The following is a 134,678-nucleotide window of genomic DNA, read 5'->3' on the forward strand; positions in this document are numbered from 1 at the left end:
CCTTTTCCTTGCTTCCTCCCATTCTGAGCTCCTTGCTCTTCCTCTCTGGGTGCCTTCCTGCGCCCCATACATTCACGAGTTTCCTTACCTCTTCCCTCTAGAACCTGCAGGCCCACAACTTCTCAACTCTCTCCTAAAGCTTCTGCGGGCCCTTTAGAGCTTTTTTTTTTCTTTTCCTTTATAGCTTTTTTGATTCTCTCCTAACTCACCCCCTCCCACCTTTCCCCCATCCCCCCCCCCCCCAGGCAGCTTCTATTCTTAGCTCCCTCTTGGAGCTTTTACAAGAATCTCCTCCACATTCTCTCTTCCCCTTCTGACTCAGGTTTTATTACTACATCTTGGCCTCAGTAAAGATTAGTGGCCCAAAACTGGCAGACTTGATTTCTGAGTTCTCACAAATCATAACTCGGCACAAATGATCTCCAAATGTATTATACCTAAACTCACTCTGCTCCACACTCCCAAAGTCTCTTGTTGCTAAGATTCTGCTTCCTGCTGTTTGTTTGTTTCTCTGTGAAGCCCTGACTGTCCTGGAACTCACTCTGTAGACCAGGCTGGCCTCAAACTCAGAGATACACCTGCCTCTGCCTCCTGAATGCTGGAATTAAAGGTGTGTGCCACCACCACCCAACATAAAAAAATCTCTTAAGACTATGTGTAAACTCTATCTCAACATTTTCAAATTCTTTTGGGATGGTTTAAAATCTACAAAATCTATAACAAAATTTGGATTTAAACTCATAACAAAAGGTTTATAATTAAAAATCTAAAACCGGGCGATAGTGGTGCACGCCTTTAATCCCAGCACTCAGGAGGCAGAGGCAGGCAGATCTTTGTGAGTTTGAGGCCAGCTTGGTCTACAAGAGCTAGTTCCAGGACAGGCTCCAAAGCTACAGAGAAACCCTCTCTTGAAAAACCAAAATAAATAAATAATAAAAATCTATACTTTTGTATATATGTGATTCAACTCTTGCCTGGAATATACTGTGTATATAACTTAGATTCTACTCCTGTTTAGGAAATCAGATGTTTTTAAATAGCAACCATGTGGCTTGCTGGCATCTTGGCTGACGACCTCATCAGTATGGAAGCAACCATGTGCCTGTCAGCCACCTTTACTAAAGGTTAAAGAGTGAGGGGATTCCGCAGGTGTCGGGCAGGGAAGTGAACTGCTCAAAGAGATGAGGATGAAAACCTTTTGCAGGTTGTCTTTATCAGTCTTGATCAGATTTGGGGGAGCCTAATACCAAGCAGTTTATTGTAGGCATATTTAAATTCAATATAATTTGGAAAAGGGTCTCCATGCAACAAATTTCCCATAATCCCAATTCCAGGTGTACAATAAGGCTTCAGGTACGACTACACAGAAACTCTTTAACAAAGTACATGTGACCATGAGGGTGGGCTCCACAGCTAAAAAACCTAGACTCTACTGTGGTCTCTGACGACAGCACAGAGGTCACAGAGGTCAGCAGGCCATAGAGGGTGGTGACAACTCCTTTAAGGATGGATAAAGGTCTAGGGAGGGAAGAGTCTGGGATAATCAACTGGGGAATTAGGGTGAGGTCTGTCCCTTCAGATAGCAAAAAAGTCACCAGGTACTTAACAATCTCCACTCTAGCTTTCTGGACAGTATACAGCAGGTATTTGATTTTATCTCCTCTATTGACATTTAAATTCCCGGTTCACTCCACGCTTCTCTGTGAGCACAAGGCCCTCATGCACTCTACAAAAAATGTGCCGCGTGACATCACCGTCTTTCTTTCTTTTCTTTTTCTTTTTTTTTTCTTTCGGTTTTTCGAGACAGGGTTTCTCTGCAGCTTTGGAACCTGTCCTGGAACTAGCTCTTGTAGACCAGGCTGGCCTTGAACTCACAGAGATCCACCTGCCTCTGCCTCCCTAGTGCTGGGATTAAAGGCAGGTGCCACTACCACCAGGATAGGAATTAAATCTTAAAATGTAAGTTTGCTTATCACATAAACTTCAGGGAGTCAAATTGGGTCCAACTCTCACAGGTCAAATGGACTCCAGATAAGAATTCTTGTTAGCCAAGATCCTGCATTTCCTTACATACAGCCTATTCCTGAGGGTAGGATGGCTCTTCCTTTCCCTGGTCTTGGGACTCCCCTTCCCCAACTACCAGGCCCATGGGCTGAAATATTTCAAATGTACATGCAAGACAAAAAGTTTCGGCTAACCTCCTTAACCACATCTGTCCGTGGTCATCAGTCCCAGCAGCTTTCAGATCAACCACAGACTGTACAGGCCACATGCCAGTTCTCCATGTTCCCACGGAATCTGCATCTCAGATGGCTCCAAAGTGTCTAGCCCCAGGAAGTCCAGCCTCACAAACTGCTCCAACACCGCCTGCACTTCCCTAGCCCAGTTAGTCTGCAGAGCCTGGACAGCAAGCAAAGCAGCCTCCACTCCTCCCTCTCTCTTTCCAGCCTTGGCCAGCATTCTGGCTTTCTTGTACTCCCAACAACAACACCCTGGTGTCGGCAGGAAGCAGTTATAAAAGATGTCATCGCCCCATACCCTTTATCATCAACAAGAAGGCTGGGATGTTAGGTCTCAAACTGCGGACAAATGGCTGAGATGGTCATTAACATATCAAAGCAGACACTGGCCACCAAGTTCTCCCAGCATCCCTCAGTCCCTACCTGTGACAGGTATGGCTGGCCCCTACCCTAAACTTCTCCAGCCCAGAGACTGGGCTGTCCTTCCCCATGCTGCCCTTACCTATATAATCCAGTCATTTTGGTTACCTGGCCCTTTCGGTCTACACTCTACTCTCTTGGCCCAGGCCACCCCTCTTGGTCAGGGGTTCCTCTCCCCTCCCCCTTTTCTAGCAATGGCCCAGCTCAGTCTGGCCGTGTCCACTCCGGACTCTCCCAGATGTCCCTGCCTCTGATTAAGCTCTCCTTTTCATCCACAGTAAACCTTCTCCACCTCATCTAGGAGCAATCATGTCCTTCCTTTTCTGATTTCTTTTTCTTAAATTGGGAGCATAGTCCCCAGCCCCTGGCCTGGGAGTTGCTTTGCTCTGGACTTCAAATCCCAGCATGCCCCGCCCCCAGGGAAGGGTCAGGACTACTCCCACAGGGTATTTAAGTGAGCTCCCAGAGGAGAAACACCTGGTTTTAGGTCTGCATGTGCTCTTTGGTGTCCTGTCTCCCCACCATGTGCTCGGCCACTTGAGAGCGTCTTAATAAAACGATGGGCATTTTGATTTTGTTTTATTCGACCTATTTGGGTTTCTTGTGCTGGCAGAACTGCCCTTTTCTTATCACTTTTTTCATTCAAACACCCACGTAAATACTAGAAAGTTCCAGGAACAGTAGTGATAATGGGGGCAGAAAGTTTGGGTCTTTTGCTGCATGGGCTGTGTGATGTTTGAATGATAGTGTTCCCTAATGTTTCTGCTTCGGGGGTATTTTGCATAGTTTGGGGATCACTCTCAAGTGGTTAACCCCAGTTCTTTGTGTGCAAACACATGGCACATGTGTGCACACGGAGGGCAGAGTCCAGCCTCAGGTGACATGTCTTGGACACCTTCCACTTTTTGCATGAGTCAGAGTCTCACGTTGGCTTGGAGCTTTGCCAAGTGAGCTAAACTGCCTGCCTGTTGAGCTTTTGGTGCTCTACCTATCTCTACCTCCCAGCTTACTGGCACTGGAGGCAGAAGTGCATGCTACAGGTGTCCAGCTTTCTTTAAAAAAAAGAAAAAAAAGAAGGTTTACTTAATGTGATTGTATGTGTCTGAAAGCTTGACCAACATGTATGTATGTGTACCACTGCCCAGCTTTTCACTTGGGTTCTGGGTATCCTGGCTCAGGTCCTGACACTTGGGTGGGAATCGTCGGGTCAGCTGTGCCATCCGTTTCCCCTGCTGCACATTATAGTTCTAGACTCGGTGAGCATCAGAGCTATTCACAGACATCTCAGGGGAAGATCAAGAATTTGTCTTTCAACGCTGGGTGGTGCTGGCACACGCCTTTAATCCCAGCACTCGGGAGGCAGAGGCAGGCGGATCTCTGTGAGTTTGAGGCCAGCCTGGTCTACAAGAGCTAGTTCCAGGATAGGCACCAAAGCTACAGCGAAACCTTGTCTTGAAAAACAAAAAACAAAACAAAACAAAACAAAACAAAAAAGAATATGTCTTTGAGCAAGCATTTACTCCTAACTCTTCTCTTTATAACATCATCTTCATAGGGTGGACAAAACAGTTTCTTCCCAGTATCTAATTCTGTGAGTCTCAGTGCTCCCTTGCTCAGGCCTTCTCTAAAGTTTAGAAGTCCGTCTTCACAGGCAAGTCCCCGTACCTGCCCTCTTTAAAGATTACTCCATCTCAGGCTGACTCTCTTCTGGGAGTCGAGCTCAGCAGATCACTAGCTAGTGTCATGAAGACTTTGAGTCCCAGGCTCACCATCCAAACACATATTCAACACTTGGACTTTAGTGACATTAAACTCAGCACACCCAAAGCAACTCAAATTGTCCTTCCGACTTCCTAGTGAACAAAAGTTCTCTGAAGAAGCTATCTCCAAAGTAACATTCCTGTAGAGGGCTTGGCCTTGGTTGCTAGAACGTCACAATTCCTGTGATTCCAAAGAGAAGCAACATTGTAAGACAAAAGTCAAACTTATCTTGAGATGTCTTAGCCTTTTAATAGCCAATTATCTTTTTTTTTATTTTACTTTATGTGAATTGGTGTGAAGGTATCAGATCTCCTAGAACTGGAGTTACAGACAGTTGTAAGCTCCCATGTGGTTGCTGGGAACTGAACCCAGTTCTAGCCAGGGCTCTTAACTGCTGAGTCATCTCTCCAGCCCCAATAGCCACTGATCTTAATTCTGTATCTCATCTAAGATTCTAAGTATGAAACTTTTCATGGGCCAGCCATTGTAGTTCTCATCTGTGATCACAATATCTGGGAGGTTGAAGCAGGAGGATTGCCACAAGTTTAAGACAAGCCTAGTATATGTATGATACATATAGAAACCCTACCCCAAAACGACAAAACAAGGGGCTAAGGAGATGGCTCAGTAGGTCAATCGTGCTAAGCATGTGAAAGCAAAAGGACCCATGTTCAAATCCTCAGCACCCACATAGAAACCAGCCAGCCATTGCAGCGTGTCCCTCTTGGGGTCCCAGGCTCTGAATCAACACAAGGTTCCCGAAAAGCAAGGTTTAATGCAGGGCAGCACAAAAGGGGGAGTGGGGAGGAGGGACTGATCAATCAGGGTCACAGAACAGACTTGGGAGTTGATCTGTGATCCCAAATGCCAGTTGAAGCAAGTATTTAAGCATAAAAAAATCATAAATGGGGCTGTAGAGATGGCTCAGAGGTTAAGAGAACTGATTGCTATTCCGGAGGTCCTGAGTTCAATTCCTAGCAACCACATGGTGGCTCACACCCATCTATAATGAGATCTGGTGCCAAGAACATTATATACATAACAAATAAATTTAAAAGAATTGTAAACGTGTGTTGCCAAGTTTCAGTTACAATTTTTCACCCATCAGAATTCAAAGATTAGGGGTTTTCCTAAAGTGTTCCCTCCCTGTCAATCGACATACAATGCAAGTTTTTCAGTCCAACCAATCAGATTCATTTGTTCTTTCTGTTAGGAACAGCTGTAATGTTTCCAGAGAACCAAAGGTACACAATGACTATTTCTATGGTCTAAGAAGAAGGTGGGTCAGCTACTGGAAAGATCCCGACTCCCCTAGGGCTTGAGAACCTTAACTTTCACCCTCCAGGTAAAATGGAGTCTGAAGTCAAAATGGCAGCAATTTGGACAAGGTGCTTTGGGTCTGTTCCCAACTTCCCAACATCCCAACATTCAGGAAGCATTTAGGACAGACAGATTTCAACCAGATCTCAACACCCCCCATGATTAGCTAGGTGTTTAGTTTACTTTCTGTTGCTATGGGGTGGGGGAACACAAATCAGCTAGGGAGGAACGGGCTTAATAGGCTGACAGATCTCAATCACAATCCGCCATGGAGGAAATCCAGGGACTCAAACACGGTTGGGACCTGGGGACTGGGCCTGAAGCAGAGGCCATGGAAGAACCCTGCTTTCTCACTTGCTTCCCATCAATCAGGAAAATCCCTCACAGCTTTGTCAAGAGGCAAACCTGATGGAGACATCTTGAGGTTCCCTCTCCTCGGATGACCATAGTTTGTGTCAGGGTGACCTAACACCCAACAACTAACAAGCATACCACGGTAGCCAGAACAGCAAGCTTCGGGTTGGTTCAGAGACCCCATCTCAGAAAACAGGCTGTCAAGAGGTGTGTATGCACATGTGCCCACCCACACACTCAATCCATAAGAAAAATTAAATCATGGCATTTGTAGAAGGTGAATGCAACTCGAAATCAAGTGTTAACACAAAGTAAAATAGAACAAATCCTGTGTGCTTTAGCTCAAATGAGATCTGTATGGCACAGACGTGTGTGTACAAACATCTCAGACTCTACCACGGGGCTTAGCCGATCTCTACCCCCTGGACAGCTAACTCCACAGCTGGGAATGCTCTGAGATGACATCTGAGAGGGGTTTGCCTGCTGTGCTGGAGCCCAGAGCTCTGATGGTCCACATTTATTGGTAAATGCATTGCTTTGTGCGTTTCAGCTCCTTACTGACTACAGAAATGTGTGTAACCCCTTCTAGGGTTGAACGTGTCATTTAAGGAAATGGATCTGTGCTCCCTAGGCCATGGTAACTCATAGAAATGGCCCTGTAGGCCCATAGGGAGTGGCACTATTAGGAGGTGTGGCCCTCTTGGAGCAAGTGTCATTGGGGGCGGGCTTTGGGGTCTCAGATGCTCAAACCATGCCCAATGTGATCTGGATGTAGAAAGCTCCTGCACGCCTGCGTCCCGCCACGGCAATAATGGATTTAACCTCTGAAATGTAAGCAGCCTCACTTAAATGTTTTCCTTTATTAGAATTGTGGTGGTCATGGTGTCTCTTCACAGCAATTAAACCCTGACTTAAGACAGTAGTTAAAAAAAGACATCTGGAAATGCCAGAGAATCGCTGACTTTACCAAGGACAGAACGACAACCATTTACATTGAGGGTTTTAATTGGCTTCTGAGTGTAAAATTGGGTCATGTGTCAGACCACCAAACCGAGTGGCACTCCAGCGGGGTCGGGGCTTAGGAAAGGGGAAACAAGAAGCCCTCCCCCTATAAGGCAGACGGGGAAAGGACAGAAGAGTCGGCATTAGGTCGCCTTTGTCTGTGCCTAAGGGGTGAGGCCGAGGCAGCTTCATACAGCTGTTTCTGGGAAAGTGGAACCAACAGCTTCAGTTTGTGGTGAGTGACTCCATTTTGGGGTTTAGCACAGAACCGTAAACCAAAATAATGACTTCCTGTTTATGTCTACTCAGCGCCCATATTCTTCACAGTGATGCTTCCACTCCTGAAGGTATTTTAAATTTTTTCTGAACATTTAAAAATTTCATTTTAAATTATTGTATATGTGTGTGCAGGAGTTGGGTATGCGCTTGTGAGTGCAGATGCCTGTGGAAGCCAGAAGAGGGTTTTGGGTCCAGAGGAACTGCAGTTGCAGGTGTGTGTCGCGGGAGGGGCGGCTGTGGAGGTGGGTGCCCGGAACTGATCTTGCGTCCACTACAAGAGCAGTGCCCACTTTTAACAGCGAATCCATTTTCTGGCCTTAAATCCCGCCACCTGCCAGTACTCTAAAATCCTCAGGAGGCGTTCTAGAGCTGGCACAGCGGCACATACCTGTCATTCTGGAAGAGGAAGGGTTTGAGGCCAGGTTGGAGAATGGTGTTCTCCGCCTTTAATCCCAGTGTGGAGAGGCAGAGGCAGGGGGATCACTCTGAGGCCAGTCTGGGCTGCACGAGACTTTGTCGACTTGGTTTTGTTTCCTTTTTTTTTTTTTTTGGTTCGTTGAGACAGGGTTTCTCCGTGTAGCTTTAGAGCCTGTCCTGGAACTCTGTACACCAGGCTGGCCTCGAATGTGAGTTCGATTGAGGTCCGGCTGCCTCTGCTTCCCGAGTGCAACCATTTAAGACAAGGTCTCACTCTGTAACCCTGGCTTTCCTGGAACCTGCTAAATAGAGAAGACTGGACTTGAACTCGCTGAGGCTTCTGGGATAATGGCTGGCTGGTGCCACCATACCCAAGCTTGAGTGAGGGAGGGTAGGAGAGGGAGGGAGAGAGGGCGGGAGAGAGAGAGAGAGAGAGAGAGAGAGAGAGAGAGAGAGAGAGACTCTGCAGATGGCCAAGAATCATTCAGAAGCTCCCTTAGGGGTCAAAGTTAAGTTCAAGGTCTGAGTTAACACAGAAGAAAAACAAGGATAAATCGGCCAGTGTTCACCTAGAAAGCCGGTAAAGCACCGCTTTCCCAGGCCTGTGAAAGCTTCGGTTCGAGGCCATATAGTAGGCTCAGGATCAAACTGAGCAGCTTTCCCCTGTAGTATCCTGGGCTCAACACACCTTTGTGGGGTGGGGTGGGGTGGGGTGGTGGAGTCCCACCAGCTGAGTCGCAATATAATAGGTACCTAACAAACCCTCATTGAAACAGCTTCCGGTTTCCCATGGCAAATTCTGGCTCAAGTCTACCTCGACTACCAAACTCGGGCGTGGGCAAACCGAAAGGCTCGGTTTGGCAGCGCCTGTGCACTTGGCTCTGACCCCGCCAGGCGCTAGGAGGGCGTGACGCTGCCCTCACGTCTCCTCCCCATCCTTTGGCCTCCGAGAATCGCGCAACGACTCCCACGTTTTCGGTTGGATTTCGGTCGAATCCTGATCGGCAAGGAACGCGAACCGGACCCCAAGGAGGCCCCGGGGCGGACGAAGCGGTGAGCCGAGGATGCACGGGTTGGGATGCAGCCCGGAGGATGCGCGGGGAAGCCTGAGCTAACGCTGCCAGAGGGATCCGAAGCGGGTGGACGGGCGGGCGAGCCGGCGGCGGGAGGGTGGCCGCCGGGGCGCGGTCGCCGATCCGGGTAGCCGCCGGGCGGCCACATCAGCGCGCGAGAGGCCGCGGGCGTCGGGCGGCTGTCATAGGTGGCGAGGAGGCGCGGCGGGTCCACGGGGCTGGGCCTGGAGGACTGACTCCCGGGGGCGTCGCCGCGCTGAGGCTCGGTGCGGGCGGCCGAGGAGGGAGCCGTGGCTAGGTGTCCGAAGGGCGGCTGTGCTGCCTGCAGGGCGCTGGAGCCCAGGGCGGCGGGACCCGAGGCCGCCCCGTTTCTGCCCAATCCTGCTCGCCGCTGCCCTCGGGCTCCGCGCCCGGCTCCGCAGGCCGCGGTGACCGGCGGCGCGCGCCCAGGGATGGAAGAAGGTGAGCTCGGATGCAGATGCTGGGAGGCGGCTATGCTCACCCCTGGAGCCTGCGGCGGGGCTCCGCAGCGTCCCACCCTGTTCTTGGCTATACGAGAGTACAATACGTCTCAATTTGAGAAGCCTCGGGGTCCATTTATGGCGAGAGCCTGCATGTTTGTATGTGTTACTTGCATTAGGTATATTACACCTATGTCTTCTTTTTTGTAAATGGGCATGAAGGTTGACCTATACATCAAGTGGCTTTTTCTAGATTTGCAAGTGCCACCACTATCCAGATTTTTTATTTTTATTTTTGTAATCTCCAAAAGAAACCCCGTACCTGTACCTGTTAGTTGCAATCCATACTCTCGCTATACCATTGGCAACCACTAGCCTTTCTGTTCCTATGCATTCACCCTTTGGGGACGCTAATGAAATCATACGGTATTTGTGGTTCCCCACCTCCTCTGTTTAAAGACAAGATTTTGGCTCTTCCCTTAAGGGGAGCAGTCTTGCTGTATAGTTCAGGCTAATCTGAATTTGCGGTCGTCTTGCCTCAACTTCCCAAGTGGTGAGATCACAGGCTTTTGCCACACCCAGCTAATGTGTATGTGTGTTTTGTCTGACTTCCTTCACTTAGCCTCATGTTTTCAAAGCTCGTTCATGTAGCTCGTGTGTGTGTGTGTGTCTGTTCTGTGCTTTCTTGTAGTTGAATGAATATTTGTATGTGGTCACTACCAGTCCATTCACTAGTTAATGAAATTGCATGTTAAAACTTTTTTAGCCATTAGATATAATGCGGCTACAACATTTGTGGATGTGTGTTTTCAGTACCCCAAGGATGCATACCTAGGCATGGAGTTGCTCAGCGCTTAACTTTTTTTTTTAATTTATTTATTTATTAAGGATTTCTGCCTCGTCCCCACAACCGCTTCCCATTTCCCTCCCCCTCCCCCGATCAAGTCCCCCTCCCTCATCTGCTCGAAGAGCAATCAGGGTTCCCTGACCTGTGGGAAGCCCAAGGACTGCCCACCTCTATCCAGGTCTCGTAAGGTGAGCATCCAAACTGCCTAGGCTCCCACAAAGCCAGTACGTGCAGTAGGATCAAAAACCCACTGCAATTGTTCTTGAATTCTCAGTATTCCTCATTGTCCGCTATGTTCAGCTAGTCCGGATTTATCCCATGCTTTTTCAGACCTAGGCCAGCTGGCCTTGGTGAGATCCCAATAGATCATCCCCATTGTCTTAGTGTGTGGGTGCACCCCTCGTGGTCCTGAGTTCCTTGCTCGCGCTCCGTCTCCTTCTGCTCCTGATTTGGACCTTGAGATTTCTGTCCGGTGCTCCCATGTGGGTCTCTGTCTCTGTCTCCTTTCATCGCCTGATGAAGGTTAATATTCATGAGGATGCCTATGTGTTTGTCTTTGGATTCACCTTCTTATTTAGCTTCTCTAGGAACATGAATTATAGGCTCAATGTCCTTTATTTATGGCTAGAAACCAAATATGAGTGAGTACATCCCATGTTCCTCTTTTTGGGTCTGGCTTACCTCACTCAGGATAGTGTTTTCTATTTCCATCCATTTGTATGCAAAATTCAAGAAGTCCTTGTTTTTTACTGCTGAGTAATACTCTAATATGTATATATTCCAAACTTTCTTCATCCATTCTTCCGTTGAAGGGCATCTAGGTTGTTTCCAGGTTCTGGCTATTACAAACAATGCTGCCATGAACATAGTTGAGCATATACTTTTGTTGTATGATAGGGCCTCTCTTGGGTATATTCCCAAGAGTGGTATTGCTGGATCCAGGGGTAGGTTGATCCCGAATTTCCTGAGAAACCGAAACACTGCTTTCCAGAGTGGTTGCACAAGTTTGCATTCCCACCAGCAATGGGTGAGTGTACCCCTTTCTCCACAACCTCTCCAGCAAAGGCTATCATTGGTGTTTTTTATTGTAGCCATTCTGACAGGTGTAAGGTGGTATCTTAAAGTTGTCTTGATTTGCATTTCCCTGATCGCTAAGGAAGTTGAGCATGACCTTAAGTGTCTTTTGGCCATTTGAAGTTCTTCTGTTGAGAATTCTCTGTTCAGATCAGTGCCCCATTTTATAATTGGGTTGATTAGCCTTTTGCGGTCGAGTTTCTTGAGTTCTTTATATATTTTGGAGATCAAACCTTTGTCAGTTGCAGGGTTCTCCCAGTCAGTGGGTTGCCTTTTTGTCTTAGTGACAGTGTCCTTTGCTTTACAGAAGCTTCTCAGCCTCAGGAAGTCCCATTTATTCAATGATGCCCTTAGTGTCTGTGCTGCTGGGGTTATACGTAGGAAGTGGTCTCCTGTGCCCATGTGCTGTAGAGTACTTCCCACTTTCTCTTCTATCAGGTTCAGTGTGTTCGGACTGATATTGAGGTCTTTAATCCATTTGGACTTGAGTTTTGTGCATGGTGATAGATATGGATCTATTTTCATTCTTCTACAGATTGACATCCAGTTTTGCCAGCACAATTTGTTGAAGATGCTCTCTTTTTTACATTGTATACTTTTAGCTCCTTTATCGAAAGTCAGGTGTTCATAGGTTTGTGGGTTAATGTCAGGGTCTTCTATTCGATTCCATTGGTCGACTTCTCTGTTTTTATGCCAATACCAAGCTGTTTTCAATACTGTAGCTCTGTAATAGAGTTTGAAGTCAGGGATGGTAATGCCTCCAGACAATCCTTTATTGTATAAGACTGTTTTGGCTATCCTGGGTTTTTTGTTTTTCCATATAAAGTTGATTATTGTCTTCTCCAGATCTGTGAAGAATTTTGATGGGATTTTGATGGGGATTGCATTGAATCTATAGATTGCTTTTGGTAGAATTGCCATTTTTACTATGTTGATCCTCCCAATCCAAGAGCAAGGGAGGTCTTTCCATTTTCTGGTGTCTTCTTCAATTTCTTTCGTCAAAGACTTATAGTTCTTGTCAAGTAGATCTTTCACTTCTTTGGTCAGGGTTACCCCAAGATATTTTATGCTATTTGTGGCTATCGTGAAAGGTGATGCTTCTCTGATTTCCCTCTCTGCTTCCTTATCCTTAGTGTATAGGAAGGCAACTGATTTTTTGGAGTTGATCTTGTATCCTGCCACATTACTAAAGGTGTTTATCAGCTGTAGGAGTTCTTTGGTAGAATTTTTGGGGTTGCTTATGTACACTATCATATCATCTGCAAATAACGAAAGCTTAACTTCTTCCTTTCCAATACGAATCCCCTTGATCTCCTTATGTTGTCTTATTGCTATTGCTAGAATTTCAAGCACTATATTGAAGAGGTATGGAGAGAGTGGACATCCTTGTCGTGTTCCTGATTTTAGTGGGATGGCTTTGAGTTTTTCTCCATTTAATTTAATGTTAGCTGTTGGCTTGCTGTAAATAGCTTTTATTATATTTAGGTAGGACCCTTGTATCCCTATTCTCTCCAAGACCTTTATCATAAAGGGGTGTTGAATTTTGTCAAATGCTTTTTCAGCATCTAATGAAATGATCATATGGTTTTTTTTCTTTCAGTTGATTTATATGGTGGATTACATTGATAGATTTGCATATGTTGAACCAGCCCTGCATCTCTGGGATGAAGCCTACTTGATCATAATGGATAATTTTTCTTATGTGTTCTTGGATTCGGTTTGCCAGTATTTTATTGAGAATTTTTGCGTCGATGTTCATGAGTGAGATCGGTCTGTAATTCTCTTTCTTGGTTGGGTCTTTTTGTGGTTTTGGTATCAGGGTAACTGTAGCCTCATAAAAGGAATTTGGCAATGACTCTTCTGTTTCTATATTGTGAAATACATTAAGGAGTATAGGTATTAGTTCTTCTTGGAAGTTCTGGTAGAATTCTGCATTGAAACCATCTGGTCCTGGGCTTTTTTTTCGAAGGGAGATTTTTGATAACCATTTCTAATTCTTCACGAGTAACCGGTCTATTTATATCATTCACCTGGTCTTGGTTTAGCTTTGGTATATGGTACTTATTTAAAAAAAATGTCCATTTCTTTTGTATTTTCCAGTTTTGTGGCATACAGGCTTTTGTAGTAAGATCTAATGATTCTCTGAATTTCCTCTGTGTCTGTGGTTATGTCCCCCTTTTCATTTCTGATCTTATTTATTTGCGTGTTCTCTCTCTGTCGTTTAATTAGTTTGGATAGGGGTTTGTCGATCTTGTTGATTTTCTCCAAGAAGCAGCTTTTTGTTTCATTGATTCTTTGGACTGTTTTCTGTGTTTCTATTTTGTTGATTTCAGCCCTCAGTTTTATTATTTCCAGTCTTCTACTTCTCTTGGGCGCGTCTGCTTCTTTTTTTTCTAGAGCTTTCAGGTGTGTTGTTAAGTCCCCAATGTATGCATTCTCCGTTTTCTTTAAGTGGGCACTTAGTGCTATGAACTTTCCTCTTAGGACTGCTTTCATTGTGTCCCATAGGTTTGAGTATGTTGTCCCTTTATTTTCATTAAATTCAAGGAAGACTTTAATTTCTTTCTTGATTTCTTCCTTGACCCAGGTGTGGTTCAGTAGTTGACTGTTCAGTTTCCATGAGTTTGTCGGTTTTTTGGGGGCAGCGTGGTTGTTGCCTTCTAACTTTAATCCGTGATGATCTGATATGACACAGGTGGACACTGATATTTTTTTGTATCTGTGGAGGTTTCCTTTGTTTCCGAGTATGTGGTCAATTTTTGAGAAGGTTCCATGTGCTGCAGAGAAGAAGGTATATTCTTTCCTATTTGGGTGGAATGTTCTATAGATGTCTGTTAAGTCCATTTGCTTCATTACCTCCAATAATTCTCTTAATTCTCTATTAGGTTTCTGTCTGATTGACCTGTCCCTTGGAGCGAGAGGTGTGTTGAAGTCTCCTACTACTAGTGTGTGTGGTTTGATGTCTGCCTTGAGTTCTAGTAATATTTCTTTTACATAGGTAGGTGCTTTTATATTGGGGGCGTATATATTCAGGATTGAGACATCCTCCTGATGAATTGTTCCTGTTATGAGTATAAAGTGACCGTCTCGGTCTCTTCTGATTGATTTTAGTTTGAAGTCAGTTTTGTTAGAAATTAGTATGGCCACACCTGCTTTTTTCTTAGGACCATTTGCTTGAAACACCTTTTCCCAACCCTTTACTCTGAGTAGGTGCCTGTCTTTGTGGTTGAGATGTGTTTCTTGCAAACAGCAGAATGTTGAATCCTGTTTTCGTATCCAATCTTTTAGCCTGTGCCTTTTTATAGGTGAATTGAGCCCATTAATATTAAGTGATATTAATGACCAGTGGTTGTTTACTCCGGTTATTCTTATTGCTTTTGGTAGTAGAGATTGTGTGTCTCCCTTCTTTGAGATGTGCTCGTGAAGGGTCATTAGATGCCTGGGTTATTGTAGGCAGTGTTGGCAGTGTTGGATTCCTTGGGTTGCGATTTTCCTTCTATTACTTTCTGTAGGGCTGGATTTGTGGCTACGTATTGTTTAAATTTGTTCTTATCCTGGAATGTCTTGTTTTCTCCATTGATAATGAACGATAGCTTGGCTGGGTATAGTAGTTTGGGTTTGCATCCATGGTCTCTTAGCTTCTGCAGAACCTCTATCCAGGACCTTCTGGCTTTCATAGTTTCCATCGAGAAGTCAGGTGTAAGTCTGATCGGTTTACCTTTATATGTTACTTGCCCTTTTTCTTTTGCAGCTCTTAATATTCTTTCTTTAACCTGTATATTTTGTGTTTTGATTATTATATGGCGAGGAGATGTTTTTCTTTGATCCAGTCTGTTTGGTGTTCTGTATGCTTCTTGAATATTTAAATGAATATCTTTCTTTAAGTTGGGAAAGTTTTCTTCCATAATTTTGTTGAAAATATTTTCTGGGCCTTTGAGCTGTGACTCTTCTCCTTCTTCTATTCCTATTATTCTTAGGTTTGGTTTTTTTATTGTGTCCCATATTTCCTGAATGTTTTGTGTTGAGAATTTGTTGGCTTTGCTGTTTTCTTTGATCTGTTCATTTATTTTCTCTATGGTGTCCTCAGCATCTGAGATTCTTTCTTCTAGCTCTTGTATTCTATTGATTATGCTTGTTTCTGTAGACTCTGCTCGTTGGCCTAGATTTTCCATATCCAGCTGGTCCTCAGTTTGTAGTTTCTTCTTTGCCTTCATTTCAGTTTTCAATTCTTGAACTGTTTCCATTACCTGTTTGATCGTTTTTTCTTGGTTTCCCAGGGTATCATGTACGTATTTACTCATTTCTTCAAACTTTTTGTTATACTTCTCATCCATTTCTATAAGGGCATTTTTTACATGTTGTTTAAGGGACTCTATTGTCTTCATAAAGTCGATTTTTCCCACTTCTTCTGTGTTAGGTTGTTCAAATACTTCTGTTGTAAGATCATTGGGTTCTGGTGTTTTCATGATGTTTTTCAGATTATTGGGTGAATTCTTGCCTTGGCGCCTGCCCATCTCCTCCTATTGATCCTATCAATGGGTCCTTTAAAAACCGGATCAGGTTTCCCTGCTGGCCAAGGGCTCCGCTTACAAAATGCCCTCACTCTCTTTCGTGGTTCCTGCTGCAGGCCAAGAACCGTCTCACCCCTCCGAAGGATCTTCAGGACAGGACCAGGCTCCCCTTGTGCCAGTGACCTGGCCAACCAAAGGCCTACCTCTTTGATTCAATTGTAGTAGGGCGATCTGCTCTCCTTATTGCACGCCTGTCCCCGCCGCTTGGGTCTGCCGCTGCACCGGTCCCTGAAAGTCTCTTCCTGTATGCGGTGTTGCTCCGCTGCATCTGGCCGCCGCCGCTCCGCCGCGTCTCAGCGCTTAACTTTGTAATGAAACTTTTAGGCTTTTATCAAAGCTGTTGCCGGGCGGTGGTGGTGCACGCCTTTAATCCCAGCACTTGGGAGGCAGAGGCAGGTGGATCTCTGTGAGTTCGAGACCATCCTGGTCTACAAGAGCTAGTTCCAGGACTGGCTCCAAAACCACAGAGAAACCCTGTCTCGAAAAACCAAAAAAAAAAAAAATTAACACTTGTCATTTTTGTTTATTTTTTTTTTAGCCTCTGTAGTTGGTGTAAGATCAGATTGTGGTTTTTTGTTTTTTGGGTTTTTTTTTCAAGTTAGGCTTTCTCCGTAGCTTTGGAGCCTGTCCTGGAACTACCTCTTAGAGACCAGGCTGGCCTTGAACTCTGCTTTTAAAGGCATGCCACCACTGCCTGGATGTACCTCATTGTGGTTTTAATTTGCTTTTCTTACCAGGAATTAAAACTGTTTTTACTCCAGGCAGTGGTGGCACCCGCCTTTAATCCCAGCACTTGGGAGGCAGAGGCAGGCAGATCTCTGTGAATTTGAGGCCAGCCTGGTCTATGGAGAGAGTTCCAGGACAGCCAGAGCTGTTACACAGAGAAACCCTGTCTCGAAAAAAAGAAAAAAAGTCTTTCCTATGCTTATTGGCCAAGTGTGTATCTGTTTTGAAGAAATGTTTGATGAGATCCTTTGCCCCTAGTTTTGCTTTTTGTTCTTTTCTTTTTGTTGCTATGGTTGTGGCCAAGCCAGCCACAATTAAATGTTTATTCATATATAGGAAAAAGTCTAGATTTTAGATTGGTACTGGTCAAACTTGTGTAAAAATCTACTAAGTGGTATGTGAATCTTTCAGAAAACCCTTTACCTGGTAATTCTTGGGCATTTTATTGTCCTTTTTTTGTTTTTAGTTTTTGGCTTTCTTGAGAAAAGCCACAGGAGGTGTGGTACTGGGGTTCTGATGAGATTTTAGTTGTTGTTTTCCTATATCCTGTGTTAACTTGAGAAAGTTTCACTTACTAACTACAAGTAATTTATGCTGAATAATGATCAAGTTATTCAAACAAAGCTTCATGTGTGTCTCAGTACAGTGAAATGTCTTTTTTCCACATTCATTCTGTATAGTTTCTTTTGCAATTATAATACTTGTGAATGCTAGATAATTTGTTTGCTTTTTTGAGGAAAAGTCTCTCTCATTGTGTAGCCCTGGCTGGCCTGGAACTCAGTGTGTAGACCAAGCTGGCCTTGAACATACAGCAATCCTCCTGCCTCTGCTTTCCAAGTGCTGGGATTCCAGGCGTGCACTGTCTCGCACCAGGTGAAACACACCGTGCCGGCCCGGAGGTTAAGAGCCACCTGGAACTGAAAGACCGTGCCTGTGCTTTCTGCATGGTCGATCCCTGAGTGTACAGATTCAGCCTCAGGTCTTCCTTTCAAAAATTCCTAAAAGAGGTGACATTTCTCCAAACTCAAGTTCTTTTGTTTTCCAATTGCCGCTAAAGAAAAAAAATTAATGAAACTTTCTGTAGGTGAAGAAGAAGTATATTCAAACCATTGTAGCCATGACAATGGGTTTGGCACTGAGGATTGGGATTAATCCTGAATGGGGTGTGGCTAAGCAGGAATTTGTAGGGAAAGAGCAGGGGCAGGGGCAGGGATAGATTAGTAAGAGGAAGAGGGCTCAGCTAGGGGGGCTCTGGGTAAGTCATCTTAAAGACAAGACTGGGCTCTGGGACGCTGTGGTGAAGGACACTGTGGAGATGGACCCACCTCCATCTCGTACCAGGGGAGGGCTTTCTAATTAAACTGACTTGGCAAGGTTCTTTGCTAACGACGAAATTTGTGAGCTGTCTGGGAGACTCAGGAAACTGAATAGTTTGGTTATGCAGGGATTCTGTTACTGCTGAAACAGACACTACCCCATTTCAGGAACTTTCTAGAAAAGAAGGTTATAGATTTCTAAGGCGGAATAATGGAGAGCCACAGATGAGAAGGGCGTGAGGGACAGCCCGATCCTGTTCTTCAGCCTATAACTTAGAGAGCAAATAATCTTTAACTGTTTCATGCTTCACTGCCTTTGGGAGGAACCAGTTGACAATGTCAATATGTAACCTCCGTGTTTTTGCTTTGATTGACCTAATGAGCTTAACACTGGACGAATAAGCATCGATCTGTTATTGACTGTTCCCCACACGCCCAATAGATGCTCCCCCCTTTGCTCCTTGCAGTTCCAGTACCACTTGTTGAGAGAGGTTCTCCGTAGGCTGGGCATGGTGGTACATGCCTGTGACTTCAGCCTTGGGTCTCTGGTGAGTTTAAGGTCAGCCAGAGTTACCTAGTGAAACCTGTTACAAAGAAAACCCCCAAACCAAATTGTCTGGAAGTAGGTGGCAATGAAAACTGACGGGTTTGGGGAAAATCAATCCCTGGTTGGTTTTGTTTTTTTTGTTTTTGAGACAGGGTCTCTCTTATGTTACTCTGGCTATCCTGGAACTGGGTGTTTAGACCAGGGCTCCTAGAACTCACTTTGTAGACCAGGCTGGCCTTGAACCCCCAAAGATTCACCTGCCTTCTTCCTAATGCTGGGATTAAAGGTACACACCACCACTACTTATACCTCAGCCCCCGGGAAATGATGGTCTGAGTTCACTTTTTGTGTAGTGGACTTCTAGGGACCCTCTCATCTCTGTGAAATTACTGTAGTTAAGTATATTTACCTTAAATATACATAAAAACGAACATAGATAATCTCTTTATACATATATAATGTATGGTGTGTGTATAGATGTGCATATAGGAATGGGTAAGATGGTCTATTTTGATTTTTAAATGTTTATATTTAAGAGTGTTTTGCTTGCAGGTGTGCATGCATCACAAGCATGCCTGGTGCCTGCAGGGATGGATACCCTCGTGGTTGTGAGCAGCCACAAGGGTCCTCGGAAAGCTACTAACCACCAAGCCGTCTCTCTGGCTCCGTCTATTTTAATTTTAATGTGGGTGGATTTAGTCACATTCCTTTCTTCATGACCAGGTACTAAGGAAATAGGAACTTTGAGTTAAGGAGGGACAGAAGACTGTCATAGCCAGTCATGGAAAGCAGAGGCAGGAGGATCGCTCTGAATTTGAGGTCAGCCTGGTCTGTGTAATGAGTTCAAGGATAGCCGGGCTATGTAGAGAGATCCTGTCTCAAACAAGAAACAAGAAACAAAGAAAAGAAAATTAAAATTACAGAAATAATGTTCTAGAGACTTGGATAAAACCTGCTGTATTTCAGGAATCATAGTTTGGAAGATGAAGAGAAAAGCAGGAATGAGTGGAAGATAAGATTGTAGTGACTCCAAAAAATTGTCCAAGTAGAGAAGTGGGAGGCCCTTCTTTCCTAATTCAGTTCTCGTTCTTTCTCCCAAGGGCTAGTCACTATTTTACTCTTTTTAATATATATTCTTTTTTTTTTCTATTTTGGTTTTTCAAGACAGGGTTTCTCTGTGGTTTTGGAGCCTGTCCTGGAACTAGCTCTTGTAGACCAGGCTGATCTCGAACTCACAGAGATCCGCCTGCCTCTGCCTCCCAAGTGCTGGGATTACAGGCGTGCACCACCACTGCCCAGCTTTTAATATATATTCTTAAAGACTTATTTTTGACTAGGCTTAGAAATAGAAGATCCCAGTGAGACAGCCTATGTCTCCTGGTAATCTGTTCCTGGTGTTCGTTCTTATTCTCTCTCTCTCTCTCTCTCTCTCTCTCTCTCTCTTAATATAGGTTTTCTCTATGTAGCCCTGGCTATCTTAGAACTCACTCTGTAGACCAGGCTGACCTCAAACTCACTCTGCCCCCTGAGTGTGCTGGGATTAAAGCCGTATGCCGCCACTGCCTGCCTTTCCTTCATTCTCTTGGCCATAGTTTAGTGTATTCTTCAGCCTCCTCCTTGTTTTTCTCAGTGTGTTGTTTCTCCAGAGCAATATGTCAGTGTTTGTGTTGCAGGATACTGGAAGAAACAGAACCCTGAATCTTGGGTGCTGTGATCTAGGCTTCTTACCTTCTTTATTTAAGGGCTTCCTGACAACATATTGGCAGACATCTTCAGAGAGACAAAAAGACTTTTAGATCTTGCTGGCTCTTCTGAGACCCAACATAGAGGCGAAGTCCAGGAATATTCTTCTCTTCTTGCAATAACCAAGTTGAGAGTACTTACTTAGCTTGTCATCCACAATGCATCCTGGAATCCACTGTGCTTCCTCTCTCCAGTTCTTTTTGGTCTATAACAAGAACGCCCCCACTGAACAGCAGGCGCCCTCTACCATAGGTCGAGACACTTTGCTCAATGGGAAAACCTCGTCTGTCGTTCCTGCCGCCGATACGGACCATATACCCCTAACACTCTTCCTAGCTATCCACCGTAACTTCTGTGGGTGCACGCTTCTCTCATAAAATGTACAAAGTTTGTGTTTCCTCACCCAACTCAGTGGGTTTCTAATGATTTTGTGGTTGGGAAGGAGGTAGGCATCTCAGTCAAGACGTGGCTGACTGCCTAGGAGGTGCCACGAGAAAGAGACTTCTTTGTGAGACAGCCTCTGTCTTCCTAGTGCCAGGACTAAGCATGTGTGTGGCTACGCAGAGTTCAGGCCTTCTTTCTCTCACCTCACTTCTTCACAGCGAGCTCTCCTAAGACACGCGGTAAGTCTTGGGTTGCTGTACTTCACGGTGGGGTTTTTCAGTATGCAACTTAGCCCACTCTCTCGAGAACCTAGTGAAGTGGAGGTCAGGCCTAAGAGTGTGATGCAGTGGTAATGTGTTTGCCCAGCTTGGAGGCGCAGGTCCCAGCACCTGGGATTGACCCCAGCTCTCCAGCAGCAGCACAAGCTGAGATCGAGCAGGGTATGGTGGAGATGCCTGCAGGTCCAGCTGCTCTGGAGGCTGAGGCTTAAGGTTCCTGAGTTCATCAGCCCAACAACTGAGATTGGGCTCAAGGAGTCAGATGAGACTTAAAATATGATAAAATATTTTAAGATTCATTTCTGGTAAAGCCAGACTAGAGAACTAAGCTTAAATCCACCCTTGGTTTCTTCTTCCTTTTTTTTTTTTTTGGTGTATGTGTGTGTGTGGTTTGAGCATGTGCCGGTGTGGTTGTACAACAGGTGTCTTGCTCTGTTACTCGTTACCTTATATCCCTTGAGAGAGGGTCTCTCATTGAACCCCGGCATCAGCCAACTGAAGTGTAAGTCTAAATAATCTTAATCAATAAAGAATCAGGAGTCAAATATTGGGGGATAAACCTGGAAGGTCAGAGAACCAGAGGGGCAGCCACCAGTTGCTCCCTTCCTCTCTTGTTCCTCGATTCAAAAAAATGGCTGAGATCTTGTTTCCACCTTCTCACCTATCTCCACTTACCAAGTGCTGGGTTTAAGGTGTGCGCCACCACCGCCTGGCTTCTAGTAGCTAACTAGTGGCTAGCTCTGCCATCTGATCTGCAGGCAAGCTTTATTTGTCAGAACATAAAAAATATCACACAATAGCCAGCAGGTAGCAAGCCTCGGCCATCATCCTCTCCTGTCCTCCACAGGGCTGGGGTTACAGGGACAGATGAGGCCACATCCGGCTTTTTGACGTGGGTGCCTGGTATTCAAACTCAGGGCCTCACGCTTGTGTAAGAAAGGAGTCCTCTTGCTCAGGGAGCTATTTCTCCAGTGCTGTGTCCCATCAACTTACTCAGATGAAATTGCAGTGCCTGAAAAACTCGAGGAATGAAAGCCCTGGGCTCTCCTGAGCTTAACGGATGGGTGGGAAGGAGGGGGAGGCAGGCAGACATCCCTCTCTGAGTTCCAGGCCAGTCAGGGCTACACTGATATTCTGTCTCCGTAAGTATGTAAAGCAGAAAACAAGACTATGGTGTACACAGACACTGCCAGACCCTAAGGGTTAAAGGGTGTTATGGGGGTTCAGTTAGCCTTCTGGAGAAATTCGGGTTTATCTTTGAGGAAATAGGATGGCACTGAATCTAATCAGGACCTGGCTGATGAGATTCCGGTCCAAAGATCTCTTTAGGTCCTTTGTCTTCCTCAACTCACTCGTCCACCTCCGATTCCAGAATCCAGTTCCCATTGTTTTTGCCTCTGGAGCCCGTTTCATAAAGTTCCTGGTTTGCCTTCCCCTCTCTGATGCAAGATGGAGGAGGTCTGAACACAGACTCACTTCCGCTTTCTCAGATGGCATCTGGTAACTAGTATAATGCCTGGCGCACAGTAGGGGCTGAACACGCATTTGTAAGTAGTCAGTGCCTGGCTCACAGTAGGGGCTGAACACAGGTTTGTAAGCAGTCAGTGCCTGGCGCACAGTAGGGACTGAACACATGTTTGTAAGCAGTCAGTGCCTGGCGCACAGTAGGGACTGAGCACACGTTCAGTGCCTGGCACACATGCTCACTGGGTTTCGTGTTAGACATTTATTACCCTCTTATGTGAAATATGCACAGTGAGCCTACTATGCTGGCTCATCTCTGTAAGTCCAGCACTTGGAGAGACTGAGGCAGGAGGCTTGTCATGAGTTTGAGGGCAGCCTGGGCTACAGAGCAAGACCTTTTCTCAAAAACAGAAACAAAACAAAGGGGGCCAGGAGATATCTCAACAACAGGTAAAGTCCTTTACCATGACCTGACAACCTGAGTTAGATCCCCAGAACCCAACAATGGCTAGAGAGAACCAACCCCTTGAAAGTAGCTCCCTGACCTCCACACACGTGATGTGATACACACGCATTCAGAGACATACATGCACATACACACAAATAAATATCAAAAAATAAAAATAAAAAAACCATGGTACCAAAATATGGCATCACAGACTTATAATGCTGGCACAGAAGGCAGAGGAAGTAGAATTGCTCCAAACTCCAGGTTGGCCTTGTGTTCTCAGGAAGTTCCAAGCTAGCCTGGGCTACATGCTAAGATGCTGTCTCAAACAAACAAACAAATGTAAAGCAACAACAACAAAAGACATTTCCTAGTAGCAGGAACGGCTTTACTGTTTCTGGTTAGACTGTCTTGGACAAAATGGTTTTATTAGACTTTTCTCTCTCAGATGAAATGCTAGGGTTAGAGCTGAATTCACTTCTTTAAAAGAACCAAAGTTTTCTCTTACAGTAAAACACAAGTAGAGAGAATGGGGGAAGGTGCTGGGTGTGGCGAGCTCTCAGGCAGGCCCAGCCTTTGGAAGCAGGCAGAGCAGGAGTTCAGGCCAGCCTGGTAGACCCCAGAGCCTGTCTCAACACAACGGCAGCAATAGCAGACAATAATAATGCAGTAAGTCTGGATTTTTGCTTAGAGTGGGAAGACTGGAACAGGTTGCTGGCAGGAGCAGGCATTCTGAGTACTAACAAAAGCAGCTTTGTACAGAAGCTGGGGACAGAGAGTGAGGTGGGTTAAAGTGTATCAATCACCACAGTCAACCGAAGGGGTTTCCCTCTCACGGGTAGTGAAATGAGGGCGTTCATATGCCCCGCAGAACGTGTTGGGAAGAATCGGATGACATCAGTTTCTTCCCAGAGAATGTTCCTGCGGTCACAGGACTGTGACATCACAGAACTGGAGCGAGAAACCGTGCGGGAAGGAAGATTCCTTTGCTCTCTGGTCTGGGAACTGGGAAGAAATTCTGAAGGCTTCATGAGAAGTAGAGAGATTTCAGTTCACACTTGGTATTGGTAGATTTTCAAGGCGTTGAAAGTTGGCCAGTTTTGTAAGTAAGTTTGATGGAGATATATTTCAGACTGTGCAGTCAGAATCAAACTTTCAGAATATGCAAATGGCTTTAAAATAGTCATTGAACTAAATTGAAATGGTTAACATGTATGGATTTTGTTTTTGTTTTCTGAGACTGGGTTTCTCTGTAGCTTTGGAGCCTGTCCTGGAACTAACTCTTGTAGACCAGGCTGGCCTCGAACTCACAGAGATCCACCTTACTCTGCCTCCTGAGTGCTGGGATTAAAGGCGTGTGCCACCACCGACTGGCACATGTATAGATTTTTAATTGTGCTTATCTACGTGCGTGTGCGCGTGTGTGTGGTGTGTGTAGTGTGTGTCTCCCCTGGGCACAAGTGGAGGAGCTGAGGACAACGTGCAGGAGTTGGTCCTCGCTTTACACCTTGTGGGCCTTGGCAGCCAGACTCAGTTCTTCGGGCATGGTGGCAAACGCCCTTACCCGCCGAGCCATCGCACTGGCCCGTGTAATTATCCTACAGCAATTCCAGACGTTGGAAAGTACTGTGCACAAACTTGCTCATTTTCTCTGCAGTGTAATTTAGTCAGGAGAGTCGGCTCCAGGGAAATGATTCATTCCAACGGGCCGGCCTTTGAAGGGGTTTGGTCTGCTCCCCCTCCCCCATGGATAAATGTTTTGAGCACTTAGATGTCGCCATGTTTTCCTCCTGGCTGGGAATTCCAGGTCTTCTCTTGGTGGTGATGACCACTTGATGTTTGGTCCAGGAACCTGCGACTTAGACCTCTCCATTCGCTGTGAGTGTCTGTCTGTCTGTTTGCACTGTATCCTCCCTTCTCCTAGTCCTCCTCCTCACACCCCCTGTTTCTTTGTGTCTTACCTGTTCTTTGAAGCTTTTAGTCTGTTTGGTGGGCACATGTGGTCAAGTCCCGGGGAATACATGGAATCTTGTATCAAAAGCTCATAGACTGGGAAAGAGCTGAGCTAACGGGTGTGGGGAGCAGGTACTGTAGTCCGCCTGCTGTGGCATGCACATCTGGGTTGTCAGGAAACATTACTTCTCTTATTGCTTAGTAGGAGATAATACCAAGGGAGTTCACCTGGGAACCCTTGGCCTATCTATCTGCTGGCTACAGGAGCACCCGGAACACCTGTACCGGCTTCCATGCCACCAGCTGACTGGTCAGAAAGCCCCAAATAGTCCACTGTCCTTACCTTACTAACCTGTTAACTATGGGAATATTACTTCGACCCCTGTGACTCAATTTCCCAAGTGTAAATTATGAATATATAGCAAGAGAATTTTGAGGCCAGCCTGGGAAATTTCCAAGACAGCCTGAGCTACACAGCAGGACCCTGTCTTTTTTTTTTTTTTTTTTTTTTTTTTGGACTTTTCGAGACAGGGTTTCCCTGTAGCTTTTGGTTCCTGTCCTGGAACTAGCTCTTGTAGACCAGGCTGGCCTCGAACTCACAGAGATCCGCCTGCCTCTGCCTCCCGAGTGCTGGGATTAAAGGCGTGCGCCACCACCGCCCGGCTCAGGACCCTGTCTTAAAAGCATTTTTATAGTAATTTTAAAAATCATTCAAAAACTAAGTTAGAGATCTCTGTTGTGTAGCTTTCCCCCATTAGTGATATTTCCTTTCTAGAGCCCTGAGCCGGGCGGTGGTGGCACACACCTTTAATCCCAGCACTCGGGAGGCGGAGGCAGAGGCAGGCGGATCTCTGTGAGTTCGAGACCAGCCTGGTCTACAAGAGCTAGTTCCAGGACAGGCTCCAAAACCACAGAGAAACCCTGTCTCGAAAAACCACAAATAAAATAAAATAAAATAAAATAAAGCCCTGTGCAGTGTAACTTCCAACCAGGGTAACTGAGGGGGAGAGCATGTGCTTTGTGTGTTCCTGTGTACACATCTCCAAACACTCAGCCAGTCTAAAAGACCGCTCAGGGTTCCTCAATGGCTCACATTGTTCAGTAGCTCCCCCACCTCCAGGTTTTTTTGTTTGTTTTTTTTAAGGCAGGGTTTGAATCCAGGACATGCTAGGCAAGTACTACATCCCCATTTTGTTTTTAGACACGTCTGGTCATGTTTCACAAGGTGACCGGAACTCGTACCCAGCCTGGGCTACCCACAAATTCGTGACCCTCCTGACTCGAACTACTGGGTACTGGGTGGTTCCAGGCTTGGGACTCAGTCCCAGTCAGAGCTGTACCTCCTGTCTCGCTTACAAACGTATTCTGGTAAAGGCTGGTCTGCATTCCCCGGATCTGCTCTCGTTTCTGCAATCTCTGGACCTGAGAGCAGGGTGCCAAGGGTAACGGTTGTCTCTGCAGAGTCCACTCCCCCAGGAACAGTTTTCTTTTTCTGTAACTCTTTGTTTGCATCACAGATAATCCGCGTGACAAAACAGGAAGACAGTGAAGAGTGCTAGGCTGTAGACTCGGGAGTAGATGTTTTTAATATGTTCTTTGGCAGTTTCATACATGTATATACTGCTTCACGGTTGCTCTCACTCTCTCTCGGCCCCCTCCTTTCCCTGTCCACCTGGCCTCTTCCTTCCTAATCCCTTTCCTGCATTCATGTCTTTGTGTTTTGTCTGTGTCTCTCAGGGTTTGTCCAGGTGGGTCTGTGTTGCCATGGGACTGGAAATATCCCTTGGAGCTGAGGTGGGGGAGTTTTGACAGTGAATGGGTATACAACCTAAGACGGTGGCTCCTCCTCCCAGAGCCTGTCCGTCAGTAATAGCCCCTCCCCCGCCCTGATGAGCCTGTCCTGTGCAGGCCCCGTTGTAAGGGAATGGTCTTACCTTCCATGTAGAGTTATACTGGGAACCCTTCCACCAAGGGTGCCGTATTTTTGTTTTCTTTGGCTTGTTTTGTTTTTATCGTTTTTCAACTGATAGGTAACTAAGAAATACTCAGCCTTGACCAAAGGTAGAGAAGAGATTTGATTGCCAGAGTAAAGATAAGAAACGCCAGGTCATTATTTCAATTTAATGCCAAGATAATTGAGTAACCAGACACCGGCTCCCTGTAATTGGCCTAATCAGCATGTAGATGTTCTAGTGAGTTTGAGCACTTGAGCTGGTGGCGGAGGGAAGGAAGGCATAGCTGCTGGGGTGGTGTGAGGTCTGGTCTCATTTCCCCCCCTCGGGGTGCCACTATGAAAGTGTCCCCGCGATCTTTCGGCGCCAGGAGACCCAGCATTGGGGTGAGTTTCTGGCCCACGGCGCCAGCCTGGGACAGGGAGCTCGGGGGTTTCTTGGCCCCCTGTCCTGCTTGGGCTCTCTGCAGGGCCTCTACTCCCCGGGTGCTGCCTCTTTCTTCCTGGCCCACCCAGCTTCCGTCCAGAGCCCTCCCCACTTCGCCCCCACTGCCCTCTTTAGGCACGTGGCATCGCCCAGCCCAGCCCATCTGGGCGCTGGGTCCGAGTATCCGGGGCTCCCGGGCGGGCAGCAGTTCCTTTGTTTCTGTGGCCTGCCTGCACCAAGCGGGGTAGGCGCTTTGTCTGCAAGCTGCCCAACCAGCACGGAGGCCTGATCTTTCGGCGCCAGGAGACCCAGCATTGGGAGAGCCAACATTGGGGAGAGACAGCATTTGGTAGGCAAGGAGACCTAATCCGGTAAAAGAAGATCCATAGGGAGCATTTGGAAGAAGAGATGGGCCGACGTCAAGGCAAGAATTCGCCCAACAAGCTGAAAAGCAACATGAAGCTACCAGAAACAAGCGACCTCACAACGGGAGGACAAGAACCCCTTAATCAAGAGGAAGGAGAAAAGATTGACTTCATGAAAGTGATTGACACCCTTAAACAGCATGTAAAAAACGCCCTTATAGAAATGGATGAGAAATATAACAGAAAGTTTGAAGAATTGAATAAATCAGTGAATGATACCCTAGAAAACCAAGGAAAAACAATCAAACAGATAATGGAAACAGTTCAAGACCTGAAAACTGAAATGGAGGCAAAGAAGAAAACACAAACAGAGGGCCGTCTGGACATGGAAAATCTAGGTAAACGAATAGAGACTACAGAAACAAGCATAACCAGCAGAATACAAGAGATAGAAGAAAGACTCTCGGATTCTGAAGATACCATAGAGAAAATAAACACACTGATCAAAGAAAACAGCAAGTCCAACAAACTCTCATCACAAAACATTCAGGAAATATGGGACACAATAAAAAGACCAAACCTAAGAATAATAGGAGTAGAAGAAGGAGAAGAAGGGCAGCTCAATGGTCCAGAAAATCTATTTAATAAAATTATAGAAGAAAACTTTCCCAACCTAAGGAAAGATTTTCCTATGAAGGTGCAAGAAGCATACAGAACACCGAATAGGCTGGATCAAAAAAAAACATCCCCTCGCCATATAATTATCAAAACACAAAGCATACAGAATAAGGAAAGAATATTAAGAGCTGCAAAGGAAAAAGGCCAAATTACTTATAAAGGTAAACCTATCAGACTTACACCTGACTTCTCCATGGAAACCATGAAAGCCAGAAGGTCCTGGATAGATGTACTGCAGAAACTGAGAGACCATGGGTGCAAGCCCAGATTACTATACCCAGCCAAGCTTTCATTCACTATAAATGGAGAAAATAAAATTTTCCAGGATAAAAACAAATTTAAACAATACGCAGCCACAAATCCAGCCTTACAGAAAGTAATTGAAGGAAAATCACTAACCAAGGAGTCCAACAATGACCACAATAACTCAGACATCTAGAGACCCTTCAACAACACAAAACAAAGAAGGGAAACACACAAACTCTACGACTAAAAAAAAATGACCAGAGTTAACAACCACTGGTCATTAATATCACTTAATGTCAATGGACTCAACTCACCTATAAAAAGGCACAGGCTAAGTGATTGGATAAGAAAACAGGATCCAACATTCTGCTGTTTACAAGAAACACACCTCAACCACAAAGACAGGCACCTACTCAGAGTAAAGGGCTGGGAAAAGGCCTATCAAGCAAATGGACCTAAGAAACAGGCAGGTGTGGCCATACTAATCTCTAACAAAGTTGACTTTAAACTTAAATCAATCAGAAGAGATGGAGAGGGGCATTTTATACTCATAACAGGAACAGTTCATCAGGATGAAGTCTCAATCCTGAACATCTATGCCCCTAATATAAAAGCACCCACGTACATAAAAGAAACATTGCTAAAATTCAAGGCAGCCATCAAACCGCACACACTAATAGTAGGAGACTTCAACACTCCTCTCTCACCAATGGACAGGTCAATCAGACAGGAACCTAACAGAGAAATAAGAGAATTAGTGGAGGTAATGAATCAAATGGACTTAACAGACATCTATAGAACATTCCATCCAAATAGGAAAGAATATACCTTCTTCTCTGCAGCTCATGGAACCTTCTCGGAAATCGACCACATAGTCGGTAACAAAGCAAACATCCACAGTTACAAAAAAATATTAGTAACCACCTGTGTCTTATCAGATCACCATGGATTAAAGTTAGAATTCAACAATAATGCTACCCCCAGAAAGCATACAAAGTCATGGAAACTGAACAGTCAACTATTGAACCATAGCTGGATTAAGGAAGAAATAAAGAAAGAAATTAAAGTCTTCCTGGAATTCAATGAAAATAAAGAAACAACATACTCAAACTTATGGGACACTATGAAAGCAGTCCTAAGAGGAAAGTTCATAGCACTAAGTGCCCACTTAAAGAAAACAGAGAATGCTCACATTGGAGACTTAACAGCCCACCTGAAAGCTCTAGAAAAAAAAGAAGCAGACTCACCTAGGAGGAGTAGAAGACTGGAAATAATCAAAATGAGGGCTGAAATCAACAAAATAGAAACACAGAAAACAATACAAAAAAATCAATGAAACAAAAAGCTGGTTCCTGGAGAAAATCAACAAGATTGACAAACCACTATCCAAGCTAATCAAACGGCAGAGAGAGAATTTGCAAATTAATAAGATCAGAAATGAAAAGGGGGACATAACCACAGACACAGAGGAAATTCAGAGAATCATTAGATCTTACTACAAAAGCCTATATGCCACAAAATTGGAAAATGTAAAGGAAATGGATACTTTTTTAGATAAATATTATATACCAAAGTTAAATCAGGACCTGGTGAACAATCTAAATAGACCTGTTAGTCGCGAAGAATTAGAAGAGGTTATCAAAAACCTCTCTACCAAAAAAAGCCCAGGACCAGATGGTTTCAATGCGGAATTCTACCAGATCTTCCAAGAAGATCTAATACCTATACTCCTTAATGTATTCCACAAGATAGAAACAGAAGGGTCATTACCAAACTCCTTTTATGAAGCCACAATTACTCTGATACCAAAACCACTCAAAGACTCAACCAGGAAAGAGAACTACAGGCCAATCTCACTCATGAATATCGACGCAAAAATCCTCAACAAAATACTGGCAAATCGAATCCAAGAACACATCCGAAAAATTATCCATTATGATCAAGTAGGCTTCATTCCTGAGATGCAGGGCTGGTTCAACATACGAAAATCTATCAATGTAATCCAGCATATAAATAAACTGAAAGAAAAAAACCATATGATCATTTCATTAGATGCTGAAAAAGCATTTGACAAAATTCAACATCCATTTATGTTAAAAGTCTTGGAGAGATTAGGGATACAAGGGTCATACCTAAATATAATAAAAGCTATATACAGCAAGCCGACAGCTAACATCAAATTAAACGGAGAGAAACTCAAAGCCATCCCACTTAACTCAGGAACACGACAAGGCTGTCCACTCTCCCCATACCTCTTCAATATAGTGCTTGAAGTTCTAGCAATAGCAATAAGACAACATAATGGAATCAAGGGGATTCGAATTGGAAAGGAAGAAGTTAAACTTTCGTTATTTGCAGATGATATGATAGTGTACATAAGCGACCCCAAAAACTCCACCAAAGAACTCCTACAGCTGATAAACAGCTTTAGTAATGTGGCAGGATACAAGATCAACTCCAAAAAATCAGTCGCCCTCTTATACACAAAGGATATGGAAGCAGAGAGGGAAATCAGAGAAGCTTCACCATTCACAATATCAAAAACAGCATAAAATATCTTGGGGTACATCTAACCAAGGAAGTGAAAGATCTATTTGACAAGAACTTTAAGGCATTGAAGAAAGAAATTGAAGAGGATACCAAAAAATGGATGGACCTCCCTTGCTCTTGGATTGGGAGGATCAACATAGTAAAAATGGCAATTCTACCAAAGGCTATTTATAGATTCAATGCAATCCCCATCAAGATCCCATCAAAATTCTTCACAGATCTGGAGAGGACAATAATCAACTTTATATGGAAAAACAAAAAACCCAGGATAGCCAAAACAATCCTATACAATAAAGGATCTTCTGGAGGCATTACCATCCCTGACTTCAAACTCTATTACAGAGCTACAGTAATGAAAACAGTGTGGTACTGGCATAAAAACAGAGAAGTCGACCAATGGAATCGTATAGAAGACCCGGATTTTATCCCACAAACCTATGAACACCTGATTTTCGATAAAGGAGCTAAAAGTATAAAATGGAAGAAAGAAAGCATCTTCAACAAATGGTGCTGGCACAACTGGATGTCATCTTGTAGAAGAATGAAAATAGACCCTTATCTATCACCGTGCACAAAACTCAAGTCCAAATGGATTAAAGACCTCAATATCAGCCCGAACACACTGAACCTGATAGAAGAGAAAGTGGGAAGTACCCTACAGGAGCTGGGCACAGGAGATCGCTTCCTGTGTATAACCCCAGAAGCACAGACATTAAGGGCAACATTGAATAAATGGGACCTACTTAAACTGAGAAGCTTCTGTAAAGCAAAGGACATAGTCAATAAGACACAAAGGCAACCTACTGATTGGGAGAAGATCTTCACCAACCGCACAACAGACAAAGGTCTGATCTCCAAAATATATAAAGAACTCAAGAAACTAGACTTTAAAATGCTAATTAACCCAATTAAAAAATGGGGCACTGAACTGAACAGAGAATTCTCAGCAGAGGAAGTTCAAATGGCCAAAAGACACTTAAAGTCGTGCTCAACTTCCTTAGCAATCAGGGAAATGCAAATCAAAACAACTTTGAGATATCATCTTACACCTGTCAGAATGGCTAAAGTCAAAAACACCAAGGATAACCTTTGCTGGAGAGGCTGTGGAGGAACGGGTACCCTCATCCATTGCTGGTGGGAATGCCATCTTGTGCAACCACTGTGGAAGTCAGTGTTTCGGTTTCTCAGGAAATTCGGGATCAACTTACCCCTGGACCCAGCAATACCACTCCTGGGAATATACCCAAGAGATGCTCTATCATATGACAAAAGCATTTGTTCAACTATGTTCATAGCAGTATTATTTGTAATAGCCAGAACCTGGAAACAACCTAGATGCCTTTCAATGGAAGAATGGATGAAGAAAGTATGGAATATATACACGCTAGAGTACTACGCTGCGGTAAAAAACAATGACTTCTCGAATTTTGCAGGCAAATGGATGGAAATAGAAAATACTATCCTGAGTGAGGTGTCCCAGACCCAAAAAGATGAACATGGGATGTACTCGCTCATAATTGGTTTCTAGCCATAAATTAGGGCCACGGAGTCTACAATAGGTGAACCTAAAGAAGCTAAGTAAGAAGGTGAACCCAAGGAAAAACATATAGTTATCCTCTTGGCTAAGGGAAGTAGACCCAATTGCCGGGGAGAAAATTAGGATCGTGGGGGTGGGGTGGGATGGGGGTAAGGGGAGATGGGGAGAGAAAAGGTAGAAGGGAAGGAGGGGGGATTTGGGGAATCAGGAGAATTGGGATAAAGGAAAGGTGGATAGGGGAGCACGGAACCACAATTCTTAGTTAAGGGAACCACTTTAGGGTGAGCAAGAGATTTGACCCTAGAGGGGCTCCCAAGTGCCCAAGATGAGGTTCCCAGTTAGTTCCTTGGGTAGCTGAGGATTGGGAACCTGAAATGACCCTATCCGAGAGCAATACTGACGAATATCTTGCATATCATCATAGAACCTTCATATGGTGATGGATGGAGACAGAGACAGAGACCCACACTGGAGCACTGGACTGAGCTCCCAAGGTCCCAATGAGGAGCAGAAGGAGGGAGAACATGAGCAAAGAAGTCGGGACCACGAGGCGTGCACCCACCCACTGAGACAGTGGAGCTGATATACTGGGAGCTCACCAAGGCCAGCTGGACTGTGACCGAAAAAGCATGGGATAAAACCGGACTCTCTGAACATGGCGAACAATGAGGGCTAATGAGACGCCAAGGACAATGGCACGGGGTTTTGATCCTACTTAATGTGCTGGCTTTGTGGAAGCCTAGCCAGTTTGGATGTTCACCTTCCTAGATATGGACGGAGGGGGGAGGACCTAGGACTTACCACAGGGCAGGGAACCTGGACTGCTCTGTGGACTGGAGAGGGAGGGGGAGAGGTGTGGGGGGAGGGGGAGAAGGGTGGGAGGAGGGGGAGGGAAATGGGAGGCTGGGAGGAGGTGGAAACTTGTTTTTTGTTTATGTTTTTTTTTCTTCTTTTCTTAATAAAAAAAATTACTAAAAAAAAAAAAAAAGAAAAGAAAGTGTCCCCGCTTGGGAAGGTGATGTTACTTGTCTGAGTTAGACCTGCCTCAGGGTAGGAGCCGTCCCATGTCCCTCACTCCACTACCTAAGGAGGTGAGGTACTTCCGCGCAGGGGGCTTGATCCCGTGGGAATCCTGCTTGTGTAGGATGGAAAATGAGAAGGGGCTTTCGGTGGGCTAGAAGTGCTGAGTAGGTGTTTGAACTACAAAGTGCCAGGCATGATTGTATTTATTTTTTCCAGCTAGCCTAGAGAACACTGGAATTCATCTAGACACTTTCAGACAGGTATATGTGACTCTCTATGGGACATTTTAAATCTTAAAATAGAGGAAAAAAGCTTTACATGGAGCAAGTAATTTTTTCATAGACAGCTTCGTTTCTCATTTAAACTTTGTTATGTTGACTTTGTGTTCTCTCTCTCTCTCTCTCTCTCTTTCTCTCTGTCTCTGTCTCTCCGTTTCTGTCTCTGTCTTTCTCTCTCTCTCTCTCCCATTCTGTACTTTGACTTTTTGGCATCTTTTCTGTTCTTGGCCATTCAGGAAGCTTTTATTCTACCTCTCAGTTGAATTATACAATGAGTCAGTGCAGGTTTTAAGTTGGTTTCAGAAGTGGGTTTGCGCTGAATAAATATGAATGTGTGTGGGGGGTTGGTATGTGATAAAGGCATATTAAGTGTGTGTTGGTATGGGTTACCAGTAACAACCGATTCTTACCGGACACTGGTGAACTGCTGTCTCTTAGTTTCTACCCATGTCTGCTCAGGGCTCTAAGAGCTGGAGAGATGGCGAGGAAATATGAGTCATGTTATTCTTAGGTATGCCATCTTGGCACCTTATAAGAACTATTGATTTTAAGTTTTTTTTTTAAGTCAGTTTCACAGATGTATACAATACATACTATTGTTATTTATATTTGAGCCATTATCTGAACTTTAGCTCAGGTTGACTTGGAACTCATTTTCTGTGGCCCAGACTGACCTAAAGCTTTTGGGCGATCTACTTGAGTACTGGAATTACAGGTGTAAATGTTAGTTTTCAAAAAGTAGTATAGCCGGCCGAGGGAGCCAGAGGCAAGTGGATCTCTGTGAGTTCCTGGCCAACCAGGGCTAGATAGTGAGATCCCCATCTCAAAAATCAAAACAGGGCTGCAGAAGGCTCGGTTGTTAAGAGTGGGTGCTCCCTCCCAGAAGATCAGCTTTGGTTCCCATAACATACTTTGGGGGCTGGAGAGATGGCTCAGTGGTTAAGAACACTGGCTGCTCTTCCAGAGGTCCTGTGTTCAATTCCCAGCAACCACATGGTGGCTCATAACCATCTATAATGAGATCTGGTCCCTCTACTGGCCTGCAGGCACACATGCAGGCAGAATACTGTGTAAGTAATAAATAAATTGTAAAAAAGAAAGAAACTCTTAAGAACCCACATTGGATGGCTTGCAGGAGCTTATAATTCCTGATATCCTTTTCTGGTCTCTGTGGCACCCACACATCTAAAACACACACTCACACAGACACAAATACACATTTGAAAGGAAAGGAACAAAGGAAGGAAAAAAGAGAAAAAGAAGAAAGAAATCTAAAAGAAGAACAAAATGCAAACCAGCACCCAGCTACCCTAGGCTTCAGTAGCAAAACCTTGTATATGGTTTCTAAGTAAAGTTTACTGTGTGTTTGTATGAGGTTCTAAGTGTGTAATAGTCTCTGAAACTGCAAGTAATTAGTGAACTTTACATGTCAGTTGCAAGAGTGGTTTTTTGGGGGCAGTTTTACAGAATATATGTAAGATATATCATTTGGTTGTTTAAAAAGCAGTTCTCCAACTGCAAAACAGTTCTGCGATTCAGCTTCTGTTCTATTACAAGCCTTGTTCCGGATAGTGTGTGAATCCTCATGATTGCTTGCTCATTTCTCTCTCTTTGGCCTTTTGAAGAGATGATTTGTCTATTATTAATTTGTGTGCTTTGGTGTTTTGCCTGCATGCTTGTCAGAGTGATGGTGTCTGATGCCCTGCGGCTGGGGACAGACAGCTGTGAGCTGCCATGTGGGTGCTGAGAATTGACCCTGGCTCCTCTGGAAGAGCAGGCAGTGCTCTTAACTGCTGAGCCACCTCTCCAACCCTCTTCATTTTGAGACAGGGTCTCCCTATGTCCTGGAACTCACTTTGTAGATCATGCTGGTCTTGAACTCACAGAAATCTGTCTCTCCCGCCCTAGTGCTAGGGTTAAAGGCTATTGTCCACTGCACCCAGTCCTGCTTCTTTTATTAAAAACCCGCTTATATATAATTTAGATGATTCTTCACATTTGAGTTGGTTGTTTTGATGGGGCTAGATATATTCTAGCAGAGGGCGCTTGGTGGAGTGCTAATCACTCAGTCCTTCTCATTCTGGACACAGATGTATTTATCCTGTCAACATTTTCTTAGTAAATATGAGGTGGTTTAAGAGTTGATTGTGTTACTTGATCTGTTGACTTCATTTATTTATTTTTGAGCTAGGGTTTTATAAGAAGCTTGAAGTTTAGGCTTGAAGTTTTAATCCTTCCCCTCCTCCCTATACCGGGATTTCAGGCCCACCTGTCATCACCCCTCCCGTCCTTTAAGAGGGGGAGTTTGCTATTTTGCCCATGATGGCCTTGAACTCTGGTCTCTCTCCACCAGAGTAACAGACCACAGGTGCACATCCTCAGCTTTCAACATGCTTAGATGTATCCGTGCTCCAAGTTCTAAGTATATGTACTTTTTATATTTTTGGTTGTGAGCCTTGCGTTTAATGGCTGAGCCATCTTTTCTTTTTAAAAGTCTCTCTCTCTCTGTGTGTGTGTGTGTGTGTGTGTGAGGGGGAGAGAGACAGAGAGACAGAGACAGACAGAGAGAATGAGATTATGATCTTGAGAATCAAATTAGCTTCTCTGAGTCTCTGCATTCGAAAATTTCTATGAGATGTAGTAAAGATTTAGCACAAGAAGACTTTGTTGTCCCCACTGTTATTTCTTTGGGCTTCAACACAGTTTTTACAAAGGTTTAGCTTGCCTTCCAGCTATGCCGGGCTTAAGGGCTGCAGACTTTGATGCTGTTTGATGATAGTCTGCCAGCATTGGCTGGCTGTTGAGTAGTGGCTGACTCAGTGCCTGAACCTCCTCAGGCTTCTGTCTGTGCAGTATCCAGAGTGCCAGAGTATTGTATGGTGGCCAGTTGCCCTTTCACTCCAAATTACCTAAGTCAAGCTTGTGAGTTCTTGGATGCAGTTTAGGTGGAAAGGTTCCAGTTGACACTAACGAAGTCAAGATTTTTCTTAGATGCCAGCTCTGTGTACTGTAGTGGCATTTCAATTGTATTTTAATGAATAAAGCTCACCTGGGGATCGAGAAAGTAAAACAGCCCCACTGGCCAGCTTGTGTGTGTGTGTGTGTGTGTGTTTGTGGGTACATGGGTACCCTGCGTGGGCATGAAAGTGCGGATGCCCATGGGGGCTGGAAGCTAGAGGCCATTGTGTTCTCCCGAAGCTGTTATTGCAGGTTGTTTGAGCTGCTTGATGTGGGCGTTGAGCAGAACACAGTTTTTATTGCACTCTAGAGGTAAACTTATATAAAGTTTATATATAAACTTATTATAAAATCAGGCGGGACAGTGTTTGGGGGAATATTAATTCTTATATTTCTGAGTACTTGTAAATCAGCTTAATAAAATAATGATAGGGTAAAGTATATAAATTACTGTAGCTTTGTTTTTCACCTGTATTCATAGGGTAGCTGCTGACTCCGCCCCTCATTCTTTACACTTTTGCCTGGGAATAGATTTTTTTCTTGAGATGCAACAGCAAAAGAAAGTCATATATCTGCCCCATCGTTGTGCATTTCTAACATGCCCCATCTGAGACAACAGGAAGAGCACTTTTGGAATGGCAGAGAAAGCCTTCACGCCGCCATGATGTTTGTCTTCCTACAGTTTCGGGGATCAGACCAAAGACCTTGTGCATGGTAGGCAAGCGTTCTACCACTGAGCTACACTCCACCCATTTTTTAAGACATCTTGCTAAATTGCCCAACCTTAGTCTTGAACCATTAGTACTCTTGTGTTGTATGATGTTTTACTCTTTTTTTAAAAATTTATTTATTATGTATACAGTGTTCTGCCTGCTGCATGTTTTGCCTGCAGGCCAGAAGAGGGCACGAAATCTCATTGTGAGCCACCATGTGGTTGCTGGGAATAGAACTCAGGACCTCTGGAAGAACAGCCAGTGCTCTTAACCTCTGAGCCATCTCTCCAGCCCGATGTTTTACTCTTTTGGCTTTTGGGGTACCCAGCTCCCAAATAAATCACATACACGGAGGCTTATTCTTAGGAGTGCCCTGCCTTAGCTTGGCTTGTTTCTTGCCAGGTTTACTTAAGTTATCCTGTTTACCTTTTCCCTCTGGGTTTTTAATCTTTCTTATTTCTGTATTTCTTACTTTCCTTCTTACTCCATGGCTGATTGAGTGGCTGGTCCCTGATCTTCTTTGTCTCCCCACTCCTCCTCTCTCCTTTTATCCTCTCTGCCTGCCAGCCCCTCCTAGCCTTGTCCCTGCCTCATTATTGGTCGTTCAGCTCTTTATTAGGACCATCCGGTGTTTTAGACAAATAAGGAATCACGGCTTCACAGAGATAAACAAAGGCAGCATACACAAAAGTAATACACCTAAAAATAATTTTCCCAACACTCTTGCCTCACCTCTTTAGTGCCTTGGATTACAGGTGTGGACTACCATACCTGTTCACAGGAAGTTCAAGTTGCCTTCTGTCTCTTAATTGCCAGTGGGAGACTAAATGGATACTTTTAACTATTACAAGTTTAAAAAAAATTGTATCCAGGCATAGTGGCATATGTCTTTAATCCTAGCACTCAGAAGGCAGAGGGAATCAGATTTATCTTTGTGAGTTTGAGGCCAGCCTGGTCTACAGAATGAATTCCAGGACAGCCCAGGACAGCCAAGACACCCTGTCTTGAACCTCTCCCCCCAAAAAGTAAATATAAATGGGGCCCTCTGTGATAATGTTCACCTGTAATCCCAGTTTGGGAGGCAGAGGCAGGACAATTGCTGCAAGTTTAAAGTCAGCCTGGTCTATATGAAGAGTTCCAGGCCAGCCAGGGCTGTATAATGAGATACTGTTTGAAAAAGGAAAAACAAATAAAAATTATAAATAGTAAGTATGATATAATGGCTATTTTTCACTATCAGCTTTGCTTGGATTTGTAATCACCATGGAGACACATCTTGGGGTGTGGCTATGAAGACTTTTCCAGAAATGTTTAACTAAAGAGAGAAGATAAACCCAGCACATGGGGGCAGACTTTTGTGGATTGGGTCAAATTTAGTGAAAAAGGAAATCAGGCTGAGCACTAACTAGCACAATGTCTGCTTCCTGGCTGTGGCTCCATGCGAGCACGCACCTCAACTCCCGCCACTGTAGTGCGAGCACGCGCCTCAGCTCCTGCCAATGTAGTGCGAGCACGCGCCTCAGCTCCTGCCACTGCCACCGCGTCGCCCCCAGACTGTGACAGACAAGCCCTTCCTCGCTTGAGCTGCTTCAGTCACATGTGTGGAGGACCATGCTAACTGTTTTTTGGTCACTGTAATGTTTGCTGTTCTCTCCTCCCTGTGCACTAACCCGGAGGCTGGGGGGGGACTTTCTTGAAGCGGCATATTTTAGCAGGGTCTTTGAGGCAAAAGTTCTGGGTGTGGGGGGCTGTATGGTAGAAAGTACAGAAGGAGGGAACTTGTAAAGGGGATTGGATTGCAGGAGTCTGGGAATGCAGTTCACCTGATAGAGTGCTTACCTAGCATGGACAAGGACCTGTGTTCTGTTCAGGAGAACACACAGGCACGCACGCACACACACACACACACACACACACACACACACACACACACACAGAGAGAGAGAGAGAGAGAGAGAGAGAGAGAGAGAGAGAGAGCGCTTAGAGTAGAATTTGGTTGGTCTAGGTCATCTAGAAAACCATTGCAGGAAGTCCAGTGAATAAGAATGATGAAATCAAAGGATTAAAAATGATGAATGGGCTGGGCTTGGTGGTGTACACCTTTAATCCCAGCATGAATACCAGGCAGATCTCTGCGAGTATTAGGATAGCCTGGTCTACGTAGTGAGTTCCTGGCTAGCCTGGGCTACACAGTGATACTTTGTCTTAAGAAGAGGGGAAGGTTGAGTGAGGAACAGAAAAGGAGACGTAAAAGGAAGGAGGGAGAGAGAGAGAATAAATGATTGGTGTTATTTTGATTTGGGTCTTGAAAGGAAAGGGGGCAGCCAGGGCTCTTTGGGTGCTGCATAAAGGAAACTCCCCAAAACCAGTCCTTTAGACCCCACACAGTTAAGTACTTAGTGATATTGTTAGAGGGCTAAGCAGGTAGTTGGTGTGCCATCAGGCAAGTTTAGTATGGCAGGACCCCTCTGAAAGCCAAGTTGATAAAGAGAAAATGGAAGGAACAGAATGCATTCCTGCGGAGTGGCCAGGACTGGCAGCCCAGGCCCCAAATACACGTCTTTTCCTTTTTGAAAAGAAACAGTGTTTACATTTGTCTATAATCTTATACAGGTACTAGACTTTTTCCATGATACCTGCTAAATTAAAAAAGATCCCCGTTTAACCATGTAGTTTCTAGTAAACAGGCTTTTTTTCTTTCTCTTTTATTTTATCTATTTTGGGGGGGGGGGATTTGAGACAGGGTCTGTCTGTGTAACAGCCCTAGCTGTCCTGGAACTCGCTCTTGTAGACCAGGCTGGCCTCAAACTCGCAGAGATCCGCCTGCCTCAGGAGTGCTGGGATTAAAGGTGTGCACCACCAGTTTCAGCTTTTTAAAAATTTGGCGTTAATGCTACAGTTCTCATGGAGTTTCCTATAACCCTAACTGCTCGATGTTTTTAACTTTCAAAACCTTTTATTTATCGTCATCATCATCATCGTTGCTGTTGTTACTATTGTTGTTGTTGCTTATGTTAGATCAGAGGACAGTTGTGGAGTTGATTCTCCCCTTTAACATCTATGTGGGTCCCGGGGGTTGACTTCAGTCTTCAGGGTTTGCAAGGCCGGGCCGTCACTGTCACCCTCAGCTGCTGAGTCATCTGACTGCCCAAGGAAGTGCTAAATTTCAGAAGAAACTGTTCTGGGCTTTGAGATTCAGATCTTTAGGAAGTGTTATTTTGAAGCTCTTGACTTTAACTGGAACCTTTTGTTTCTCAGTATATGGGAGACGCTCTACTAAAGGAAAGTAAGTAGCCATTTGGGGTCAGATCCCCTGAATCATTCCTCCTGGTGTGTGTGGCCGCTGCCTTTATTCGATCAGCCCAAATGAATCATGGCTAGACCTACTGTCAGCAGAGATGAAGATGTGTCATCCTGACGAGTGTCCCGGAAACCATGGCGACAGGTGGAGCTCATCATCCTCTCATTGGAAGGGAGCAATGTCTGGGTTTGTGGTAAGATCTGCCACAGCACCGCTCATACTGGAGTTTAAAGAGATTGGAGTTTCACCTTGTGAGTCTGAGCCTTTGTCTACATGCACGTATGCACGCTGCGTGTGTGCCTGGCATCCGAGGATCCTCTGGGCCTGGCATTCCAGGTGGTTGTGTGAGCAGCCCTGTTGGAACTGGGTTCTCTGCAAGAGCACCAAGTGCTGTCTGTTAACCATTGAGCCAGGTCTCTAGTCCCAAGCACCTTTGTAAGACATGGGCATGATTCAGAGAACTGCAGTAAATGCTCGTTAAGACCGTGAAACTCAAGCTCCGTAAGCAGTACCTGTGAAGGACCCTGGGCTTTATACCATTCCTCACACAGAACCATTCATTCTCTTGTGACTGAGTTGAATCCTCTCATGGATCTATCCATTGCATTCCTCTCCCCCCTCCCCTTCCACTCCCTCTCTTTCTCCCCTCCTCCCTCCTTCTATTCTTCCCTCCCTCCTTCCCTCCCTCTCTTCTTCCCTCCTTTTCCCTTCCTCCTTCCCTGCCTTCCTCTCTCTCTCTCTTTCACTTCCTCTCTCCCTCCCTCCCCCCTCTTTTTTGTCATCTTGTCTTACACAGGGTCTCTTCAGGATATGTGCTTAGGGTGGGATTCTTAAGTCGTGGGGCTGTAGGGTGTGTGTGCTGTTTCTGTTTTAGTAGGTCACACCATGCTGTCTTCCACTGCTACCACCATTTCTACTTTGGCTGGTAGTGTGTGCGTGTTCTCTCTGTTTACACACTAGTTCACATTCATGTGTGGTCTCCAGGGTAGATCAGATTATCGAGTGTCTTAGAGCATCTCACACTTGATTGTGTATGCCAGTCACCAGGGATATTAGCAAAAGTGAAGTTTCTGATTTCTATCCCTCCCCCACTCCCTCAGCAGGGTTTCACTACCTGTCCCCTGGCTGTCCTGGAGCTTACTCTGTAGACCAGCCTGGCCTCAAATTCAAGGAGATCTGCTGCCTTTGCCTCCAGAGTGCTGGGATTAGAGATGTGCACCACCACATGGGGCTTCTCTCTACTTGAAGTCATCTGTATCTGTGCCCGGTTGTGCAGGCTCATGATCCCAGCTACTCTGGAGAATGAGGCAGGAGGATTACAAATTCAAGGTCTGCCCAGGCAACTGCGACTCTGCCTCAAAATGAAAAAGTAAAGCCATGTGGGATGGAATCTCAGAGGGCGAGTGCTTACACAGCATGTACGAAGCCCTATGCTCAGCCCGCAGTGCCACAGAAATAAAAGCATTCAAATTGCCTGTAGTAGCTGAAATAGCATAAATGGCACACAGCCTAGTCACTGTTCTGTTGCTGTGAAGGACACCATGACCAAGGCAGCTCTATAAGAAAAGCATTTAATGGCGGGCTTGCTCACATTCCAGAGGGTTAGTCTGTTATTATCAGGGCAGGGCAGCATGGCAGCCCTCAGGCAGGCGTGGTGCTGGAGCAGCTGATCTACAGGGAGCAGGCAAAGAGACACACTGGCCTGACATGGGCCTTTGAAATCTCAAAATTCATCCCACCAGTGACACACCTCCTCCAACAAGGCCAGTCCTACCCGCTGACAGCTCATCAGCTGGGGACTCAGCATCCAGATCTAGGCACCTATACGGGCATTCTCATTCAGACAACCAGCTGTGTCCCACAGATGCCATCACTTCATTCCTTCACTGTATCTATTCACTGTAGAACTTCAGAGGCCGCCGAAGACCTCACACGGGCTTCTGTTACACGGAGCATAAAAAATAAAAACGCTTTTATCCAAGATAGCTTGCAAAACGTTTCTACATCTTGCTTGTTTTTGTTTTTGATGCAGGATCTCACCCTGTAGTCCTGGCACACTTGGAACTTAGTGTGTAGACCAGGCTGGCTTTAACCTCACAGAGACCGCCCTGTCTCTGCCTCCTGAGTGCTGTGGTTAAAGGTGTGCACCACCACATCTGGATTCTGCACTGTATTTTTATTTAAAAAAAACAAAAAAACGCTTGTATGTCACAAAACCGATCTGTGTCCAACTCAGAGTATGGCTCCTGTGCGTGTATGAAAATCAGTATAAGTGTAGTTAATCTAAGTTTTTTTTTTTTTTTGGTTTTTTGAGACAGGGTTTCTCTGTGGTTTTCATTGCAGATTGAATCCCTCCCTAGAACTTCTGAATGTTTCTTACCAGTGGGAGCGTTCCCTGTACAGCAAAGCCAATGACTTAACTTCGGGGAGTGCTGGGACAGCATAGGCTCTGCTATGCTTGGTGGAACTTGAGTTTGGAGGACACAGGGCTTTCTGTGATGACAACATGACTCACAGCAAAGGAAGATCTGTCACCTGCAAGACAAGTGGCAGCCCCGACAGTGGAGGAGGTTTTGTCAACTGGACTTTAAATCTAAACACCATTCAGTCTGACAAGTTTTTGAACTTGCTTCTAAGCATGGTGCCGGTCATCTACCAGAAGAACCAGGACTACAGGCATAAGAAAGCGAATGGCCTTTGGCAGGACGGGCTGTCGGGCGGAGCGCAGACCTTCAGCAAGAGGTCAGGCCACATCTGGACTACCACGAGTTCTCGGAGCAGGCCTTCCACGGCGGCGGCGGTGGGCATGCGCCAGCCAGCTGCAGCCCCAAGTACGACAACTACGCCAGCTATAGCTACTGCGACTGAAGGGAGGCTTCGGAAACCACCGCCATGCTGCAGGACGAAGATCTGTCCAGTGAGGGCGATGATGTTATTGTGGAAACAAACCGGAAGCTCCCGAAGGAGTCCAGCGGCTTCATGGCTCTGCAGATTCTCGTGCCGTTCTTGCTGGCCGGGTTTGGAACAGTTTCTGCCGGCATGGTTTTGGACATAGTACAGGTGAGTTTTCATCTTCAGTTCCGCACACTGTGTGTGTGCCCGCGCTCGCGTGTGCCAGAGGCCAACCGTGGGTGTCTTCCTGTGGCGGGGTCTCTCAGTTCTCTCTGAAACTGACGGACTCAGCTGGCAGCCAGTGACGCTCTAGGGGTCTTGCCTGCCTCTGCCTCCTCAGCATTGGGGTCATATGCATGCCACCGTGCTTGGCTCTCCGGGTTTTTAATTGATTGATTGATTCGTTACTTTGAAACAGGAATTTCCACATCACCTTGGCTCTTCTGGAATTCACTGTGTGGACCAGGCTGGCCTTGAACTCACAGAGATCCAGCTGCCTTTGACTCTGCCTCCCAAGTGCTGGGGTTAAAGGCTTGTGACATCATGTTCTTTTTTTAAAACATAGGTTCTGAGTGTTGAATCTGGGTCCTTATGCTTACTCACCCAAACCCTTCCTCTCCTCCCTTCTCCCCTCCCCTTCTTTCTCTTTTCCTTTCCTCCTCCATTTTCCCCTCTTTCAATAGAGTTTCACTCTACACCTTTGAGCTTGCAGTCTTTCCTGCCTTAGAGCCTCACCCGAGTGCTGGGATCACAGGTGTGCACACATCTGGCTTGACTTCACGTTTTCTCATTCAGATGCTTTGCATAGGATAACATCTTTGCAGTGCTGAGAGTGGACCATCACGTGTGGCAGGAGCCTGAGCTGTATCCCCAGCGGTCAAGCATTATCTTAGATTTGACGTATTCCTTGCAAATAAAGTAACTCTTTTACAAACCCCAAAATAAGCCAAGTAAAAGAAAAGCCCAGTCAGCAAGCAGTCTTTTGAAATAGTTTATTTTAAAAGAAAATTTCCATATGCTCATTGAAATGTGTTCAAACAATGTAGCACTAAAATAAGGACTAACTTCTGTTCCTCATCTCCACACCCAAACTGCTGCTCCTCTTTGTCTTCACCCTCCCTCCTTCACCTCCTCCACCTCTTCCACCTCTGCCCCTGCCTCCATTTGTGTGTGGTTCTGGAGATGGTGCCCACGGCCTCCTGTATGTCAGGAAGGTTCGCAGTCCCCCAGCTTATGTCCCCAGTCTGTTCCCAGTGCCCAAAACATTTTTTTTTGCATTTGTATTATTGTATTTAAGACAGGGAAGCAAAGCCAGGCAGGGTGGTGCACGCCCTAATGCCTGTACTCAGGAGCCCAGCCTGGTCTACTTACTGAGTTTTAGGCCAACCAGGGCACAGGGTGAAACCCTGTCTCAGTGACAGAAAAGGAGAAGCAATGTTAGAAGCAGAAGCCCGGGGTCTTTAGAGATGTCCTCGTTCTAAAGAGCGGCTGTTCCTCTTGTCCCCAGCACTGGGAGGTGTTCAGGAACGTGACAGAAGTGTTCATTCTAGTCCCTGCGCTGCTCGGCCTCAAAGGGAACCTGGAAATGACGTTGGCATCCCGACTATCCACCGCAGTAAGTTTTCCCCTGCGTCCCAGAGTGTGTGCCGCCTAGTCCTCCCTTAGAAGAGTCTGTTTGACAGGTGGGTTGCTTTCCTCCATCTGATGAATTTCTGGACCTCGGAGTTGTGGGAAATAGTTTTGACTGACACTGTGCCCTGAAAATTCTTGGGGTTCTCTCATGTGGGAATGCAGACCTGCCTTCCCTTATCAGCAAATGCTTGCCTCCGTCGGTGCCAGGCCACACTGGCCTTGTTTATCAGTGTGCGATGCATTGTATGTGGGTGTGGTTGGTAGAGTCGAAATTAGAATCCTGTGTATTCTCTTCTCCAATCTGACCCATTAAAATATATACTGTTGACCTTTTCATATCAGTTGATCAACATTAGATACTTTATTGGCTCTATTATTTTTAAAGATAGGGTCTCAGATTTGCTATGTAGACCAGGTTGGCCCTGAATTCACAAGAGATCCTCCTAGCTCTGCCTCCTAAGTGCTGGAATTAAAGGCGTGTGCCAACACACAGGGCTACATCTTTTTATAGTATATAACCCCACAATTTGATTTATCATCCACCATTGAATCTATAAACATAGGGACCGGGGGAATGGCTGAGACGTTGAGAGCACTTCCTTGGGGGGACTAGGTTTCCGTTTCTACCGTAACTCCAGTTCCAGGAGATCCGATGCCCTCTTCTGGCCTCCAGGCACCAACCATGTGGTGTGCATACATGAGGCAAACACTTGGAAATAAAAAAGTATTTTTCTTTTTTTAGATAAGTGTCACTCTGTAGCCTTCCTAAGGAGTTAGAAAGCAGTCAGGGGACTAGTCTTTCCTTGTTGCCTGTCTGCTATGAGCTGCAGGACATATGCTGAGTGGCAGAGAGAAGGGCATTTGCACTCAATGGGAGACTATACCCCATTTCCTCTAGGCCTGTGCTATAACATGTCAGAGAGGTCCTTATGGGAAATCGATGTTGATATCAGGAGCAGAAACACTCCCTCCCAGGAGAGGGAGGAGATGGGGAGAGAGAGACGGAGGGAGGGAACAGGGCTATCTCTACTGTTGTATGGGAATCTCCATGCCAACTGCTAGAGTCCAGGGGGTTACTTCACATCCAGTCATCCCTTCCCAGTGACACGGGTGAGATTAGACATAGAATCTAGACTTAGAGTCTTCAGAAGGCTGCTCCATGGCTCTTAGCTGTGGTGTCTGCCTGGCTCCTAGGGTCACTGCTATAGAGTTTCACTGCTAGGACAAAGTCCAGAGCTGTCTGGTTTCTTGCCTTTGACCCTGGAGGTGAAATCATCTGTAATATATGCTTCCCAGGAATGCTTATCACATAACACTGGTTTGCATCTGAAAAAAATTGCAGTCATGGATACAGCAAATTAGCATGTGTTATATTTTCCCTAACCTCTGACAGACATCCGCCTGGAGACCTGCTTCCTGAGGTACGACCGTGAGGAGTGCACCCTGCCCATCGCTGGCCAACACCGTATGGATGCCTGCTGCTTCTCGCTTGGGGCAGCCTGGGGCACTGAAGAATGCGAGGAGTGTCCAGTGAGGAACACTTTGGAGTATGAGGAGCTCTGTCCCCAAGGACCCAGGTTTGCGACCAAAGACATTATGAATGGGAAACCTTTCTTCAAAGGTACATTGCTCCCGCGGCTGACTGGTTTTCTCTGTAGACCAGGAGATGCCCTTTGATGAGCCCAGTGTGCTGCAGAGACCATCAGTGTGAAGGTCGTTCCTTCAACATTCCAATTTCTGAGAAAGCTCTCTCTCTTCTCCCTCTCCCCTTCCTACCTCCGGCTCTCTTTTTCTACCTTCCTCCCCCCTCCAGTTTTTACTTCTCAGAACTTTCTGAGGTCTCTTACCTCTTCTGTACATTAACTAGTAAAATAACTCTTTAACAGAGTTCCTGTTGCTTGTGGTGGCATGAGAATGCACTGTAGTTCATTGTGTTTCAGATGCTATTTTCTGTCATGCCATAATTGGAAGTCCATGTTAAAATCAGAGGTTATAACTTTAATTCTAAGGCTAGCTTAACGTCGATGGACAATGGCATGGTGATTGTTTACTTTAGTATATGAAAAGAAAATGATATTACCAAGAGTTCTGTTTATTCAGGGGGTGGTGTTGGTGCTGTTGGTGTTGGTGGTGTTTGTGTTGTTTGTTGTTGATGGTGGTGGTGGTGGTGGTGTGTGTGTGTGTGTGTGTTTGTGTGTATGAAGGACAGACGCTAAAATGGGTGTCTTATTTCTTGAGGCAGTGTCTCTTACTGAGCCTGAAGCTCACTCAGGTCTTTATGTTTGCACAGCAAGTTGTCTTCCCATGAGCTGTGCCCCAGCCCCAGTTTACCAAGAATTCCGATTTTCTTAGTGGAGAGCTTGTTCACTGTGGCCTGCTGTCTCTCATGTGGGGCTTTGGAAGTCTGAGATCTCCTTATCATATTCTCCATGATTGAATCAAGTCAGAAAAATGGGAACTAAGTTCATAAAAACTGAATAATTATCTTTGTACGAAATTGGAAGGTTTTCCTCTCCTTTCCATTCTTCTCTTCCTCCCCTTCTTCCTCTTTTCATCTGTTATTCTATGAGAATGTGATTATTAAAGCTGTCCTGTCCAGAGAGGCAGTTTCTAGATGACCACCTCAAAGTTCTCCTAAATAAATTCAGAAGTACGTCACTCTCAAGCCATGACAGTCTGCCACCGCAAGGGAATTGAGGGTCTTAATTTAGTCCTCCAGTTCTCGCTGCCATGGGATTATGCAGAAATGAACATCTATTTCTTTTTTTTTTCATCTTTAGTTTTTAAAAATATTATTTTTTTCCTTTTTTTTTCTTTTTTATTTTTTTTTATTGAAAAAAAATTTCCGCCTCCTCCCAGCATCCCATTTCCCTCCCCCTCCTCCCACTCCTCTCCCCCTCTCTCCCCAGTCTGAAGAGCAGTGAGGGTTCCCTGCCCTGTGGAAAGTCCAAAGCCCTCCCCCCTCCATCCTGGTCTAGGAAGGTGAACATCCAAACTGGCTAGGCTCCCACAAAGCCAGAACATGAAGTAGGAACAAAACCCCGTGCCATTGTCCTTGGCTTCTCAGCAGCCCTCATTGTCCGCCATATTCAGAGAGTCCGGTTTTATCCCATGCTTTTTCAGTCCCAGTCCAGCTGGCCTTGGTGAGCTCCCAATAGATCAGCCCCACTGTCTCAGTGGGTGGGTGCACTCCTCGTGATCCTGACTCCTTGCTCATGTTCTCCCTCCTTCTGTTCCTCATTGGGACCTTGGGAGCTCAGTCCAGTGCTCCAGTGTGGGTCTCTGTCTCTATCTCCATCCATCGCCAGATGAAGGTTCTATGGTGATATGCAAGATATTCATCAGTATGGCTATAGGATAGGGCCATTTCAGGTTCCCTATCCTCAGCTGCCCCAGGAACTAACTGGGGACATCGCCCTGAGCACCTGGGAGCCCCTCTAGGTCCAAGTCTCTTGCCAACCCTAAGATGGCTCCCTTAATTAAGATATGTGCTTCCCTGCTTCCCTATCCAAACTTCCTTTATCCCAATTATCCCGTTTCCCCAAGTTCCCCCCATCCTCCCCTTCTCACTTTTCTCTCCCCATCTTCCCTTACCCCCTCCCACCCCACTCCCAAGATCCCAATTTTTTGCCCGGCAATCTTGTCTACTTCCCATAACCAGGAGGTTAGCTATATGTTTTTCTTTGGGTTCACCTTACTTAGCTTCTTTAGGATATCAAATTATAGACTCACTGACCTTTATTTATGGCTAGAAACCAATTATGAGTGAGTACATCCCATGTTCATCTTTTTGGGTCTGGGGTACCTCACTCAGGATAGTGTTTTCTATTTCCATCCATTTGCATGCAAAATTCGAGAAGTCATTGTTTTTTATCACTGAGTAGTACTCTAATGTGTAGATATTTCATACTTTCTTCATCCATTCTACCACTGAAGGGCATCTGGGTTGTTTCCATGTTCTGGCTATTACAAATAATACTGCTATGAACATAGTTGAACAAATAAATACCCTTGTCATATGATCGGGCATCTCTTGGGTATATTCCCAAGAGTGGCATTGCTGGTTCCAGGGGTAGGTTGATTCCGAATTTCCTGAGAAACCGCCACACTGCTTTCCAAAATGGTTGTACAAGATTGCATTCCCACCAGCAATGGATGAGGGAACCCCTTCCTCCACAACCTCTCCAGCAAAGGCTATCATTGGAGTTTTTTATTTTAGCCATTGTGACAGGTGTAAGATGATATCTCAAAGTTGTTTTGATTTGCATTTCCCTGATCGCTAAGGAGGTTGAGCATGACCTTAAGTGTCTCTTGGCCATTTGAACTTCTTCTGTTGAGAATTCTCTGTTCAGCTCAGTGCCCCATTTTTTAATTGGGTAAATTAACATTTTAAAGTCTAGTTTCTTGAGTTCTCTATATATTTTGGAGATCAGACTTTTGTCTGTTGCAGGGTTGGTGAAGATCTTCTCCCAGTAAGTGGGTTGCCGTTTTGTCTTAGTGACAGTGTCCTCTGTTTTACAGAAGCTTCTTAGTTTCAATAGGTCCCATTTATTCAATGTTGCCCTTAATGTCTGTGCTGCTGGGGTTATACCTAGGAAGTGATCGCCTGTGCCCATATGTTGTAGGGTACTTCCCACTTTCTCTTCTATCAGGTTCAGTGTGTTCAGATTGATATTGAGGTCTTTGATGCATTTGGACTTGAGTTTTGTGCATGGTGATAGATATGGGTCTATTTTCATTCTTCTACAGGTTGACATCCAGTTGTGCAAGCATAATTTGTTGAAGATGCTTTCTTTCTTCCATTGTATACTTTTAGCTCCTTTATCAGAAATGAGGTGTTCATAGGTTTGTGGGATAAAATCCAGGTCTTCTATACGATTCCATTGGTCGACTTCTCTGTTTTTATGCCAGTACCACACTGTTTTCATTACTGTAGCTCTGTAATAGAGTTTGAAGTCAGGGATGGTAATGCCTCCAGAAGATGCTTTATTGTATAGGATTGTTTTGGCTCTCCTGGGTTTTTTGTTTTTCCATATAAAGTTGATTATTGTCCTCTCAAGATCTGTGAAGAATTTTGAGGGGACCTTGATGGGGATTGCATTGAATCTATAAATTGCCTTTGGTAGAATTGCCATTTTTACTAGGTTGATCCTCCCAATCCAAGAGCAAGGGAGGTCCATCCATTTTTTGGTATCCTCTTCAATTTCTTTCTTCAATGCCTTAAAGTTCTTGTCAAATAGATCTTTCACTTCCTTGGTTAGAGTTACCCCAAGATATTTTATGTTGTTTGTGGCTATCGTGAATGGTGAAGCTTCTCTGATTTCCCCCACTGCTTCCATATCCTTTGTGTATAGGAGGGCGACTGATTTTTTAGAGTTGATCTTGTATCCTGACACATTACTAAAGGTGTTTATCAGCTCTAGGAGTTCTTTGGTGGAGTTTGTGGGGTCGCTTATGTACACTATCATATCATGTGCAAATAATGAAAGTTTAACCTCTTCCTTCCCAATTCGAATCCCCTTGATCCCTTTATGTTGTCTTACTGCTATTGCTAAAACTTCAAGCACTATATTGAAGAGGTATGGAGAGAGTGGACAGCCTTGTCGTGTTCCTGAGTTTAGTGGGATGCTTTTGAGTTTCTCTCCATTTAGTTTGATGTTAGCCGTTGGTTTGCTGTAAATAGCTTTTATTATATTTAGGTATGACCCTTGTATCCCTAATCTCTCCAAGACCTTTATCATAAAGGGATGTTGAATTTTGTCAAATGCTTTTTCAGCATCTAATGAAATGATCATATGGTTTTTTTCTTTCAGTTTATTTATATGATGGATTACATTGATAGATTTTCGTATGTTGAACCAGCCTTGCATCTCTGGGATGAAGCCTACTTGATCATAATGGATAATTTTTCTAATGTGTTCTTGGATACGGTTTGCCAGTATTTTGTTGAGGATTTTTGCGTCGATGTTCATGAGTGAGATTGGCCTGTAATTCTCTTTCTTGGTTGAGTCTTTGTGTGGTTTTGGTATCAGAGTGACTGTAGCTTCATAAAAGGAATTTGGCAATGACCCTTCTGTTTCTATATTGTGAAATACATTAAGGAGTATAGGTATTAGCTCTTCTTGGAAGTTCTGGTAGAATTCCACATTGAAACTATCTGGTCCTGGGCTTTTTTTTGGTAGGGAGGTTTTTGATAACCTCTTCTAATTCTTTGCGACTAACAGGTCTATTTAGATTGTTCACCTGGTCCTGGTTTAACTTTGGTATATGGTATTTATCCAAAAAAATGTCCATTTCTTTTACATTTTCCAGTTTTGTGGCATATAGGCTTTTGTAGTAAGATCTAATGATTCTCTGAATTTCCTCTGTGTCTGTGGTTATGTCCCCCTTTTCATTTCTGATATTATCAATTTGCATATTCTATCTCTGCCATTTGATTAGTTTGGATAGGAGTTTATCAATCTTGTTGATTTTCTCCAGGAACCAGCTTTTTGTTTCATTGATTCTTTGTATTATTTTCTGTATTTCTATTTTGTTGATATCAGCCCTCAGTTTGATTATTTCCAGTCTTCTACTCCTCCTAGGTGAGTCTGCTTCTTTTTTTCTAGAGCTTTCAGGTGGGCTGTTAAGTCTCCAAAGTGTGCTTTCTCTGTTTTCTTTAAGTGGGCACTTAGTGCTATGAACTTTCCTCTCAGGACTGCTTTCATAGTGTCCCATAAGTTTGAGTATGTTGTTTCTTTATTTTCATTGAATTCAAGGAAGATTTTAATTTCTTTCTTTATTTCTTCCTTGATCCAGGTGTGGTTCAGTAGTTGACTGTTCATATTCCATGAGTTTCTCGGTGTAGCATTGTTGTTGAATTCTAACTTTAATCCATGGTGATCTGATAAGACACAGGAGGTTACGATTATTTTTTTGTAACTGTGGAAGTTTGCTTTGTTACCGAGTATGTGGTCAATTTTCGAGAGGGTTCCATGAGCTGCAGAGGAGAAGGTATATTCTTTCCTATTTGGGTTGAATGTTCTATAGATGTCTGTTAAGTCCATTTGATTCATTACCTCCATTAATTCTCTAATTTTTCTGTTAGGTTTCTGTCTGATTGACTTGTCCATTGGTCAGAGAGGAGTGTTGAAGTCTCCTACTATTAGTGTGTGCGGTTGATGGCAGCCTTGAGTTTTAGTAATGTTTCTTTTACGTACGTGGGTGCTTTTATATTAGAGGCATAGATATTCAGGATTGAGACTTCATCCTGATGAATTGTTCCTGTTATGAGTATAAAATGTCCCTCTCCATCTTTTCTGATTGATTTAACTTTGAATTCAACTTTGTTAGAAATTAGTATGGCCACACCTGCTTGTTTCTTAGGTCCATTTGCTTGATAAGCCTTTTCCCAGTCCTTTACTCTGAGTAAGTGCCTGTCTTTGTGGTTGAGGTGTGTTTCTTGTAGACAGCAGAATGTTGGATCCTGTTTTCTTATCCAATCTCTTAGCCTGTGCCTTTTTATAGGTGAGTTGAGTCCATTGATATTAAGTGATATTAATGACCAGTGGTTGTTAACTCCGGTCGTTTTTTTAGTAGTAGAGTTTGTGTGTTTCCCTTCTTTGAGTTGCGCTGGTGAAGGGTCTCTAGATGTCTGTGATATTGTGGTCATTGTTGGACTCCTTGGTTAGTGATTTTCTATTACTTTCTGTAAGGCTGGATTTGTGGCTGCGTATTGTTTAAATTTGTTTTTATCCTGGAAAATTTTGTTTTCTCCATTTATAGTGAACGAAAGCTTGGCTGGATATAGTAGTCTGGGCTTGCATCCATGGTCTCTTAGTTTCTGTAGTACATCTATCCAGGACCTTCTGGCTCTCACTGTTCTGCTGTGGAAATAAAGCTCTGTGGTGTTGGATAAGTTAACATGATTAAGGATATTTTTATAGGTTAAGAATCATACTTTCTGATCGCATTAGTGACCGGGCTAGTTACTGAACACTCACAGAGCAGTACCTTCTGATAATCTTCCTCGCCAACTCTGCATCTTACAACTTCAATTGTCTTCTGAAGACACAACCCTGTATTTCATCAGCTCTTATGAGCCCTTCTACTCTTCAAGCTAGAGACACATCACTTTTTACCCTAAACTAGCCTTTATTTGTGTGACTTAGCTAATGTCATAAGAGAATTAAGCCATTCACAGTCCCCTTGTTTGTTATCTGGAGCTGAAGAAAGCCTTTCACGGTATTTCCTGGAGACTATACATTCACTCCCAAATGCAAGAAGCTGCTCTGTGCCACGATGCGGTTTTATACATGTTTAGTTGTTTTAAAACTTGCAGTGATGACATTAAGCACATGGAGTGGCAGACAGAGCAGTTTTACTATAATAATTTATATGAAAGTTACCTATCATTGGCACATAAGGTAATTTAAAACATCACAGAGAACGAAGTGAGTTTGAAATAGTGTAGGGCCCTGGTGTCCCTACACTATTCGAGGGGACATTTATGATCAGCTAACTAAGCTTCCTGTGTGTTACTGTGCTCTCCCTGCCCCACCTGGTGGTTAGCTGCAGGGCATTTACTCCATTGTTAATATGGTAATTTCCCACCTGCCTGGGCGGAGATCCTTGTGCAGCAGTTAGGTAGATAAGGACTCCCCCAATGCTGAATAAACTGGCATTTGGCTGATCTCCTTTTGAATGACCCTGGTCCCTCTGTGTGTTTTTTTAATCTCCAGGCCCTTGCTCTACTCGCATTAGGTACAGTGACGCATGAACTGTACCTAGGGTGTAACACAAAATCGGGTGTTACAATATAGGTAATTGTAAAAAAAAATAGGGGCTGGAGAGATGGAGAGCGATAACCCAGTGGGTAAGAGGACCCAGATTCAATTCCCAGCATCCACATGACAGCTCACAACTGTCTGTAACTCCAGTTCCAGGGGATGTCAATGCATATAAAATAAAGCTAACTAAATTAGAAAAAAAGAGAATAGTTTTTTTCCCCTAGTGAGACTCCCTTCAGGAAAACTAACTTTAAAGAAAAAAAACAAACCAACATTTAATAAGTAGTGGACTGGACTTGAATTCTAAATGCTGTTTGGCAAGCCCTTGTGACTAAAACATTGACATTAGCATATTGGTAGTTTGAGAATGTGTGGATCTTTCTCTTAATTATATCAATGTATTTCAAGAAAGCATCTAAATATATGTATCAGTTAAAAGTGGCTGTGTTAACTGTTAATTTTGCTAATACACACCAGTAAAATTATTGATGATTCAGAACTGTCAGTCTGCCCAAGCCATTGAAAGAGTCATTGTTGTTCTTTTGGTCCCTGCCCTAGCCACGCCCACTCCTTTTAACTCCTGACCTCTGCCTTGCCTGCTCTCTTCCTGCTTTTCCTCTCACATGGGGCTTTTGCCTCTCTCTCTCCTCTCTCTCCCTTCTTCTCTCTCTCTTTCTCTCTCTCTCTCTCTCTCTCTCTCTCTCCCTTCCCCTTTTTAATAAACATTTATGGCTATTTCCTGTGTTTATATGTCTGACCCACCGCCACCGCCGCCGACTGTAGTCGCTTGCTCACCCGCCGGAGTTTGCTGCGGGGCAGGGGGACCCCAAGGGATATTTTTTAAAGAATAAGATTGGTGCCGTGACTCGGATGATTCGTCCGCCCCGGATTTTCACCTGGGGCCGAAGTTCCGGCTTTCGGCGCCGTCCGGGACTCAGCTCCCTCCCGGGGCAAAATCAGGACCTGAGTACTTCATCTATTTTTGGTTGTTCAAGTCTTGCTATTTTGGGCTCTCTAGATTATACATGTTGCTCTTTGTGGTGTTGCATGTGTTCTTACCTTATCTACTCATTCTTTCCTCTAATAGGTGTGATTCAGGCTATCTGTGATTCTGGTGATTAATCTTCTAGGTGCCAATAAATCCAAGGTTCAGATAGTTTTTCCTCATGGTACAATCAGTGTCACAGTTCTAGTTACCCCATTTGTCACTCCATGTTCCTAGAAGTCGCTCACTGTTCCCAAGCATTGTTCCACTTCCCTGGAGTTTTTTTGTCTCAGGCCTTCTTTGGTATAAGTCATCAGCTCAGACCTGTTTCTCTGATTGGATTTGCTCCTGCAGAGGTCCTTGGCTTGGGGTTTGTCCTGCAAAGGTCTCTGGCTCTGATCTACTTCCTTGGGGGTCCTAGACTTAGATGCACCCAGACCTGCAAAGGACCTGGCTCAGACCTACTCCCTCAGAGGTCCCAGATACATGCCTGGACTTGCAGAGATCTCTAGTTCCTGCCTACTCCCTCAAAGGTCCCAGATTCATGTCCAGACCCACAACAGTCTCTGGCTCTTGCCTACTTGCTAGTGGTTGCTCTTTGGTACCTGCTTCTGTGGAGTTTGCAGTCTTAGGCCTACTCTGACCTAGGTTTCTGGCCCAGTCTTGCTTCCATAAATAACCCTAGTCTGGATCTACTCCTGCTCCCCTGGAGTTCACTGTCCCAATCCTGCTTTGGCCTAGGTCACAGGCTCAGTTTTACTCCTCTGGAGTTCCTATTTTGTATATTTTCATGAGGCTCATGACTTACCAGTGAGTTCTGTCTCCTTCAGCAGTACATAGCATCTCCATGACTTCACCAACACTCTATTTAATCTTTCTTTCCAGTCTAACTATTTTCTGCCCTGCCATAGGCCAATTCAGCTTTTTATTAACCAATGTTAATAAAACATATTTGTAGCATACAGAGGGAAATCCCAACATCAGGTGTGTATGTTGAGCTCTTCCTTAAAATACTTCAGTAGCATGAGAATAACATTTAATTCTGAGTTTTGAACAGATTATTAAGGTCTTTCATTCCTCTCTACTTAAATTTTCTGATTTGTGACCTTCCTTTCCTGTTTAATTTGCATTAGTATAGAATTTAGAGTGTGAAGGATAATATAATGTGAAGAAGGATTCAGTTAGTTCTCTTTAGAAGTTGGCATCTCTTGTTTTGGGGATACTTGTTGTTAATTTCTCCAAAAGAAATCATTGCAAGCTCTCTCCTAGAGCTCACTTTCTTCCTATAATTTTTTTGTTTCACATTTGTTAAAGGTACTATAATTTCTACTGGGTTTATACGTGCATAAAGTCTCAGCTTTCATTATTTAATTAATTCAGAGAGCTTTTCTATTGAGGGAGGCTTCTTCTTCATTCACAGCTACCCACACAGAAACTCTGTTAATTAAGTTACTGCTTGGCCAATCACTTAAGCATATTGCTAGCTAAACTCTTACACCTAGAATTAACACAGTTTCATTATTTTATATTTTACCACAAGGCCTGTGACCTACTGACAAGGTTCCAGCTGACATCTTGTAAATTTCCTGTTTTGTTGCTACATGATGTCTCCCCTCCACCTTTTTTCTCCCAGCATTCAGTTTAGTTTACTCTGGCTAGCTCTATTCCACACTATGACAGGACAAAGCAGTTTCTTTATTCATTTAACCAATAAAAGCATCTCATAGACAGAAGGATTTCCCAAGCCACTTTTCCACATGAGTTTCTAATTTTTTTGTGGTAGAAAGATCCATTCTAAGATAATATGTTCCCTTTGCATTATAATTACAGTAGGGGAATGTTTGGATGGTAATATGACCAGACTGTTGTTAAGCTTCAGATCCATATGATCCATATCACCCTCTATAATTTTTCTTCCATCAGTCTTTTTCTCTTACTTTCAGCTGATAATTTCCTTCAACTAGTTAATTCCTTGTCTAAGATTTTGTTTAAATTAATCAGTTCATTGGGTTTTGTACCAATAGTGGGCCATACACTGAAAACTTTCCTTGGCAATCATTGAAAGTCATTAAAACACTGCAATCAGGGAGTGCAGGGCACCTTCAGCTTCTGCTGCAGGGTCTTCTTTGTTCCACATGACACTGCCCTCCCTCCAAGTTTACCCTTTTGTCAGCGGGGTCCTTGGACTACCAGGAGTCCCTGTTCCTGTGCAGAGGAGTTCCATCCAGGTGGGTGAGTGTATGCCATCCCCGGGCGGATAGTCTGGGAAGGCAGCACAGGGCCCCTTCAACTCCTGATACAGGGGCTTCTTTGTTACACAGGACCCTGCATCCCACAAGCCTGCCCAATTGTCTGCAAGCTCCTTGGCCCAGGAAGATTTCCTGCTCCTTCACTAAGGCTACCCACCCAGAGGGGTGAGTGTCTGCTGGCCTGGAGGGCAGAAGATCCCTGCAAGGGAGTTCAGGGAACCTTCAGCTTCTGCTGCAGGGTCTTCGTTGTTTCACATTATCCTGCCCTTCCCCCACGTTTTCCCTTTTGTCTGTGGTGGTACTTGGACTACCAGGTGTCCCTGTTCATGTGCTGAGGAGATCCATCCAGACTGGTTTTTGGCCCAGGAACAGTTCCTGCTCCTTCACTGAGGAGATTCACCCAGAAAGTCAGTCACAGCAAAGATTGGACAAAGACGCCAAGACTCTACTGGCTGCATTTGAAAGAAGAGGTGGGCAGACGTCCATGCAAGAATTCATCCAACAACCTGAAAGGCAACATGACAACACCAGAATCCAGAGATCACACAACAAAAAGAATTGAACACCCTACTCCAGAAAAAGTAGAAGAAATCGACTTTAAATGGAACTATATGAAAATAATAGAGGACCTTAAAAAGGACATATAAAACTGCTGTAAAGAAAGGGAGATGATGAACAAAAAGGTAGAGGAAATAAATCTCTCAGAATATCCAAGAAAACCAAGAAAAAGCAATCAACCAAGTAATGGAAACAGTTCAAGATTTGAAAAATGAAATGGAGGTAATGATGAAAACACAAACTAAGGGAAGGCTGGATCTGGAAAATCAGGGTAAACAAACAGGAACTACAAGAGACAAGCATTACCAAGAGAATACAAGAGATTAAAAAAAAAAGAATCTCAGACACTGAAGATACTATAGAGGAAATAAACTCATTGATTAAAGAACAAAATAAATCCAACAAATTCTTACTACAAAACATCCATAAAAAGACCAAAACTAAGAATAATAGGGGTAGAAGGAAAAGAATTACAGCTCAAAGGCTAGAAAATATATTCAACAAAATTGTAGAAGAAAACTTTCCCAACCTAAAAAAGAATATTCCTATGAAGGTACAAGAAGCATATAGAACACCAAATAGACTGGATCAATATAAAAAAAAGCATCCCCTCTCCATAGAATAATCAAAACATAAAACATACAGAATAAAGAGCAACTATTAAGAGCTGCAAGGGAAAAAGGTCAAATAACATATAAAGGGAAACCTATCAGAATTACACCTGACTTCTCAATGCAAACCATGAAAGCCAGAAGGTCTTGGATGTGTTGCAGATACTAAGTGACCATGTATGCAAGCCCAGACTACTATACCGAGCAAAGCTTGCATTCACCATTGATGGAGAAAACAAGATATTCCAGGACAAAAAAAAAGTATGTAGCCACAAACCCAGCCTTACAGAAAACACTAGAAGAAAAATCACAAACCAAGGAAGCTAACAACACCCATAATAACACAATCGTCTGACAACCCTCCACCAACACAACTCAAAGAGGGAAACACACAAACAATACCACCAGAAAAATAACCATATATAACAACCACTGGACATTAATATCACTTAATATCAGTGGAATCAATTCACCTATAAAACGGCACAGGTTAAGAGAATGGATCTGAAAACAGAATCCTACATTTTGCTGTTTACAACAAACATACCTCAAACTCAAAGACAGACATTACCTCAGAGTAAAGGATTGGGAAAAGGTTTTCCAATCAAATGGACCAAAGAAAGAAGTGGGTGTGGCTATAATAATAGCTAACAAAATTGATTTCAAACTAAAATCAATCTAAAGTGATGAAGATGGACACTTTACACTCATAACAGGAACAATATATCAGGAGGAGGCCTCAATCCTGAATATCTATGCCCCTAATATAAAAGCAAACACATATGTAAAGAAAACATTACTAGAACTCAAAGCATACATCAAACCCCACACTCTAATAGTGGAAGATTTCAATACTCTGCTCTCACTAATGAACAGGTCAACCAGACAGAAACACCAGAGAAATAAGAGAAGTAATGGAGGTAATGAATCAAATGGACTTAACAGACATCTATAGAACATTTCCCCCAAATAGAAAAGAATATACTTTTTTCTCATGGACCCTTCTCAAAAATTGATCACATACTCGGTAACAAAGCAAACATCCATATATACAAAGAAATTGTCATAACCACCTGTGTACTATCGGATCACCATGTAATAAAGTTAGAATTCAACAACTATTTTACACCAGAAAACCTACAAACTCATGGAAACTGAACAGTCAACCACTGAACCACACCCCTGTGTCAAGGAAGAAATAAAGAAAGAAATTAAAGCCCTTCTGCCTCCCTCCCCTCTTTGGGCCCATAACATCACCCAGCTCAGCCTGTTTGGGTGCTGGGACTGAGTCTTGAGGGCAACCGGGCTGTCAGGAGTCCCTTTGTCTCAATACCTGCCTTTCGCACAAAAACAGAGATGTTGACTTGTGAAATCAAATTTAAGTCCCAGATACTAATCCACAAACCTATGAACACCTGATTTTTGAAAAGGAGCTAAAATTATACAATGGAAGAAAGAAAGCATCTTTAACAAATGATGCTGGAAAAACTGGATGTCAACCTGTAGAAGAATGAAAATAGACCCATATCTATCACCGTGCACAAAACTCAAATCCAAATGGATTAAAGAACTCAAAATTAATCTGACAACACTGAACCTGATAGAAGAGAAATTGGGAAGTAGTCTGACACATGGGAACAGAGAGACCATTTCCTACATATAAACCCAGTAGCACAGACGATAAGAGCGACAATGAATAAATGGGACCTCCTGATACTGAGAAGCTTCTGTAAAGCAAAGGACATGGTCATTAAGACAAAAAGGCAGCCTACTGAATGGGAGAAGATCTTCACCAAGCCCACATCAGACAAAGGTCTGATCTCCAAAATATATAGAGAACTCAAGAAACTAGACATTAAAACCCTTAATTAACCCAATTAAAAAATGGGGCACTGAACTGAAGAGAGAATTTTCAAAGGAAGAAGTTCAAATGGCCAAAAGACACTTAAGATCATGCTCAACCTCCTTGGCAATCAGGGAAATGCAAATCAAAACAACTTTGAGATATCATCTTACACCTGTCAGAATGGCTAAAATCAAAAACACCAAGGATAGCCTTTGCTGGAGAGGATGTGGAGTAAGGGGAACACTCATCCGTTGCCGGTGGGAATGCAAACTTGTGCAACCACTTTGGAAATCAGTGTGGCTGTTTCTCAGGAAACTGGGAGTCAATCTACCTCAGGATCCAGCAATTCCACTCTTGGGAATATACCCGAGACACGCCCAGTCATACATACTACCAAAGCATTTGTTCAAATATGTTCATAGCAGGATTATTGTAATAGCCAGAACCTGGAAACAACCTAGGTGCCCCTCAATAGAAGAATGGATAAAGAAGGTGTGGCCAGAGTCTTGGCACTAGAGAGGTGCCCAGGTGTCCAAGGTATTTCCCCAACTGGATCCGTGGGCAGCAAAGGAGAGGGTGCTGAACTGGCCTTATCCTACAGCCACACTGATTGAATATCTTGCATATCACCATAGAACCTTCGTCTGGCGATGGATGGATATAGAGACAGAGACCCACACTGGAGTACTGGACTGAGCTCCCAAGGTCCAAATGAGGAGCAAAAGGAGAGAGAAGATGAGCAAGGAAGTCGGGACCATGAGGGGTGCACCCACCCACTGAGACAGTGGGACTGATCTAATGGGAACTCACCATGGCCAGCTGGACTAGGACTGATGGAGCGTGTGTTCAAACCAGACTCTCTGAATGTGGCTGACAATGAGGACTGACTGAGAAACCAAGGACAATTGTAGGGATAAGTCCCGCCCCTTGGGGGGCGTGTTCGCCTCGGGCTAATGTCTGCCTATAAATTTGGTGAGCTTGCTCCCAGCCATCACTTCTGCTTTCCTGGTCTCCACGGGAACGGTGGTTCTGTAAGTCTATATCTACGTTAAAGATATATATATATATATATATATATATATATATATATATTTACAATCGGTCTGCATTCGTTTACGCCGTTACAGACAATGGCACTGAGTTTTGATTCTACTGCATGGACTGGCCTTGTGGGAGACTAGTCTGTTTGGATGCTCACCTTCCTAGACCTGGATGGACCTTGGACTTCCCACAGAGCAGGGAACCCTGACTGCTCTTAGGACTGGAGAGGGACGGGGAAGAGGGAGTTGGGGCAGTGGGAGGGAAAAGGCGGAGGGGAGGAGGTGGAAATTTTTAATGAATAAATTTTAAAAAAGAAAAAATATCAGGGCAGGGGCCATGCTTTTAAAAAGACAAAGCAGGTATTAGAATAGTTGGGAGGGATTTGAAGGACGAAAGGCAAGAGAGAAATGGCGTAGCTGCATTTGTCTTTTTGAAAAATATAATAATTATATAATGATTTGTAAAAGACAGTACAGACTCTATGGCTCATACCTCGGGGAGACAGTTGTGTTCCGAGTAGTCATTAAGTTTAATTCTCTACTGAAAACAGGGTGACGACAGCAACCTCCACATGGACTTCCATCATGGCAGCTTCCAACCTCAGGGCAGAAAATTATGGCGTTTCCCCTGCAGACCGGCATAAGGTAATAGGAGTTTTACCTACCATTGGCGTTTGCTGAAGCTGTTTTTCCTTCATTTGGGTCTTCTGTAGATGACCACCACCCCTCAAGCAGTAATCTCTGGTGGTCGCTGTCTGTTGCAGAGCAAGCTGGTTGTGGGGGAAGATGATCACAGCCATTGCAACCACCACAGCAGCTGTAGTTGGCCTTGTGTGTCTGGAGTTGTACAAGGTGGTTCAGGGACACCAACAACTGGAGTCTTACAAAAACAGGTTTATCAACTTGGCTTTGCCATTTTTCAGCTCCTCTGCACCTCTGTCACCAGCCTATCACCAGGTACGGGGCCTACAGGTGTAGGATATGTTGGGGTTCCCATTCAGAGAAGCTGAGTACCTGGGTTGACTGTCTGTCCGTCTGTCCCCATTAAGGCAAACATTTAGTGGACAGATGTGAGGGACGGTAAATGGGGGAAGGAGAAAGCCCGGTCTTCGTGGTGTGTGTCCTTTTCTTTGCAAAGTTTCCACCTGCTGCCTGATCATCATTTAGATGAGGCCACAAGAATGTTTTTGACAAAAGAGCTGTGGTTAATACATGGTAAGACTGTTTGGGGTAGCCCCTTTCTTAGCACTTATCTTTGTCCTCCAGTATTATGATCAAGAGTGGGCATTGTGGGATCGCTTTAATGTACAGGGACTGCAACCTAGTAGTGAGGAGATGACCCTCAAGCAGTTCCTAGGTGACTTTAAGGTAGGGATCCTTCCTTCTTGATCTCCCTGTATGCGGGGACTTGTACATTTGATTTAGAACTGTCCATCTCAGAGTCACCACTCCCTTGTCTCCTGACCTCTGTAGACTGAGGCTGGAGATCAACATGCTGTCCCGGGGTGTGTCCTTGCTCTATTTCTTCTTTATGCCAGCCTCCAAGCTCAAGGAATGGTTGGATCAGCTGTGAGTTACTCTCTCTGGGCTGGTGGGAGCGGAAGCCTTGTGTGGGATTCTCAGTTTCCCACTGTGCTACTCATAGTTCACTTTCTTTTTCTGTAATCTGCCACCAGCTTTGCCTTCATATTTGCTTTCTTCCCACCTAACTCTTTATTCCCTGATTTCAGGATGACAGAGATTGTGAGCCATGTATCAAAGCGAAAACTGAGCCATCATGTAAAGACCCTAGTGTTTGAGCTGTGCTGCAACAATGAGCGTGGAGAGGACGTCGAGGTTCCTTATATACGATGCATCATCCACTGACCACTGACTTTTTTTTCAATTCCCTTATTCCCTATGTCAGAACGCTTCCAGTTATGATGAATCCTGAGTCCAGACCTCCCTGTTTCTAAGACCATTTTGATGCAGCTTTTTACATTGTTTAGAACTGAAATTCTTACTGATAAATTTTCAGTCTCTAAGTAGTGTCTCCTCCTCTCCTGTCAAGGGCGTGCGTGCTGGAGTCCTGGGAAGGAGTGGAATCCTCATTGTAAACTGCCTAAGTTATGGTGACAGTGTCTGGCTGCACAGAAGCAGCATGGACATTGTCCAGCATTCAGATCCAATACTGAGGACTAAGCTTCAACTGTTCTCATAAATTGTGTTATGCTTGTAGCAATAAGGGCGGCCGGGCTGCATCCCTGGTACCCGACCGCCCGCACGGCTAGCTTTACCCGAAATAATTACATGGAAACTGTATTCTTTTAAACCCTGTCTGGCCCATTAGTTCCAGCCTCTTATTGGCTAGCTCTTATATATTGATCTAACCCATTTCTAATAATTTGTGTAGCCCACGAAGTGGCTTACCAGGAAAGATCTTAACCAGCGTCTGTGTCTGGTGGGAGAATCATGGCGACTCTCTGACTCAGCTTCTTTCTCCCAGCATTCTGTTCTGTTTACTCTGCCTATCTAAATTCTACCCTATCAGAGAGCCAAGCAGTTTCTTTATTAATTAACCAATGAAAGCAATAGATAGACAGATGACCCACCTCCATCATATGCTGACATTCCTTTTGGTGTTTCTGCTTAGGGAGAAGTGAGGGCTGGGACAGGAAGACCATAGTGAGGTCAGTCCCCACCCAACATTAGTACCCTTTCTTTTCCCCGACCCCGCACCAGGCACAGTGATGTTCAAAGGAAGCAAGACTGTAGGCCTGGCTGCTCTGCGTTGGGACCCTATGTCCTATCTTTATCCTGTACCTGAACTCTTGTTTTCCTGCCCATTGATCATCTGAAATAAAGGGATATAGGGTTGTTATTAGGAATAAGGGCGTAAGGTTGATTGCAGCTTGACACACATATTATTATTGAATATGTATTTGCCTGGCTGAGGTTTTGTCAGTTTGTTCTTGTCTGTGCCTAGGAAGTCCTCTAATGTGCCTCTTTTAGTTGGGAGAGCACTTGACAGTTAGGGTACTCGATGGACCATGGGTGTGTCTCTTGTAAGCCACACATTAACCCCAACCCTGGCAATTGCTGTTTCCTACTTGAATCAGAACAGTTAATGTGCATTTCTTTATCTCTATTCTCCTTGTGACTCGGGGTTATTGAGTTGGGATGTTTGATGCTCTTCTAGTGTCCACTTTGGTGAAAAGCGTCCGTTCCCAACCTGCTGTGATTTCAGGTGCCTTGCTTCCTCATCTGTATATTGCATTCCTTTTTCTTCTTGCAGTGCTGGCCTCTTCCTGTTCCTGGATGGCTGTTGTCTATATTTATCTTGGAATATGTTATGAAGACTTACATTGATTGAAAAGACAGCTTTGCTCAGTGCAGTTATATGGTTGGCAGTTAGGTCCTCTTGGTGTGGAACCATACCATTGGTTGCATCTTTTCCAGGCTGTTAGGAGTTTAGTCTTGAAGCAATTCTGAAGAAAATACCTGTGTGAGTTACCTCTGGCAACTTTCAGTACTCTCTCTTCATCCAGTAGTCCCCACATTTTTCAGTTTTTCTCTTTAATTAAAAATTTCCCTACAATCCATTTCAATTGTGTGTCCTCCTCCTGCAAACACCTCCCTACCTCATAGCTTTTAAAACGGTTACTTCTCTGTGAGATAATAGTATAGGGGTATCATTCCCTTCCCCCTTCCCCTGCCTTCCTCTAAACCCTCCAGTAAATTCCTCCTTGTTCTCTGAAATTCACAGCCATGTTTTTCATTAAATATTGTTATAGACACATGTTTATGTGTATGCATATATATGTGTCTATATATATAAATAAAATCATATGTCTATGTTTGTATATATTCATGTATACAGCCTGCTCGGTCTGTGTAATATTACATGTATGTTTTCTTCAGATTAAAATTGTTTATCCACTTAATATTGGATAAACAATTGGTATGCTCAGCCTAGGGAAGGACTATCTCTCCTATTCTCAAGCATTCCTCAGTTGCCTGTAGTTCTTTGTCTAGGGTTAAGGACTCTTCTGTCCACATTGGCATGTCTCTTATTCTTGTTCATCCATGTTGTCGAGATGGCTCTGCAGTTAAGAGCATGAGAGCACACCATTCTAGTAAAGAACCCAAATTTGATGCCTAGTTTCCTTTGTCTTGTCACTTCCCTACAAGTGTATGCTTTTGTTAAAGTGTTGTGAATACCACATCGAGTTATCCTTTGCGGTCCTTCTTAACTGCTTTAGATTGTATATGGTCCTGATCTTGTTTAATCAAACACAATGCACAGCAGAAAGGTGTAAACTGGGACAAACAGCAGTGAAAGGGAAAACACAATATATAGAAGAAAGGCTAGGCAGCTGGCTCAGTTCTTCAAGTGTTTGCCACACCAGTGTGAAGACAGGTTCAGATCCCCAGCACACACGTAAATGCCAGTGTCTCAATTCCAGCATTGGGTATAAGGGATCTTTGGGGCAAGGTGGGTAGGCAGACAGGCTGAGTCTGCCACGTTCATATGGGACACCCTGCACCATGTTAGAAAGTGAATCATGAATGAGGAAGATACCCAGTGTCAATCTTTTGGAGTTTTCCTTCAAGCTCCTTTAGGACTGATTTTATAGATAAACATTGCTTAAACTTGGTCTTTATTTCTGAATGTTTCATTTTCTCTAAAAATTATGATTGAAAGGATTGTTGGGTATAGTAGTCTGGGCTGGCACCACACCTCTGGTCTCTTACAGTCTCAGCGCATGCGTCCAGGTCCATCTGGCTTTTAGAGTCTCTGTTGAGAAGCCGGCTGTAGCCCTAATAGGTCTGCTTTTGTGTTTTCTCCTTGCAGCTTTAATATTCTTTCTCTGTTACCTACATGTACTGTTTTTGACTGTTAACGTAGCATGAGGACTTTCCTTTCGGGTCCAGTGTCTTTGGTGTTCTGAATGCTTCTCGCGCCTTTAATGGGCGACTCTCCCTATGGGTCAGGGCAAGTTTCTTCTATGCTTTTGTTGAAATTACTTTCTGTGCCTTTGAGTTGTGATTCTTCCCCTTCCTCTATTCATATTTTTCTTAGGTTTGGTCCTTTCATAGTGTGCCAGATGTCCTGCCTATTTTGTGCCTGTTTTTTTTTTTCTCCTTTCTCTTTTTTTTCCTCTTTTTTCTATTACTTTATAAATAATACCAATCAAAATTCCCACTTCCTCCCCTCCTCCTACTTCCTTCCTACTCCCCCCCCCACACCCTCCCCCTCCACACCTCTCCAGTCCTAAGAGAGGGCAAGGCACCCTGCCCTGTGGGAAGTCCAAGGCCCTCCCCCGCTCCATCCAGGCTTAGGAAGGTGTGCATCCAAAAAGAATAGGATCCCAAGAAACAGTACATTCAGTAGAGACAAATCTCAGTGCCATTATCATTGGCCCCCTCAGTCTACCCCAGTTGTCAACCACATTCGGAGGGTCCAGTTCGATTCCATGCTCGTTCATTCCCAATCCAGCTGGAGTTGGTGAGCTCCCATTAGTTCAGGCACACTGTCTCAGTGGGTGGACCAACAACTACTTCGTGATCCTGACTTCCTTGCTCATATTCTCCCTCCTTCCGTTCTTCAACTGGGCCTTGGGAGCTCAGTCCAGTGCTCCGATGTGGGTCTCTATCTCTCTCTCCATCCGTCGCCGGAGGAAGGTTCTAGGGTGATATTCCAGATAGTCACCAGCCTGACTACGGGACAAGGCCAGTTCAGGCACCGTCTCCTCCACTGCCCAGGGTCTTTTCTGAAACTGATTTGTCCATTTCTTAGGTCTTCTCTGTACCCAAGATGCTCCTCTATCTCCCGTATTCTGTTGGCAAGGCCTACCTCTGAATTTCCTGTTCAGGTTCCTAAATTTTTTGTTCCAGTTTTACCTCAAGATGGGTTTTCTTAGTGATTCTATTTCTACTTTCACATCTTGAATATTTTTCCTCTCTCGTGTCTCTCTGTGTTTGTGGTTTTATAGGCTTGATGTGTGGATCTTTTTTCATATCCTCTTTAAGGGCCTTAAGCATATTCCGTTATGTATTGGTAGTCTTGTCTTCTTTTTTTTTTCCTTCACCCAGACTGCATTTTTCGGCAACTCATGCAGATCTGTTTCTGGGTTCTAATGGAGAGGTACTGACTGTCCTGTCTTACATTGATTGCTTTTATTATGGCGTCTAGGCCTCTGAGTTTCAGATACTTCCAGATTTACAAGTCTATTCTTGTCTTTGTTAGAATGTCTTTTTCTTTTGTTGCTTTTGCCATATCTCAATCTTACGAGGGGGAGGTAGCTGTGGTCACCTTTAGGAATGCCTCCGATTCCTTACAGGAGTGACCACTGACAGTATCCAGTAGGATGTATTTCTAGGATTTGGAGACTGACACCAAGGAATGGGTATGGGCTGGCGGGTGAGTGGTCTGCAGTAATGGGTACATTTGTGATGGTAAAAGATTTCACTCTATACAGGAACTTCCAGAGAGTGCTGGCCCAGGCAAGGAGGAGTAGTAGCCTTTTCACTGTTGAATGGGAGTCCTCCACACAATGAAGTTTCCTTCTGGGTATGACTCAGAGATGCCCTGGCTAGACTCCAGAAACTGCAGGAGCTTCTCAGTTTTTCTCTGGATCACAAAGTCTTGGAGGTTCTCAGAACCTTCCACTTTTTGACTGACTCCCCCCAAGTTGTAAGAGCATTGGGACTGCCCATTGGGCTAATTTAGACACCTCGGGCAGTAGGATACTACAGTCTACCAGTCCTGCCTATCGTTCCAAATTTAGACGAAATGTTTTAAAGGGACTCTAAAAGCTCTCTCTTATTGAGTTGTAAGCCCTCCAAACTCATTCAGTTATTCACCCAAATCTGACCAAAGTACTCAGATAATCGCCACCCTTATCCTTAGTTTCAAACTTCCCATTTTGAGGTTGATGCAGAACTAGACAACTTTCTTAAAGGTACAGCTGCTGTAAGGACAAGCCTTTAGAAGCTCAGGCATTGAGGGAGGAAGACACAGAGTAGGCAATGTCATCACACATTTGACTTTTCAATCTGAGGAAATAAAACAATTCTTTAGGGCATGCCAAAGGGGACAAAACTAAACCCTCTGGTGCTGGCATAACAGGGAAAAACCCACACCTACCATTAGGGTCTTTCTGTCATCCCTCTCTAGAGAGGGATGCTTTATTTCCCTTTTTACCTGACCCCAGATGTATTGCTTCTGTCTCTCTCTGATGTCTACCAACTAACTTTATTTTTCCCCTACAGCTTATACATGCAGGAAATGTTTCAAGCAGTATTAAAAGTATAATGTAGTTGCAGTCTGTTTTACAAGTCAATGACTACGCTGAATACAAATAATAGCAGCATGTTTTCCTTATCCTTTAGACTCTTTAATATAATAGGGAAAAAACAAGTTGTCTCAAGAACCCGCATACATTCATACCCAAGTAACTTGATACAGATTAACAGTGTAAGCAAGCAAACTATTTTGTTTTCAGTTCCCTAACCACCCTGAGGCTACAAAGAAAGTACCAATTACCTTATTTTTTATCTCAAAGGAAATGTTACAAAGAAGTCCTTAAAGGTTCGAAGTCTGAGCTTTTATTAATGGAAAATGATGGGTCATCTCCACCTTGGCCCCTCAGGTTACCCACTCATCAGAACAGGGAACAAGGAATTCATCATCTCCCTTTTGGTCACCAAGCCATCCTAGCAAGAAAGGCACATTAGCCATCAGTAGCTAGGTTGCCATTATCCCTTCCTGTTCCCTAATCTAGAGGGACCTTAAAATCCTCAGTAAGCTATCAAAGTATGCTTTAAATTATTTTCCAAGACTTTGTTTTTTAACATCAAAGCCATTAACAAAAAATGTTAACCTTAAGTCCTTCTTTATAGCTATATTTCAGCTATGATGCACTGCAAAACCTGTGAAGACATCTTCCAACATTAAGATTAAAAGAACCCGAGCTCGCTGGGCTTCTGGGACTCATTTGATTTTCTTAATCAGTAACCTAAGCCACAGTCTGTATGGCTTCCCAGGAATACTAGCTGTGTGTCATTTTTTTGTTCTAATTTTGTATCCTCTCAGCCCCTGTTTTATCAAGAATGGGAACGACATCCCATCTTGCTTTTACCTCTCTTAGTTTTCCTAGTTAGCGAACCTCCCATCACTGTCCCTCGCTGTATTTACTAAGGACTGTCAATCATCAAAATCCTATTTAAACTATCATTATTATTGTATAAGAGTCATTGCTTCAGCTAAACAGTACAGCTCAGGAGGAAATCATCTCTATGATAATCCATGGGTAAAAATGCCCAGTAAAATGGGGTATTTCCATGAGATAATCATGCCACATTTAAGGCAGTGGGAATCTTTCCACACCCATTCACGCCATGCTAGATAGGAGAGAAAAAAGGTAGCAACAAACGTAAACATACATCAGATGCAAGAGATGGCCTGACCAAAATTCACCCTTCAGAGATTTGCTTCCTGGGAGGCTGATGTCCTGAAGTCAGTTGCAACCTGCTTCTCCTCTGACATGGCCACCTGCCAAAAGGCAAAGAGTCTGAGGACCCTCCCTATGTTAGCTCCCTACTTTTACCCCCACCCACTCTCCTTTCATTTTAATCATTTTAAATCATTTAATCTCCAGGTCGTTTTAAGCCTTCTCTCCTTTTCCACTGAGCTCCAGGTTAAAAGTTTACAAGCAGGCCCAGAGCCCAAACTTAACACAGCTCACAGCTGGGAAGGAAGGAGATAAAATCTGAAGAGTCCTAATGCTGCTGTTTCTACTGGATCTCCAAGCCTGCATCCCTAACTGAGATAGGATCATCATTTTGTTCTTGGGACATCTTCCCTTAACCCTTTGGTCTGCCTTTATTATTAGTGCTGCACCAAGTCTGCGTACTCATTTTGACATCTACTGTCTACTCTTTAGTTACTTGTTAGGCTTTTCAGGCCATCTGCCTCCATCTTTCCCTCCAAAGCCTTTGCCCTGGGTCAGGATGGCCCTCTAACTCTGTGTCATGGAGAAGGAGAGCAATAAAACACTGGGCAGGAGTGGGGAATGGAGGATGGGGGCTGGGGGCTTTAGACATAATTTACTTGAAAACTGCTGAGAGGGTAAACGGGAGTTCTGAGATATCCTCAGATGGAAGAACATGGATTCCAGGAGTCTCAAACTTCATAACATGCTGGGTGTGCCTTGAAGTTAGAGAGGCAGGGGACTGATGTACCTGTCACTGATTTCATTAGTATGTGGAAAACATGAGCTTTTCCTAAGGTAAGGGATGCCGGGTGGGGCTGGAGTTGGGGCAGCACAGCTGGGATGCTGAACCTTACAAAAGCATGGTATGGGACTGCCTCCTGCTAGTGCTCTTGAGTGTGGCCAAGATTTAGTGTCCTTCCTTTCAGCTGAGCAAAGGAGGGAGGGAGTTAGTTTCCTCCTCCTGCAGGGCAGTCTGTCACCCACTTATGACCGACCCCTGGAAATATGGATGGCTACCAGTGTTATTCATGTGAAAAATCTCAGGACAGTGGAACTGCTAACAGGCAATGCTGCTTGTGGGGCCTTGGCTCCTGCTTCAGAGATCTTGTCCACTCTCCCCTTGGGTTCCTCGAGGCCCACCTACCAACCCTATCCCTTCCACTCAAAGCTCCTGACAGAAGGTCTGGGTAAGCACCACAAGCCTTCATCTCTCGGGAATGATACCATTCTCAATTCCAGACTACTTCACCACTAACCCTACAAAGACTTCGGGGAATTAGCTAGAAAAAACTCCCATACGGTGTGAGATACTTCCAGTGGGTTGGTTCCATAAGGTTGCAGCCTCTGTGTCAGCATACATACAGGGATCCTTCCCCTTCCCTCATTACATATGCACAGACACACAGACTCACAAACACACACACACACACACACACACACACTCTCTCTCTCTCACTTCTCTATTCTCTCCCATGTGTGTCTGTGTCTGTGTCTGTGGTGTCTGTGTGTCTCCGTCTCCCTTTACTGCTCTCTCTCTCACACACACACATAAACACACAGATTTTGAGGCAGGATCAAGACATTCAATTTACACATGAAACACACACACACACACACACACACACACACACACTAGAGAGAGAAAGAGAGAGAGAGAGAGAGAGAGAGAGAGAGAGAGAAAGATCTACCACCCTTCTTAACTCTTCCTGTTGTTGAGACTTTGAAATGTAAATATCAAGGAACAAAGGATCTCAGAGTCCCCAGGTCAGTAGGAAGTGCCCAGTAAACAACACCTGCTAATTTCACAGATGAAGAGACAACTCCTTTACTTAAATTAATAAGATTATCGTGGTTTCATGTTTTGTTACTATGATAACATATTCTGATATACTGGTCCATTTTCTTTCAAAAGGAAAAAAAATAATATTGATATTGTTTGAGAGTTTAAATATATTCTTTTTGGAAATTATTTACAGTGTAGTTTTATCCTATCTAGCTTGCATTTTCATTGAAATCTCATGCAGTTTGCTCCCAACTCCCTTCCATAACACAAATTGTTCCTGTACAAATCTCTTTGTTTCGCTATAACCTCAAGAGTTAGGCAGCGGAACAAAAGAGAGTTGCAGGTGCTTTTGAGCTGTCCCTGTTCTGTGGGCCCCTTTTACATCGTTGGTCTGAAAGTTTCTCCCAGATATTGGCACTGTAGTCAGTTGCCAGGTTTGTACTTCTTGGTATAACCCAGAAAAAGTTCAGAGCAGGAAGTATCAATGAAGAGATGCCCAAAAAAAAGGAGCAAAATCTCTCCAACTCCAAAAATTTAGCTGCCAATTCCACTTTTCACTGCAAAGAGGACAGTGTGATAGGCTGTCTGGAGAAAAGGCCTGAAATTCTAGACAGAGAGCTGCCTCCAAAGTTCACGCCAGGATTAACTGGAAAGATTCCATGGCAACAGGTCCACAAGGGAGGAGGAGGAAGATAATTCCTAAGTAGGTCCAGGTGAGAAAGAGGAAATCTTTGGATAGCTAGAGGAATCATTGAGATCATTGCCCTTTATCTACATCTCTTTGTGAAAGGGTTTCTGATCAAGGAGTACCTTGGTGATGGGGGTCCCAGGAATGCCACAATGATCACACCATGCAACAGACCTCACACAACTGAGAAATGGCTAACTCTGAGTCGGGGTAGAGACAGTGGAAGACCAGAGAGCAAGCCTTATGGGGGTGTTGGGATATGGAGCATGCACCCAGGGAAAATTCAGGTAAGGCGGGGACAGTGGAAATGTGTCACATTGGCCCTCAGTGATGGGAAGGCATTGTTGCTGAGTCATTGAAGGCAGGGTAACGGGGTGGGTAACACCTGATTCTGGAATGTGGACAGTTCTCTAGTTAGCTAACACTTAGCATATATAATTCACACAAAGGAGAGAAGTCACAAAAAGTGATGGAGAATTCATGCAGAAACTTTCCAGAGAAAGATACACAGGTATCCCCTAGGAGAGATATATTTTCACTCATTTGAGTTAAAAATCTATTCAAAGACTTATGGAACCTTATTTGAGTTCATAGACATTGAAACAGTGCTGGAACACACCCATCAAACCCAATTACCAGGTGGTGGTGGCAGAGGCAGGTGGATCTCTGAGTTCCAGGCCAGCCTGCCCTACAAAAGACATTCCAGGACAGTAAAGGCTACACAGAGAAACCTGTCTCACAAGACCAAACCAAACGAACAGAACCCCATGAGTTAGAAGCATAGTAGTGCCACTGACTGTTTCATTGAATTCTAGAGAGCAATCTAATAATTTATGTACACAATCAGTGCCAATAATTTAGTGTTTACACTAGATGCTTTGAAAGTGGAGTAAAGCTCACAGGTTTTAAGACCATTTCAAACACTCTTTTCGATTCAAAGTGCTCAAAATATCCCAAGGTTCTCTGGATAATATTCCATGTTGTATTATAGCTAGTGTTACAGCAGGTCACCGCATAGGCTCAGTGTCTGTTGTTTTCTTCCAACCAATGCTTTGGAGGTATGTCTGACTTACAGTCAGTCATTCAAATGTGATTGGGCAAGACTGTATTGTGCAACATAAATTATAATGAGGAAAGCATTCTGCGGGATTACGCTGATGAAAATGGAAGAGCTAATTTAAGTTCTGGGTATAAACCTTTAGAAGCCTGGAGTTAACCACAACCTATGGTTCCTGGAGGTTCCCAGAGGAAACATTTGCAGGGGATCCTGTGCACAGAGTCTTCATTTTTGTTTTAAGCTTGTTTATTATAACCAGACAGGGGTACTTCAAACCTCCTTAGCTTAAAATCTGCCAGTTGAGTGAATGGGCAAATGTCATGCACCACTCACTCCCCTCAGCACATCCCGGTCCCCTCGTTACACCTTTTGTATCAGTCCAGTCACTTTATATGCATGGAGTCTTGAAGTGTTAGTACATTCAACTACTTGGCCTGTATAGCTTGTTCCCGTGCCCATTCCATTTCTGATGCTTAACCGGACCCTGAAAATACAGCTTTGGTCTGCAATGCTTTTGTACAAAACCTTTCATTTTATAAAACAATTTGATGTTTAAAGACAGATAATATTCAAAAGAGAAGCAGAATGTGACTTCACATGAATGAACAGACGTAAAAGCTTTATTTTGTCAAAAGGTGTTATAAAGCTCTCACGGCGTAGTTCGTAGGCGTGGAGTAAGATGATGAAAAGAAGGAAGTCTCAGCTTTCCACAGTGGGGAGGAGAACTGAAAAAGAGACTCGAAAGACAGCTTTACATTATCACACTTTACTTATGTATGATATACAGGGACCCTGCAAAACAGTTAGATGCATTTGGTCTACAAAGGAGTGCTTAGCATGCTCAAAGAGGCACAAGCTGGGTTTTTGTTTGTTTGTTTGTTTGTTTGTTTCTTTCTTTCTTTCTTTCTTTCGTTTCATTTTACCACAGGTGTAAGTTGTATGTGTTTCTCATAGATGTACCCATGGAAGAGCGATAGGTAAAACATAGTTTCCGCAGTGATGAAACTCTTGTCTGTTTAACAGTCTTAAAGATAGGCGCAAGCTGTTCTAAGCATTCTCCTTCATTACACACGACACATCTTTACACACCTCGTTTGCGGACCCAAATAGAAAGGAGCAGGGCCTTTATTATGAGAGGAGGGAAATCCTTATCTCAGGCTGTAAATTATAGCAAGAGGGAGTATTGACATGCATCCCAGCAGAAGCCAGTGTCATGAGATTGCCACAGGTCTTACCGAGATGCTGTAGCTATGCTGTTTTGTTCACTGGTGATGTCAGTTGGTAGTAAGTAGCTGTGGCTACTGTTGCTGCTGCTGTTGCTGCTGCTGCTGCTGCTGCTACAGCTGCACTTCCTCCTGCTGCTGCTGCACAGGTGCGGTGCTGAAAGGGGATGTCCCCAGGCTGTAAATAGCTTAGCTGGCTCTTGGAGGACAGCTGTGCAGCCCTAGTCCAGTCCTCTCTGTATATGAATGTGCACTGGTACTTGTTCCCTGGCATCAAGTTGTATAGTTTTCTTGAAGAGGCATCTGCAGGCAACAAAGTGCCCAATCTCTGAGGCACTTTAGCTCTCCGGTGAGGCCGATACTTATAGTTCGGGTATTTCTTTCTGTGTAGGGTCTTCAGTCTCTGTGCCTCTTGGAAAAATGGCGTTTTTTCGGCTTCTGTAAGGCGTTTCCACTGGTATCCCAGTTGCTTGCTGATCTCTGTGTTTTGCATGCTGGGGTTCTCCAGGGCCAACTTGCGCCTCTGACCACGAGACCACAGCATAAATGCATTCATGGGGCGCTTGACATGGCCTTCTATGCCCTCTTTATGACTGCCATCCGTGCCAAAGGATATCTTTTCTCCAGAGCCGATGATATCCTGAGGCTGTAAGCGAGGACTGCAGTAATCATGATTCAATATGCTGAACATTCTCTTACAGTAAAACACAAGTAGAATGGGGGAAGGTGCTGGGTATGGCGAGCTCTCAGGCAGGCCCAGCCTTTGGAAGCAGGCAGAGCAGGAGTTCAGGCCAGCCTGGTAGACCCCAGAGCCTGTCTCAACACAACAGCAGCAATAGCAGACAATAATAATGCAGTAAGTCTGGATTTTTGCTTAGAGTGGGAAGACTGGAACAGGTTGCTGGCAGGAGCAGGCATTCTGAGTACTAACAAAAGCAGCTTTGTACAGAAGCTGGGGACAGAGAGTGAGGTGGGTTAAAGTGTATCAATCACCACAGTCAACCGAAGGGGTTTCCCTCTCACGGGTAGTGAAATGAGGGCGTTCATATGCCCCGCAGAACGTGTTGGGAAGAATCGGATGACATCAGTTTCTTCCCAGAGAATGTTCCTGCGGTCACAGGACTGTGACATCACAGAACTGGAGCGAGAAACCGTGCGGGAAGGAAGATTCCTTTGCTCTCTGGTCTGGGAACTGGGAAGAAATTCTGAAGGCTTCATGAGAAGTAGAGAGATTTCAGTTCACACTTGGTATTGGTAGATTTTCAAGGCGTTGAAAGTTGGCCAGTTTTGTAAGTAAGTTTGATGGAGATATATTTCAGACTGTGCAGTCAGAATCAAACTTTCAGAATATGCAAATGGCTTTAAAATAGTCATTGAACTAAATTGAAATGGTTAACATGTATGGATTTTGTTTTTGTTTTCTGAGACTGGGTTTCTCTGTAGCTTTGGAGCCTGTCCTGGAACTAACTCTTGTAGACCAGGCTGGCCTCGAACTCACAGAGATCCACCTTACTCTGCCTCCTGAGTGCTGGGATTAAAGGCGTGTGCCACCACCGACTGGCACATGTATAGATTTTTAATTGTGCTTATCTACGTGCGTGTGCGCGTGTGTGTGGTGTGTGTAGTGTGTGTCTCCCCTGGGCACAAGTGGAGGAGCTGAGGACAACGTGCAGGAGTTGGTCCTCGCTTTACACCTTGTGGGCCTTGGCAGCCAGACTCAGTTCTTCGGGCATGGTGGCAAACGCCCTTACCCGCCGAGCCATCGCACTGGCCCGTGTAATTATCCTACAGCAATTCCAGACGTTGGAAAGTACTGTGCACAAACTTGCTCATTTTCTCTGCAGTGTAATTTAGTCAGGAGAGTCGGCTCCAGGGAAATGATTCATTCCAACGGGCCGGCCTTTGAAGGGGTTTGGTCTGCTCCCCCTCCCCCATGGATAAATGTTTTGAGCACTTAGATGTCGCCATGTTTTCCTCCTGGCTGGGAATTCCAGGTCTTCTCTTGGTGGTGATGACCACTTGATGTTTGGTCCAGGAACCTGCGACTTAGACCTCTCCATTCGCTGTGAGTGTCTGTCTGTCTGTTTGCACTGTATCCTCCCTTCTCCTAGTCCTCCTCCTCACACCCCCTGTTTCTTTGTGTCTTACCTGTTCTTTGAAGCTTTTAGTCTGTTTGGTGGGCACATGTGGTCAAGTCCCGGGGAATACATGGAATCTTGTATCAAAAGCTCATAGACTGGGAAAGAGCTGAGCTAACGGGTGTGGGGAGCAGGTACTGTAGTCCGCCTGCTGTGGCATGCACATCTGGGTTGTCAGGAAACATTACTTCTCTTATTGCTTAGTAGGAGATAATACCAAGGGAGTTCACCTGGGAACCCTTGGCCTATCTATCTGCTGGCTACAGGAGCACCCGGAACACCTGTACCGGCTTCCATGCCACCAGCTGACTGGTCAGAAAGCCCCAAATAGTCCACTGTCCTTACCTTACTAACCTGTTAACTATGGGAATATTACTTCGACCCCTGTGACTCAATTTCCCAAGTGTAAATTATGAATATATAGCAAGAGAATTTTGAGGCCAGCCTGGGAAATTTCCAAGACAGCCTGAGCTACACAGCAGGACCCTGTCTTTTTTTTTTTTTTTTTTTTTTTTTGGACTTTTCGAGACAGGGTTTCCCTGTAGCTTTTGGTTCCTGTCCTGGAACTAGCTCTTGTAGACCAGGCTGGCCTCGAACTCACAGAGATCCGCCTGCCTCTGCCTCCCGAGTGCTGGGATTAAAGGCGTGCGCCACCACCGCCCGGCTCAGGACCCTGTCTTAAAAGCATTTTTATAGTAATTTTAAAAATCATTCAAAAACTAAGTTAGAGATCTCTGTTGTGTAGCTTTCCCCCATTAGTGATATTTCCTTTCTAGAGCCCTGAGCCGGGCGGTGGTGGCACACACCTTTAATCCCAGCACTCGGGAGGCGGAGGCAGAGGCAGGCGGATCTCTGTGAGTTCGAGACCAGCCTGGTCTACAAGAGCTAGTTCCAGGACAGGCTCCAAAACCACAGAGAAACCCTGTCTCGAAAAACCACAAATAAAATAAAATAAAATAAAATAAAGCCCTGTGCAGTGTAACTTCCAACCAGGGTAACTGAGGGGGAGAGCATGTGCTTTGTGTGTTCCTGTGTACACATCTCCAAACACTCAGCCAGTCTAAAAGACCGCTCAGGGTTCCTCAATGGCTCACATTGTTCAGTAGCTCCCCCACCTCCAGGTTTTTTTGTTTGTTTTTTTTAAGGCAGGGTTTGAATCCAGGACATGCTAGGCAAGTACTACATCCCCATTTTGTTTTTAGACACGTCTGGTCATGTTTCACAAGGTGACCGGAACTCGTACCCAGCCTGGGCTACCCACAAATTCGTGACCCTCCTGACTCGAACTACTGGGTACTGGGTGGTTCCAGGCTTGGGACTCAGTCCCAGTCAGAGCTGTACCTCCTGTCTCGCTTACAAACGTATTCTGGTAAAGGCTGGTCTGCATTCCCCGGATCTGCTCTCGTTTCTGCAATCTCTGGACCTGAGAGCAGGGTGCCAAGGGTAACGGTTGTCTCTGCAGAGTCCACTCCCCCAGGAACAGTTTTCTTTTTCTGTAACTCTTTGTTTGCATCACAGATAATCCGCGTGACAAAACAGGAAGACAGTGAAGAGTGCTAGGCTGTAGACTCGGGAGTAGATGTTTTTAATATGTTCTTTGGCAGTTTCATACATGTATATACTGCTTCACGGTTGCTCTCACTCTCTCTCGGCCCCCTCCTTTCCCTGTCCACCTGGCCTCTTCCTTCCTAATCCCTTTCCTGCATTCATGTCTTTGTGTTTTGTCTGTGTCTCTCAGGGTTTGTCCAGGTGGGTCTGTGTTGCCATGGGACTGGAAATATCCCTTGGAGCTGAGGTGGGGGAGTTTTGACAGTGAATGGGTATACAACCTAAGACGGTGGCTCCTCCTCCCAGAGCCTGTCCGTCAGTAATAGCCCCTCCCCCGCCCTGTTGAGCCTGTCCTGTGCAGGCCCCGTTGTAAGGGAATGGTCTTACCTTCCATGTAGAGTTATACTGGGAACCCTTCCACCAAGGGTGCCGTATTTTTGTTTTCTTTGGCTTGTTTTGTTTTTATCGTTTTTCAACTGATAGGTAACTAAGAAATACTCAGCCTTGACCAAAGGTAGAGAAGAGATTTGATTGCCAGAGTAAAGATAAGAAACGCCAGGTCATTATTTCAATTTAATGCCAAGATAATTGAGTAACCAGACACTGGCTCCCTGTAATTGGCCTAATCAGCATGTAGATGTTCTAGTGAGTTTGAGCACTTGAGCTGGTGGCGGAGGGAAGGAAGGCATAGCTGCTGGGGTGGTGTGAGGTCTGGTCTCATTTCCCCCCCTCGGGGTGCCACTATGAAAGTGTCCCCGCGATCTTTCGGCGCCAGGAGACCCAGCATTGGGGTGAGTTTCTGGCCCACGGCGCCAGCCTGGGACAGGGAGCTCGGGGGTTTCTTGGCCCCCTGTCCTGCTTGGGCTCTCTGCAGGGCCTCTACTCCCCGGGTGCTGCCTCTTTCTTCCTGGCCCACCCAGCTTCCGTCCAGAGCCCTCCCCACTTCGCCCCCACTGCCCTCTTTAGGCACGTGGCATCGCCCAGCCCAGCCCATCTGGGCGCTGGGTCCGAGTATCCGGGGCTCCCGGGCGGGCAGCAGTTCCTTTGTTTCTGTGGCCTGCCTGCACCAAGCGGGGTAGGCGCTTTGTCTGCAAGCTGCCCAACCAGCACGGAGGCCTGATCTTTCGGCGCCAGGAGACCCAGCATTGGGAGAGCCAACATTGGGGAGAGACAGCATTTGGTAGGCAAGGAGACCTAATCCGGTAAAAGAAGATCCATAGGGAGCATTTGGAAGAAGAGATGGGCCGACGTCAAGGCAAGAATTCGCCCAACAAGCTGAAAAGCAACATGAAGCTACCAGAAACAAGCGACCTCACAACGGGAGGACAAGAACCCCTTAATCAAGAGGAAGGAGAAAAGATTGACTTCATGAAAGTGATTGACACCCTTAAACAGCATGTAAAAAACGCCCTTATAGAAATGGATGAGAAATATAACAGAAAGTTTGAAGAATTGAATAAATCAGTGAATGATACCCTAGAAAACCAAGGAAAAACAATCAAACAGATAATGGAAACAGTTCAAGACCTGAAAACTGAAATGGAGGCAAAGAAGAAAACACAAACAGAGGGCCGTCTGGACATGGAAAATCTAGGTAAACGAATAGAGACTACAGAAACAAGCATAACCAGCAGAATACAAGAGATAGAAGAAAGACTCTCGGATTCTGAAGATACCATAGAGAAAATAAACACACTGATCAAAGAAAACAGCAAGTCCAACAAACTCTCATCACAAAACATTCAGGAAATATGGGACACAATAAAAAGACCAAACCTAAGAATAATAGGAGTAGAAGAAGGAGAAGAAGGGCAGCTCAATGGTCCAGAAAATCTATTTAATAAAATTATAGAAGAAAACTTTCCCAACCTAAGGAAAGATTTTCCTATGAAGGTGCAAGAAGCATACAGAACACCGAATAGGCTGGATCAAAAAAAAACATCCCCTCGCCATATAATTATCAAAACACAAAGCATACAGAATAAGGAAAGAATATTAAGAGCTGCAAAGGAAAAAGGCCAAATTACTTATAAAGGTAAACCTATCAGACTTACACCTGACTTCTCCATGGAAACCATGAAAGCCAGAAGGTCCTGGATAGATGTACTGCAGAAACTGAGAGACCATGGGTGCAAGCCCAGCCAAGCTTTCATTCACTATAAATGGAGAAAATAAAATTTTCCAGGATAAAAACAAATTTAAACAATACGCAGCCACAAATCCAGCCTTACAGAAAGTAATTGAAGGAAAATCACTAACCAAGGAGTCCAACAATGACCACAATAACTCAGACATCTAGAGACCCTTCAACAACACAAAACAAAGAAGGGAAACACACAAACTCTACGACTAAAAAAAAATGACCAGAGTTAACAACCACTGGTCATTAATATCACTTAATGTCAATGGACTCAACTCACCTATAAAAAGGCACAGGCTAAGTGATTGGATAAGAAAACAGGATCCAACATTCTGCTGTTTACAAGAAACACACCTCAACCACAAAGACAGGCACCTACTCAGAGTAAAGGGCTGGGAAAAGGCCTATCAAGCAAATGGACCTAAGAAACAGGCAGGTGTGGCCATACTAATCTCTAACAAAGTTGACTTTAAACTTAAATCAATCAGAAGAGATGGAGAGGGGCATTTTATACTCATAACAGGAACAGTTCATCAGGATGAAGTCTCAATCCTGAACATCTATGCCCCTAATATAAAAGCACCCACGTACATAAAAGAAACATTGCTAAAATTCAAGGCAGCCATCAAACCGCACACACTAATAGTAGGAGACTTCAACACTCCTCTCTCACCAATGGACAGGTCAATCAGACAGGAACCTAACAGAGAAATAAGAGAATTAGTGGAGGTAATGAATCAAATGGACTTAACAGACATCTATAGAACATTCCATCCAAATAGGAAAGAATATACCTTCTTCTCTGCAGCTCATGGAACCTTCTCGGAAATCGACCACATAGTCGGTAACAAAGCAAACATCCACAGTTACAAAAAAATATTAGTAACCACCTGTGTCTTATCAGATCACCATGGATTAAAGTTAGAATTCAACAATAATGCTACCCCCAGAAAGCATACAAAGTCATGGAAACTGAACAGTCAACTATTGAACCATAGCTGGATTAAGGAAGAAATAAAGAAAGAAATTAAAGTCTTCCTGGAATTCAATGAAAATAAAGAAACAACATACTCAAACTTATGGGACACTATGAAAGCAGTCCTAAGAGGAAAGTTCATAGCACTAAGTGCCCACTTAAAGAAAACAGAGAAAGCTCACATTGGAGACTTAACAGCCCACCTGAAAGCTCTAGAAAAAAAAGAAGCAGACTCACCTAGGAGGAGTAGAAGACTGGAAATAATCAAAATGAGGGCTGAAATCAACAAAATAGAAACACAGAAAACAATACAAAAAAATCAATGAAACAAAAAGCTGGTTCCTGGAGAAAATCAACAAGATTGACAAACCACTATCCAAGCTAATCAAACGGCAGAGAGAGAATTTGCAAATTAATAAGATCAGAAATGAAAAGGGGGACATAACCACAGACACAGAGGAAATTCAGAGAATCATTAGATCTTACTACAAAAGCCTATATGCCACAAAATTGGAAAATGTAAAGGAAATGGATACTTTTTTAGATAAATATTATATACCAAAGTTAAATCAGGACCTGGTGAACAATCTAAATAGACCTGTTAGTCGCGAAGAATTAGAAGAGGTTATCAAAAACCTCCCTACCAAAAAAAGCCCAGGACCAGATGGTTTCAATGCGGAATTCTACCAGATCTTCCAAGAAGATCTAATACCTATACTCCTTAATGTATTCCACAAGATAGAAACAGAAGGGTCATTACCAAACTCCTTTTATGAAGCCACAATTACTCTGATACCAAAACCACTCAAAGACTCAACCAGGAAAGAGAACTACAGGCCAATCTCACTCATGAATATCGACGCAAAAATCCTCAACAAAATACTGGCAAATCGAATCCAAGAACACATCCGAAAAATTATCCATTATGATCAAGTAGGCTTCATTCCTGAGATGCAGGGCTGGTTCAACATACGAAAATCTATCAATGTAATCCAGCATATAAATAAACTGAAAGAAAAAAACCATATGATCATTTCATTAGATGCTGAAAAAGCATTTGACAAAATTCAACATCCATTTATGTTAAAAGTCTTGGAGAGATTAGGGATACAAGGGTCATACCTAAATATAATAAAAGCTATATACAGCAAGCCGACAGCTAACATCAAATTAAACGGAGAGAAACTCAAAGCCATCCCACTTAACTCAGGAACACGACAAGGCTGTCCACTCTCCCCATACCTCTTCAATATAGTGCTTGAAGTTCTAGCAATAGCAATAAGACAACATAATGGAATCAAGGGGATTCGAATTGGAAAGGAAGAAGTTAAACTTTCGTTATTTGCAGATGATATGATAGTGTACATAAGCGACCCCAAAAACTCCACCAAAGAACTCCTACAGCTGATAAACAGCTTTAGTAATGTGGCAGGATACAAGATCAACTCCAAAAAATCAGTCGCCCTCTTATACACAAAGGATATGGAAGCAGAGAGGGAAATCAGAGAAGCTTCACCATTCACAATATCAAAAACAGCATAAAATATCTTGGGGTACATCTAACCAAGGAAGTGAAAGATCTATTTGACAAGAACTTTAAGGCATTGAAGAAAGAAATTGAAGAGGATACCAAAAAATGGATGGACCTCCCTTGCTCTTGGATTGGGAGGATCAACATAGTAAAAATGGCAATTCTACCAAAGGCTATTTATAGATTCAATGCAATCCCCATCAAGATCCCATCAAAATTCTTCACAGATCTGGAGAGGACAATAATCAACTTTATATGGAAAAACAAAAAACCCAGGATAGCCAAAACAATCCTATACAATAAAGGATCTTCTGGAGGCATTACCATCCCTGACTTCAAACTCTATTACAGAGCTACAGTAATGAAAACAGTGTGGTACTGGCATAAAAACAGAGAAGTCGACCAATGGAATCGTATAGAAGACCCGGATTTTATCCCACAAACCTATGAACACCTGATTTTCGATAAAGGAGCTAAAAGTATAAAATGGAAGAAAGAAAGCATCTTCAACAAATGGTGCTGGCACAACTGGATGTCATCTTGTAGAAGAATGAAAATAGACCCTTATCTATCACCGTGCACAAAACTCAAGTCCAAATGGATTAAAGACCTCAATATCAGCCCGAACACACTGAACCTGATAGAAGAGAAAGTGGGAAGTACCCTACAGGAGCTGGGCACAGGAGATCGCTTCCTGTGTATAACCCCAGAAGCACAGACATTAAGGGCAACATTGAATAAATGGGACCTACTTAAACTGAGAAGCTTCTGTAAAGCAAAGGACATAGTCAATAAGACACAAAGGCAACCTACTGATTGGGAGAAGATCTTCACCAACCCCACAACAGACAAAGGTCTGATCTCCAAAATATATAAAGAACTCAAGAAACTAGACTTTAAAATGCTAATTAACCCAATTAAAAAATGGGGCACTGAACTGAACAGAGAATTCTCAGCAGAGGAAGTTCAAATGGCCAAAAGACACTTAAAGTCGTGCTCAACTTCCTTAGCAATCAGGGAAATGCAAATCAAAACAACTTTGAGATATCATCTTACACCTGTCAGAATGGCTAAAGTCAAAAACACCAAGGATAACCTTTGCTGGAGAGGCTGTGGAGGAACGGGTACCCTCATCCATTGCTGGTGGGAATGCCATCTTGTGCAACCACTGTGGAAGTCAGTGTTTCGGTTTCTCAGGAAATTCGGGATCAACTTACCCCTGGACCCAGCAATACCACTCCTGGGAATATACCCAAGAGATGCTCTATCATATGACAAAAGCATTTGTTCAACTATGTTCATAGCAGTATTATTTGTAATAGCCAGAACCTGGAAACAACCTAGATGCCTTTCAATGGAAGAATGGATGAAGAAAGTATGGAATATATACACGCTAGAGTACTACGCTGCGGTAAAAAACAATGACTTCTCGAATTTTGCAGGCAAATGGATGGAAATAGAAAATACTATCCTGAGTGAGGTGTCCCAGACCCAAAAAGATGAACATGGGATGTACTCGCTCATAATTGGTTTCTAGCCATAAATTAGGGCCACGGAGTCTACAATAGGTGAACCTAAAGAAGCTAAGTAAGAAGGTGAACCCAAGGAAAAACATATAGTTATCCTCTTGGCTAAGGGAAGTAGACCCAATTGCCGGGGAGAAAATTAGGATCGTGGGGGTGGGGTGGGATGGGGGTAAGGGGAGATGGGGAGAGAAAAGGTAGAAGGGAAGGAGGGGGGATTTGGGGAATCAGGAGAATTGGGATAAAGGAAAGGTGGATAGGGGAGCACGGAACCACAATTCTTAGTTAAGGGAACCACTTTAGGGTGAGCAAGAGATTTGACCCTAGAGGGGCTCCCAAGTGCCCAAGATGAGGTTCCCAGTTAGTTCCTTGGGTAGCTGAGGATTGGGAACCTGAAATGACCCTATCCGAGAGCAATACTGACGAATATCTTGCATATCATCATAGAACCTTCATATGGTGATGGATGGAGACAGAGACAGAGACCCACACTGGAGCACTGGACTGAGCTCCCAAGGTCCCAATGAGGAGCAGAAGGAGGGAGAACATGAGCAAAGAAGTCGGGACCACGAGGCGTGCACCCACCCACTGAGACAGTGGAGCTGATATACTGGGAGCTCACCAAGGCCAGCTGGACTGTGACCGAAAAAGCATGGGATAAAACCGGACTCTCTGAACATGGCGAACAATGAGGGCTAATGAGACGCCAAGGACAATGGCACGGGGTTTTGATCCTACTTAATGTGCTGGCTTTGTGGAAGCCTAGCCAGTTTGGATGTTCACCTTCCTAGATATGGACGGAGGGGGGAGGACCTAGGACTTACCACAGGGCAGGGAACCTGGACTGCTCTGTGGACTGGAGAGGGAGGGGGAGAGGTGTGGGGGGAGGGGGAGAAGGGTGGGAGGAGGGGGAGGGAAATGGGAGGCTGGGAGGAGGTGGAAACTTGTTTTTTGTTTATGTTTTTTTTTCTTCTTTTCTTAATAAAAAAAATTACTAAAAAAAAAAAAAAAGAAAAGAAAGTGTCCCCGCTTGGGAAGGTGATGTTACTTGTCTGAGTTAGACCTGCCTCAGGGTAGGAGCCGTCCCATGTCCCTCACTCCACTACCTAAGGAGGTGAGGTACTTCCGCGCAGGGGGCTTGATCCCGTGGGAATCCTGCTTGTGTAGGATGGAAAATGAGAAGGGGCTTTCGGTGGGCTAGAAGTGCTGAGTAGGTGTTTGAACTACAAAGTGCCAGGCATGATTGTATTTATTTTTTCCAGCTAGCCTAGAGAACACTGGAATTCATCTAGACACTTTCAGACAGGTATATGTGACTCTCTATGGGACATTTTAAATCTTAAAATAGAGGAAAAAAGCTTTACATGGAGCAAGTAATTTTTTCATAGACAGCTTCGTTTCTCATTTAAACTTTGTTATGTTGACTTTGTGTTCTCTCTCTCTCTCTCTCTCTCTTTCTCTCTGTCTCTGTCTCTCCGTTTCTGTCTCTGTCTTTCTCTCTCTCTCTCTCCCATTCTGTACTTTGACTTTTTGGCATCTTTTCTGTTCTTGGCCATTCAGGAAGCTTTTATTCTACCTCTCAGTTGAATTATACAATGAGTCAGTGCAGGTTTTAAGTTGGTTTCAGAAGTGGGTTTGCGCTGAATAAATATGAATGTGTGTGGGGGGTTGGTATGTGATAAAGGCATATTAAGTGTGTGTTGGTATGGGTTACCAGTAACAACCGATTCTTACCGGACACTGGTGAACTGCTGTCTCTTAGTTTCTACCCATGTCTGCTCAGGGCTCTAAGAGCTGGAGAGATGGCGAGGAAATATGAGTCATGTTATTCTTAGGTATGCCATCTTGGCACCTTATAAGAACTATTGATTTTAAGTTTTTTTTTTAAGTCAGTTTCACAGATGTATACAATACATACTATTGTTATTTATATTTGAGCCATTATCTGAACTTTAGCTCAGGTTGACTTGGAACTCATTTTCTGTGGCCCAGACTGACCTAAAGCTTTTGGGCGATCTACTTGAGTACTGGAATTACAGGTGTAAATGTTAGTTTTCAAAAAGTAGTATAGCCGGCCGAGGGAGCCAGAGGCAAGTGGATCTCTGTGAGTTCCTGGCCAACCAGGGCTAGATAGTGAGATCCCCATCTCAAAAATCAAAACAGGGCTGCAGAAGGCTCGGTTGTTAAGAGTGGGTGCTCCCTCCCAGAAGATCAGCTTTGGTTCCCATAACATACTTTGGGGGCTGGAGAGATGGCTCAGTGGTTAAGAACACTGGCTGCTCTTCCAGAGGTCCTGTGTTCAATTCCCAGCAACCACATGGTGGCTCATAACCATCTATAATGAGATCTGGTCCCTCTACTGGCCTGCAGGCACACATGCAGGCAGAATACTGTGTAAGTAATAAATAAATTGTAAAAAAGAAAGAAACTCTTAAGAACCCACATTGGATGGCTTGCAGGAGCTTATAATTCCTGATATCCTTTTCTGGTCTCTGTGGCACCCACACATCTAAAACACACACTCACACAGACACAAATACACATTTGAAAGGAAAGGAACAAAGGAAGGAAAAAAGAGAAAAAGAAGAAAGAAATCTAAAAGAAGAACAAAATGCAAACCAGCACCCAGCTACCCTAGGCTTCAGTAGCAAAACCTTGTATATGGTTTCTAAGTAAAGTTTACTGTGTGTTTGTATGAGGTTCTAAGTGTGTAATAGTCTCTGAAACTGCAAGTAATTAGTGAACTTTACATGTCAGTTGCAAGAGTGGTTTTTTGGGGGCAGTTTTACAGAATATATGTAAGATATATCATTTGGTTGTTTAAAAAGCAGTTCTCCAACTGCAAAACAGTTCTGCGATTCAGCTTCTGTTCTATTACAAGCCTTGTTCCGGATAGTGTGTGAATCCTCATGATTGCTTGCTCATTTCTCTCTCTTTGGCCTTTTGAAGAGATGATTTGTCTATTATTAATTTGTGTGCTTTGGTGTTTTGCCTGCATGCTTGTCAGAGTGATGGTGTCTGATGCCCTGCGGCTGGGGACAGACAGCTGTGAGCTGCCATGTGGGTGCTGAGAATTGACCCTGGCTCCTCTGGAAGAGCAGGCAGTGCTCTTAACTGCTGAGCCACCTCTCCAACCCTCTTCATTTTGAGACAGGGTCTCCCTATGTCCTGGAACTCACTTTGTAGATCATGCTGGTCTTGAACTCACAGAAATCTGTCTCTCCCGCCCTAGTGCTAGGGTTAAAGGCTATTGTCCACTGCACCCAGTCCTGCTTCTTTTATTAAAAACCCGCTTATATATAATTTAGATGATTCTTCACATTTGAGTTGGTTGTTTTGATGGGGCTAGATATATTCTAGCAGAGGGCGCTTGGTGGAGTGCTAATCACTCAGTCCTTCTCATTCTGGACACAGATGTATTTATCCTGTCAACATTTTCTTAGTAAATATGAGGTGGTTTAAGAGTTGATTGTGTTACTTGATCTGTTGACTTCATTTATTTATTTTTGAGCTAGGGTTTTATAAGAAGCTTGAAGTTTAGGCTTGAAGTTTTAATCCTTCCCCTCCTCCCTATACCGGGATTTCAGGCCCACCTGTCATCACCCCTCCCGTCCTTTAAGAGGGGGAGTTTGCTATTTTGCCCATGATGGCCTTGAACTCTGGTCTCTCTCCACCAGAGTAACAGACCACAGGTGCACATCCTCAGCTTTCAACATGCTTAGATGTATCCGTGCTCCAAGTTCTAAGTATATGTACTTTTTATATTTTTGGTTGTGAGCCTTGCGTTTAATGGCTGAGCCATCTTTTCTTTTTAAAAGTCTCTCTCTCTCTGTGTGTGTGTGTGTGTGTGTGTGAGGGGGAGAGAGACAGAGAGACAGAGACAGACAGAGAGAATGAGATTATGATCTTGAGAATCAAATTAGCTTCTCTGAGTCTCTGCATTCGAAAATTTCTATGAGATGTAGTAAAGATTTAGCACAAGAAGACTTTGTTGTCCCCACTGTTATTTCTTTGGGCTTCAACACAGTTTTTACAAAGGTTTAGCTTGCCTTCCAGCTATGCCGGGCTTAAGGGCTGCAGACTTTGATGCTGTTTGATGATAGTCTGCCAGCATTGGCTGGCTGTTGAGTAGTGGCTGACTCAGTGCCTGAACCTCCTCAGGCTTCTGTCTGTGCAGTATCCAGAGTGCCAGAGTATTGTATGGTGGCCAGTTGCCCTTTCACTCCAAATTACCTAAGTCAAGCTTGTGAGTTCTTGGATGCAGTTTAGGTGGAAAGGTTCCAGTTGACACTAACGAAGTCAAGATTTTTCTTAGATGCCAGCTCTGTGTACTGTAGTGGCATTTCAATTGTATTTTAATGAATAAAGCTCACCTGGGGATCGAGAAAGTAAAACAGCCCCACTGGCCAGCTTGTGTGTGTGTGTGTGTGTGTGTTTGTGGGTACATGGGTACCCTGCGTGGGCATGAAAGTGCGGATGCCCATGGGGGCTGGAAGCTAGAGGCCATTGTGTTCTCCCGAAGCTGTTATTGCAGGTTGTTTGAGCTGCTTGATGTGGGCGTTGAGCAGAACACAGTTTTTATTGCACTCTAGAGGTAAACTTATATAAAGTTTATATATAAACTTATTATAAAATCAGGCGGGACAGTGTTTGGGGGAATATTAATTCTTATATTTCTGAGTACTTGTAAATCAGCTTAATAAAATAATGATAGGGTAAAGTATATAAATTACTGTAGCTTTGTTTTTCACCTGTATTCATAGGGTAGCTGCTGACTCCGCCCCTCATTCTTTACACTTTTGCCTGGGAATAGATTTTTTTCTTGAGATGCAACAGCAAAAGAAAGTCATATATCTGCCCCATCGTTGTGCATTTCTAACATGCCCCATCTGAGACAACAGGAAGAGCACTTTTGGAATGGCAGAGAAAGCCTTCACGCCGCCATGATGTTTGTCTTCCTACAGTTTCGGGGATCAGACCAAAGACCTTGTGCATGGTAGGCAAGCGTTCTACCACTGAGCTACACTCCACCCATTTTTTAAGACATCTTGCTAAATTGCCCAACCTTAGTCTTGAACCATTAGTACTCTTGTGTTGTATGATGTTTTACTCTTTTTTTAAAAATTTATTTATTATGTATACAGTGTTCTGCCTGCTGCATGTTTTGCCTGCAGGCCAGAAGAGGGCACGAAATCTCATTGTGAGCCACCATGTGGTTGCTGGGAATAGAACTCAGGACCTCTGGAAGAACAGCCAGTGCTCTTAACCTCTGAGCCATCTCTCCAGCCCGATGTTTTACTCTTTTGGCTTTTGGGGTACCCAGCTCCCAAATAAATCACATACACGGAGGCTTATTCTTAGGAGTGCCCTGCCTTAGCTTGGCTTGTTTCTTGCCAGGTTTACTTAAGTTATCCTGTTTACCTTTTCCCTCTGGGTTTTTAATCTTTCTTATTTCTGTATTTCTTACTTTCCTTCTTACTCCATGGCTGATTGAGTGGCTGGTCCCTGATCTTCTTTGTCTCCCCACTCCTCCTCTCTCCTTTTATCCTCTCTGCCTGCCAGCCCCTCCTAGCCTTGTCCCTGCCTCATTATTGGTCGTTCAGCTCTTTATTAGGACCATCCGGTGTTTTAGACAAATAAGGAATCACGGCTTCACAGAGATAAACAAAGGCAGCATACACAAAAGTAATACACCTAAAAATAATTTTCCCAACACTCTTGCCTCACCTCTTTAGTGCCTTGGATTACAGGTGTGGACTACCATACCTGTTCACAGGAAGTTCAAGTTGCCTTCTGTCTCTTAATTGCCAGTGGGAGACTAAATGGATACTTTTAACTATTACAAGTTTAAAAAAAATTGTATCCAGGCATAGTGGCATATGTCTTTAATCCTAGCACTCAGAAGGCAGAGGGAATCAGATTTATCTTTGTGAGTTTGAGGCCAGCCTGGTCTACAGAATGAATTCCAGGACAGCCCAGGACAGCCAAGACACCCTGTCTTGAACCTCTCCCCCCAAAAAGTAAATATAAATGGGGCCCTCTGTGATAATGTTCACCTGTAATCCCAGTTTGGGAGGCAGAGGCAGGACAATTGCTGCAAGTTTAAAGTCAGCCTGGTCTATATGAAGAGTTCCAGGCCAGCCAGGGCTGTATAATGAGATACTGTTTGAAAAAGGAAAAACAAATAAAAATTATAAATAGTAAGTATGATATAATGGCTATTTTTCACTATCAGCTTTGCTTGGATTTGTAATCACCATGGAGACACATCTTGGGGTGTGGCTATGAAGACTTTTCCAGAAATGTTTAACTAAAGAGAGAAGATAAACCCAGCACATGGGGGCAGACTTTTGTGGATTGGGTCAAATTTAGTGAAAAAGGAAATCAGGCTGAGCACTAACTAGCACAATGTCTGCTTCCTGGCTGTGGCTCCATGCGAGCACGCACCTCAACTCCCGCCACTGTAGTGCGAGCACGCGCCTCAGCTCCTGCCAATGTAGTGCGAGCACGCGCCTCAGCTCCTGCCACTGCCACCGCGTCGCCCCCAGACTGTGACAGACAAGCCCTTCCTCGCTTGAGCTGCTTCAGTCACATGTGTGGAGGACCATGCTAACTGTTTTTTGGTCACTGTAATGTTTGCTGTTCTCTCCTCCCTGTGCACTAACCCGGAGGCTGGGGGGGGACTTTCTTGAAGCGGCATATTTTAGCAGGGTCTTTGAGGCAAAAGTTCTGGGTGTGGGGGGCTGTATGGTAGAAAGTACAGAAGGAGGGAACTTGTAAAGGGGATTGGATTGCAGGAGTCTGGGAATGCAGTTCACCTGATAGAGTGCTTACCTAGCATGGACAAGGACCTGTGTTCTGTTCAGGAGAACACACAGGCACGCACGCACACACACACACACACACACACACACACACACACACAGAGAGAGAGAGAGAGAGAGAGAGAGAGAGAGAGAGAGAGAGAGCGCTTAGAGTAGAATTTGGTTGGTCTAGGTCATCTAGAAAACCATTGCAGGAAGTCCAGTGAATAAGAATGATGAAATCAAAGGATTAAAAATGATGAATGGGCTGGGCTTGGTGGTGTACACCTTTAATCCCAGCATGAATACCAGGCAGATCTCTGCGAGTATTAGGATAGCCTGGTCTACGTAGTGAGTTCCTGGCTAGCCTGGGCTACACAGTGATACTTTGTCTTAAGAAGAGGGGAAGGTTGAGTGAGGAACAGAAAAGGAGACGTAAAAGGAAGGAGGGAGAGAGAGAGAATAAATGATTGGTGTTATTTTGATTTGGGTCTTGAAAGGAAAGGGGGCAGCCAGGGCTCTTTGGGTGCTGCATAAAGGAAACTCCCCAAAACCAGTCCTTTAGACCCCACACAGTTAAGTACTTAGTGATATTGTTAGAGGGCTAAGCAGGTAGTTGGTGTGCCATCAGGCAAGTTTAGTATGGCAGGACCCCTCTGAAAGCCAAGTTGATAAAGAGAAAATGGAAGGAACAGAATGCATTCCTGCGGAGTGGCCAGGACTGGCAGCCCAGGCCCCAAATACACGTCTTTTCCTTTTTGAAAAGAAACAGTGTTTACATTTGTCTATAATCTTATACAGGTACTAGACTTTTTCCATGATACCTGCTAAATTAAAAAAGATCCCCGTTTAACCATGTAGTTTCTAGTAAACAGGCTTTTTTTCTTTCTCTTTTATTTTATCTATTTTGGGGGGGGGGGATTTGAGACAGGGTCTGTCTGTGTAACAGCCCTAGCTGTCCTGGAACTCGCTCTTGTAGACCAGGCTGGCCTCAAACTCGCAGAGATCCGCCTGCCTCAGGAGTGCTGGGATTAAAGGTGTGCACCACCAGTTTCAGCTTTTTAAAAATTTGGCGTTAATGCTACAGTTCTCATGGAGTTTCCTATAACCCTAACTGCTCGATGTTTTTAACTTTCAAAACCTTTTATTTATCGTCATCATCATCATCGTTGCTGTTGTTACTATTGTTGTTGTTGCTTATGTTAGATCAGAGGACAGTTGTGGAGTTGATTCTCCCCTTTAACATCTATGTGGGTCCCGGGGGTTGACTTCAGTCTTCAGGGTTTGCAAGGCCGGGCCGTCACTGTCACCCTCAGCTGCTGAGTCATCTGACTGCCCAAGGAAGTGCTAAATTTCAGAAGAAACTGTTCTGGGCTTTGAGATTCAGATCTTTAGGAAGTGTTATTTTGAAGCTCTTGACTTTAACTGGAACCTTTTGTTTCTCAGTATATGGGAGACGCTCTACTAAAGGAAAGTAAGTAGCCATTTGGGGTCAGATCCCCTGAATCATTCCTCCTGGTGTGTGTGGCCGCTGCCTTTATTCGATCAGCCCAAATGAATCATGGCTAGACCTACTGTCAGCAGAGATGAAGATGTGTCATCCTGACGAGTGTCCCGGAAACCATGGCGACAGGTGGAGCTCATCATCCTCTCATTGGAAGGGAGCAATGTCTGGGTTTGTGGTAAGATCTGCCACAGCACCGCTCATACTGGAGTTTAAAGAGATTGGAGTTTCACCTTGTGAGTCTGAGCCTTTGTCTACATGCACGTATGCACGCTGCGTGTGTGCCTGGCATCCGAGGATCCTCTGGGCCTGGCATTCCAGGTGGTTGTGTGAGCAGCCCTGTTGGAACTGGGTTCTCTGCAAGAGCACCAAGTGCTGTCTGTTAACCATTGAGCCAGGTCTCTAGTCCCAAGCACCTTTGTAAGACATGGGCATGATTCAGAGAACTGCAGTAAATGCTCGTTAAGACCGTGAAACTCAAGCTCCGTAAGCAGTACCTGTGAAGGACCCTGGGCTTTATACCATTCCTCACACAGAACCATTCATTCTCTTGTGACTGAGTTGAATCCTCTCATGGATCTATCCATTGCATTCCTCTCCCCCCTCCCCTTCCACTCCCTCTCTTTCTCCCCTCCTCCCTCCTTCTATTCTTCCCTCCCTCCTTCCCTCCCTCTCTTCTTCCCTCCTTTTCCCTTCCTCCTTCCCTGCCTTCCTCTCTCTCTCTCTTTCACTTCCTCTCTCCCTCCCTCCCCCCTCTTTTTTGTCATCTTGTCTTACACAGGGTCTCTTCAGGATATGTGCTTAGGGTGGGATTCTTAAGTCGTGGGGCTGTAGGGTGTGTGTGCTGTTTCTGTTTTAGTAGGTCACACCATGCTGTCTTCCACTGCTACCACCATTTCTACTTTGGCTGGTAGTGTGTGCGTGTTCTCTCTGTTTACACACTAGTTCACATTCATGTGTGGTCTCCAGGGTAGATCAGATTATCGAGTGTCTTAGAGCATCTCACACTTGATTGTGTATGCCAGTCACCAGGGATATTAGCAAAAGTGAAGTTTCTGATTTCTATCCCTCCCCCACTCCCTCAGCAGGGTTTCACTACCTGTCCCCTGGCTGTCCTGGAGCTTACTCTGTAGACCAGCCTGGCCTCAAATTCAAGGAGATCTGCTGCCTTTGCCTCCAGAGTGCTGGGATTAGAGATGTGCACCACCACATGGGGCTTCTCTCTACTTGAAGTCATCTGTATCTGTGCCCGGTTGTGCAGGCTCATGATCCCAGCTACTCTGGAGAATGAGGCAGGAGGATTACAAATTCAAGGTCTGCCCAGGCAACTGCGACTCTGCCTCAAAATGAAAAAGTAAAGCCATGTGGGATGGAATCTCAGAGGGCGAGTGCTTACACAGCATGTACGAAGCCCTATGCTCAGCCCGCAGTGCCACAGAAATAAAAGCATTCAAATTGCCTGTAGTAGCTGAAATAGCATAAATGGCACACAGCCTAGTCACTGTTCTGTTGCTGTGAAGGACACCATGACCAAGGCAGCTCTATAAGAAAAGCATTTAATGGCGGGCTTGCTCACATTCCAGAGGGTTAGTCTGTTATTATCAGGGCAGGGCAGCATGGCAGCCCTCAGGCAGGCGTGGTGCTGGAGCAGCTGATCTACAGGGAGCAGGCAAAGAGACACACTGGCCTGACATGGGCCTTTGAAATCTCAAAATTCATCCCACCAGTGACACACCTCCTCCAACAAGGCCAGTCCTACCCGCTGACAGCTCATCAGCTGGGGACTCAGCATCCAGATCTAGGCACCTATACGGGCATTCTCATTCAGACAACCAGCTGTGTCCCACAGATGCCATCACTTCATTCCTTCACTGTATCTATTCACTGTAGAACTTCAGAGGCCGCCGAAGACCTCACACGGGCTTCTGTTACACGGAGCATAAAAAATAAAAACGCTTTTATCCAAGATAGCTTGCAAAACGTTTCTACATCTTGCTTGTTTTTGTTTTTGATGCAGGATCTCACCCTGTAGTCCTGGCACACTTGGAACTTAGTGTGTAGACCAGGCTGGCTTTAACCTCACAGAGACCGCCCTGTCTCTGCCTCCTGAGTGCTGTGGTTAAAGGTGTGCACCACCACATCTGGATTCTGCACTGTATTTTTATTTAAAAAAAACAAAAAAACGCTTGTATGTCACAAAACCGATCTGTGTCCAACTCAGAGTATGGCTCCTGTGCGTGTATGAAAATCAGTATAAGTGTAGTTAATCTAAGTTTTTTTTTTTTTTTTGGTTTTTTGAGACAGGGTTTCTCTGTGGTTTTCATTGCAGATTGAATCCCTCCCTAGAACTTCTGAATGTTTCTTACCAGTGGGAGCGTTCCCTGTACAGCAAAGCCAATGACTTAACTTCGGGGAGTGCTGGGACAGCATAGGCTCTGCTATGCTTGGTGGAACTTGAGTTTGGAGGACACAGGGCTTTCTGTGATGACAACATGACTCACAGCAAAGGAAGATCTGTCACCTGCAAGACAAGTGGCAGCCCCGACAGTGGAGGAGGTTTTGTCAACTGGACTTTAAATCTAAACACCATTCAGTCTGACAAGTTTTTGAACTTGCTTCTAAGCATGGTGCCGGTCATCTACCAGAAGAACCAGGACTACAGGCATAAGAAAGCGAATGGCCTTTGGCAGGACGGGCTGTCGGGCGGAGCGCAGACCTTCAGCAAGAGGTCAGGCCACATCTGGACTACCACGAGTTCTCGGAGCAGGCCTTCCACGGCGGCGGCGGTGGGCATGCGCCAGCCAGCTGCAGCCCCAAGTACGACAACTACGCCAGCTATAGCTACTGCGACTGAAGGGAGGCTTCGGAAACCACCGCCATGCTGCAGGACGAAGATCTGTCCAGTGAGGGCGATGATGTTATTGTGGAAACAAACCGGAAGCTCCCGAAGGAGTCCAGCGGCTTCATGGCTCTGCAGATTCTCGTGCCGTTCTTGCTGGCCGGGTTTGGAACAGTTTCTGCCGGCATGGTTTTGGACATAGTACAGGTGAGTTTTCATCTTCAGTTCCGCACACTGTGTGTGTGCCCGCGCTCGCGTGTGCCAGAGGCCAACCGTGGGTGTCTTCCTGTGGCGGGGTCTCTCAGTTCTCTCTGAAACTGACGGACTCAGCTGGCAGCCAGTGACGCTCTAGGGGTCTTGCCTGCCTCTGCCTCCTCAGCATTGGGGTCATATGCATGCCACCGTGCTTGGCTCTCCGGGTTTTTAATTGATTGATTGATTCGTTACTTTGAAACAGGAATTTCCACATCACCTTGGCTCTTCTGGAATTCACTGTGTGGACCAGGCTGGCCTTGAACTCACAGAGATCCAGCTGCCTTTGACTCTGCCTCCCAAGTGCTGGGGTTAAAGGCTTGTGACATCATGTTCTTTTTTTAAAACATAGGTTCTGAGTGTTGAATCTGGGTCCTTATGCTTACTCACCCAAACCCTTCCTCTCCTCCCTTCTCCCCTCCCCTTCTTTCTCTTTTCCTTTCCTCCTCCATTTTCCCCTCTTTCAATAGAGTTTCACTCTACACCTTTGAGCTTGCAGTCTTTCCTGCCTTAGAGCCTCACCCGAGTGCTGGGATCACAGGTGTGCACACATCTGGCTTGACTTCACGTTTTCTCATTCAGATGCTTTGCATAGGATAACATCTTTGCAGTGCTGAGAGTGGACCATCACGTGTGGCAGGAGCCTGAGCTGTATCCCCAGCGGTCAAGCATTATCTTAGATTTGACGTATTCCTTGCAAATAAAGTAACTCTTTTACAAACCCCAAAATAAGCCAAGTAAAAGAAAAGCCCAGTCAGCAAGCAGTCTTTTGAAATAGTTTATTTTAAAAGAAAATTTCCATATGCTCATTGAAATGTGTTCAAACAATGTAGCACTAAAATAAGGACTAACTTCTGTTCCTCATCTCCACACCCAAACTGCTGCTCCTCTTTGTCTTCACCCTCCCTCCTTCACCTCCTCCACCTCTTCCACCTCTGCCCCTGCCTCCATTTGTGTGTGGTTCTGGAGATGGTGCCCACGGCCTCCTGTATGTCAGGCAGGTTCGCAGTCCCCCAGCTTATGTCCCCAGTCTGTTCCCAGTGCCCAAAACATTTTTTTTTTGCATTTGTATTATTGTATTTAAGACAGGGAAGCAAAGCCAGGCAGGGTGGTGCACGCCCTAATGCCTGTACTCAGGAGCCCAGCCTGGTCTACTTACTGAGTTTTAGGCCAACCAGGGCACAGGGTGAAACCCTGTCTCAGTGACAGAAAAGGAGAAGCAATGTTAGAAGCAGAAGCCCGGGGTCTTTAGAGATGTCCTCGTTCTAAAGAGCGGCTGTTCCTCTTGTCCCCAGCACTGGGAGGTGTTCAGGAACGTGACAGAAGTGTTCATTCTAGTCCCTGCGCTGCTCGGCCTCAAAGGGAACCTGGAAATGACGTTGGCATCCCGACTATCCACCGCAGTAAGTTTTCCCCTGCGTCCCAGAGTGTGTGCCGCCTAGTCCTCCCTTAGAAGAGTCTGTTTGACAGGTGGGTTGCTTTCCTCCATCTGATGAATTTCTGGACCTCGGAGTTGTGGGAAATAGTTTTGACTGACACTGTGCCCTGAAAATTCTTGGGGTTCTCTCATGTGGGAATGCAGACCTGCCTTCCCTTATCAGCAAATGCTTGCCTCCGTCGGTGCCAGGCCACACTGGCCTTGTTTATCAGTGTGCGATGCATTGTATGTGGGTGTGGTTGGTAGAGTCGAAATTAGAATCCTGTGTATTCTCTTCTCCAATCTGACCCATTAAAATATATACTGTTGACCTTTTCATATCAGTTGATCAACATTAGATACTTTATTGGCTCTATTATTTTTAAAGATAGGGTCTCAGATTTGCTATGTAGACCAGGTTGGCCCTGAATTCACAAGAGATCCTCCTAGCTCTGCCTCCTAAGTGCTGGAATTAAAGGCGTGTGCCAACACACAGGGCTACATCTTTTTATAGTATATAACCCCACAATTTGATTTATCATCCACCATTGAATCTATAAACATAGGGACCGGGGGAATGGCTGAGACGTTGAGAGCACTTCCTTGGGGGGACTAGGTTTCCGTTTCTACCGTAACTCCAGTTCCAGGAGATCCGATGCCCTCTTCTGGCCTCCAGGCACCAACCATGTGGTGTGCATACATGAGGCAAACACTTGGAAATAAAAAAGTATTTTTCTTTTTTTAGATAAGTGTCACTCTGTAGCCTTCCTAAGGAGTTAGAAAGCAGTCAGGGGACTAGTCTTTCCTTGTTGCCTGTCTGCTATGAGCTGCAGGACATATGCTGAGTGGCAGAGAGAAGGGCATTTGCACTCAATGGGAGACTATACCCCATTTCCTCTAGGCCTGTGCTATAACATGTCAGAGAGGTCCTTATGGGAAATCGATGTTGATATCAGGAGCAGAAACACTCCCTCCCAGGAGATGGAGGAGATGGGGAGAGAGAGACGGAGGGAGGGAACAGGGCTATCTCTACTGTTGTATGGGAATCTCCATGCCAACTGCTAGAGTCCAGGGGGTTACTTCACATCCAGTCATCCCTTCCCAGTGACACGGGTGAGATTAGACATAGAATCTAGACTTAGAGTCTTCAGAAGGCTGCTCCATGGCTCTTAGCTGTGGTGTCTGCCTGGCTCCTAGGGTCACTGCTATAGAGTTTCACTGCTAGGACAAAGTCCAGAGCTGTCTGGTTTCTTGCCTTTGACCCTGGAGGTGAAATCATCTGTAATATATGCTTCCCAGGAATGCTTATCACATAACACTGGTTTGCATCTGAAAAAAATTGCAGTCATGGATACAGCAAATTAGCATGTGTTATATTTTCCCTAACCTCTGACAGACATCCGCCTGGAGACCTGCTTCCTGAGGTACGACCGTGAGGAGTGCACCCTGCCCATCGCTGGCCAACACCGTATGGATGCCTGCTGCTTCTCGCTTGGGGCAGCCTGGGGCACTGAAGAATGCGAGGAGTGTCCAGTGAGGAACACTTTGGAGTATGAGGAGCTCTGTCCCCAAGGACCCAGGTTTGCGACCAAAGACATTATGAATGGGAAACCTTTCTTCAAAGGTACATTGCTCCCGCGGCTGACTGGTTTTCTCTGTAGACCAGGAGATGCCCTTTGATGAGCCCAGTGTGCTGCAGAGACCATCAGTGTGAAGGTCGTTCCTTCAACATTCCAATTTCTGAGAAAGCTCTCTCTCTTCTCCCTCTCCCCTTCCTACCTCCGGCTCTCTTTTTCTACCTTCCTCCCCCCTCCAGTTTTTACTTCTCAGAACTTTCTGAGGTCTCTTACCTCTTCTGTCCATTAACTAGTAAAATAACTCTTTAACAGAGTTCCTGTTGCTTGTGGTGGCATGAGAATGCACTGTAGTTCATTGTGTTTCAGATGCTATTTTCTGTCATGCCATAATTGGAAGTCCATGTTAAAATCAGAGGTTATAACTTTAATTCTAAGGCTAGCTTAACGTCGATGGACAATGGCATGGTGATTGTTTACTTTAGTATATGAAAAGAAAATGATATTACCAAGAGTTCTGTTTATTCAGGGGGTGGTGTTAGTGCTGTTGGTGTTGGTGGTGTTTGTGTTGTTTGTTGTTGATGGTGGTGGTGGTGGTGGTGGTGTGTGTGTGTGTGTGTTTGTGTGTATGAAGGACAGACGCTAAAATGGGTGTCTTATTTCTTGAGGCAGTGTCTCTTACTGAGCCTGAAGCTCACTCAGGTCTTTATGTTTGCACAGCAAGTTGTCTTCCCATGAGCTGTGCCCCAGCCCCAGTTTACCAAGAATTCCGATTTTCTTAGTGGAGAGCTTGTTCACTGTGGCCTGCTGTCTCTCATGTGGGGCTTTGGAAGTCTGAGATCTCCTTATCATATTCTCCATGATTGAATCAAGTCAGAAAAATGGGAACTAAGTTCATAAAAACTGAATAATTATCTTTGTACGAAATTGGAAGGTTTTCCTCTCCTTTCCATTCTTCTCTTCCTCCCCTTCTTCCTCTTTTCATCTGTTATTCTATGAGAATGTGATTATTAAAGCTGTCCTGTCCAGAGAGGCAGTTTCTAGATGACCACCTCAAAGTTCTCCTAAATAAATTCAGAAGTACGTCACTCTCAAGCCATGACAGTCTGCCACCGCAAGGGAATTGAGGGTCTTAATTTAGTCCTCCAGTTCTCGCTGCCATGGGATTATGCAGAAATGAACATCTATTTCTTTTTTTTTTCATCTTTAGTTTTTAAAAATATTATTTTTTTCCTTTTTTTTTCTTTTTTATTTTTTTTTATTGAAAAAAAATTTCCGCCTCCTCCCAGCATCCCATTTCCCTCCCCCTCCTCCCACTCCTCTCCCCCTCTCTCCCCAGTCTGAAGAGCAGTGAGGGTTCCCTGCCCTGTGGAAAGTCCAAAGCCCTCCCCCCTCCATCCTGGTCTAGGAAGGTGAACATCCAAACTGGCTAGGCTCCCACAAAGCCAGAACATGAAGTAGGAACAAAACCCCGTGCCATTGTCCTTGGCTTCTCATCAGCCCTCATTGTCCGCCATATTCAGAGAGTCCGGTTTTATCCCATGCTTTTTCAGTCCCAGTCCAGCTGGCCTTGGTGAGCTCCCAATAGATCAGCCCCACTGTCTCAGTGGGTGGGTGCACTCCTCGTGATCCTGACTCCTTGCTCATGTTCTCCCTCCTTCTGTTCCTCATTGGGACCTTGGGAGCTCAGTCCAGTGCTCCAGTGTGGGTCTCTGTCTCTATCTCCATCCATCGCCAGATGAAGGTTCTATGGTGATATGCAAGATATTCATCAGTATGGCTATAGGATAGGGCCATTTCAGGTTCCCTATCCTCAGCTGCCCCAGGAACTAACTGGGGACATCGCCCTGAGCACCTGGGAGCCCCTCTAGGTCCAAGTCTCTTGCCAACCCTAAGATGGCTCCCTTAATTAAGATATGTGCTTCCCTGCTTCCCTATCCAAACTTCCTTTATCCCAATTATCCCGTTTCCCCAAGTTCCCCCCATCCTCCCCTTCTCACTTTTCTCTCCCCATCTTCCCTTACCCCCTCCCACCCCACTCCCAAGATCCCAATTTTTTGCCCGGCAATCTTGTCTACTTCCCATAACCAGGAGGTTAGCTATATGTTTTTCTTTGGGTTCACCTTACTTAGCTTCTTTAGGATATCAAATTATAGACTCACTGACCTTTATTTATGGCTAGAAACCAATTATGAGTGAGTACATCCCATGTTCATCTTTTTGGGTCTGGGGTACCTCACTCAGGATAGTGTTTTCTATTTCCATCCATTTGCATGCAAAATTCGAGAAGTCATTGTTTTTTATCACTGAGTAGTACTCTAATGTGTAGATATTTCATACTTTCTTCATCCATTCTACCACTGAAGGGCATCTGGGTTGTTTCCATGTTCTGGCTATTACAAATAATACTGCTATGAACATAGTTGAACAAATAAATACCCTTGTCATATGATCGGGCATCTCTTGGGTATATTCCCAAGAGTGGCATTGCTGGTTCCAGGGGTAGGTTGATTCCGAATTTCCTGAGAAACCGCCACACTGCTTTCCAAAATGGTTGTACAAGATTGCATTCCCACCAGCAATGGATGAGGGAACCCCTTCCTCCACAACCTCTCCAGCAAAGGCTATCATTGGAGTTTTTTATTTTAGCCATTGTGACAGGTGTAAGATGATATCTCAAAGTTGTTTTGATTTGCATTTCCCTGATCGCTAAGGAGGTTGAGCATGACCTTAAGTGTCTCTTGGCCATTTGAACTTCTTCTGTTGAGAATTCTCTGTTCAGCTCAGTGCCCCATTTTTTAATTGGGTAAATTAACATTTTAAAGTCTAGTTTCTTGAGTTCTCTATATATTTTGGAGATCAGACTTTTGTCTGTTGCAGGGTTGGTGAAGATCTTCTCCCAGTAAGTGGGTTGCCGTTTTGTCTTAGTGACAGTGTCCTCTGTTTTACAGAAGCTTCTTAGTTTCAATAGGTCCCATTTATTCAATGTTGCCCTTAATGTCTGTGCTGCTGGGGTTATACCTAGGAAGTGATCGCCTGTGCCCATATGTTGTAGGGTACTTCCCACTTTCTCTTCTATCAGGTTCAGTGTGTTCAGATTGATATTGAGGTCTTTGATGCATTTGGACTTGAGTTTTGTGCATGGTGATAGATATGGGTCTATTTTCATTCTTCTACAGGTTGACATCCAGTTGTGCAAGCATAATTTGTTGAAGATGCTTTCTTTCTTCCATTGTATACTTTTAGCTCCTTTATCAGAAATGAGGTGTTCATAGGTTTGTGGGATAAAATCCAGGTCTTCTATACGATTCCATTGGTCGACTTCTCTGTTTTTATGCCAGTACCACACTGTTTTCATTACTGTAGCTCTGTAATAGAGTTTGAAGTCAGGGATGGTAATGCCTCCAGAAGATGCTTTATTGTATAGGATTGTTTTGGCTCTCCTGGGTTTTTTGTTTTTCCATATAAAGTTGATTATTGTCCTCTCAAGATCTGTGAAGAATTTTGAGGGGACCTTGATGGGGATTGCATTGAATCTATAAATTGCCTTTGGTAGAATTGCCATTTTTACTAGGTTGATCCTCCCAATCCAAGAGCAAGGGAGGTCCATCCATTTTTTGGTATCCTCTTCAATTTCTTTCTTCAATGCCTTAAAGTTCTTGTCAAATAGATCTTTCACTTCCTTGGTTAGAGTTACCCCAAGATATTTTATGTTGTTTGTGGCTATCGTGAATGGTGAAGCTTCTCTGATTTCCCCCACTGCTTCCATATCCTTTGTGTATAGGAGGGCGACTGATTTTTTAGAGTTGATCTTGTATCCTGACACATTACTAAAGGTGTTTATCAGCTCTAGGAGTTCTTTGGTGGAGTTTGTGGGGTCGCTTATGTACACTATCATATCATGTGCAAATAATGAAAGTTTAACCTCTTCCTTCCCAATTCGAATCCCCTTGATCCCTTTATGTTGTCTTACTGCTATTGCTAAAACTTCAAGCACTATATTGAAGAGGTATGGAGAGAGTGGACAGCCTTGTCGTGTTCCTGAGTTTAGTGGGATGCTTTTGAGTTTCTCTCCATTTAGTTTGATGTTAGCCGTTGGTTTGCTGTAAATAGCTTTTATTATATTTAGGTATGACCCTTGTATCCCTAATCTCTCCAAGACCTTTATCATAAAGGGATGTTGAATTTTGTCAAATGCTTTTTCAGCATCTAATGAAATGATCATATGGTTTTTTTCTTTCAGTTTATTTATATGATGGATTACATTGATAGATTTTCGTATGTTGAACCAGCCTTGCATCTCTGGGATGAAGCCTACTTGATCATAATGGATAATTTTTCTAATGTGTTCTTGGATACGGTTTGCCAGTATTTTGTTGAGGATTTTTGCGTCGATGTTCATGAGTGAGATTGGCCTGTAATTCTCTTTCTTGGTTGAGTCTTTGTGTGGTTTTGGTATCAGAGTGACTGTAGCTTCATAAAAGGAATTTGGCAATGACCCTTCTGTTTCTATATTGTGAAATACATTAAGGAGTATAGGTATTAGCTCTTCTTGGAAGTTCTGGTAGAATTCCACATTGAAACTATCTGGTCCTGGGCTTTTTTTTGGTAGGGAGGTTTTTGATAACCTCTTCTAATTCTTTGCGACTAACAGGTCTATTTAGATTGTTCACCTGGTCCTGGTTTAACTTTGGTATATGGTATTTATCCAAAAAAATGTCCATTTCTTTTACATTTTCCAGTTTTGTGGCATATAGGCTTTTGTAGTAAGATCTAATGATTCTCTGAATTTCCTCTGTGTCTGTGGTTATGTCCCCCTTTTCATTTCTGATATTATCAATTTGCATATTCTATCTCTGCCATTTGATTAGTTTGGATAGGAGTTTATCAATCTTGTTGATTTTCTCCAGGAACCAGCTTTTTGTTTCATTGATTCTTTGTATTATTTTCTGTATTTCTATTTTGTTGATATCAGCCCTCAGTTTGATTATTTCCAGTCTTCTACTCCTCCTAGGTGAGTCTGCTTCTTTTTTTCTAGAGCTTTCAGGTGGGCTGTTAAGTCTCCAAAGTGTGCTTTCTCTGTTTTCTTTAAGTGGGCACTTAGTGCTATGAACTTTCCTCTCAGGACTGCTTTCATAGTGTCCCATAAGTTTGAGTATGTTGTTTCTTTATTTTCATTGAATTCAAGGAAGATTTTAATTTCTTTCTTTATTTCTTCCTTGATCCAGGTGTGGTTCAGTAGTTGACTGTTCATATTCCATGAGTTTCTCGGTGTAGCATTGTTGTTGAATTCTAACTTTAATCCATGGTGATCTGATAAGACACAGGAGGTTACGATTATTTTTTTGTAACTGTGGAAGTTTGCTTTGTTACCGAGTATGTGGTCAATTTTCGAGAGGGTTCCATGAGCTGCAGAGGAGAAGGTATATTCTTTCCTATTTGGGTTGAATGTTCTATAGATGTCTGTTAAGTCCATTTGATTCATTACCTCCATTAATTCTCTAATTTTTCTGTTAGGTTTCTGTCTGATTGACTTGTCCATTGGTCAGAGAGGAGTGTTGAAGTCTCCTACTATTAGTGTGTGCGGTTGATGGCAGCCTTGAGTTTTAGTAATGTTTCTTTTACGTACGTGGGTGCTTTTATATTAGAGGCATAGATATTCAGGATTGAGACTTCATCCTGATGAATTGTTCCTGTTATGAGTATAAAATGTCCCTCTCCATCTTTTCTGATTGATTTAACTTTGAATTCAACTTTGTTAGAAATTAGTATGGCCACACCTGCTTGTTTCTTAGGTCCATTTGCTTGATAAGCCTTTTCCCAGTCCTTTACTCTGAGTAAGTGCCTGTCTTTGTGGTTGAGGTGTGTTTCTTGTAGACAGCAGAATGTTGGATCCTGTTTTCTTATCCAATCTCTTAGCCTGTGCCTTTTTATAGGTGAGTTGAGTCCATTGATATTAAGTGATATTAATGACCAGTGGTTGTTAACTCCGGTCGTTTTTTTAGTAGTAGAGTTTGTGTGTTTCCCTTCTTTGAGTTGCGCTGGTGAAGGGTCTCTAGATGTCTGTGATATTGTGGTCATTGTTGGACTCCTTGGTTAGTGATTTTCTATTACTTTCTGTAAGGCTGGATTTGTGGCTGCGTATTGTTTAAATTTGTTTTTATCCTGGAAAATTTTGTTTTCTCCATTTATAGTGAACGAAAGCTTGGCTGGATATAGTAGTCTGGGCTTGCATCCATGGTCTCTTAGTTTCTGTAGTACATCTATCCAGGACCTTCTGGCTCTCACTGTTCTGCTGTGGAAATAAAGCTCTGTGGTGTTGGATAAGTTAACATGATTAAGGATATTTTTATAGGTTAAGAATCATACTTTCTGATCGCATTAGTGACCGGGCTAGTTACTGAACACTCACAGAGCAGTACCTTCTGATAATCTTCCTCGCCAACTCTGCATCTTACAACTTCAATTGTCTTCTGAAGACACAACCCTGTATTTCATCAGCTCTTATGAGCCCTTCTACTCTTCAAGCTAGAGACACATCACTTTTTACCCTAAACTAGCCTTTATTTGTGTGACTTAGCTAATGTCATAAGAGAATTAAGCCATTCACAGTCCCCTTGTTTGTTATCTGGAGCTGAAGAAAGCCTTTCACGGTATTTCCTGGAGACTATACATTCACTCCCAAATGCAAGAAGCTGCTCTGTGCCACGATGCGGTTTTATACATGTTTAGTTGTTTTAAAACTTGCAGTGATGACATTAAGCACATGGAGTGGCAGACAGAGCAGTTTTACTATAATAATTTATATGAAAGTTACCTATCATTGGCACATAAGGTAATTTAAAACATCACAGAGAACGAAGTGAGTTTGAAATAGTGTAGGGCCCTGGTGTCCCTACACTATTCGAGGGGACATTTATGATCAGCTAACTAAGCTTCCTGTGTGTTACTGTGCTCTCCCTGCCCCACCTGGTGGTTAGCTGCAGGGCATTTACTCCATTGTTAATATGGTAATTTCCCACCTGCCTGGGCGGAGATCCTTGTGCAGCAGTTAGGTAGATAAGGACTCCCCCAATGCTGAATAAACTGGCATTTGGCTGATCTCCTTTTGAATGACCCTGGTCCCTCTGTGTGTTTTTTTAATCTCCAGGCCCTTGCTCTACTCGCATTAGGTACAGTGACGCATGAACTGTACCTAGGGTGTAACACAAAATCGGGTGTTACAATATAGGTAATTGTAAAAAAAAATAGGGGCTGGAGAGATGGAGAGCGATAACCCAGTGGGTAAGAGGACCCAGATTCAATTCCCAGCATCCACATGACAGCTCACAACTGTCTGTAACTCCAGTTCCAGGGGATGTCAATGCATATAAAATAAAGCTAACTAAATTAGAAAAAAAGAGAATAGTTTTTTTCCCCTAGTGAGACTCCCTTCAGGAAAACTAACTTTAAAGAAAAAAAACAAACCAACATTTAATAAGTAGTGGACTGGACTTGAATTCTAAATGCTGTTTGGCAAGCCCTTGTGACTAAAACATTGACATTAGCATATTGGTAGTTTGAGAATGTGTGGATCTTTCTCTTAATTATATCAATGTATTTCAAGAAAGCATCTAAATATATGTATCAGTTAAAAGTGGCTGTGTTAACTGTTAATTTTGCTAATACACACCAGTAAAATTATTGATGATTCAGAACTGTCAGTCTGCCCAAGCCATTGAAAGAGTCATTGTTGTTCTTTTGGTCCCTGCCCTAGCCACGCCCACTCCTTTTAACTCCTGACCTCTGCCTTGCCTGCTCTCTTCCTGCTTTTCCTCTCACATGGGGCTTTTGCCTCTCTCTCTCCTCTCTCTCCCTTCTTCTCTCTCTCTTTCTCTCTCTCTCTCTCTCTCTCTCTCTCTCCCTTCCCCTTTTTAATAAACATTTATGGCTATTTCCTGTGTTTATATGTCTGACCCACCGCCACCGCCGCCGACTGTAGTCGCTTGCTCACCCGCCGGAGTTTGCTGCGGGGCAGGGGGACCCCAAGGGATATTTTTTAAAGAATAAGATTGGTGCCGTGACTCGGATGATTCGTCCGCCCCGGATTTTCACCTGGGGCCGAAGTTCCGGCTTTCGGCGCCGTCCGGGACTCAGCTCCCTCCCGGGGCAAAATCAGGACCTGAGTACTTCATCTATTTTTGGTTGTTCAAGTCTTGCTATTTTGGGCTCTCTAGATTATACATGTTGCTCTTTGTGGTGTTGCATGTGTTCTTACCTTATCTACTCATTCTTTCCTCTAATAGGTGTGATTCAGGCTATCTGTGATTCTGGTGATTAATCTTCTAGGTGCCAATAAATCCAAGGTTCAGATAGTTTTTCCTCATGGTACAATCAGTGTCACAGTTCTAGTTACCCCATTTGTCACTCCATGTTCCTAGAAGTCGCTCACTGTTCCCAAGCATTGTTCCACTTCCCTGGAGTTTTTTTGTCTCAGGCCTTCTTTGGTATAAGTCATCAGCTCAGACCTGTTTCTCTGATTGGATTTGCTCCTGCAGAGGTCCTTGGCTTGGGGTTTGTCCTGCAAAGGTCTCTGGCTCTGATCTACTTCCTTGGGGGTCCTAGACTTAGATGCACCCAGACCTGCAAAGGACCTGGCTCAGACCTACTCCCTCAGAGGTCCCAGATACATGCCTGGACTTGCAGAGATCTCTAGTTCCTGCCTACTCCCTCAAAGGTCCCAGATTCATGTCCAGACCCACAACAGTCTCTGGCTCTTGCCTACTTGCTAGTGGTTGCTCTTTGGTACCTGCTTCTGTGGAGTTTGCAGTCTTAGGCCTACTCTGACCTAGGTTTCTGGCCCAGTCTTGCTTCCATAAATAACCCTAGTCTGGATCTACTCCTGCTCCCCTGGAGTTCACTGTCCCAATCCTGCTTTGGCCTAGGTCACAGGCTCAGTTTTACTCCTCTGGAGTTCCTATTTTGTATATTTTCATGAGGCTCATGACTTACCAGTGAGTTCTGTCTCCTTCAGCAGTACATAGCATCTCCATGACTTCACCAACACTCTATTTAATCTTTCTTTCCAGTCTAACTATTTTCTGCCCTGCCATAGGCCAATTCAGCTTTTTATTAACCAATGTTAATAAAACATATTTGTAGCATACAGAGGGAAATCCCAACATCAGGTGTGTATGTTGAGCTCTTCCTTAAAATACTTCAGTAGCATGAGAATAACATTTAATTCTGAGTTTTGAACAGATTATTAAGGTCTTTCATTCCTCTCTACTTAAATTTTCTGATTTGTGACCTTCCTTTCCTGTTTAATTTGCATTAGTATAGAATTTAGAGTGTGAAGGATAATATAATGTGAAGAAGGATTCAGTTAGTTCTCTTTAGAAGTTGGCATCTCTTGTTTTGGGGATACTTGTTGTTAATTTCTCCAAAAGAAATCATTGCAAGCTCTCTCCTAGAGCTCACTTTCTTCCTATAATTTTTTTGTTTCACATTTGTTAAAGGTACTATAATTTCTACTGGGTTTATACGTGCATAAAGTCTCAGCTTTCATTATTTAATTAATTCAGAGAGCTTTTCTATTGAGGGAGGCTTCTTCTTCATTCACAGCTACCCACACAGAAACTCTGTTAATTAAGTTACTGCTTGGCCAATCACTTAAGCATATTGCTAGCTAAACTCTTACACCTAGAATTAACACAGTTTCATTATTTTATATTTTACCACAAGGCCTGTGACCTACTGACAAGGTTCCAGCTGACATCTTGTAAATTTCCTGTTTTGTTGCTACATGATGTCTCCCCTCCACCTTTTTTCTCCCAGCATTCAGTTTAGTTTACTCTGGCTAGCTCTATTCCACACTATGACAGGACAAAGCAGTTTCTTTATTCATTTAACCAATAAAAGCATCTCATAGACAGAAGGATTTCCCAAGCCACTTTTCCACATGAGTTTCTAATTTTTTTGTGGTAGAAAGATCCATTCTAAGATAATATGTTCCCTTTGCATTATAATTACAGTAGGGGAATGTTTGGATGGTAATATGACCAGACTGTTGTTAAGCTTCAGATCCATATGATCCATATCACCCTCTATAATTTTTCTTCCATCAGTCTTTTTCTCTTACTTTCAGCTGATAATTTCCTTCAACTAGTTAATTCCTTGTCTAAGATTTTGTTTAAATTAATCAGTTCATTGGGTTTTGTACCAATAGTGGGCCATACACTGAAAACTTTCCTTGGCAATCATTGAAAGTCATTAAAACACTGCAATCAGGGAGTGCAGGGCACCTTCAGCTTCTGCTGCAGGGTCTTCTTTGTTCCACATGACACTGCCCTCCCTCCAAGTTTACCCTTTTGTCAGCGGGGTCCTTGGACTACCAGGAGTCCCTGTTCCTGTGCAGAGGAGTTCCATCCAGGTGGGTGAGTGTATGCCATCCCCGGGCGGATAGTCTGGGAAGGCAGCACAGGGCCCCTTCAACTCCTGATACAGGGGCTTCTTTGTTACACAGGACCCTGCATCCCACAAGCCTGCCCAATTGTCTGCAAGCTCCTTGGCCCAGGAAGATTTCCTGCTCCTTCACTAAGGCTACCCACCCAGAGGGGTGAGTGTCTGCTGGCCTGGAGGGCAGAAGATCCCTGCAAGGGAGTTCAGGGAACCTTCAGCTTCTGCTGCAGGGTCTTCGTTGTTTCACATTATCCTGCCCTTCCCCCACGTTTTCCCTTTTGTCTGTGGTGGTACTTGGACTACCAGGTGTCCCTGTTCATGTGCTGAGGAGATCCATCCAGACTGGTTTTTGGCCCAGGAACAGTTCCTGCTCCTTCACTGAGGAGATTCACCCAGAAAGTCAGTCACAGCAAAGATTGGACAAAGACGCCAAGACTCTACTGGCTGCATTTGAAAGAAGAGGTGGGCAGACGTCCATGCAAGAATTCATCCAACAACCTGAAAGGCAACATGACAACACCAGAATCCAGAGATCACACAACAAAAAGAATTGAACACCCTACTCCAGAAAAAGTAGAAGAAATCGACTTTAAATGGAACTATATGAAAATAATAGAGGACCTTAAAAAGGACATATAAAACTGCTGTAAAGAAAGGGAGATGATGAACAAAAAGGTAGAGGAAATAAATCTCTCAGAATATCCAAGAAAACCAAGAAAAAGCAATCAACCAAGTAATGGAAACAGTTCAAGATTTGAAAAATGAAATGGAGGTAATGATGAAAACACAAACTAAGGGAAGGCTGGATCTGGAAAATCAGGGTAAACAAACAGGAACTACAAGAGACAAGCATTACCAAGAGAATACAAGAGATTAAAAAAAAAAGAATCTCAGACACTGAAGATACTATAGAGGAAATAAACTCATTGATTAAAGAACAAAATAAATCCAACAAATTCTTACTACAAAACATCCATAAAAAGACCAAAACTAAGAATAATAGGGGTAGAAGGAAAAGAATTACAGCTCAAAGGCTAGAAAATATATTCAACAAAATTGTAGAAGAAAACTTTCCCAACCTAAAAAAGAATATTCCTATGAAGGTACAAGAAGCATATAGAACACCAAATAGACTGGATCAATATAAAAAAAAGCATCCCCTCTCCATAGAATAATCAAAACATAAAACATACAGAATAAAGAGCAACTATTAAGAGCTGCAAGGGAAAAAGGTCAAATAACATATAAAGGGAAACCTATCAGAATTACACCTGACTTCTCAATGCAAACCATGAAAGCCAGAAGGTCTTGGATGTGTTGCAGATACTAAGTGACCATGTATGCAAGCCCAGACTACTATACCGAGCAAAGCTTGCATTCACCATTGATGGAGAAAACAAGATATTCCAGGACAAAAAAAAAGTATGTAGCCACAAACCCAGCCTTACAGAAAACACTAGAAGAAAAATCACAAACCAAGGAAGCTAACAACACCCATAATAACACAATCGTCTGACAACCCTCCACCAACACAACTCAAAGAGGGAAACACACAAACAATACCACCAGAAAAATAACCATATATAACAACCACTGGACATTAATATCACTTAATATCAGTGGAATCAATTCACCTATAAAACGGCACAGGTTAAGAGAATGGATCTGAAAACAGAATCCTACATTTTGCTGTTTACAACAAACATACCTCAAACTCAAAGACAGACATTACCTCAGAGTAAAGGATTGGGAAAAGGTTTTCCAATCAAATGGACCAAAGAAAGAAGTGGGTGTGGCTATAATAATAGCTAACAAAATTGATTTCAAACTAAAATCAATCTAAAGTGATGAAGATGGACACTTTACACTCATAACAGGAACAATATATCAGGAGGAGGCCTCAATCCTGAATATCTATGCCCCTAATATAAAAGCAAACACATATGTAAAGAAAACATTACTAGAACTCAAAGCATACATCAAACCCCACACTCTAATAGTGGAAGATTTCAATACTCTGCTCTCACTAATGAACAGGTCAACCAGACAGAAACACCAGAGAAATAAGAGAAGTAATGGAGGTAATGAATCAAATGGACTTAACAGACATCTATAGAACATTTCCCCCAAATAGAAAAGAATATACTTTTTTCTCATGGACCCTTCTCAAAAATTGATCACATACTCGGTAACAAAGCAAACATCCATATATACAAAGAAATTGTCATAACCACCTGTGTACTATCGGATCACCATGTAATAAAGTTAGAATTCAACAACTATTTTACACCAGAAAACCTACAAACTCATGGAAACTGAACAGTCAACCACTGAACCACACCCCTGTGTCAAGGAAGAAATAAAGAAAGAAATTAAAGCCCTTCTGCCTCCCTCCCCTCTTTGGGCCCATAACATCACCCAGCTCAGCCTGTTTGGGTGCTGGGACTGAGTCTTGAGGGCAACCGGGCTGTCAGGAGTCCCTTTGTCTCAATACCTGCCTTTCGCACAAAAACAGAGATGTTGACTTGTGAAATCAAATTTAAGTCCCAGATACTAATCCACAAACCTATGAACACCTGATTTTTGAAAAGGAGCTAAAATTATACAATGGAAGAAAGAAAGCATCTTTAACAAATGATGCTGGAAAAACTGGATGTCAACCTGTAGAAGAATGAAAATAGACCCATATCTATCACCGTGCACAAAACTCAAATCCAAATGGATTAAAGAACTCAAAATTAATCTGACAACACTGAACCTGATAGAAGAGAAATTGGGAAGTAGTCTGACACATGGGAACAGAGAGACCATTTCCTACATATAAACCCAGTAGCACAGACGATAAGAGCGACAATGAATAAATGGGACCTCCTGATACTGAGAAGCTTCTGTAAAGCAAAGGACATGGTCATTAAGACAAAAAGGCAGCCTACTGAATGGGAGAAGATCTTCACCAAGCCCACATCAGACAAAGGTCTGATCTCCAAAATATATAGAGAACTCAAGAAACTAGACATTAAAACCCTTAATTAACCCAATTAAAAAATGGGGCACTGAACTGAAGAGAGAATTTTCAAAGGAAGAAGTTCAAATGGCCAAAAGACACTTAAGATCATGCTCAACCTCCTTGGCAATCAGGGAAATGCAAATCAAAACAACTTTGAGATATCATCTTACACCTGTCAGAATGGCTAAAATCAAAAACACCAAGGATAGCCTTTGCTGGAGAGGATGTGGAGTAAGGGGAACACTCATCCGTTGCCGGTGGGAATGCAAACTTGTGCAACCACTTTGGAAATCAGTGTGGCTGTTTCTCAGGAAACTGGGAGTCAATCTACCTCAGGATCCAGCAATTCCACTCTTGGGAATATACCCGAGACACGCCCAGTCATACATACTACCAAAGCATTTGTTCAAATATGTTCATAGCAGGATTATTGTAATAGCCAGAACCTGGAAACAACCTAGGTGCCCCTCAATAGAAGAATGGATAAAGAAGGTGTGGCCAGAGTCTTGGCACTAGAGAGGTGCCCAGGTGTCCAAGGTATTTCCCCAACTGGATCCGTGGGCAGCAAAGGAGAGGGTGCTGAACTGGCCTTATCCTACAGCCACACTGATTGAATATCTTGCATATCACCATAGAACCTTCGTCTGGCGATGGATGGATATAGAGACAGAGACCCACACTGGAGTACTGGACTGAGCTCCCAAGGTCCAAATGAGGAGCAAAAGGAGAGAGAAGATGAGCAAGGAAGTCGGGACCATGAGGGGTGCACCCACCCACTGAGACAGTGGGACTGATCTAATGGGAACTCACCATGGCCAGCTGGACTAGGACTGATGGAGCGTGTGTTCAAACCAGACTCTCTGAATGTGGCTGACAATGAGGACTGACTGAGAAACCAAGGACAATTGTAGGGATAAGTCCCGCCCCTTGGGGGGCGTGTTCGCCTCGGGCTAATGTCTGCCTATAAATTTGGTGAGCTTGCTCCCAGCCATCACTTCTGCTTTCCTGGTCTCCACGGGAACGGTGGTTCTGTAAGTCTATATCTACGTTAAAGATATATATATATATATATATATATATATATATATATATATATATTTACAATCGGTCTGCATTCGTTTACGCCGTTACAGACAATGGCACTGAGTTTTGATTCTACTGCATGGACTGGCCTTGTGGGAGACTAGTCTGTTTGGATGCTCACCTTCCTAGACCTGGATGGACCTTGGACTTCCCACAGAGCAGGGAACCCTGACTGCTCTTAGGACTGGAGAGGGACGGGGAAGAGGGAGTTGGGGCAGTGGGAGGGAAAAGGCGGAGGGGAGGAGGTGGAAATTTTTAATGAATAAATTTTAAAAAAGAAAAAATATCAGGGCAGGGGCCATGCTTTTAAAAAGACAAAGCAGGTATTAGAATAGTTGGGAGGGATTTGAAGGACGAAAGGCAAGAGAGAAATGGCGTAGCTGCATTTGTCTTTTTGAAAAATATAATAATTATATAATGATTTGTAAAAGACAGTACAGACTCTATGGCTCATACCTCGGGGAGACAGTTGTGTTCCGAGTAGTCATTAAGTTTAATTCTCTACTGAAAACAGGGTGACGACAGCAACCTCCACATGGACTTCCATCATGGCAGCTTCCAACCTCAGGGCAGAAAATTATGGCGTTTCCCCTGCAGACCGGCATAAGGTAATAGGAGTTTTACCTACCATTGGCGTTTGCTGAAGCTGTTTTTCCTTCATTTGGGTCTTCTGTAGATGACCACCACCCCTCAAGCAGTAATCTCTGGTGGTCGCTGTCTGTTGCAGAGCAAGCTGGTTGTGGGGGAAGATGATCACAGCCATTGCAACCACCACAGCAGCTGTAGTTGGCCTTGTGTGTCTGGAGTTGTACAAGGTGGTTCAGGGACACCAACAACTGGAGTCTTACAAAAACAGGTTTATCAACTTGGCTTTGCCCTTTTTCAGCTCCTCTGCACCTCTGTCACCAGCCTATCACCAGGTACGGGGCCTACAGGTGTAGGATATGTTGGGGTTCCCATTCAGAGAAGCTGAGTACCTGGGTTGACTGTCTGTCCGTCTGTCCCCATTAAGGCAAACATTTAGTGGACAGATGTGAGGGACGGTAAATGGGGGAAGGAGAAAGCCCGGTCTTCGTGGTGTGTGTCCTTTTCTTTGCAAAGTTTCCACCTGCTGCCTGATCATCATTTAGATGAGGCCACAAGAATGTTTTTGACAAAAGAGCTGTGGTTAATACATGGTAAGACTGTTTGGGGTAGCCCCTTTCTTAGCACTTATCTTTGTCCTCCAGTATTATGATCAAGAGTGGGCATTGTGGGATCGCTTTAATGTACAGGGACTGCAACCTAGTAGTGAGGAGATGACCCTCAAGCAGTTCCTAGGTGACTTTAAGGTAGGGATCCTTCCTTCTTGATCTCCCTGTATGCGGGGACTTGTACATTTGATTTAGAACTGTCCATCTCAGAGTCACCACTCCCTTGTCTCCTGACCTCTGTAGACTGAGGCTGGAGATCAACATGCTGTCCCGGGGTGTGTCCTTGCTCTATTTCTTCTTTATGCCAGCCTCCAAGCTCAAGGAATGGTTGGATCAGCTGTGAGTTACTCTCTCTGGGCTGGTGGGAGCGGAAGCCTTGTGTGGGATTCTCAGTTTCCCACTGTGCTACTCATAGTTCACTTTCTTTTTCTGTAATCTGCCACCAGCTTTGCCTTCATATTTGCTTTCTTCCCACCTAACTCTTTATTCCCTGATTTCAGGATGACAGAGATTGTGAGCCATGTATCAAAGCGAAAACTGAGCCATCATGTAAAGACCCTAGTGTTTGAGCTGTGCTGCAACAATGAGCGTGGAGAGGACGTCGAGGTTCCTTATATACGATGCATCATCCACTGACCACTGACTTTTTTTTCAATTCCCTTATTCCCTATGTCAGAACGCTTCCAGTTATGATGAATCCTGAGTCCAGACCTCCCTGTTTCTAAGACCATTTTGATGCAGCTTTTTACATTGTTTAGAACTGAAATTCTTACTGATAAATTTTCAGTCTCTAAGTAGTGTCTCCTCCTCTCCTGTCAAGGGCGTGCGTGCTGGAGTCCTGGGAAGGAGTGGAATCCTCATTGTAAACTGCCTAAGTTATGGTGACAGTGTCTGGCTGCACAGAAGCAGCATGGACATTGTCCAGCATTCAGATCCAATACTGAGGACTAAGCTTCAACTGTTCTCATAAATTGTGTTATGCTTGTAGCAATAAGGGCGGCCGGGCTGCATCCCTGGTACCCGACCGCCCGCACGGCTAGCTTTACCCGAAATAATTACATGGAAACTGTATTCTTTTAAACCCTGTCTGGCCCATTAGTTCCAGCCTCTTATTGGCTAGCTCTTATATATTGATCTAACCCATTTCTAATAATTTGTGTAGCCCACGAAGTGGCTTACCAGGAAAGATCTTAACCAGCGTCTGTGTCTGGTGGGAGAATCATGGCGACTCTCTGACTCAGCTTCTTTCTCCCAGCATTCTGTTCTGTTTACTCTGCCTATCTAAATTCTACCCTATCAGAGAGCCAAGCAGTTTCTTTATTAATTAACCAATGAAAGCAATAGATAGACAGATGACCCACCTCCATCATATGCTGACATTCCTTTTGGTGTTTCTGCTTAGGGAGAAGTGAGGGCTGGGACAGGAAGACCATAGTGAGGTCAGTCCCCACCCAACATTAGTACCCTTTCTTTTCCCCGACCCCGCACCAGGCACAGTGATGTTCAAAGGAAGCAAGACTGTAGGCCTGGCTGCTCTGCGTTGGGACCCTATGTCCTATCTTTATCCTGTACCTGAACTCTTGTTTTCCTGCCCATTGATCATCTGAAATAAAGGGATATAGGGTTGTTATTAGGAATAAGGGCGTAAGGTTGATTGCAGCTTGACACACATATTATTATTGAATATGTATTTGCCTGGCTGAGGTTTTGTCAGTTTGTTCTTGTCTGTGCCTAGGAAGTCCTCTAATGTGCCTCTTTTAGTTGGGAGAGCACTTGACAGTTAGGGTACTCGATGGACCATGGGTGTGTCTCTTGTAAGCCACACATTAACCCCAACCCTGGCAATTGCTGTTTCCTACTTGAATCAGAACAGTTAATGTGCATTTCTTTATCTCTATTCTCCTTGTGACTCGGGGTTATTGAGTTGGGATGTTTGATGCTCTTCTAGTGTCCACTTTGGTGAAAAGCGTCCGTTCCCAACCTGCTGTGATTTCAGGTGCCTTGCTTCCTCATCTGTATATTGCATTCCTTTTTCTTCTTGCAGTGCTGGCCTCTTCCTGTTCCTGGATGGCTGTTGTCTATATTTATCTTGGAATATGTTATGAAGACTTACATTGATTGAAAAGACAGCTTTGCTCAGTGCAGTTATATGGTTGGCAGTTAGGTCCTCTTGGTGTGGAACCATACCATTGGTTGCATCTTTTCCAGGCTGTTAGGAGTTTAGTCTTGAAGCAATTCTGAAGAAAATACCTGTGTGAGTTACCTCTGGCAACTTTCAGTACTCTCTCTTCATCCAGTAGTCCCCACATTTTTCAGTTTTTCTCTTTAATTAAAAATTTCCCTACAATCCATTTCAATTGTGTGTCCTCCTCCTGCAAACACCTCCCTACCTCATAGCTTTTAAAACGGTTACTTCTCTGTGAGATAATAGTATAGGGGTATCATTCCCTTCCCCCTTCCCCTGCCTTCCTCTAAACCCTCCAGTAAATTCCTCCTTGTTCTCTGAAATTCACAGCCATGTTTTTCATTAAATATTGTTATAGACACATGTTTATGTGTATGCATATATATGTGTCTATATATATAAATAAAATCATATGTCTATGTTTGTATATATTCATGTATACAGCCTGCTCGGTCTGTGTAATATTACATGTATGTTTTCTTCAGATTAAAATTGTTTATCCACTTAATATTGGATAAACAATTGGTATGCTCAGCCTAGGGAAGGACTATCTCTCCTATTCTCAAGCATTCCTCAGTTGCCTGTAGTTCTTTGTCTAGGGTTAAGGACTCTTCTGTCCACATTGGCATGTCTCTTATTCTTGTTCATCCATGTTGTCGAGATGGCTCTGCAGTTAAGAGCATGAGAGCACACCATTCTAGTAAAGAACCCAAATTTGATGCCTAGTTTCCTTTGTCTTGTCACTTCCCTACAAGTGTATGCTTTTGTTAAAGTGTTGTGAATACCACATCGAGTTATCCTTTGCGGTCCTTCTTAACTGCTTTAGATTGTATATGGTCCTGATCTTGTTTAATCAAACACAATGCACAGCAGAAAGGTGTAAACTGGGACAAACAGCAGTGAAAGGGAAAACACAATATATAGAAGAAAGGCTAGGCAGCTGGCTCAGTTCTTCAAGTGTTTGCCACACCAGTGTGAAGACAGGTTCAGATCCCCAGCACACACGTAAATGCCAGTGTCTCAATTCCAGCATTGGGTATAAGGGATCTTTGGGGCAAGGTGGGTAGGCAGACAGGCTGAGTCTGCCACGTTCATATGGGACACCCTGCACCATGTTAGAAAGTGAATCATGAATGAGGAAGATACCCAGTGTCAATCTTTTGGAGTTTTCCTTCAAGCTCCTTTAGGACTGATTTTATAGATAAACATTGCTTAAACTTGGTCTTTATTTCTGAATGTTTCATTTTCTCTAAAAATTATGATTGAAAGGATTGTTGGGTATAGTAGTCTGGGCTGGCACCACACCTCTGGTCTCTTACAGTCTCAGCGCATGCGTCCAGGTCCATCTGGCTTTTAGAGTCTCTGTTGAGAAGCCGGCTGTAGCCCTAATAGGTCTGCTTTTGTGTTTTCTCCTTGCAGCTTTAATATTCTTTCTCTGTTACCTACATGTACTGTTTTTGACTGTTAACGTAGCATGAGGACTTTCCTTTCGGGTCCAGTGTCTTTGGTGTTCTGAATGCTTCTCGCGCCTTTAATGGGCGACTCTCCCTATGGGTCAGGGCAAGTTTCTTCTATGCTTTTGTTGAAATTACTTTCTGTGCCTTTGAGTTGTGATTCTTCCCCTTCCTCTATTCATATTTTTCTTAGGTTTGGTCCTTTCATAGTGTGCCAAACGTCCTGCCTATTTTGTGCCTGTTTTTTTTTTCTCCTTTCTCTTTTTTTCCTCTTTTTTTCTATTACTTTATAAATAATACCAATCAAAATTCCCACTTCCTCCCCTCCTCCTACTTCCTTCCTACTCCCCCCCACACACCCTCCCCCTCCACACCTCTCCCGTCCTAAGAGAGGGCAAGGCACCCTGCCCTGTGGGAAGTCCAAGGCCCTCCCCCGCTCCATCCAGGCTTAGGAAGGTGTGCATCCAAAAAGAATAGGATCCCAAGAAACAGTACATTCAGTAGAGACAAATCCCAGTGCCATTATCATTGGCCCCCTCAGTCTACCCCAGTTGTCAACCACATTCGGAGGGTCCAGTTCGATTCCATGCTCGTTCATTCCCAATCCAGCTGGAGTTGGTGAGCTCCCATTAGTTCAGGCACACTGTCTCAGTGGGTGGACCAACAACTACTTCGTGATCCTGACTTCCTTGCTCATATTCTCCCTCCTTCCGTTCTTCAACTGGGCCTTGGGAGCTCAGTCCAGTGCTCCGATGTGGGTCTCTATCTCTCTCTCCATCCGTCGCCGGAGGAAGGTTCTAGGGTGATATTCCAGATAGTCACCAGCCTGACTACGGGACAAGGCCAGTTCAGGCACCGTCTCCTCCACTGCCCAGGGTCTTTTCTGAAACTGATTTGTCCATTTCTTAGGTCTTCTCTGTACCCAAGATGCTCCTCTATCTCCCGTATTCTGTTGGCAAGGCCTACCTCTGAATTTCCTGTTCAGGTTCCTAAATTTTTGTTCCAGTTTTACCTCAAGATGGGTTTTCTTAGTGATTCTATTTCTACTTTCACATCTTGAATATTTTTCCTCTCTCGTGTCTCTCTGTGTTTGTGGTTTTATAGGCTTGATGTGTGGATCTTTTTTCATATCCTCTTTAAGGGCCTTAAGCATATTCCGTTATGTATTGGTAGTCTTGTCTTCTTTTTTTTTTCCTTCACCCAGACTGCATTTTTCGGCAACTCATGCAGATCTGTTTCTGGGTTCTAATGGAGAGGTACTGACTGTCCTGTCTTACATTGATTGCTTTTATTATGGCGTCTAGGCCTCTGAGTTTCAGATACTTCCAGATTTACAAGTCTATTCTTGTCTTTGTTAGAATGTCTTTTTCTTTTGTTGCTTTTGCCATATCTCAATCTTACGAGGGGGAGGTAGCTGTGGTCACCTTTAGGAATGCCTCCGATTCCTTACAGGAGTGACCACTGACAGTATCCAGTAGGATGTATTTCTAGGATTTGGAGACTGACACCAAGGAATGGGTATGGGCTGGCGGGTGAGTGGTCTGCAGTAATGGGTACATTTGTGATGGTAAAAGATTTCACTCTATACAGGAACTTCCAGAGAGTGCTGGCCCAGGCAAGGAGGAGTAGTAGCCTTTTCACTGTTGAATGGGAGTCCTCCACACAATGAAGTTTCCTTCTGGGTATGACTCAGAGATGCCCTGGCTAGACTCCAGAAACTGCAGGAGCTTCTCAGTTTTTCTCTGGATCACAAAGTCTTGGAGGTTCTCAGAACCTTCCACTTTTTGACTGACTCCCCCCAAGTTGTAAGAGCATTGGGACTGCCCATTGGGCTAATTTAGACACCTCGGGCAGTAGGATACTACAGTCTACCAGTCCTGCCTATCGTTCCAAATTTAGACGAAATGTTTTAAAGGGACTCTAAAAGCTCTCTCTTATTGAGTTGTAAGCCCTCCAAACTCATTCAGTTATTCACCCAAATCTGACCAAAGTACTCAGATAATCGCCACCCTTATCCTTAGTTTCAAACTTCCCATTTTGAGGTTGATGCAGAACTAGACAACTTTCTTAAAGGTACAGCTGCTGTAAGGACAAGCCTTTAGAAGCTCAGGCATTGAGGGAGGAAGACACAGAGTAGGCAATGTCATCACACATTTGACTTTTCAATCTGAGGAAATAAAACAATTCTTTAGGGCATGCCAAAGGGGACAAAACTAAACCCTCTGGTGCTGGCATAACAGGGAAAAACCCACACCTACCATTAGGGTCTTTCTGTCATCCCTCTCTAGAGAGGGATGCTTTATTTCCCTTTTTACCTGACCCCAGATGTATTGCTTCTGTCTCTCTCTGATGTCTACCAACTAACTTTATTTTTCCCCTACAGCTTATACATGCAGGAAATGTTTCAAGCAGTATTAAAAGTATAATGTAGTTGCAGTCTGTTTTACAAGTCAATGACTACGCTGAATACAAATAATAGCAGCATGTTTTCCTTATCCTTTAGACTCTTTAATATAATAGGGAAAAAACAAGTTGTCTCAAGAACCCGCATACATTCATACCCAAGTAACTTGATACAGATTAACAGTGTAAGCAAGCAAACTATTTTGTTTTCAGTTCCCTAACCACCCTGAGGCTACAAAGAAAGTACCAATTACCTTATTTTTTATCTCAAAGGAAATGTTACAAAGAAGTCCTTAAAGGTTCGAAGTCTGAGCTTTTATTAATGGAAAATGATGGGTCATCTCCACCTTGGCCCCTCAGGTTACCCACTCATCAGAACAGGGAACAAGGAATTCATCATCTCCCTTTTGGTCACCAAGCCATCCTAGCAAGAAAGGCACATTAGCCATCAGTAGCTAGGTTGCCATTATCCCTTCCTGTTCCCTAATCTAGAGGGACCTTAAAATCCTCAGTAAGCTATCAAAGTATGCTTTAAATTATTTTCCAAGACTTTGTTTTTTAACATCAAAGCCATTAACAAAAAATGTTAACCTTAAGTCCTTCTTTATAGCTATATTTCAGCTATGATGCACTGCAAAACCTGTGAAGACATCTTCCAACATTAAGATTAAAAGAACCCGAGCTCGCTGGGCTTCTGGGACTCATTTGATTTTCTTAATCAGTAACCTAAGCCACAGTCTGTATGGCTTCCCAGGAATACTAGCTGTGTGTCATTTTTTTGTTCTAATTTTGTATCCTCTCAGCCCCTGTTTTATCAAGAATGGGAACGACATCCCATCTTGCTTTTACCTCTCTTAGTTTTCCTAGTTAGCGAACCTCCCATCACTGTCCCTCGCTGTATTTACTAAGGACTGTCAATCATCAAAATCCTATTTAAACTATCATTATTATTGTATAAGAGTCATTGCTTCAGCTAAACAGTACAGCTCAGGAGGAAATCATCTCTATGATAATCCATGGGTAAAAATGCCCAGTAAAATGGGGTATTTCCATGAGATAATCATGCCACATTTAAGGCAGTGGGAATCTTTCCACACCCATTCACGCCATGCTAGATAGGAGAGAAAAAAGGTAGCAACAAACGTAAACATACATCAGATGCAAGAGATGGCCTGACCAAAATTCACCCTTCAGAGATTTGCTTCCTGGGAGGCTGATGTCCTGAAGTCAGTTGCAACCTGCTTCTCCTCTGACATGGCCACCTGCCAAAAGGCAAAGAGTCTGAGGACCCTCCCTATGTTAGCTCCCTACTTTTACCCCCACCCACTCTCCTTTCATTTTAATCATTTTAAATCATTTAATCTCCAGGTCGTTTTAAGCCTTCTCTCCTTTTCCACTGAGCTCCAGGTTAAAAGTTTACAAGCAGGCCCAGAGCCCAAACTTAACACAGCTCACAGCTGGGAAGGAAGGAGATAAAATCTGAAGAGTCCTAATGCTGCTGTTTCTACTGGATCTCCAAGCCTGCATCCCTAACTGAGATAGGATCATCATTTTGTTCTTGGGACATCTTCCCTTAACCCTTTGGTCTGCCTTTATTATTAGTGCTGCACCAAGTCTGCGTACTCATTTTGACATCTACTGTCTACTCTTTAGTTACTTGTTAGGCTTTTCAGGCCATCTGCCTCCATCTTTCCCTCCAAAGCCTTTGCCCTGGGTCAGGATGGCCCTCTAACTCTGTGTCATGGAGAAGGAGAGCAATAAAACACTGGGCAGGAGTGGGGAATGGAGGATGGGGGCTGGGGGCTTTAGACATAATTTACTTGAAAACTGCTGAGAGGGTAAACGGGAGTTCTGAGATATCCTCAGATGGAAGAACATGGATTCCAGGAGTCTCAAACTTCATAACATGCTGGGTGTGCCTTGAAGTTAGAGAGGCAGGGGACTGATGTACCTGTCACTGATTTCATTAGTATGTGGAAAACATGAGCTTTTCCTAAGGTAAGGGATGCCGGGTGGGGCTGGAGTTGGGGCAGCACAGCTGGGATGCTGAACCTTACAAAAGCATGGTATGGGACTGCCTCCTGCTAGTGCTCTTGAGTGTGGCCAAGATTTAGTGTCCTTCCTTTCAGCTGAGCAAAGGAGGGAGGGAGTTAGTTTCCTCCTCCTGCAGGGCAGTCTGTCACCCACTTATGACCGACCCCTGGAAATATGGATGGCTACCAGTGTTATTCATGTGAAAAATCTCAGGACAGTGGAACTGCTAACAGGCAATGCTGCTTGTGGGGCCTTGGCTCCTGCTTCAGAGATCTTGTCCACTCTCCCCTTGGGTTCCTCGAGGCCCACCTACCAACCCTATCCCTTCCACTCAAAGCTCCTGACAGAAGGTCTGGGTAAGCACCACAAGCCTTCATCTCTCGGGAATGATACCATTCTCAATTCCAGACTACTTCACCACTAACCCTACAAAGACTTCGGGGAATTAGCTAGAAAAAACTCCCATACGGTGTGAGATACTTCCAGTGGGTTGGTTCCATAAGGTTGCAGCCTCTGTGTCAGCATACATACAGGGATCCTTCCCCTTCCCTCATTACATATGCACAGACACACAGACTCACAAACACACACACACACACACACACACACACTCTCTCTCTCTCACTTCTCTATTCTCTCCCATGTGTGTCTGTGTCTGTGTCTGTGGTGTCTGTGTGTCTCCGTCTCCCTTTACTGCTCTCTCTCTCACACACACACATAAACACACAGATTTTGAGGCAGGATCAAGACATTCAATTTACACATGAAACACACACACACACACACACACACACACACACACTAGAGAGAGAAAGAGAGAGAGAGAGAGAGAGAGAGAGAGAGAGAAAGATCTACCACCCTTCTTAACTCTTCCTGTTGTTGAGACTTTGAAATGTAAATATCAAGGAACAAAGGATCTCAGAGTCCCCAGGTCAGTAGGAAGTGCCCAGTAAACAACACCTGCTAATTTCACAGATGAAGAGACAACTCCTTTACTTAAATTAATAAGATTATCGTGGTTTCATGTTTTGTTACTATGATAACATATTCTGATATACTGGTCCATTTTCTTTCAAAAGGAAAAAAAATAATATTGATATTGTTTGAGAGTTTAAATATATTCTTTTTGGAAATTATTTACAGTGTAGTTTTATCCTATCTAGCTTGCATTTTCATTGAAATCTCATGCAGTTTGCTCCCAACTCCCTTCCATAACACAAATTGTTCCTGTACAAATCTCTTTGTTTCGCTATAACCTCAAGAGTTAGGCAGCGGAACAAAAGAGAGTTGCAGGTGCTTTTGAGCTGTCCCTGTTCTGTGGGCCCCTTTTACATCGTTGGTCTGAAAGTTTCTCCCAGATATTGGCACTGTAGTCAGTTGCCAGGTTTGTACTTCTTGGTATAACCCAGAAAAAGTTCAGAGCAGGAAGTATCAATGAAGAGATGCCCAAAAAAAAGGAGCAAAATCTCTCCAACTCCAAAAATTTAGCTGCCAATTCCACTTTTCACTGCAAAGAGGACAGTGTGATAGGCTGTCTGGAGAAAAGGCCTGAAATTCTAGACAGAGAGCTGCCTCCAAAGTTCACGCCAGGATTAACTGGAAAGATTCCATGGCAACAGGTCCACAAGGGAGGAGGAGGAAGATAATTCCTAAGTAGGTCCAGGTGAGAAAGAGGAAATCTTTGGATAGCTAGAGGAATCATTGAGATCATTGCCCTTTATCTACATCTCTTTGTGAAAGGGTTTCTGATCAAGGAGTACCTTGGTGATGGGGGTCCCAGGAATGCCACAATGATCACACCATGCAACAGACCTCACACAACTGAGAAATGGCTAACTCTGAGTCGGGGTAGAGACAGTGGAAGACCAGAGAGCAAGCCTTATGGGGGTGTTGGGATATGGAGCATGCACCCAGGGAAAATTCAGGTAAGGCGGGGACAGTGGAAATGTGTCACATTGGCCCTCAGTGATGGGAAGGCATTGTTGCTGAGTCATTGAAGGCAGGGTAACGGGGTGGGTAACACCTGATTCTGGAATGTGGACAGTTCTCTAGTTAGCTAACACTTAGCATATATAATTCACACAAAGGAGAGAAGTCACAAAAAGTGATGGAGAATTCATGCAGAAACTTTCCAGAGAAAGATACACAGGTATCCCCTAGGAGAGATATATTTTCACTCATTTGAGTTAAAAATCTATTCAAAGACTTATGGAACCTTATTTGAGTTCATAGACATTGAAACAGTGCTGGAACACACCCATCAAACCCAATTACCAGGTGGTGGTGGCAGAGGCAGGTGGATCTCTGAGTTCCAGGCCAGCCTGCCCTACAAAAGACATTCCAGGACAGTAAAGGCTACACAGAGAAACCTGTCTCACAAGACCAAACCAAACGAACAGAACCCCATGAGTTAGAAGCATAGTAGTGCCACTGACTGTTTCATTGAATTCTAGAGAGCAATCTAATAATTTATGTACACAATCAGTGCCAATAATTTAGTGTTTACACTAGATGCTTTGAAAGTGGAGTAAAGCTCACAGGTTTTAAGACCATTTCAAACACTCTTTTCGATTCAAAGTGCTCAAAATATCCCAAGGTTCTCTGGATAATATTCCATGTTGTATTATAGCTAGTGTTACAGCAGGTCACCGCATAGGCTCAGTGTCTGTTGTTTTCTTCCAACCAATGCTTTAGAGGTATGTCTGACTTACAGTCAGTCATTCAAATGTGATTGGGCAAGACTGTATTGTGCAACATAAATTATAATGAGGAAAGCATTCTGCGGGATTACGCTGATGAAAATGGAAGAGCTAATTTAAGTTCTGGGTATAAACCTTTAGAAGCCTGGAGTTAACCACAACCTATGGTTCCTGGAGGTTCCCAGAGGAAACATTTGCAGGGGATCCTGTGCACAGAGTCTTCATTTTTGTTTTAAGCTTGTTTATTATAACCAGACAGGGGTACTTCAAACCTCCTTAGCTTAAAATCTGCCAGTTGAGTGAATGGGCAAATGTCATGCACCACTCACTCCCCTCAGCACATCCCGGTCCCCTCGTTACACCTTTTGTATCAGTCCAGTCACTTTATATGCATGGAGTCTTGAAGTGTTAGTACATTCAACTACTTGGCCTGTATAGCTTGTTCCCGTGCCCATTCCATTTCTGATGCTTAACCGGACCCTGAAAATACAGCTTTGGTCTGCAATGCTTTTGTACAAAACCTTTCATTTTATAAAACAATTTGATGTTTAAAGACAGATAATATTCAAAAGAGAAGCAGAATGTGACTTCACATGAATGAACAGACGTAAAAGCTTTATTTTGTCAAAAGGTGTTATAAAGCTCTCACGGCGTAGTTCGTAGGCGTGGAGTAAGATGATGAAAAGAAGGAAGTCTCAGCTTTCCACAGTGGGGAGGAGAACTGAAAAAGAGACTCGAAAGACAGCTTTACATTATCACACTTTACTTATGTATGATATACAGGGACCCTGCAAAACAGTTAGATGCATTTGGTCTACAAAGGAGTGCTTAGCATGCTCAAAGAGGCACAAGCTGGGTTTTTGTTTGTTTGTTTGTTTGTTTGTTTCTTTCTTTCTTTCTTTCGTTTCATTTTACCACAGGTGTAAGTTGTATGTGTTTCTCATAGATGTACCCATGGAAGAGCGATAGGTAAAACATAGTTTCCGCAGTGATGAAACTCTTGTCTGTTTAACAGTCTTAAAGATAGGCGCAAGCTGTTCTAAGCATTCTCCTTCATTACACACGACACATCTTTACACACCTCGTTTGCGGACCCAAATAGAAAGGAGCAGGGCCTTTATTATGAGAGGAGGGAAATCCTTATCTCAGGCTGTAAATTATAGCAAGAGGGAGTATTGACATGCATCCCAGCAGAAGCCAGTGTCATGAGATTGCCACAGGTCTTACCGAGATGCTGTAGCTATGCTGTTTTGTTCACTGGTGATGTCAGTTGGTAGTAAGTAGCTGTGGCTACTGTTGCTGCTGCTGTTGCTGCTGCTGCTGCTGCTGCTACAGCTGCACTTCCTCCTGCTGCTGCTGCACAGGTGCGGTGCTGAAAGGGGATGTCCCCAGGCTGTAAATAGCTTAGCTGGCTCTTGGAGGACAGCTGTGCAGCCCTAGTCCAGTCCTCTCTGTATATGAATGTGCACTGGTACTTGTTCCCTGGCATCAAGTTGTATAGTTTTCTTGAAGAGGCATCTGCAGGCAACAAAGTGCCCAATCTCTGAGGCACTTTAGCTCTCCGGTGAGGCCGATACTTATAGTTCGGGTATTTCTTTCTGTGTAGGGTCTTCAGTCTCTGTGCCTCTTGGAAAAATGGCGTTTTTTCGGCTTCTGTAAGGCGTTTCCACTGGTATCCCAGTTGCTTGCTGATCTCTTGTGTTTTGCATGCTGGGGTTCTCCAGGGCCAACTTGCGCCTCTGACCACGAGACCACAGCATAAATGCATTCATGGGGCGCTTGACATGGCCTTCTATGCCCTCTTTATGACTGCCATCCGTGCCAAAGGATATCTTTTCTCCAGAGCCGATGATATCCTGAGGCTGTAAGCGAGGACTGCAGTAATCATGATTCAATATGCTGAACATTGTGGATGAGTTATATTGTAACCAAAGAGAGAGAGAGAGAGAGAGAGAGAGAGAGAGAGAGAGAGAGAGAGAACACTAGGTGTAGGAGCAGTAGGGGTGGGGAGAAAAAAGCCAAAAGTTAAAGTGTAAGAGCTGAAAGTTACTATCCAATATGTGTTTGTCACAAAGATTTTGTTATTTAAAGTCTGTAACAAAATATCCATGTCTCCACCCTCAGCAGCTCCCTTAGACTAGCCCCACCTATTGTGCCATGTCAGCACCTGTAGAACCACCCATTATCGAGCAAACCACTCCAATACGGGGACTGTTAGATGCTGTACTTCTACACTCCCTAACAATTCATCTTTTCTCACTCATTTTTTCCCCATCCAGACTGAGGGGACAACAAGGGGCATATTAGTGAACGTTTTTGTCCTGCAATGCAATTGATTTTCATGATGGACTAACATGAGAAACTAAAAAATTAAAGAAAACCACTGGGGACAGTGGAAAGGATAAGCACAAATCAATCATTTGTATTTTGGTCCTATAAGAAAGTTTAACACTGAAAACATAAATAAATAGTATAACCTGGTTCCATAGTCCAATATAAATATGGGTGCTATGCTAGGGGCAAAACCCAGTAGCAGAACATGTGCTGAATTTTGAAGCCAGGAAAAGCTGTGTTATGTTTTCTCTAAGGTTTACCTGGGAACTTGTAAGGCCTGATGGCTTTGCAGTGTGGACACAGGTAATATTAGTTTCTTTGATCACCGTTCATGAGTAAGAGTTTCATCCTTCTCTTAATAATGTAATGTAACACAGCACCTTCAAAGCTCAGCAATGTCTGTCTTCAGAGCTCCAGTGTTGCCTGCTTAAAGCAATTACAGCTGGACTTGTTAAATATTAATATTTCTTCAAATAAGGAGGAGACAGACAAGAGCATTGGACCTTCACCTATGCATCCCTTCACTCCTGCCAGCTGGTTGTAGGTGATTAGGCCCTAATTCTATGAGATTGCAAGGTCTTCTGAGTGTAATAGAGACTAAATACTAAAAATGAGGAGGAGGTCCACCTACACAGCTTTGTGAAGCCATTATTTAAAAGGTATTATAAAACGGCCAAGGCCCAGATATTGCCAAACATCTCTCCTCTCCTAAAAACAAAGTATGCTTTACTTATTACTTTTATGTCTCGTGGCATTTTTAAATCAAAAGGAACAATACAGACACATACACACACACACACACACACACACAGACATATATACACACACTATAATCAGGTCAATCTCATACACACACACACACACACACACACACACACACACCACACACACACACTGAAATGGCTAAATATTGGCCAGGCCGTGGTGACTCACGCCTTTAATCCCAGCACTGGAGAAGCAGAGGCAGGCGGATCTCAGTGAGTTCAAGGCCAGCGTGGTCTAAAAGAGCTAGTTCCAGGAAAGGAAGAAAGAAAAGAAAGAAAGAAAGAAAGAAAGAAAGAAAGAAAGGAGAAAATATGGCTATAGGTGTTGGTTCTCTGAATACCATACCTGTGTTTTGGTTCTCATTAACCAGACAGCTACAACAAAATAGTAAATACTTAAATGTCAAATCCAGGTAATCTTATTTGCTACCACCAGCCATATATAGATTCTGAAAGATATAACGGTGTATCTTCATGTTAACAAAATATGACGTAATGATGTATGTCTATTCACTTATGTCTTTGTTAACTTTGTCAAATTTAACTACTCTGTGACTCCGAGTCACATAAAAAGTACGAAACTGTGATAGTTTATAAAAGCATACTTTTATAAAAGGGTTCTTAAAATGAGATTCCCAGTCTCTGGATGGCCTGTATCTATGACTTAAAGTTTATCTTGATACTAAAAGAGCTTCAATACAAGGTTAAAAATTTTTAAGACTCAAAGAGCACAAAGTTATAAAATTCTAATTTATGATGGTTACTTGCTGTAAGCTCTTGAAGATTATTAAGCCATATGTGTTAATGGCCAGTCTCCTTAAAAATTATCAAATTCTCTAACGTATGCAGAACTAGGTTTGTTGTCAAGCTAATGGAAATGTGATTCGTTGACAGAGACAAGTTTGAAAGGAGGGACCATTTCTGTCTCCCATTATGTAGACTTCTGTGTAGGTTGTCAAAGTAAATATCCTGAAACAAGTATCTCAAGACAAGATTAAAGTAACTTAAACTTTCTTTCATGTAAAATAATACTCAAAATCACGTATACTAAAAGCAAAGCCAAACCTAGCTATTGAAAATAAAAATGAATGTTTGAGTAAAATAGACTACCTTTATAAGATACTTGCATGACAGGATGTCCCTAAGACCCAAGTACTTCCACTGGATGGAGCACGATCCCACCAGAGTCAATTGCATGTAAGCCTCATCACAGGATACGGGGGCACTGGAAAAATAAGATCTACCAGAAGCCTGTTGCTGCTGTCTCTGTCTATATAAACATGACCAGTTCTGTCTGTGTAGGCTTGGCCAGCTCTTGCCCTGTGGAGGATCTTGCCCCCACAGAGTCTACAAGTCTACACCCATATCCTAAATGCCTCAAACAACAGAGACAAATACCAACTACTCTGATCTTACTGTCTCCCATACTGAAATGCCAGGATGCTGCGAACAGAAGAACCTGGTACCTAGCCCACCACCTGACAGGTGCGAGACCTGCGTGCCCTCTACTCTAGGTTTCAGTTCTTCCTGTTAACAAAAACTAATTCCAGGGTCGACTCCCTTACCACCCATGTTCCGTGATTAGGGGGTAATGATTCAGACTATCCAAGTGATCTCCTTGGAAATCCAATGAAAAATGACTCAGTAGGATTCTACTTCTCTTTTAAATTGCCAATTAGGTACTGAATTTAATGGACTTGTTTTTAAAAAGGCCTCCAGGTGTTTGTTCCTTATCTGTGGGTCTGATGCAACAAACAGCTGACTACAGTTATTTTATCCTGCTATAGGACTCTGCTACGTTGTCTAACCAGTTGTACTTTACCTTACTAAACAAAACCTATGTTGCCTTTACTCTTAATGATATCCCACAAGGTTGTACAGTTACTGCCACCCGGCTTGTGTTCTTTACCATCTGTTGAGTTTTATTGTGGCCCTTGGATAAACCATCCTCTGAGGCACTCTCACTGCTGTCCTTTCTACATTGTCCCTTTTGTCAGCTCAGAAAGAATTCTGCATTCTAAACTTCTAAGAACATTTCAGGTGATCTCTGAGGGGAGGTATCCAACTTATCCCACTTGTCGCCATGCTGCACATTGCTTTTGGGACCAAAGCAGAACCAAAGCAGCTGGCCAGTAGCCTCAAAAAAAAAATCTGTTCACTTCTCTGCTTCATCAGCTCTCAAAAACCCTAGAGAAATTTCAGATCAGCTTACCATCCTTCAGAACCAACTTGTTTCTTTGGCTCCTGCAACACCTACCCCAAGGCTAGACCTGATTGCTGCTAAAGAGAGGATCTGTGTCCTCCTCTTCCAAAGATGCTTCTTTTGCACCAACAAGTCCTAACTGGTTTGAGATGAGTCCCAAAGACACAGGGACCAGCAAAAATCTAATCCTCCTTCCAGTTCGGGATTTTAGTTTCGTCCCACTGGAGATCCTCTGCTGGTCACTCCTTTCCTCCTTATTATCCACAAACTCACATTTTAACCCTGCCTTTTAATTACTGAATTTCCCCTTGTACCCATACAGAGATTCCATGTAAGTTCTCCCAGTGGCTCTCATCCCACAACAGCCACCTGTGCAACAACAATAGGAACCTCGCGCGTAAAACGTACCAATCAGATTAAGGGAGACCTGGTCATGGTACAGCAAAGCATAGTCACTCAGTAGATTCCCTGGCTGCAGTGTTCTGCCAGTCACAGAGGACTGGACTTAATAACTACCAAAAAGGAAGGCATCTGTGCCTTTCATGGGGAGAATGCTCTTTGTATGCAACCCAATCTGGGTGAGTACCAGAAACACTAAATGGCTATTAAAAAGATTTAAAACTGTAAAGATTCCTCTGTTGACAGTTCTATGTTTAGGTCTGTACACCATTTCTTATTGGATTATTTGTTCCTTTGATAACCAATTTCTTGAGTTCTTTGTATATTTTGGAGATCAGACCTCTGTCTGATGTGGGGTTAGTGAAGATTTTTTTTTCCCAATTCTGTAGGCTGTCATCATGTCCTGTGCTTTACTGAAGCTTTGTAGTTTCAGGAGGTCCCATTTATTGTTTCTCTCAGCGTCTGTGCTACTGGAGTTATATTTAAGGAGTGGTATCCTGTGGGTTCGCTTTCTTTTCTAAGAGGTTCAGTGTGGCTGGATTTATGTCGAAGTCTTTGATCCATTTGGACTTGAGTTTTGTGCATGGTGATAGATATGGGTCTATTTTCATTCTTCTATGTGTTTACATCCAGTTATGCCAGCACCATTTGTTAAATATGCTTTCTTTTTTCCATCTGATATATTTTGCTTCTTGGTCTAAAATCAGGTGTTGAAGGTGTATGGATTAATATCTGGGTCTTTGATTCTCTTCCATTGGTCCTCCTGTCTATTTTTATGCCATTACCAGGCTGTTTTTAGTACTTTATCTCTGTAGTAGAGTTTGAAGTCAGGGATTGTGATGCCTCCAGAAGTTCTTTTATTGTGCAGGATTGTTTTGCCTGAAGCTCCATAATTTTTTTGTAGTTTCTATTGCTGTTATGATTCAGTTGTTGTGGCATCTTCTTCAGTTAATTGATGTTCCAGATAACAGGTTCTATAACTAATCTACTTCTGTGGGTTGAATGCTGTCTGTAGCAAATATCACTATCAATAACTCAAATAATAAATTAGAAGATTACTATGAATAAGATACTTGTTAAGTAATAATACTATTAATGAATAAAAGTTTTAATGACACTATATATAATAATACATTAGTTTGATTGGAAAGGAAAATCACTTAAATATGTATTACAGTGAGACTGGTGGTATCAAGTAGTTACTTGGGAAGTTGTAAAGAGTCACGCTCATAACCGCACAAATACGTAAGACAAAGGCAAAAAAAGGGACTGATTTTTTTTGAGTTCATATTTACAGTAGACTTAAAACAACAGGAAAAATATATGGCCAAGTATCATAAACTAGGACTACCTTGAAACTTTGGGGTATGTAACAGTATGAAGAATGGGTGTAAAGAAAGAAAACAGAAGTTGGAAAAAGAAACCAATGGAAAAGTAAAGGAAGAAAAGAGAGTATAAGCAGGAAAAACAGTAAAACCATATATAATTGGAATAGGGGATGGAATACAATCTTGTACTATATAGGTAAGAAATGACTATTGTATCAACAGGGAGTTCTGGGTGAAGATATAAAATAAGGGACTTTCTGGCAAATAAATAGCTACAATTCTGGGCATTGTTTCACAAACTTTAAAAGTCAGAATTAGGATTTGGAGACTGAATCTACATAAATTCAGGGCTACTATGGTTGATACAGGGAGTTTCAAGTTACCTAGGCTTCTTGGTGAGACCATATTGGAAAAAAAAAAACAAATAAACAAAATAGTCAACCATAACAGAAAGGGAGTAACTGAATGGGAAAGAAGAAAGAATATCCAACAGGAAATGTAAGAAAATGAGATTTAGCCAGACAGTGGTGGCACAGCCTTTAATCCCAGCACTAAGAAGGCAGAGGAAGGTGAATCTCTGTGAGTTTGGGCAAACCTGGTCTAGAGTGAGTTCCAGGACAAGCTCCAAAGCTACAGATAAGTCCAGTCTTGATAAACACACCCCCCGCAAAAGAAGAAGAAGAAGAAGAAGAAGAAGAAGAAGAAGAAGAAGAAGAAGAAGGACGAGGTGGAGGAGGAGGAGAAGCACAAGGGGAAGGAGGAGAAGAAGAAGAGGAGGAGGAGAAGGACAAGGAGGAGAAGAAGAAGAGGAGGAGAAGGAGGAGAAGGAGAAGGAGGAGGAGAAGGAGGAGAAGAAGAAGAGGAGGAGAAGGAGGAGAAGGAGGAGGAGAAGGAGGAGGAGAAGGAGAAGGAGGAGGAGGAGAAGGAGAAGGAGGAGAAGCAGGAGGAGGAGGAGGAGATGGAGGAGAAGAAGAAGAAGAAGAAGAAGAAGAAGAAGAAGAAGAAGAAGAAAATGAGATTACTAACCTAATTGTTGATTTCTTGTAGTCTGATCTGTTGCTTTGGTTCCTTGCATCTAGTCAGATCTGTGTTCTGAATTACTTTTAAATGACCCTTTTTTGTTGTTGTTAGCTCCCAACTTTAGTGTATGGCTTTTTCTTGATTCTGTTCTATGAGCCATGGATAGCTTAGTTGAATTCCGCCCAGCAGTGGCTTCCACCCAGCTGATTCCACTGCTGATTTCCCACTGGCTTAGTAGGAAATTTGTATAAACACTAAAATTCTCCACTAAATAAAATTAACCGATCAATGTAGTTACTTCTCCTTATAAAGCACACAGGCTTTGATGTGGCAATTTTCTTAAGGGAAATTATTTCACAAAGCAGTTGTCTGTGCCTACCCAAGCTATTGCATGACACAACAATACATAATATTCTAGAAGTACTATTGCATGAAACTTCGCATTTAAATAAAAATTTTAAAAAACAAAAAAAATTTTGTTTAGGTTTGGTGTTTAGGTCATTCAACTTTGCCTTTTCTAGTTGGTACATAAATATGGTGTTTCTGGCAGCAGTCACTGAGAGCAGCTCTGCTTCTTTTTTTTTTTTTTTTTTTTTTTTTGTTTGTTTTGCTTTTCAAGACAGGGCTTCTCTGTATAATAGCCCTGGCAGTCCTGGAACTCCCTCTGTAGACCAGACTGGTCTTGAACTCATAGATCCATCTGCCTCTGCCTCCGAAGTGCACCAGAGCTGCCCTATTTTTTAAATTAATTATTTATTAACTTTTCATTTATAGTACCTCTGTCTTGGAAATTTCTTTGTCTAAATGCTTTTACTCCGTTTTTACTGGGAGGAATTGCTGGTATGGCAGTGGTGACTGTTTTTGTAGTAGTTGTAGAAGTTGGTTAGTTTTTGTTAACTTGACACAGGCTAGCATCATCTGGAAAAAGGGAAACTCAATTGAAAAATAATGCCTCTTACAGATTACTTGAAGTTAAGTTCCAGAACATCTTTTGGATTGATGATTGATGTGATAGGGTCAAGGCAACTGAGGAAGGAGAGGTGTGTTGCTGCAAGCAATATTAGAAGAGTAATTCATGTATCCCTTTGAAATCAAACATAGAGCTACAGAATTAGGTCACCCTTCTCAGGTTTAGAGGCAATTTAGGGGAGTATTTCCTCTCTATGCCATTAAGGAATGGTATGTTCCTTTCAAAGGCAGGAGTCTCTTAGGAATGATACCAATTTCAATTCCAAATACCTCACCAATTCAGTGTGGGTACTGAACACAACTCACAGAGAAGAAAAGACTATGGTGTGATTAAACTAAGGACCCTGACTACTATGGTGTATATGATGGTGAAGGATTATGGGAGATGAGACGTGTGCACCTAA

The 134,678-nt window shown here is 43.8% G+C and overlaps 1 protein-coding gene and 5 pseudogenes across 1 annotated transcript; 4 read left to right on the forward strand and 2 right to left on the reverse strand.

The window, feature by feature from the left end:
- The first annotated feature begins 8,736 nt into the window (after nucleotides 1-8,736).
- On the forward strand, nucleotides 8,737-46,906 carry LOC121443792 (annotated as a pseudogene).
- Nucleotides 46,907-47,253: 347 nt separating this feature from the next.
- LOC121443793 lies at nucleotides 47,254-63,152 on the forward strand (annotated as a pseudogene).
- An 11,387-nt stretch (nucleotides 63,153-74,539) lies between these two features.
- Nucleotides 74,540-75,205, reverse strand: LOC121443823 (sex-determining region Y protein-like). The gene has a single exon (XM_041645598.1). The coding sequence runs from the start codon at nucleotides 75,203-75,205 to the stop codon at nucleotides 74,540-74,542; it is 666 nt and encodes a 221-aa protein (XP_041501532.1).
- Nucleotides 75,206-95,113: 19,908 nt separating this feature from the next.
- LOC121443794 lies at nucleotides 95,114-98,865 on the forward strand (annotated as a pseudogene).
- A 347-nt stretch (nucleotides 98,866-99,212) lies between these two features.
- LOC121443795 lies at nucleotides 99,213-115,118 on the forward strand (annotated as a pseudogene).
- An 11,362-nt stretch (nucleotides 115,119-126,480) lies between these two features.
- LOC121443824 lies at nucleotides 126,481-127,164 on the reverse strand (annotated as a pseudogene).
- Between the last annotated feature and the right edge of the window lie 7,514 nt (nucleotides 127,165-134,678).

Source organism: Microtus oregoni, unplaced genomic scaffold (genome assembly GCF_018167655.1).
Source record: "Microtus oregoni isolate MIOR12 unplaced genomic scaffold, Mior012 000113F_000, whole genome shotgun sequence".
Classification (NCBI taxonomy): Eukaryota; Metazoa; Chordata; class Mammalia; order Rodentia; family Cricetidae; genus Microtus; species Microtus oregoni.

Excerpts from the sequence above, each read along its gene's own strand:
- LOC121443823 (XM_041645598.1), bottom strand. The coding sequence starts at position 75,205 with ATGTTCAGCATATTGAATCATGATTACTGCAGTCCTCGCTTACAGCCT.